The sequence below is a fragment of the Vicugna pacos genome, chromosome 9 (assembly GCF_048564905.1).
Source record: "Vicugna pacos chromosome 9, VicPac4, whole genome shotgun sequence".
Classification (NCBI taxonomy): Eukaryota; Metazoa; Chordata; class Mammalia; order Artiodactyla; family Camelidae; genus Vicugna; species Vicugna pacos.
Genome location: NC_132995.1, coordinates 70,364,622 through 70,508,800, shown reverse-complemented (window position 1 = coordinate 70,508,800; position 144,179 = coordinate 70,364,622). Strand labels below are relative to the sequence as shown.

At 39.2% G+C, this 144,179-nt stretch overlaps 1 protein-coding gene and 1 long non-coding RNA gene across 2 annotated transcripts; both read left to right on the top strand.

The window, feature by feature from the left end:
- The first annotated feature begins 23,896 nt into the window (after positions 1-23,896).
- Positions 23,897-26,023, top strand: LOC107033975 (uncharacterized). Its single transcript, XR_012076343.1, has 3 exons — positions 23,897-24,202; positions 25,242-25,343; positions 25,930-26,023. It is a non-coding gene; the product is annotated as an uncharacterized lncRNA (long non-coding RNA).
- A 59,337-nt stretch (positions 26,024-85,360) lies between these two features.
- Positions 85,361-120,047, top strand: PLPPR4 (phospholipid phosphatase related 4). Its single transcript, XM_006197350.4, has 7 exons — positions 85,361-85,729; positions 103,261-103,446; positions 109,143-109,272; positions 111,442-111,637; positions 113,242-113,299; positions 114,055-114,228; positions 116,179-120,047. Exons 1-7 carry the CDS (start codon positions 85,652-85,654, stop codon positions 117,502-117,504), a joined length of 2,148 nt encoding a protein of 715 aa, XP_006197412.1. The 5' UTR covers positions 85,361-85,651; the 3' UTR covers positions 117,505-120,047.
- Positions 120,048-144,179: the final 24,132 nt, after the last annotated feature.

Below are 144,179 nucleotides of genomic sequence, written 5' to 3'. Positions count from 1 at the left end.
TAGATTTTCCTAGAGATGAGAATTGCCAAAATTAACCTCTTTCCAGGAGATTTCTCCGAAATGAGTTTTAGTTCACTGGTCATTGATTCTGGCAAACTAGTATGGTATTAGGCTAAACTCAAGATTTTTCTTCATCCACTCCCTGCTTTCCCCAGATACCGATGAGACAAGCTGCTGGCGCGATCAGCGCTGGGTACAAGAGGGGTCCTGTGTCCTAACGCTGCCCTGGAGGGCTCCTTGCCTGGAGGGACTGGAGACTTGCTCCCTGTTAAATCGTGAGAATGTATTATTACAGCTACTTATCCTTTGGTCTTCTTTAGAGTAATGTCGCTGACTAGTTACTTCTGATTAGGTAACTAAATAGCCTGCCGTTCCCTTAACGGGTGGTCTGCTGCGGGGAACCCCAATGTCACCCAACATGGAAAACTTTCCCAGCTGAGCCTGAGCAGAATAAGACATTTTAGAAGATGGATTTGAAGCTTTTATTGTTTTAAACATTTTATTCATTAGACAAGAAAATCTGGTATCAGCCTCAACTTTACTTTAGACTTTTAGCTTCGGACTTACAAGGAAATTTTACATTTCTCCCTGAGAATTTGGTAATTTGACAAGGTTTATAGTAGAAATTTTGCCTCAACTGTAGGATGCTTTTATTCATTATCAGAATATCTTAATTTCATTGCTACATTGGCTCAAATGGATAGCCATTGTGTAAAATGGGACATAAATGAAAAATAAACTCTTGGCTTTGAGCACAGCATTACCTTGGGTTCAATTTAATTAATGTCTAATTGTGACTCATTTAGGAGTCTTCCTGGGTAAAATCTCTACTGCTCTCCAGAAAGGTCCAGAGAAGGTCCATGGGTTTGGGGTGGGGTGGTTTTATGAAGATGTACGTGTAAGGGAGGAGGAACGTCTGTTTTTCTCTACCCTTCTAAGTTTTTGCCTGGGTCCCCTGTAACAACAGACAGATTAACAAGAGAAAAGCATACATATTTATTTAATATAAGTTTGATGCCACAGGAAAGACTTCATAAGGAAATGAAGAAACCTGAGTGCTTTTATGCTAGCTTTGATGAAGAGTGGAGAGTCATGGGAAAATGTGATAGGACGAAAAGGGGCATCAGGCATCAGGACAAAATGGGGAAACTCAGCAAGGTCCGTTCTCTCCAATTCCCCTCTGCATCCTGCCACCTTCGGAGATGAAGATATCCTTTCCTTCAGGTATAGGAATGGCACCTCTCACATGAGGATCTTATGACTTGCTTTAAGAGACAGTCAAAAGAATCCTTCCTGCAACTGTCATTTCTGGAATGCCTTCAGCTTGAAATAGTCAATATGCCAAGGGGCTGCAGGTTGGGGTAGCAAGTCCTGAACCCCGTTAGAAGCAAGATTGCCTGATGAGCTGCTCCCCTCCTTTTCCTAAGGCTGCAGCCACACTCTGCTTGGCCATGGGTGTAATAGGTAAGTCAAGTGCATGCATGTATGTGTGTGTGTGTGTGCGCGCGCATGTAGGGGCACCTTTCATCTCTGATTTTCTAGTTTAGGAAGAAGGATTGTCCCTAAACACTAATAGCCTCTTGCTTCAACCCTGTGATTCCTCTTCACAGAGCTTAAACTGAATTAACTGGTATTTTTCCTCAATTCGGTGGATTTCAACTACCTCACATTCTAAACTGGGAGCCTTTGGTCTTTCTTCCCTCTGCCTCTAGCCCTGTCCCCTCACCCCCACAGGATGAAGGATCTGGATATGAGTGTCCTGCTCTGGAGACTCCACATTTCCCTCAGCTGGGCTCTTCCAAACACTGGATTTGGGGACAAAGAGTCAGAAGAACCCTTTGGGTCTCATACTTTCAGAAAGCTTTAGCAGGAAGTCATAATAGAAATGCCTTGAATAATTAGGTCTTGTCATAATAATGCAGCCTATCAAACACTCCCAATCAGTCATTTAGCCTCTGGCTCACAGACCCGCGGCTAGGCTGGGGAAGGAGCTGTGCCTCACGTGTCAGTTTCTGGGGCCCAGACAGGAGGAGCAGGACATACCTGGGGCCCGTTCTTCTCACACCGAAGGTCCAAGCTCCCAGAAAGAGCAGTGGGGGAGCTGTTGTCTCTTGAGGGCTAAGTTTGGAACAGGCACACTCTGGCTCCCACCTATTGGACAAGGCAAGTACCACGGCCAGGGCTACACCTGGGGGTTGAGGAAGTGCCGCCCCCCAGCCCCACAGGGGGCTTAGGGGTGGGGAAGGAGCACTTGTCAAACAGCGCTGTGTACCACCTGGAAATACGAAGCCATAGCGCAGTGTCTGATGCAGTCAATGTGGAGAACAGCTTGCCTTTCGTCTCTCCTATTCTGTCCACAACAGACAAATAGACCTCTTTTTTGAAAAGGTGCCTTAGTTTAAGAAAGCTTACTTTAAGCGAAAAATACTAGAAAGAACTAAAATAAGTTGTGTACATAGTACACAATGGAATCCAGAAGACGCTGTGCAACATTCTTGTCCTCTTAAATCCTGATAATTCTGCTCTTCCTGTCTGGAGAGCCTTGCTAATTTTTGTCCCAGAGGTAAAAATAAAATAAACAAAGCAAGGGTTTATATTAAGTATTTTGCTGGTTTCCAAAGACCTTTACATTTTTAATTTATTTAATTTTTATATTAATCCTATGATATATATATATATATATATATATCACCTATATAACAGTATGTGATATACAAAATATATGATATATTATATCATATAATATATATACCATATACCTATATGGTATTAAATTTTTACATGTTTAAAAATAAAGGAAAACCAGGAAGCAAAAAAAAATTTAAATGACTGATGAAAGTCATACAACTAAAGCTTAAACTCCTATCTTTGGATTCCCCTCCTATAATTTTTTTCTACCCAAAAATCATTAGGACAAGCAAATAGATCCAATAACAGGCATAGGCTACGCCCATGAAGATAATTTAACATAACATAGGCTTTTGTTAACCATAAAACCTTCCAATGAGCAGAAAGCATATCCTGGATTTCCAGTTGTGTTTTGCATCAAGTTTGGCTGCTTTGTTTATTAGAAAATGGATTCCTTTTCTACAGTAACTTTTCTGTGGGAAATATAGAAATAAAAGTCCGCACACCTATATTGATTCTTCTACTGCTCCCTGTCTCTGTCCTGACTCCTGGGTCCACACCCTTACTCCCCCTCGTCCCCATGTCTGTCCGTATAGATGGCTTTACTGACCGAAATGCTGTGGAGCACCTGGAGTGATGGCGTACCTATTCACAGAATTGCTAGAGGAGAAGGAGAGCTAGGAGTGGAATACTTGCAGCTCTAAACTTTCTAAAAAAGGAAATTGTAGAGAAATAAGAGCAGTTTGGCAGCAAAGAGAAAATAGGGCAGCTTCTGAGTCATTTCAGCGAAATTTGGGAAATGGTAATTTTTTGGAAGGGTGGTTTCCTGTAACACAGAAGTCTGTGTGGTGGTGGCAAATATTGTAAGAGGAGGTGGCAGGAAGAGTGCCAGTGAGCGGTGAGCAGCTATGGAAAATGACACGTCTGAAATCCCGCCTCTTTTAAAAAGAAGGGCAAGTAAGGTGACTGTGTTTTGTAACAACCGAAGTAGGCGCAGTGTGTTGCTTTGTCTTGTTTTGTTTAACTGTGTCTGAAATAATATTTTCCACTGCTGCTTTCCCTAAACCTGGGACTTAAGAAGATCATAGGTTGTGGGGTATGTGGCACTTAAACCAGTCTTGGAGCAAAGCTTTTGCACCAAATCAGGTTTATGTTGAGGACTGAAAAATAAACAACTAAAGCATATTCTCATTGTTCACCTTTGCAAAACACCGAGCATTAAAAAAAGTATTTAGAGACAAGAAAACAGGGCAACACTTTATGAAGATTGTCATATTCTGAAATTTGAATAACTACGTTAATCAGCCCCAGTGCGATAGCTTACGGCTACCATGTATCTATAATTGTGTCGTGGCAACACCCATTATGGCCATATAGCGCAAGTACTAATACGCTATTTAAAAATTATGGGTTTATACTGTATTTTTTTATTAACCTGATAATGTTTTCATAAAGTTTATAAGAAAATATTCTTTAATCCAGCTTTTTTTTCTAGCCCTCCCTCAGCAAGGTGCTTTTCATTACAGGCGCATGCATCAAGGAAATCTGGCCCAGGAGAATGTATGTTTCTTACTTGCCTCTATCTGAGAAGGAAAACTTTGCACTTGCGAAGTAAAAAAAGCAAATTGCAAAATATCTCCTTGTGATTTCTGACACCCTAGTCATTTTCAAGCAGTAACAACTATGCATCATTATTAAGGCGGACCAGAGCCTGGATTACCATGGGGATTCGATCACAAAAATTAGTTTTAATGAGAATTACATTTTGTCAGCCAAGCCTCTCTTCCCCTTCCCTTCCTGGATCTAGCAAGAAACAGGGAAAAATACTCAGAGCTAAAATGAGTTCCTTTGGCTGGAATGGAGGAAACGGAAACTGTAATAGTAAATATTTACATTGCTGTTTACAGGTAAAATCTGCAGTGCGGCACTGTGTTTCAGCGGAACTGTAGCAATAAACTTCCAACGAATTTCCTCGCTTCTACTCATGATCCCTCGCTGTGAGAAATAGGTTATCTTATGTCACTTCTCTGCTCAAAACCGTCCAGTGCTTTCTCAAATCTCTCATGGTAAAATCCAGAGTCCTTATCACAACTTACGAGACCCTCCCTTGTCTGTCCCCCCATCCCCAGGGCAGCTTCCTCGCTGGTACTGTTTTCAGTTTTTGGTCCTTCTCCTTCAGCTACACCGGCTTCCCTTCCTGTTCTCCCATTACACCGTGTTCTCAGGACCTCTGTATTTGTTGTTCCTTTGCCGGAAGCATATTTCCGGCATATGGAAAACTGCATGGCTTGGTCCAACGGTTCATTCAAGTCTCTGCTCAAATGCCGTTTCTTCCGGAGGCCCTCTCAGATCAATACGTGTAAAAGGGCACACCTCCTTCCACTGCCCTGCCCAGCCAGACCACCTCACTCCCCTTTGCCTGGTAGTCCTTACCATCAATTAGCATGATTTACATTTGTTCATTGTTTTCATTGTGAACGCTACAATGGCAGCCTTATAAACCCGGTGTTTACCTAAGACCCCTTTTGCAGATAATAACAATGAGATTTATAGGAGTTAATAGTTTGCTAAATATCAAGGCTCTACACAGCATAACCATAATTACGACCTGATTTTCTGTCTCCAGGCCCTACTCCCTTTTCCTCCACTTTACCCTAGGTATTGTTTTCTTGAAAAGGAAAAAGCAGTCCTACAAGGCTGCCCTGGACCTCAGGTGCCAGTTGCAAATCCATGTAGTTATTTGTACTTCTGACCAACTGTCCACAAATCAGAAGTTCTCAAGATCTTCTCCTTGGGTTCAGTTAATTTGCTAGAATGGCTCTCACACAATTTTACTTATTAGATCACCAGTTTATTAGAAAATATGTAACTCAGGCACGGTCAGACAGAAGAGATGCATAGGAAAGGTGTGCGGAAAGGACGTGGAGCATCCATGTCCTCTCCAGGAGTGCTGTTTTCCCAGCACCTCCATGTTCTCACCAACCCAGAAGCTCTCTGAACCTAGTCCTTTAGGTTTTCATGGAGACTTTATAATACAGACACAATTGATTAAATCATTGTCTATTGGCAATTGATTCAGCCTCCAGCCCCTCCTCTCTCCCAGGAAATCAGAGGTTAGGACTAAAATTTCCACCCTTTTATTCTAGGTTGGTTCCCTTGGTAACCAGTCCCCATCCTTAGATGCTTTCCAAAATTCATCTCATTTACATAAACTCAATTGTGGTGGAAATGGACTTCTCATGAATAACAAGACACCCATTTCACATCGACAGCCCTGAGGCAGATTTCTGGAACTGAGGACAAGACCAAAGAGTCTAACTAAAGATACTCCCATTGCTCTTATCACTGAACCTTGCAAGGAGACCAGATATATATGAAAAATATATTTTAGTCATCTGAAAGACCAAATATAAATTTCTTATAAATTACAGTATCACATAACTTTATCTAAAAACTAGTTCTCCTTCACTCTCCTTCCTCCAGCCACATTCATGGTTTTGTAATTCAAACTGTTCAAGCTTTAGACTTTGTAGACCAATTTCCATTTGCCTAGAAAACACTCCTCCTGCTTTTCATAGGGCTGAATGGATCTTTGTCATTTGATTCTCAGCTGAAGTGTCACCTACGCAGAGAAGTCCTACATGGACTGTCCAACGTAAGGATGTAAATCCTCAGTCTCTATTGATTAATAAAATTGAGCTTCAGCAAGAGAACAAATTAATGGAGTGGAAGGTGTTTTTGTTTGTTTTTGTTTTGTTTTGATTTGTTTTTAGGTAGAAGGTGTAAAGGATATGTCATATTGAAGAAAGACATGTTGACCTTAAACAAATGGACCATTAGTTATTTCTCCAGCAAAAATAGGTTTATTTGGAATCAGCAAAGAATTGTGATTTAGGGTCTGCAGTCATGGTGAAACATGAGCAAACCCCACAGGACACGGAGAGTAGAACTCTTTCACAGAAGGGGAAAAGGCAGCTGGGAGAGCTATAATAAATAAGGGGTCCATTGTAGGAATTGAGAGTTCAAAGTATGGTGGCTTTTCAGTCTGAGTTGTGACACTCTCATTGGCTGAGCCCTTGCCAGGAAAGAAGAGGAAGTCTTTCTTCTTCCTGTTGGACCCTTTCATCTTTGTAGGGTGTGAGAGCTCCCCCTTCTGGCCTCCTGGTTCTATGTCAGTTGAGGCTTCTATTAATGTTCACAGACCAAAACTAAGCAAGAGAACAAGGCATTTAGACCTGGAGGGTGAACCTCCAATGGAAAGCGAGCAGCTGTGCAAAGGCCCTCAGACAAGAGTGAGTGTGTCAGGAGTAGCAGAGAGGCCATGGTGGCTGGAGCTGAGCGAGCAGGAGAATGGTAGAGGGTGAAGCCAGACAGTGACCGTAAGACCGGATCATGAAGTGGTTTTGCAGGCCATGGTAAAAAATTTGGATTTTATACTGAGAAAGATAGTGAATCTTTAAAGGATTGTGAGGAGAGGCATTATACAATCAAGAATATACTTTTTAAAAAGCTGAATGATAAATAAATGAAAAAGAAATCAGTCTTAAAACACAAAATCTCTAACTATGTCTCTCATGTTGTCAACATCCGGCTGGTTCTTGAAGAGCAACAGACGCCATATTTAAAGAGGACCCCCCCCCGCCACTGCCTGTGCTCCTCTCCTGCTTTACTTCCCCCCCGTAGCACTCATTAGCTAATATTCTATGTATTTTGTGTTTTGTCGATTTATTTTTGTCTGTCTCCTTCCACTAGAATGACAGCTTCTTGAGGACAATTTTGTCTGTCTTGTTCAGTGCTTCGTCTCGAGTGCCTGGAACAGCACCTAGAATTGTGCAGGTGTTCGGTACACAGGTGCTGAAAGAATGAACAAGTAAATGCAGATGGAGTATAACTGTGGGAGTCCCATTGTCCATATGGCCCCAAAGCATTGACTGCCTGGGTGTGATGCCATTTCTTTCTCTGGGCTCACCCAGTGCCCCCATCCTGTGGCTGGGAGACCTGCAACACGAGTTCTTTTCCACCCTCCATAAAGTCCCTACGCCGCCTCTCCAGGAATTATTTAATCTGAAGTTTCCCTTTGGAACAAAAAGATGTCCTTCTCTCTTTCATAGTCTAAGAAACACATTGAGAAAACTCTCCAGTAGTTGAAAAGAGATATTGTTATAAGAAATAAAAATCATCGTGTACTTCAACTTCCAGAAGAACAACATATATACATCTTATGTTTACCTTTACCAAACCCATAAAATGATGACAGCTTGAACAATTTTGTAAGTGCCTTATTTTCACAATATATTTTCTGCTTACAACCCTTTTTTCTTTTCAGGCTACCAACATATGGCCAAGATTTATCTTACTGAGCAGATCACCTGCTTTTAAATGACATACATGATACCAATAAGCAATTTCCTTCTGTGACAACAGTTGAAAGATTAGAAAATGCTTATCCTTCAAATGCACACCCATAGTAATTTTCCAAGGTTACTTTGAGTGAAGGGATAAAATTTTAAAAAACATCTCTTCTGGAAGAAAATACATATGTATATGTATATGATAGACAAGTTCAAACACATATTCTGAGTATTTGGCACATACAGTTCAAATTTATACTACTTTCAAGGTCTTTCATAAACTGAAATTACAGTTGCCACTAGACACTAGAGCTACGATACGGAGTAACACACAGACATACTGGTGTACTTGTGGGAGTGGGTGAGCTATGAGTGTCCTTCTACTCTGCCATCTTGGCCTCCCTCTAGACATACTGAGGTAGATTTTTCCAATATTTTCATGCTTGCACAATGTTTCCATTGTAAATTCTTTTTAAAAAATACCATTAGCAATTAAAAAAATAGCCTAGAGTTAACAATGAAATATAGCTTGAAATGATTAAAAGCAAAATCTAGTTTCTTCTAGAAAGAAGAAAAAATATACTACATCTTGCAATATTGACATTTGTATTTGGGGTGATTACAGCTGATGTCTGATAAAGCTTGATATGATAGAAAAGGAAAAAGAGGGGGGAGCTTCTCCATCAATTCTCATTTCCTGTGATAAATATTAATTTCAACATTTGGTGTAGGAGTAGAGAGGAAGAGACAGACAGAAGGATGACTGAGTTGAGAATTCCCTGTGACTTTGTGTTGTAGAATAGAAATTTCAAATGGTGAATTTGAGCTGGGGTTACCCCAGGAAATAATCTTGCATTAAACTAGTTATAAGTTGAAATTAATATTTAACTCTTAAATATTAATCTTCTCAAGAATGTCATGACAATTTTGCACAAATTCAAAGTCTGATGTGTTGCTTAGGGTCTTCATTTCCTACGAGTCTCCAGGGAATGATGATACAGTTAGTCAGAGGACCACACTTTGTCAGTTCCAAGGTCTAGTTTGTTTCCTGGGAAATGTTACACATTTTAATGTGAACATATTGCAAAAGGTGATTATTAAAAAAAAAAAAACCCTAGTTCCCAGAATATCATATAATTTATTCCAAGCCAAGGTAAATGCTTCCGTATCATTTCCTACTATATATTATTCACACCAAAGTTATTTCTGATTGTGAAATCAGAGACTAATAAAGAGGTGATTGTAGTTTGACACAGAGGGCTTTCCGTATCACATTCCAAATTTTCATTCTAGGTCTGAAATCATGTAATAGGTGAGATATTGTTAAAATATTGCCCTCAAAATCAATCCATAAGTAAAATTATGGAATGACTAACCTGTCTCAGAAAACTTGCCTAAAAATTCCTATGAATGTAAGTTTCTTGCTCTGAATTTCCATCTTTACCAACTCTGAATAGTTCATTTCGGTGTTTATTAAAATACAAATTAATGCAGAAAACTGGAACTGGGGAGAGTTTTCAGAAGACTGTTGTAGTAGTTCAGGAGAGAGGTGGTGATGGCTTCACTTATATACCAGCAATAAACAAGGGAGAAGAGGAAGTGTTGGAGAGGAACCTGGGAAGCCAAATTAATAGGCTCTGGGTATGTGCTGTTAGAGACTTTGTTTTCCTATTAGGTTAGTGCTATTTATTGAATAATCTTTCTGCCACTGATTTGAAATACTATTTTTATTATATACTTTATGTTAAAATTCTCCTTTATAGGCTTGGCTTTATCTCTTATTTCTGGTCTTTCTATTGATCTGTCCATCCGGGGCTGGTACCACACGGCTTTAGTGCTACCCAACCTGTGGAATGTTTCAAAATTTCCCCATGATTGTTCTTCCAGGTGAACTTTAGAAGCATTTAATACAATTTCAAACATCCTGTTGAGATTGTGTTGAATGCTTAGATTAATTTAGTGCAATCGATATCTTTCCAATTTAAGTACCCCAAATGAAGAATAGAGGATATCTATTTTTATTCAGATCTTCTTTTATAGCTCAAAATCTATGGTTTATCTGTATGGATGCATTTATATATTTATTTTAAGTTTTATCCTTGGAAATTTCTCTTTATATTATTATAGGTGACATAGTTTTCCTTCCCTTTCCTTTCCAGCTGATTATAATGAGGAGACTTTTAGATAATTGGACAATTTATTTAGATTATTTAGGTTATTTGGCAGCTCAACTTACTGAGCCCTCTTACTGCTTATATTGATTTTTCAGTTAATTTCTTGGCATTTCTAGTTATATGATGATATCATTTACAGACATTCATGTATTTTCATTTTTTTCCCCATTGCTCACATGTTTTATATTTATCCAATGGAGTACTACTCAGTCATAAAAGAGAATAAAATAAGTCCATTTGCAGCATCATGGATGGACCTGGAGATCGTCATACTAAGTGAAGCAAGTATGACACTATTGAATAATACAGATGGCAGTAAACATCCTTCTGTTTTGAATTCCTGACTTTAAGAGAATACTTTTATAGTTTATGCAAAGTATGAGATGCATATCATAATTTATATTGATATTTATACAGTGATCTTTTTAATATAATGTGGTTTTCGTGTATAAGAAAGCCTCCTATTTCTATTTTGTTCATAGCTTTTAAAAAGGAAGAGGTGTTGAGTCTTAGCCAGTACTTTTTAGTATCTATTGATAAGATTATATGACTTCCCTTGTAACTTCTTACTACAACTAATCATATCAGCAGATTCCAGATGTTGAACTACCCCTTTATTCTAAGGATAATTCCACCTGGTCATAACGCAAAACTTTTAAATTTATTATCATAGTGTATCAACAATCTGGGGAGATTGTTATATTTTTGTATCAATATTTGTTTTTTTTAAATTAGATGTTATCTTTGTCAGATTTCAACATATGTGTAATTCTCAATGCACAAAATAGTCAGAAATATTCCCTTCTTTCTTCTGAGGTCAGATACAGTTCAAATAGGGGGTGGCTATAGCTCAGAGGTAGAGCAAATGCTCAGCATGTGGGAGGTTCTGGGTTCAATCCCCAGGACCTCCATTAAAAAATAAAAAAGCAGATACAGTTCAAATAAAAGAATGTTCCTATTTCTAGTGCTATTTTAAAAGAATTCATACTGAAATTGCCTGGATTTGAAATATTGTTCAAGGGTTATCTCTTGACAACTTTCTCAGTCTGTTAACAGGTATCAGACTCTAGGTATGTTTCTCTTCTTGGGTCCAATGACATACTTCATATTTTGTCATTGATACCATCTCATTCTGAGCTTCAGATATTATTCAGTAGTTGAGAGAAGCATGGCTGCATAATTCTCTTTAGTTTTCTGGATACCTTTCCTAACTTAATTTCCTTGTTCTGCATTTGGAGTGTGTGGGTTTTGTTTTTGCCTTTCCTTTGATGATCAAATTCCTTCTCACTCTTCCAGTTGCTGCTGCTGCTGCCATTTCCAAGAACCACATCGGGGCAGTTTGTGACAAATTCCACTTTCTTTCCCTCTTATTCCAAAATTCATTAATATCTTTATTAAGCCATTCCTTCTGCCTTCTTCACATATATTTTGGTCATCTTTCCTAATTACTTGGGTTGGGTGCTCAACCGATTTTAATTCTTCCATAGATTGTGGTGAATCTCTTTACAATAATACATGCTAGTCTGTGTGCATCTTTGGTTTCATCTCCGTCTATCTTTCTGTCTGTCCTTGGCTCATATAGAATTACTCCTACTTTAACTAGATTTAGGTGTGACACATTCACACAGTGTGGATTGTAGCTTTTTTCCCTCTTTAATTTGAGCTAATACCTTTTTAGCATTTAATTCCGGTTTGATGTTACTTTCTAATTTGTATTTTTGTACAATTACATTTGCTTTATTTCCCTCATCTGTTCCCTTCTTTTTGCTTATTTGCTGGTTTTTGTGCTTCCTTACTGCACTTTTCATATTCTAACATTTGCCATATGGCTTATATGTTTCTCCTTAAATAATCTAGAAGGAATTCTTTTTTCCCATCATATTAATGAAAAGCTAAAAAAATTCTTAATGCTAATCAAATTAGATTATAATATGAAGGTTACAGTAGACATTACTAGTGTTCACCAATAAACAGTTTTCCTTGTTTCTGCTGCATGAGAAAAGCTGGACTTCCCTGAACTCATAGTTAGGTGGGGTCCTAGGACTAGTCCTGGTCAATGAAATGTGAGCAGCTGTGACCCGTGTCATTCCAGGTTAAGACACTGAGAAGACTGTGTCACATTCCAGTCCCTCTCTCCAGCTTATGTGGTGCTTGTGAGATTACACATTGGTAGAGCCTTTATCACACTGAGACCGTTAATGACCCATAGAGCCGAGCTCATGCTGCCAACCCAGCAGTGCATGTGGGTGACTGAGAAATAAACCTTGGTTATGTTAAGTCATGGACATTTCAGAGTTAAAATGGTTGCCACAGAAAATCCTAGTTTCTCCCGACTGATCTAAGTAGAGAAGAGACTATAAGCACATGCAATGTAACCTAAAATTAACACTAAAATAGCTGGCAGTGGCAGAAAGTAAGCATTTTGCTCTCAGGAAAGACAGTTTAGTGGCAAACGCGCAGGCTTTGAAATCAGTCTTGGGGTTGATTGGCAAATTGCATGATTATGTCTAGTTACTTAATTTCTGCATATTTAGTTTTCTTATTTATAAAATAAGGTTAATAACTACCTCGGGAAATTCCTCTGAAGATTAAATTAAAATAACATTTGTTTGATAAATGCTGGAAAGAGTGTGGAGAAAAGGGAGCCTTCCTACACTGTTGGTGGAAATGTAGTTTGGTGCAGCCATTATGGAAAATGGTATGGAGAGTCCTCACAAAACTAAAAATAGACCATATGATCCAACAATCCCACTCCTGGCCATAAAACTGGAGGAAGCTCTAATTTGAAAAGATACACACACCTCAGTGCTCATAGCAGCACTATTTACAATAGCCAAGACATGGAAACAACCTAAATGTCCATTGATAGATGACTGGATAAACAAGTTGTGGTATATTTACACAATGGAATACTACTCAGCCACAAAAAAGAATAAAATAAGGCCATTTGCAGTAGATGGATGGACCTGCGGATTGTCATACTAAGTGAAATAAGCCAGAAAGAGAAAGAAAAATATCATATTATATCACTTACATGTGGAATCTTAAAAAATGACACAAATGAACCTATTTATAAAACAGAAACTGACTCGGTCATAGAAAAAAAAATTATGATTACCAGAGGGGAAAGAGGGTAGGTAGGGGTAAATTAGGAGTTCAAGATTTTCAGATACTAACTATTGTTTATAAAACAGATAAACAACAAGTTTAAACTGTATAGCACAGGGAACTATATTCAATATCTTGTAGTAACCTATAATTAAAAAGACTATGAAAAGGAATATATGTATATACATGTATGACTGAAACATTATGCTGTAGACCAGAAATTGACACATTGTAAACTGACTATACATCAATAAAAAAATTAATTAAAATAATGTTTGTTAAACATCTAAAGTCTACTTGGTTCCAATCAAAGTAGATACAATTATTACTGAATTTCTATTATGTATTCATATTTCAAAGCAGAGCATTATTAAAAATTTTTGCTGATAAAATCTTACTCATATCAGTGGAACTTATCAGATAAAGGCAATAAAACTAGTTCAACTCTTATTATATAATGATTAAGTCCATATACACAAAAAGACCCAGAAACCTTGATGTTTTTCAAAGAGACAATATTCTCACATATATAATGTGTTAAATTTTCTGTGTTTACATAATTGGAACTTGATGTTTGAATTCTTTATATTGCAAAGTTTATGTTGAGGTGTTTTCTCTCTAAATGAGTACATAGGTGAAAAAATATAAAATACAGGACTTATTTTAAAATATAAACTAGATATTTCTGTTGTCTCTCCAGAATATCAAATAGCCTAGTGAATTTGTTAAAAGACAAAAACAGTCTTTGAACAACTGCTGGCTTAGGTGGTCAAATATCCTTATTTTCATTTTTACTGTTTTTAATCACTGAGAAGTATTTTTGTTGGTCATTTTCAGAGGCAACTGAGTTGATTTTCATTTTTTTAGAAATTAGGAGTGTGTATAAGTGCATGTTTGTGTATAAGTATACACCAAGATTTTCTTTTTCTTACGTCATTGACAGGGAAGTCTCTAAAATATGCTTATCTACCACTATGCTTCATTTCTTCCCTCAAACAAGGATCTTTTTAGTTTGAAAAATAACAATGCTTAGACAAATTCTGGTGGCTATGTATTGACTCATACTTACCTACAGTAGAGCCTGGAAATTTCAACTGTTCTTTGGTGAAAATAATAAAATGAATTCAATGCTTTAAAAGTTTCAATGCTTGAAACCAAAACTAAAAACCACTGAATGCAGGCTTCACAAATATTTTTACTAAATCTTTTCATAGAAAATATTTGACCAATTAAAATATTTAAATGTCATTTTCTTTAGATTGTTACTTCTAATATTAGAAACAGTTGAATTTGCCTTAGTAATTCCAATGGATAATTTACTTCAGGGATGCAAATGCTGATTTTAGAAATGTGATTCAAAATATATTGACCTAATATTGAATATCAAAACATACCCTAAAGGGCTTCTCTTACTAAATAATGAAAGGGATAAAAAAAAAAGGGGGGGGGTGGAATATAAAGCTAATACTATAAACTACTTATTCTGGAAAATCAGATGCTAATATCATATCAACTTGAATTTTCTTTTCATTTCTAAAATACATCCCAGAAATGGTCAAGTTTTTAAAAAAGCACACAGGTGATAAAAGGGGGAAAAATGCAATTATGACTATGGCAACAGGACAGAAATATTTTGCCAAAGAAATAGTTTTGTGCTTGGATGATACAAATACGGAGAATGCACTCGAGACAGCAAATTTGTGGTTTATGTGGACGATCGTATTCTGACCACCCCAAAGGAATCATGCAGGCTGCAGTTCTGAAACATACATATGCTGGGAAGGAAAGTGATCAGGGTTAGAGGTTGTAGCTGTCTTGCCACCGTTTCCTACCCCGTAGCCCATCTCCTATGATGTCACAAGCCTTTTGCAAGGTGTCTGCCTCCCTAGAGTCAGTTAGTTCTCCTGGTAATGACTGACATCAGTGCATTTCTTACCAAAGAAAGAGTAGCTCCCTGTCCAGGGTTTGAAAGCGATAGTTGAATTTAAGGTTCCCTGTTATATCTCCTAATGGCAGCATTGGTCATGGATGCTTGTAAGAGACAGAGGTAATGAAGACGCAAAAGCAGCCTAAAAAGAGACATCTCCTGGAGATGGGATGTGAGTCGTCTGTTTATTCGTGCATTTTAACCTAGTACACAAAAGGCAAATTCCTGTGGCTGACTTTAGCAGGTATGTTCACATCTGGGGCAGCTTCCAGAGGCAGCACAGCATTAGGAAAACAAGTTTTCGGTTCCAGAAAAAAACAGATAAGATGACTGACTCTCATCTCCAACACTGTTCAGCTCTGAGGCTAGGGGAAAGTTACTTGGTCTGTGTGAGCCTCAGTATTCTTATCTCTGAAGTGGAGATAATGATAATTATCTTCCAATGTTGTAGCGAGACTCGAAGCTAGCCCACTTAAAGACCTGAGCAGCTAGCATATATCAACAGTGAGCTACAGTCATACTTGCTTCTGTAATTTCAGAGTTTCCGGTGGACTGATCTGGGGCAAGGTCTTAGCCTTTTGATGTCAAAACTGAGTTTCTCTTCCCTTTTCCCTTTCCTTCTTTCCTTTCTTCTTTCTTTCTTTATCTCTTCCTACCATCTCACCCCTCAATTTAATGAATCCTCCCTAATGTATTTTTGACTGTATTTTGTCCCATCTGCTAGTAATAAATGACATTGCATGTTGAGATTTCCAGGCCACCTTAACTAGGTTACATTCCTGTTTATTTTTCTAGTTTTATCTCTTTTGACATAAGCAGGGAGAAACACCATAGCTGTGAGGTTTTGCAGAAAACATATCATTTGTTTTACTCACATTTATCCTTGGAACAAATTGAGCTTCCAAGCAATAAAACTGCCATGCACAAGGCTTCTTTCAAAGAAATTCTACTTGAAAATGTATCGGGGACTCGATTATGAGAAGGGAGTGACAGGATTCTGATAACAAAAACAACCATTCCTTTCAAAAGAGAGAAATTCAGTGAACTTTCTAAGTGCGTTTGAATGTTATTGTGTTTAGGGCAATACTGAACTATGCCTCGGTGCTGTTTTCCTGTGAGCATAATTGGGCACTAGGCCATGGAATCATAGTTTGTAAACTAGAGCACTGGAAAAGAACGTGGGAGGGTTCTGGAGTTTCTCAGCAACACCGGTGGCTTGGAGGATAGCCCTGAGCACGTCCCTTAGCCTCCCGGAATTTCCATTCCCACATTACTGAGTAGCTGGGTTTAGGATTTTCCTTCCTCTTAGGAACAGGGTTGTGCCTTGGCTATACTGTGACTCTGCTCCTCCTACTCATCTCCTTTTGATTCTTTCTTTATATCTCTAGTTGTGGAGAACCTTTTCTGCTAGTCTTCAGGTCATTCTTACCAATCATTGGTCTGTAAATAGTGGTAATTTTGGTGTGCCCATGGGAGGGGATGAGCTCAGGGACTCCCTACTCTGCCATCTTGTCCACTCCTGACTCACTGTCCCTTGTCCTGGTCCCTGTAATACCCCCATTTTACCCAGGAGGAAACCTTAGGGCCAAGGGTGAAAGCTTGTCCAGGACCTCTGAGCAACAAACATTATCATCATCCCTGGACACCTTGTTGTTCCTAACCCTCATACACGATGAACTCCATGCCCTCTGGAAGCAAACTCTACTGTAATGGATGTATGCAGCGTATTCTTTAGGATTCCAGCGGATGAAGCTAGCCAATACCGTTGACCTTCTCCTGGGGAGAAAAACAATTCACTTGGACAGTAACGTCTCAGGATTATAGTGAGCCCTTCTTATTTCTCACAAATCCTGGTCTGATATGGATGATATAAAGTTCCGTAGGGGTTCTATGTTGTTGCAATAAATGTAGATTATTAGCTTCTTTGATCTTCTCAAGCCTCCTTACAGGAAGATGGCATCCACTTGCTAAAGCTTTTAGCCTTAAAAAGACATGGGATGACAAGGAAAAACGGTAGTTTGCCCAAACCCGGGTTTGATATTTAGGACGTTGGATGTCAGAACAAGGGCTACACCGAGATGCGGATGGGCTCCATGGTGTCCCAAGTTTCCCCAAACCCAAAACTAAGTGCCAACTGTTCAGTTCTCTCAGACTAGCTGATTCTTGCCAAAACTGGATTCCAAACGTCTCTCTTACGGCCAAGCTTCTGTATGTTTTACTAAGAATAACAACCCTGGCCCAATTTTATGAGAAGAACCAGACTGCATAGACTTCAAGGATTTAAAAGAGAGTTTAATAAGCCCACCTTCCCCTGGGCATCCCAATTATCCAGTTTCCTTTTTCCTTTTTGTGTATGAAAAGGAAGGGAACACCTGAAACATGGGGACCACCATCAGTCCGTAGCATGTGATAACCAGCAGCGGGACCATGAGGCATGGAGATATTCCCCTTGCCTAGAGCCATCGTAGCCGTTGACCCTTTGTTTAAGACCACCAAGATAACCATTGTGGGATCCGCTTTGGCCACTTTTGAGCCCTGTGCAGTGCCTCCTAAACTGTGTTCATGCTCAGCAGTTCTTCGTCAGCTGGCTCACCTCTTGTGAAGTCCTGTTGGTAGCTGCTCCTCTCGTAACCTGTTTCACTGCAATGGCCTCCGCCTTGCCGCTCTTCTCCCCGCATCTCTGACACAGTTTGTGGCAGCTCTTTAACACTGATGACTCACCTCCTAACTCCTGGTGAGGATCTGGAGGGAACTCCTTGGAGTAATGCTGACTTCTCACGGTTCACTGGTGGTTCTCGTTTGAAAGCTGGTACAGGCTAGCATTGTGCTGGGTGTCCTGCTGCAACTTCTTTTTATATTGTTGGAGCAGCTTCACCTATGGCTGCTTTGGCCCGACAGGCTGAACATACGCCCTTATACGGGCTTGTAGTTTAGCCAAGGGCAAGATTGCCAATGTCTATGCTGGTGGCAGATATGCCTCTGGAGTTAGCTCATAAATTTGGAATGTGGTGGGAGCAACATGGCTTCCCTACTGCCAGTGGCAATAAAATTTAACATGGCCCTTATGTTCAGGAATTATTGGATGCAATACTTTTACCTGCCACTTTAGCTCTTATTAAGATTTCAGGGCATTCTAAACTTGACCCTCTGGAAGCTAAGGGAATCACCTTGCGGACATTTCTGCAAGGGATGCTGCCCTTAAAGAACCTGTTACAGTCAAACCTTTGTTACGTTCCCAAGGGAGAAAAACTGGCTAGAAAAGTCCAACAATTGGCCTTAGGACAGGAAAAACAAGATTGGAAATTCAACAATTGTTGGTTTGATAAAAAGATAAAGCTCTGGTTTGGACCAAACAACCCACTCCTGCCAGAGGCTCTAAAATTCCTGCAAGGAACCACTGTATGTGCATTAAACCATCGGTCTACTGATGAAATGACAGCCTTCATGAGTCAATATTTGTGGGGAAATATGTGGTGGTAGTTAACAAAGTCACTGAAGGAAGCTTCTACCTATTCAGAGGGGTAAAAATTAAGAGGCAGCATGTGTAACTAGACTGGAGTCTTAATCTCTTTGGGCTCCCATAACAAAAATCCAATAAACTGTGTGGCTTATAAACAATAAGCATTTATTTGCCACATTTCTGGAGGCTATGAAGTCTGAGATCATGGCTTCAGTGGATTTGGTGTCTGGTGAGAGCCCCTTCCTCACCGGCATCTGTCTCCTGACTATAACCTCATACGGCAAAGGGGCAAAGGAGTATTCTCCAGCCTGTGTTGTAGGGACATTAGTTCCACCTATGAGGGTTCTGCCTCCTAGTACCTTCACATTAGGGATTATATCTCAACATATGAATTCTGGGGGACTGCAAACATTCCATCTATGGCAAGTGGTCTTTAGTTGTAGAAGTCTTTTGTCAAATAAGATATTTCAGAGAACTCCAAGATGCAAAATATATAAAAAGGAAGGTTCTCTGGAACATGCAGAAAACCCAAATCATATCAGCTCAGACACCTTTCACATCCGTTCCACCAGACTTGGCAGCACGCGAGGCACCTTCTGATTACGCTATGGCACCAAGAAGGCCACTGGGAAATAGCTGGTGCAGTATTTTGATTTACAATAAATATGTATTTGGTCATCCAGGGGACCAAAGTGAGAAGTTGATAGCTGCTCTTACGCCACAGTTCCTGCCTCCCAGCTCCCCAAACCTTTGGAATTTGCTGAGCAGTAAGAGCCATGGAGCAGCTATTGTTATAATATTTATTCTCTTGCTTTCAGTTCTTGACAAATTTCAGAGCCATAAAGGTGAAATGGGTGTCTTGTTATTCACAATAAGCCCTTTTTGGTCACAACTGGCTCTACGTAAATGAGATGAATTTTGGAAAGCACTGAAGGATGGCGGCTGGTTAACAAGGGAACCAGCCTTGAATAGAGGGGTATAACCTTCAGCCCCACCCCCTGATTTCCAGGGATGGGCGAGGGGATAGGGTTTGAATCAATTACTGACAGCCAGCGAGTTAACCAATCATGCCCATGTAATGGAACCTCCATAAAAACCCAAAAGGAGAACTTCCAGGCTGAGGAATCAGAACACTTCCATTCGCCACCATGCTGGGCCCCAACCTCCCTTGTTTGAGACCTCGCCCTGTGTATTTCTTCATCTGGCTGTTGATTCATATCCTTCAGCATCCTATATAAGAAATTAGTAATCAATGGGTAGACAGCTTTCCTGAGTTTTGTGAGCTACTCTAGCAAGTTAGTCAGACCCAAGGAGGTGGTGTGGGAACCCCTGACAGATAGCCTTGGGTCAGAAGCACAGACAACAGCCTAGCTTGTGGCTGATGTCTGCAGTTGAGGGTGGTTCTGTGGGACTCAGCCCTTCATCTGTGAAATCAGAGTCTATGTCCAGAAAGGTAGTGTCAGAGTTGAGCTGAATTCTCAGACACTAACAGAGTGTCTGAGAATTGCTTGGTGATGTAGGGGGAAACCCATCCCCTCAACACTGGAATTGGGTGCAGAACCCAAAAGATCTGGGAAAACACCATTAAGTTGGACAGATTTGGTCTCAGCTCTGCATCTGCTTGTTCTCAGAACTTGAGCAACTTAATGACTCTGATGATGTTTCCTTATTGTGAAGATTATAAGAGATTATGGCCATAAAACATCAGCATATGAACTGAGTACAGTATAGATGCTCAGTAAACATCTCTGTTGGAAGAAAATTCAATAGACATTAGCATTGAGCTCTTCCTAATAAATTAAATTGATGAGGCTTGTTGATTACTTAAATAGTAAGGTCATGTTTGACCATGTGCATTTTCATTTGGAGAAGACTGTGTAAGTTCTTCACATCATCTCTATGTCCAAAGTGGAGATGGTAAAAACCCAAGAAATCACACAAAGTCAGACTGCTAATTATGATTCAGAAACGTGAGTTAGAAAGTACAGGTGTCTCCCTGCTTTGAGAGCAGATAACAGCATCGTTTTCATAAATGAAGGTAAAGATCGAGTCACTGTGATAAACATCTCTATAGTAACAAACCAAGAACGTCAGAGACAAATAAATACTCCTTGCCAGGGGAATATTCTCTCCAATAAAGACATGCATTAACTCTTACAATAGAGTCATCCAATAAATGATTCACCCAGACACTAATATTTAATCAGTTCATACCTTTAGTTGCCCTAAGAACCTTTTAAACACTGTAGCATATTTAAACATACTCAGGGTTATTCATTGTTCAAGGTTGATTTCTTAGTCAAGCTTGTTTTAAAATGAATAAATGACACAAAAACATACCTCATATGAGATGCTAATGTTGCAATTATTTTCTTTAGATAAGCAGATTCTTATCTGCAATATTTACCTTAGAAAATTTTTGACAATTTAAAAGGTAAGTAGAAACAACTTGTAAAGTCATAGAAGGTTTGCTCTCCTGTGATGTCAGATTCCAATTTTTCCATGAAATGGCTTTTTAATTTTTTTACAGCATTGGCAATGTTTTACTTATTTAATCTCATCAATAATGAAATATATTTGCTACATTCAGTGAAATGAAATGTGATGCTAACTTAAAAAATATTAATAGATTTTCTTTACATTTAGTATTTCTTCCCAGATATGTAACAATGCTCAGATAAATGAAAGCGCTACCCTGAATTATCGTGCTTTTCCACAAGAGGGCTCTTGAAAGGCAAAAGCACTGCTGGTGATTAGTGATCTGCCTACATCTATTGGTAAAACCTAGAAGAACAAGATTTTTAAATATTTCCCTTAGACTCAACTAGATTTTAAAATTCACTTTGAATTGAATGAATATTTCCACTAAGTAGAATAATCTAATAGTAACAAAAGCTAAAATTTATTGAACGTTTCCTCTGTGCCAGACAACGTGGAAGGTGCTAGAGATGCAGTTATTATATTAACTGCACTTTACAAAGTCAGTTACAATTAAGTGTGGAGCTCTGGACCAGATGCCTGGATTTGAATTTCAGCGCTGCCATTTTTATTATTTCTATGACTTTGAGCAAGATATTCATTACTTTTATCTATCCTCTGTTCCTCTTCTATAAAATGAGGCTGTTGTAAGCATCATGGGCATTAAGACACATAAAGCATCGAGAAGGAGGCCTGGCACCTTGTAAATGCTTTATTAGGTTCTTGCTACAGAGGACAAAACTGAGGCGCGCACAGAGATTAAACAGCATGCCCCAAAGCACAGAGCTAGTGGCTCAGCCAGTGTGCCCTAGTGCACTGCTAACCAGAACACCTCCACTGTGAGAGGAAATGGGCAAGTCCTCCCCTATCCCGGCCCCTCACTGCCAGCGCCACGTGTGCTCCTGACTCACCTTTTCCTCTCCCTGTTACCTCTCACTGTTATCACTATTTACAGATCTGTCAGCCCTCTTCAGAATCACCGGTTCATACACTGGGGTTCCAGGACAGCATCTTACTTATTTTTGCTTTCCCAGCATATAGTAGGTACTCAACTTGGTCAGCAAGGATTAACAAGGATGATTTAAAAATAAGGGTATGCTAATCTCGGCAATTGTCCTGAAAAGCTGTTCTTGTTAATCGCATTTAAAAGATGAGTAAATTGAAGTTGGTAGAGGCTACAACATCAAGCTCTCATAGCCTGGAAATAGCCAAGCCATTTGAAACTGGATCTAACTCCAAAGTGTGCATTCTTTTTGCTACAGTATCCTGCACAAATGCTCATGATTGCATGTTTACTGACTGAAACGTGAAGGGAGCCTGTGAAAATCCCACGGAAGAACATACCTGAGTGTTTTGAAGATAAATAGGTAGATTTAGATGGATAGATGGATAGTTTATTTATTTTTTCATCCTACAAGAACCTAACTATTCAAATGAGGATTGTATCTTTCAAATAAACTTGGTCAAATTGTGCATTTTTTCCAACAAGGTTAAACATTCTCTGACGATAACTCTTTTTTTAGAATTATTTTTGTAGAACATTTAAAAACCTGTCATCATGGGATGAACCTTGAGAGTATTACGCTAAGTGAAATAAGTGACAGAGAAGAAAAACACTGTATGATCTCACTTAAATGTGAAATCTCAAAAAGCGGAATCTTTGAAAACAGAGCCGAAAAGTGGTTCCCGGGGCCAGGGAGGTGGCTGCGGGGGTTGGAGAGAGGTTTTTCAAGGATAAAAATGTGCAACCAGTAGATAAACCTTGGAGATGTAACGCACAGCTTGGTCACTGTAAACAATAGTGTTATAAATTGCAAAGCTGCTAAGAGACTAGATCTTAACTGCTCCCATCACAAAAGAGAAATGATAATTACGTGACGTGATAGAGGTGTTAGCTAACTCCAGGGTGGTAATCATACTGCAATACATAAATGCATAAAATCAGTATGTTGTATACCTTAGGCTCACACAGCACTATATGTCAATTATATCTCAATAAAATAAATATAAAAAGGTACTCATGAGCAAATATTCTACTTAATTATAATTAATAATGAAGCCTGAATTTTTCATCACTAGAGATACCACAGTGAACCAAAGCAGGTGTGGTTACTGCTTTTAAAGCCTTTCCATACTATTGGGGGAGGCCGACAGGAATTAAATAGTTGCCCCAAAATGTAAAATCACAACTGTGCAAAGCCCTAAGAATATTAGAGGAGATTTCTGAATTGAAGGTGAAGTGGTGAGTAGCTATCAACCACGTGAAAAGAGGAAGGAGGCATATCACCCCAGGCAAAGGAAACCAGTACGCAAAGGTCTTGCGTTGGGAGCCGCTGCGTGCTGAGAAGGAGCTAGAAAAGGTCAATGGAATAAAGAGAGTAAGGAGGCGTGTGCTTCAAGAAGACGCTGAAGGTAGAAGGCAACTAATTAATTCAGTACTGGGAGCCTGCTCTACCCCTGGTGCTGCCAGATGAACAGAGAAGTCACAAACTGTTAAAGCATTTTTCCTTCAATGAACTACTTAACCTGGCAGAAGATAAACACACACACACACACACACACACCCTAAATACAATGTGATCAGTATTGTAATCGGGGTAAGAACAAAATGCAGTGGGAGTGCAATAGAAGGTTTGAGGAAGACCTCAAAGGAAGGAATTGTCAAAGATCTCATTGAGTAATGAACAGTTCAGCTGTCTTAAATGTACTCCAGACAACAGCATACAGAGAGGCAGGAGGTATAAACAGTGGCCGCTGAATCTATTGAATAATAATTCCTTTGAAGAATCTATTTTTGGAAACAATGATTCTCTTTTCTTCCTGCTTCCTAGTAACGAAAAAACGTGGTGTTTGTCCTATCATTCGGCATTTCTCAGCTGTCGCCACTAGGTGGCAAACGTTTCCAAACTATGGCAGGAGCGTGTGCTGAACGTCAGAGCCTGTCGGGACACCTTTTTGGGGCTCTCCAGCGCTCGCAAACCGAATCGTCTAAAACGTTCTCGTTATTGTCATCTTGAGCATCCTTATTGGTTTTATGAAATAAAAGATAGCAACGGGAACAAAATTGCATTATAAGGTAAACACAGGTTTTATTGGTAGAAATTAAAATTCTGTTCTTTTAACAATAGAACCTTCCACTCCAGACTCAGAACAAGGCCAGAGAAGTAGAGCAGCCCCATCACAGATTCCCATCTCCATGGCAACCTTTTTAGCTCCATGCACAATTAAAGCTACAGTATCAGGAAGGAAAAAAATTGGAGTACTGGCTGGGATTCATTTTTTAGAAGGGGTTAGAGAAATTAAGTAGATTCTAATTAGTGCAGCTGAATTAAAGGGGGGATGGAATAGATTTGAAAATGCTTCATATAAGCAGCCCTACATTTCTCCCCCATTAGAAAATGAAAATATGTATTTTGTGCAATTTGATGTCCTGACTTATCACTATCCTCTTTAGCTTTCTTTGACAACAGCTCTTTTGTGCCAGGCTTTCTCAAAAATCCCACTTAATTCCCCTTTAGGCTATATTTGTGGATAAAAAAAAAATCTGTTCAATCCATTAGCAATTAGATACAGACCAGATGGTCTGGAAAGTACTGGGACTCCCTCAGGATCCTGGAATGACCTCGTCTCGGGGTTCTGTGCCCCTTTTTCCTCTTCTGAAGACATTTCTGGGTTTTTTTAGTTGTCAGTGAGAAAATCTATAGAGCTCAGTCTCCCTTCATCCTGAAGGAGATTGTGCAGATTTTCTGAAAGTTTTAGGGGAGAAAAAAAGATTTAAACGGTTAAAGACTGAACGATAAAGTTTAGCAGAACAAGAGTTTGGTATACGAAGAACAAATGATTGCTGAAGGATTTTATGACTTAATGACTTTTCAAGAGTATATAATGACATTTGAAATAGCGAAGACCGGGTCCTTCGCTCCTTTAAAAAATCATTAATGAAGAAAATAAGATACTGATGGGGCCTGAGCTTTCATGTTATTTCATGAAAGCAACAGCATGGAAGACTTAGCTGAATTAAAGATGTTTCTGAGATTCCTGAGGATGGTAGCATATCACTGAGTGTTAGGATATTATCCCATGAAAGTCATAAACATGTATGTTATTTCCCTTAGAAATGCACAAGCATGGGCCTTGCTGAAATCAGAAGGATGGGAGAGATGACTTCCCATGGACACTTCCAGTCCCAGCGCCCTGCATTTTCACAAATATGAAATGTAGGTACCGTGGCACTGTTTGCCCATTCACTTTAACCATAGTTAACAGCCTGTGTAAATGGCTGGGAGAAACAGAGGCGAGCCTGTGGCCCAGCTCACTGGTGGAGAGATGCTGTCATTGCTTTAAGAAGATACTGTTATTATCCCCTTCTTTTTCATGGACAAATTGAAACAAGGAATAGTTATATGTCTTTCCCGGGACTGAATCCACCTTACATGACGTATGTTTCTCTCTATCCAGCATGCCTTTGGTTAACGACACTTACTTCATTCTTGTCTAGGCGTGGATGGGGCTGCCCCTATCCCTGGTCCAGCAACAGACGTGGGCAAAGACAGGGTTCCAGCTCCTGGCCATTCAGGATGCGCTCAGGAATGGACATGGGACATAAACTTTGTCAATGGAAATTGTTTATGTTCAGGGAAAGTGAAGATTTCTTTTTGTTTGTGGGGCAAATGTAAACTTGGAATTACTGGTGGTCATTTTTTCCATCTTGTGGGGAGAACTTGTCTTAAAATGATTATTAAAGCAAAGACAATATGTCCCCTTATACATGAATAATTTTTGACACATTGATTTAACATTTAGAGACGTCGAGACCTGGCTGAATTTTAACCAGGAGGTGGAGACAGAAAGAGAAACTGTGTCTAATGGCATGTCTAATGAGCTCTGGCAGCTGGATCCTGACAAACTCCCCTTGTACCTTGTAAGCATGGGAAGTCTTCATTTTTTTTTTAATTAATAATTTCACTTTTTATATTACCATGTAGTCAAGTTCCGACTTTTTCATGTTCAGTTCTATGCATTTTAGCACTTGTGGTAGTACCTACCACCATCATTAGGATGTGGAAAGAGTTCCTTCTGTGACCTCAAACAACTCTCTCATGCCATGACTCTGTAGCCACACCTCCCCATTCTCTTAACCCTTGGTAACCATTGATCTGCTTTCCTTGTCTATGGATTTATCTTTTTGAGAAGATCATATAAATGGAGTCACATGGTATACAGCCTTTTGAAATTGGCTTCTTTTCCTCTGTGTAACGAATTTGAGATTCACCCAAATTGTGGCGTGAATCAATAGCCTGTTCCTGTCTGTGGCTGAGTAGCAGTCCGCTGCATGGATGGATCACAATTGATCCATTTACTCATCGAAAAACTTTGGGCTGTTTCCAGTTTGGGAGAGATGGCTAGATAAGCATTTGTGTACAGGTTTTTGTGTGTGTGTGTGTGTGTGAACATAGCTTTCATTCCTCCAAAGAGCGGGAGTTGCTGAATCATATAGTAAGTATATGTTCAACCTTATTAAGAACTGTCGAAGTGTGTTTTGGATTTCCACTGCCAACGGCAAACCATGAGAATTCCAGCTGCTCTGCGTCTTCTTCAGCACTTGATGTTGGCAGTATCTTTCGTTTTCGTCTGCAGCTGAACCCCATTGTGGTTTAGGTTTGCATTTCACTTACGGCTAATGGTGTTGAACGTGTTAAAAATGTGCTGATTTGACATTTTTATAGCCTCCCCTTTGGTGCCTGTCCAGACTTTTGCCAATTTTTGAAATGAGTTTCTTTTCTTAGTGTTGGGCATTGACAGTTCTTTCCATGTTCTGGATCCACGACTTGCATTTTCTCTCAGTTTATAGCTTGTCTTTTCATTCTTTCAGGAGTTTTCTTTTACAGAGCAAACGCTTTTAATTCTGTCCCATGTATCATTTTTTAAATTGCAAATTGTGTTTTGGAGTCACGTCTAAGAATTTTTTGCCTAAACCAGGTCAGGAAACTTTTCTCTTCTAAGCCCCTGAGGTGATTCTAACACAAAGTTAAGTTCGAGAAGTGCCACCACGTCACCCAGGAACCATATATTCCATAGAAGTTAATGGAAAGCCCTGGCTTGAGACTAACCTGCAGCCGTTGCTGGATTCAGGTAGAAACAAGTACATCTGGTCAATTTGCCAAACAGAACCTTTGGAGATTAAACTGTATAAAGGACTGAGAAACTTCCTAGCGAAACTCATGCTGGAAGACAAAAATGCCAGGCACCCACACCCAATACCTGAGCTTTGCATTCGGGTGGGGAAGTGTTTCTTCGTGTAACATTGTGATGCTCTGCATTGTCTCCAGCTGAGTCCCTGTTTGAATTCTAGGAGATGACTGTAAGTCAGAAGTAAAAGAAACATTTCACCCTAATAATCTATTTGCCCAGTGCATCACCAGGATCACTCAGTGGAATCGGTGATACTGTTTAGCTAAGAGGGTGACACAGTGCTTCCCAGGAAAACCAGCAGCAGCGGGGCCCCACGGAAGGGGCAGGGCTTGGGGAAGGCAGAGCAGAGTGGGCGTGGCAAGGCTGTCTATTTGGAACGAGACACCTAGTAGAAAGAGGTGACACCTGGAGTAGTTTTAATGCTTGGATTTACATTTTTAATTAAGTCATAACACAACATAACACAAATAAAAGGTGTATACTCTTAAATAAAAAGCTTGATAAAGTTGTGGACATATATATGTGTGTGTATATGTATATATCCCCATGCAATCATGATTTAGATCAAGATACAAATCAAGTTGTATCTGCCTCAGCTCAGTCTATCCTCCGTGTGCAGGAGTAAATAATATTCTGACTCCTGTCATCATTGATGTGTTTTGCCTGTTCTCAAAGTTCACACAGTGAAGGGAATTATACAACATACACTCTTTTACAGCTGGCCTTTGCATTCAACATAATGTCCACGAGATTCATTCACAGTATTTCATGTATTTTAGTTCACTCATTTTTTCTGTTGGGCACTGTTGGGTAAAATTCCACTACATGAACACATCCCAGTTTACTTACCCATTCTTCTATTGATGGGCTTTTTGGGAGTTTCCAGTTTTAAACTATTATGAATAAGGTTGCTTGCAACATTCTTGTTTTATTCTCTCTCTGTGTGTGTATGTGTGTATGGACTTAACATCTCTTAAGTATATACTCAGGAGTTCAACTGTTGGGTCAAAGAAGATGTTTATGTTTAGATTTGGCAAAAACAACTAATATCTCAAAGCAGTTACATCATTTTATGTTGACACAGGTAGGAGTATCACATTTTAATCATTTTAATTTGCATGTCTACCATGAGTGATGGTACTGATCACCTTTTCACACACTTACTGATTATCTAGATCTCCTTTCTTGCAGAATGCCTGTTAAAGTTATTTGTAATTTTAAAATTTGCATTGTTGGTCTTTTGCTTGTTGATTTGAGGGCCTCTTTACAAATTCTGAACATTTGTCAGATGTACGTGTTGCAAATATCTTCTTCCATTCTGGGGTATAATGTTTCCCTTTAATGGTGGTTTTAATGAATGAAAAAAGTTTTATCTTTTATGGTTAAGTCCATGATCCATCTCAAGTTAATTTTTAAGTGTGTGGTATATGAATTAAAGATCAAAGTTCATTTCTAACTCATATAAATATTCAGTTGGTCCAGCACTACTTATCAGTAAGAACACCCTTTTCTCCAATTGAACGTGTTGATGCTTTAGTTTTATATCAGGTGGCCAGATATATCTGAGTCTACAGCTGGGTCTTCTCTATCCTGTTCCATTAGTCTCTTGGTCCAGTCTTGCCTCTATACTATACTGTCTTATTAGCTGCATCTTTAATTATTGGTAGTCTCCCAATTTAATTTTACTCCTTTAAGATTGTATTTTTTAAAACATCCATTGCTGTTTTGTGTAGATTTCAGAATAAATCAACTTATCCATCTACCCAAAAAATCTACTAGAATTTTTATTGGGATTTTATTAGCAGGTATGTCAGTCATGAGCATGATACGTCTGTCCGTTTATTTGGTGCTTCTCCGAGCAGTATTTTGGGATTTTCAGTGTACAGATCTTGCTGCACTAGCCCTCCGCAGATGGAGAGCACATTAATGAACTGAGCCAGAGAAGGACTTCAGGGCAGGCAGGAGACCAGAGGTCAGTGAGGGATCAGTGAACTCCAGGAAAACTAGCATCACCTAGGAATTCAGCTTCCTTCTTCTCAAGCTTCACTTACATTAACAATATATTTTTTTCTAATTGAAAATAATTTTATGCCAGCCAGCATAATAATCCCCTTTACTTAGAGTAACTGTAGATATTAACCACATCTATAAAGTACCCTCACAGCAACACCTAGATTCGTGCTTGATTAAATCACCAGCTACCATGCCCCAAACAAGTTGACAAAGAAAACCAGCCGGCATGCCAAGAATTCCAATAGCTGCCAGAAGCTGGAATAAACAAGGAATGGATTCTCCCCTTGGTCCTCAGGAGGTAGCAGCTCTGCTGACACTGTGATTTTATACTTCTAGCCTCCAAAACTGTGAGAGAATACATTTCTGTTGTTTTAAGCCACCAAGTTTGTAGCAATTTGCTAGAGTGGCCATAAGAAACTAATCAGAGGCTTTGGAGCTATAGATTTGGGAATCATGGGCAAAATGGAAGAAGGAAGAAGAATGAAATGGAAGACGTGGTATTACAGAAATGCAAGAGAAAAAATATTTCAAGAAGTGGTCTATACTATGAAATGCAAAAGGAAAATCTTGTGAGACTTGAGGAACCCCCAGGAGAAAGTGTGGGGATGGTCCCAGGAGAGTGGATAAAAAAAAGACTTGTGGCAGAAGGGGATCCATCTTGGAAAAGAAAAAGGGTTTGGGCTGGAGAATGATGCAGGCAAGAATCTGTGGAGGGATGAAGTTTTACAAGCAAAAAGGAATGAACTCCTCTTGGGAGAGAAGAGCCATGCTCACCAGCAGTCGGCTAAGTCTCACAAGAAAAGGAGCAAATCTCTTGAGAGTTGTGGGACCCCTTGTGAGACAATGAGGGGATTAACAAAATGCAAGAGAAAGATCAAGCAAGGTAAAGACTACAGGATTTTCATTAGATTTAGCAGCAAAGACAGCAGTGAGACTTTAAAAAAAAACAGCTTTAAAGACAAAAAGCAGATTTTAACATGCAGAGCGATTACTGGTTAAATGAGGACTTAACAGATAGTAATTCTAGATCTCTCTCTCTCTCTCTCTCTCTCTCTTCCCAAATGCTTGATTTTGGAAAGAAGGAAGGAAGTAATGCTGTAGTTAAAGAGATGTGCAGGGTTACTATGTCTGCTCCCTTGTTAAAGACAGAAAAGGCTAGCAAGTGTTTAAATCCTCTTCAACCATTGAAATAGCAAAGAAAAAAAGTAATGTAAATAAAAGACACTGATAAAACACAGCCCTTGAGGAAATAGGCAAGTTCATAATACAAAACTTTATGCAAGAGAAATAGTACCTCTTCCATTGTAAACACAAGCATCAGGGAAGGGTGAGTACAGATAAATCAAATAGGGGTTACAAATGGTAGTCACTGTATACAGAAATAGATTTTTTTTTAAAGTTTCTTCTGCATTGCATAGGGAACTATATTCAGTATCTTGTATAACGAAAAAGAATATGAAAACAAATATACGTATGTATATGCATGCCTGGGACGTTGTGCTGTGCACCAGAGATTGACACATTGTAACTGACTGTACTTCAATAAAAAAAAAATCGAATAGGTGAATTAAGGAAGCTGCAGAAGATCTTGTGTGATGGGCTCTGTCCTCCCTGCAAGTTGAAGGTGAGGTTATTTACTAAGAGTGAAGGGAGAAGCCTGGAAGTTTAATTAGAAGGATTTGAAGTGAAATAATAATGTTTTTGAAATAGCCAATCTGGACAATGGGAGAGAAAGCTAGTTAGGAGAAGAAAATAGAATATTTCTGCACAAAGCTGAATATGCATTTTTGTGTGAAAACTGTTAATTTATATTGGCACCAATCTGCACGTAATAAAGGTTCCTGCCACAGTGCTCGGATTCCAGAAGAAAGAAAAACAGGACATTTGGATTGATCTAGTGCTCGCATCAGATCAGTCAGGAACAATGGGAGGATAAATTAATGAGGAGAAGGACAATAGCAAAGGAATAGTTGAAATAATGGACGTATTATTTCTAGGCTCAATAGGGTATTTTTTTTTCCCCATTGGTTTTTTAGCCCTGTACTCCAGCACCTAATTGTAACAAAGGAGACACCATGTCGTCCAAGGAAGAAACGCAGTCATTAAAAGAGAACTTCCACGAGGAGGCAAAGTCATTAAAAGAGAACTTCCACGAGGAGGAAGAAATGGGGTGGGCTCGGGTGGAAATCGAGGTAAGGGCCAGAGCAGAGTGGCAGGTATGATGGTCTTGGATTCTGGGCGTGGCTATACCACTCGCTTCATTGAATTTAAATATTTAAAACAACGATTATACATGAATGCTTTTCTTGGGATATTTCTGAAGACTCGGAGCGGGAAGGGCAGAGGGAAGCGAGGACAAAGGAATCCAACAAGTGTGAAGGCGTTCCCAGGACAGACCTGCTGTGATCCCCCCCCCAGGGTTGCCAAATAAAACACAGGATGCCCAGGTAAGTTTGAATTTAGATAAATAATGAGTAAACTTTCTACATAAATATATCTCAAATATCTCATGGGATATAATTACAACCAAAAAAAGTACTCGTTCTTTATCTGAAGTTCAAATGCAACTGAGTGTCCTGTATTTTATTTGCTAAATCTGGCAACCCTATCGCTCCTCCCGAATAGAAATGCTTTACAGTTTTGCCAAGGAGTCGAAATACAGCAACATTACCCCGGGAGAGATTAAAGTGCCAGATTTTTAAGAAAAAAAATAGTCCATTTATATCTGTACCAGGAAGTTTCTTTTGAAGGAGTATTCAAACAAGATTAGATCATGAATGTGTCTCTGTGTGCATTTTATTTAGAATTAATTCTTCTTTGTTTTTTTCTACAAAAGAAATTGTATTCAGTAGTATATCCCAGAAATAAATCTGATGCTTATTCAGGTGTGACTGGATTGAAGCTGTTTCCGGATTGTGTCTGCTTCCTTCACCCTGCAGGTGACACAATGAAGTCTGTCTCTAAGTTGTGAATGAGTGAGTTCAGCCAGCAGATTGCATGGTATTCCGTGAAAACCCGCCCTAAGGAAAAATGTCGGCTGTCTGGAACTGAAGACAAAGAGAAAAGGCCTGATGAGATCTTTTAAACTGAAGTCACTAATGATGACACAGTAGAAATGAACACACACAGTCATGACTCCATGTCAGATGTTGTCCTAAGTGCCTAGTGTGTATTAGTGGAAGGGCAAGTACTAAAAGTATAAGTCAATAACCAAACACAAAATTATGAGTTCTACCGCTAGCTGTGCAAATAAACAGAGTGCGAAGAATGACAGTAAGGTCTAGTTTAGATTGCAGTACGTGGTCAGAGGAGGCTTACAGTGTTGTCTGATCCATCTTTGCAGTAAGAGGTTTCTTAAAAACTCTGGCTGGAATGTCTCATGTTGACATATAACCTAGTTATGGTCTCTGTGTGTGACACTCCTCGTGTGGGCTTCACTCTTAAAATTACCTTCAAATCTTGTGTATGTCATTAGTATGACTTGGCCATTTTAAAGTTCTACCCCTTTCTCACTGATCAAACGAATGTGAACGTGTAGCCCATCACACGACTTAATTAGTGAGATGAGGCGAAAGACAGCTGATCGCACATACGTACATTAGTGAACGCCTTCTAATTTAAAGCGGTATCTGGATCTTACTCTGAACCTCTGTGTAGAAATCACCCTGCTAGATATCTTTCCTTTCTGCCTTCTGGTGGAGAGAGAAGCTCTCCCCGGGAAAGGCTGGGCCCATATGGGAATGTCAAGCCTGGACAGGTGTTTTATTCCCTTCACTTTGTATTTGACAAGGAAAACAACACGGAAAGGAGGCTAAGATTGTGGACAAAAAGCAATAAGGCGAACCCAAGAAATAAGAGAATGGTGTAAGTTTGGGGCTGATGGAGCTGCTGTGATGACACTTTCAAAAAACTTTGAAAGCATTTTCATAATATCATCATCATCATCATCATCATCATCATCATCTTCCATTTCTTACATACTTGCACTGTGTCTGGGCCAGGGCTTCAGAAAGAATATTTCACTCAAGTTTCTTGTCAACCCCATGAGATCAGAATTATTGTCCTTGCTTTACAAATACAGAACTGAGACTCAGAGAGGGAGTGACGTCCCCAGTGTCATACAGCTCATCAAATGGAAGATCCAGGCTTTAAATCTATGTGTCTCTGACTCCGCGGTCTCTTTCTTACTCTGCAAACCTCCTCACTGAAGGGCAACTGTTCACCGTTTTCCTAGGCGTTCATGGCAATGTGGAAACTAGTTTCTTTCTGCGCCTAGAGGATGTGGAACAGGTCATTAAATGTGCAAATTGATACATGTTAAAATCAATGAATTTTGAGTGGCTGTTTCACTGATGGTGTCTTACGAGGTGCTATATTTAGTATTTGCATAGCATTAGGCCATGCCGTGCTTTGGGATAGAACAAACATATTCCCGTGAAACATATTTATTGAACACTCCAGAGGCGAATGAAACTCTAAACTATTCTTAACACTTCCATTGGTTTCCAGAGGAGCATGAGTATGCTTTCCCTTTCCAGCCCTCTCTAGTTTATTCTGGCATAAACAGGTTAGGATATGAGGTAAGACTACATAACAACGGGCGTAATTTAATATGAAGTGTTCAGAGAGTCCTTGATGAATATTTTAAGTCGTAAGAAAGAACAGCATCTGCTCCCACGTGTTTGGCTGTGTAGATCCTTTGGAGATGCTGAGAAAGGGCAGCTTCATGGAAAATTTAGCCGAGGTCTTTATGAACCTACGGCAAATCTTCACATCCAAAATATTTTATGCGCCTTCCCAGGTATATTCGTTGTCGATCGCTGTGTAACAAATGACCTCCAAAATCTCCTAAAACAACACGTATCTCATAGTTTCTGTGGGTCAGGAGCCTGGGCCTGGCTGGTGGGGCTCTCTGGCTCAGGGTCTCACCATGTGGCAATCAGGGCATAAGCCAGGGCCACAGTCAGCTCAAGGCTTGACCTGGACGGAACCGCTTTCAAGCTCAGTTGCAGGACTGTTGGTGAGCTTTGGGGCTTTGGATGGTCCACTTCCAAGCTCACTCACGTGGCTATTGGCAGGCCCGACACCCCCACTGGCTTTTCGAAGAAGACACCACTTCCTTCCCACATGGTCTTCTCCACAACAGGACAGCCTGCTCCTCCCAAAGCAGTCTCCACGCCAGGGAGAGTGAGGGATGGCAAGCAAGATGGAAATTATAGTCTTTTTGTGACCTAATGTTGGGAGTGACATCCCATCACTTTTGCACTATTCTTTTTGCTTAAAATTAAGTCACTAGGTCCAGCCCACACTCAGGGGGAGACAATTATATAAGGCCGTGAACACCACGAGGCAGACGTCATTGGGAGTCTTTTTAGAAGCTGCCAACCACGCAAACTAACACTCACTAGATCATAAGACAAACATTGTTACCATTGTTATAGCCGTGCAACAGCATTCACAACTTCTACTTTCATAGTCAGTTACATTTTTCAGAGTATTGTAGAAAAAGCTTACTACACCAAAGTCTGATGATATTTTATCAGCAGATAAAATGGGCATGTGTGCAATTCATTCAGTGGAATAGACTGAGATCTATAAATCTGGCCAGTGCTTATGCCTTGTGCGTAAGAATGGGAAGGAAAATAATAGTGAATCCATCTTGAGATGACGCTAAGAAGTGCTGGTGTTCTTGTGTATAACTTTGCAGCCTAGTTGACGTAACTGAAAAGTCAAAAGTCTATGGCCTTCGAGCTAAAGTTAACTTAACCTCAAGGTGGTCAAACCAATGACCTTGGCGTCATTAACCTTAATCAACTGAGCGCTTGATCCTAATAGTAACCATGCCTGAGTCCAACACGATTGTATGGCTTCCAGGTCAATGGCCACTAATGTCAAGGGTTAAAAAACATGGAAACAATTAAGAACAGTTTATAATGATTTTTCCCTTCAGTAACATACTTCCTAAACCTATTGTATTAAAGTTATCAGGGGTCTGCTGAACACCTAAATTCTAAATGTCTGATAAGTGAAACTCACCATTCAAAGTTGTATCTTTCAACTTCAGGATGAACCCGCTGGTTTCTAACTAAGAGTATAAGGACTATTGACACTGATAAAGGGACTTGGCTGAAGCCCCCAGGGACAGCACGTCTCCAGAGGTTTTTAAAAGCCCTGCCTGATGAACAGGTAAGCCTGCCTTTTGATAAAGAGACGTGTTGTACAGGAGCATGAGCAAAGGTTTTTAATGATGAATTCTAGCTCTTTCATTTGGTTACCATGGGAATGTGCCTCCCAGACGCCCTGCTATAGGAACCACACCAGGCTGCTATGCTCTGAAACCCGCGGCTGTGTTTGCATCAAGGCCGTGCTCCCATGGGCTACCCCTACCCAGTGAACAAACGGGATCGGGTACCAGGTCTTGTTTCTGGGAAACAGAGACTGTTTGCTGGCAAGCTTGGGCTTGAATCCTCCCCAGCAGACTTCCTGGATCTTCCTTAGACTGCTTGGCAATCTTGGATGCTTCCACCAGCCTTTTCTCCTCTGTCTTCTCTCAGGATCATACTCTCATTGCTGTCTGCCTGTTCCCCACCTTTGCTAGCTCCTTTCTGTATTAACCACGTGTTTTTTATTTCCTGTATTCTTCTGTTTTGACATCTGGGGCTTTGCTGAGCCTGGAAGGGAGGACCCTCCCAGGGTTAGCAGATTCCACGAGATGGTAAAACTTGCCCCCAAGCATGCCTTTCTTTCAAATGCAAACCAACCAACCCAAAGCCCATATATCCAGCCACCTCTGTCTTGGGCTCTTACCCCATAGGCCACAATTCACTTGCCCTAATCATCCCAAGGCCAAGGTACCAGGCAGCTAGAGACAGTCTCTAGGCCCCGGAGCTGCTGAAATTATTCGAACTAGCCAACCCTAAACCTGCCTACCTTGCCTCTGTCTGTTCCTTCCCACAGACACTGCAATAAAGGCTTTTGCCAACATTTTCCTCCACTCCTTTTGTGCCCTGACCAACCCTGGTGCTCACTGTGTGCTGTGACATGCCTCCTCTTTCCAGGGAATTGTAAGTATTATTTCCACGTCTGTGTGTCTTACCACACCTGATGAAAACAGATCCCAAGTATTCTCCTTTTCAAAATTACAGTCGGTTTATGATGTGTCAGCTTCTGGTGTACAGCATCATGTTTCAGTCATACATTTGCACGTGTATTCCTTTTCATATTCTTTTTCATTATAGGTTACTACAAGATATTGAATATAGTTCCCTGTGCTATGCAGTAGAAACTTGTTATTTCTTTTACATATAGTACTTAGTATCTGCAGATCTCCAATTCCTAATTGATCCCTTCCCACCCCCTTTCTCCCCTGGAAGCCAAGTGTTCTTAAAACACTTTCCTATTTCCTTTCAGACAGGCATCTCCCTAATTACATCCTTGCGTATTTAATTCCTTCTTGGCTTCTCTGAGGATCTAGATTAACTCACACTGCCTGCTAAAAATGGTATTTTAAAAATACTATTGAAGATGGAGGCGTCATGTGTCTCCAGGACAGGGTGACAACTCCATCTTGCCTTGTCTTCAGATTGTTCCAGAAGAAGAAATCTATATTTTTAAAATATTTTTTTCAAATTTATCACAAATGCTGTGGAGATCAAATAAAATATCAAAGGGCTGGATGCGACTCATGGAGTGAAAGAAAAGGGCAGAGTCAGAGTGTGGAATTCCATGCAGAGGGGGAGTTCCTGGCACGGGAGGGCAGCAATGGTCATTTGAGAGCACCTTTCTGTACGTCTAGGGGTGAGAGTTGTCGGTAGGCAGGAGAGGCTGGACAGTTCAGCAGAGCCCAGGTTAAGGAAGGCTTTGTCAGCCATTTACGGAGTAGTGACCTTCACTGTTTAAGGGTCTTAAGCAGTGGAATTAGAGAGCTGATCTACCCTTCAGAAAGAGCCTTTCAGCTGCAATACGGAGAAAAGACTCGAGTGTGTCATAACTACTAAATTGGAGACCATTATTTGCACCTCTTCAGAGGTATCATTTTCTGTGACAATGAAATGTGCTTTGTGGACCATGAACAACAAAATGGAGTTGCTTATGTCAAAGGAGCTAAAACGGAGCCAGGAGGCCATTCAGGAAGTAGAACTTAACATATGTCCGTACCCCGATGCAACGTGAACTTCCGACCTGGCCAGCGACGGGCCGCCTGGAACTTATTTAAGATGGGAAAATGCAGCTTGGCCACCAGTCTGCTGCTGATGGGCTTCTGAATGCCTGCCGGCATCAGTCGCAGTTCTGCAGAACAACCTAGGGAACTTCTCTGGAATGTCTGTGTCTGTTGTCTTCCTAAACCTTTGCCTTTTTACTTCCCTCGGGGCACATTTGAGTTGCTGCTTGAATCTGTACCTCCCAAATTGCAATTCCTAAGACCCAGAATAAACCCTTCTTATTTGTAGCCTTCTGTGTTGCTTGGGTGACAGGTTCAACCTAAATCCTTGGGCCATCTCAACTTCCATCCCCATCTCCTGAACTCAGTCCCCACCTCCAACCTGGCAGTTAACTGGAAAATAATTCCAAGGGTAGTGGAGACAGCCCACCACAGGCGAGAGAATACACACACACTCACACACTCACACACACACACACACACGCTCTGTATTAGTCATTAATCGCTCCAAAACTTTTATATGTAAACTTAGCTTCTTAAAATAACAACAAATATCATTATCTCACTGGTATTATGCGTAAGGAATTTGGGACAGAGCTTAGCTGAGCGATTCTGGCTCAGTGGTTCTGCAAAAGGTTGCAGTCATGGTGTTGGTGAGGGGTGCAGTTATCGGAAGTTTTAACTGGGGCTGAAAGAACCACTTCCCAGATGACTCACGTAGCTATTGGCATGAATTGGAACTGAAGCCTCAGTTCCCCCCATGTGGACGTCCTCAAGGACTGCTGGAGTGGCTTCATGATATGTGGCTGAAACCAAATATCACCCCAGCCTTGAGATGCCTGCCTATTACTGTTAAAACCTTCATAGTTTTAGGGTGTACCCAGAGGAAGGAAGCACAAGTTCGGAGAGGGAGATCTGATTGGTTTGAACTGAGTTAATCATTCCAAATTTGGCCAACACATCATCGTTTTTGTTTAAACTTACATGCAAACATCTGAATAGAGTGACTTACCAGGAAACAGTCTGGGAGCTCAGAGTCTAAAGTCACAGTCAGTTCTAGAATAAACTTCTATTTTATAGAAGTGAGTTAGCTGTCATGAATGGTGAAATAGATACATGACAGAAAGGTGCTGGGGGGTGTGGATTAGTTACATCTTATCCTTGGTCCCCAAGATTCTAGGGGGACAGTTTTGGTTTGATGAATTACCCTAAGACTGTCAAGGGATCTGGTGGGCCGGTGCACAGGCCAGTAAGAGAATTTACCAAAAACAAAGAATGAAAATAGAAAAGGAGTTTATTAGGTACACTGTCACAGACAACAGCGGGCCACACAGACAAGGGGTACCTGTGTGAGCCCCGATAGTTAAAGCTTAGAGTTTTCAGTGGGAAAGTGATGGTGAACACAGAGGGCTGCCTGATCAGCTTGTGCACAAGTTTTTGATTGGTTCTGGGCTGGTGAGAAAGTTAGAGTCCGTGAAGGGGCAGTGGGATTTATGACTCCTACATGGAGAAGTCATGACTTGAAACAAACCAGCCTGAATGACTGTGAGGTCAGGCCTTACCTAGGGCTATTGGTTTATTACACCTGGGGGAACATACAGGAGGAGGTAGGCAGTCTCATATGCTGGAGGAATATCAAGGGGGGGGTTTGTTAGGTCACGATTCAGGGTTGTTTGTTGGGCTAAAGCAATTACATGCTGGGAAAGGAATGCTCTTTGTGTTTTCTGGTCTATGTCTTCACGACATGAGTGATCTGGGGGCACGCGGACATCCTGTGACTGGAGCCCCTGTGGCTCTCTGTGAGGCCTCTTACTTGTCCTCGAAGCCCACAAATGCCATCTCATTTAAGAAGACTACACTGCTATAGTATAATGAGTCTATTATTCATACATCTATTTGGGGAACAAAGGATGTTCCAAAATGTTATATTGGTACAAATACATATGAATTCTTAAAGATCCAAGTGAAAAGAACCCAAAGGAACTAAATAATAATCTGAGTGTCATTTAACTTAAGACATTTAGCTAAATAATATTTGATAAATATTCTTTACACCATCAGGAATTCTTAAGTATATTATGATTCCTTGCTTTAAGTCAGAACAACGGATAAACAATGTAGCATATTGAATATAGCTCACAGAGAGACTCTGACTGAGTTCAGAACTAATCTCATGTCTGCATTAGTAAAGCATATGAAAGATTAATGACGAATTAATAATTTAACATTATAAGTGAGCTTAACTGCTAGGATGATTTCCCCCTCAAACAGGCAGCTTACTATATGAGACACTTGAAAGCACTAAACAAACAAATTATCATTTTTCAACCAAGCCACTCACATTAAGCATAATAAAACTGTGCATCTTTTTAGCATAAAACCAGGACAAAAGGACATGCTAACATTTTTAAGATACATATAAATTTAATTGATTAAAATCTAAATAAAAAATAAAGTACAGGTAATGAAGAATATAATTTCTCAGTGAAGACTGACCAAGAAATCAAATAAGCATTTTTAACTATGTTTTCTGCATCAACTGAAAATTAACAACATCCATGTTAAATTGCTGCTTTTTTTTTTCAGTTTTGCGAAAGTTCTTCATATGTAACTGAGAAAATGTTTATAATGTTCACCAAAGCAAAAATTTACTGGACAAAGTTAAACAGGCAAGGAAGACTATATCCAGACCTATTGCAATAGAGGAGAGAAGTCAGAACTCAGTCTGAGTCTAAAACAAAGGTCTGGAGAGGTTTTAAGAGCTGGAAGGGGAATTGTAGGCCATCTGTGTCTGCTAATTATCTTCACCGACAGGAAGAGTAAACTTGCTCTGAACTTCATGACCAGAGGTAGTTGTACAGCTTGGTGCAAGGTACCTGCTAAGGTTAGGCTCCCACCCCTGGAAGCAATGGGAGATGGGGGTGCTCTCTTCTTTGATAATTGCATTTCAAAGGCCTGACTCTCAGGTCTAAGAGGAGGAAGTCTTAGGAAGCAAAACTGGCAAAAGACTTTTAAAATTTCACATCTCAAAGGGGAAGAGAAAGAATTTACATGTTTTCTAAAGTAACTGAGTAAAATTCTGACAAAAGAGAGGTCAGGGGCCTCAGGTCAGGAAGAAGCCTGTTTAAGGTTGAGTCAAGCTGTGGGGAAAGTTCAGGCTGTTTTGATCTCAACAAATTTAGAGTCACGTACGTGTATTTGAGCTAATCTGTTGGCCTTCCACCAATGGGAGACTCTACTTTTGTCCCAGATTTCAAGTCCTTTTCTTTTATTCCAACTGACAGTTCAACCGAGGCAGCTGCAGGGATGAGGAACAAATGCCACCCACGCACGGGGACTCATGATTGCACCTTGACATTTATTAGCATAATCTAATAGGAGAGAACCTCTTCTGATCTAAGAGCTTCCAACAAAGTGGTGCCTCCTCTCAATGATCTGCTACAGTGTTTACACCCCTCACAGGCAAGACTTTCTTTCATAAATCTAATTAAAATTCTTCACCTCCTATTTTAATGTTCTTCAATCTGCCCTTGGAGATCTTGTCATCGTCTGTGCAAAGATGCTTTGTACAGACGAAGCATGAATTTCTCCCATTATACTCACTTCTTCAGGCTAAATTATTCCTGTCCTATCCTATGTCTTTTCTACAGTTGAATCATATTTTCGCTATCATAGGCTAGTAGAAATATTTGGGAGTCATAGAAATACACTTTTAATCCTGGGTCCCCTACTTTTTCCTAGCTAGGGAGCCTTGGACATCATTTCAGAGTCCCAGTTTCCTCACTGTGAAGCAGAGCCAATAAAGCCCGTTTTGAATGAGGAGGATTAAATGAGGCGATGTGCTGAGCACACAGGAGGCATCTACTAGATACTAGTGCCCCTTACCTTCCTTCTTTTCTCAGCTGCCTACTTGATTTTCACCCAGCACACTGGTCACTGATTCTTCTCTATTGAGAAGAGAGAACATAGAATTCACCAATACACACAGCTTTTAAGCTACCATTTCACTGATCATAATGAACACATTAAAGTCATACATTATAACGTGAAGACTTGGAAATATCAATGAATCCTTTAATTTATTGGAATAATGGGGTAACAATGTTGGTTGGATGAGATTGATTTCAGAGGGGTGTTAGGAAAAACATTTTTCATTCTGTCTCTCTTAAATACCAGTCAAATCAATTTATTTAGGTTCGTGAAAACTAAAAGGACTTGTAGATTCATTTCTACTTTCTGATTAAGAAAAATGTCACATATAAATGGTGAGGATATTTCCTTTGGTACAGGGATGTGGAGGAAGAAATTGGCTGATTTGTTATACCACGGATGCAAGAAAGACATGAGTTTTATTTAAAAGCCCCCAGCAAAAATAAAAAACAAGTTCTCTTTTAAAAACTGGTTTCTGTCCTCAAAAGACCCACAAGAGTATTTCAATTAGCTGCTTAGTACCATGTTAACACGGGGTCAGAAATAAGCAATCAGCTGAGTAAAATTCAAATAAGCTTGTCCTTCCCAGAGAGCTAGAGAATAGATGTGTTTGCTAAATGTATTAGGTCCATAATAGAATACATTGCCAGGGGTTCTAACAAGTTTATTGAATTCATTTTAATGAATTAATTATCTTGAAAATTCCCATCTCAACTTCCTTGATATTCAGAGTCATGTCCTCTATATAAGGCAGGGTTAGACCGGGCATCTGGTTCTGGTACATTTTTTCTTCCAGTCATCATGGTTTTTAATGGAGCATTTCCTTGTGGAAATCCATGTTTCAGGCACTTTACTAATCACTATAAGAGAGAGAGAGATGGCAAAAACAAGGATGCTTTCTTAGGAAATTTAAAATCTACCTGGAGATACAAAATGTGGAGAGTGACCTATAATAACAGGCATATTTTGCATTATTCTTACTTGTCTGAGGATCATCAGATTATTGCTTCAGTGCCTGACAATGAATTCTTACTCTCTATCAGGTAAGGCAATCAAATACAGAAGAAGACTAGGGATGTGTATGAAGACTACGAACTGCTAAAAGCTCTCTTCAGTGATGTGAGAAGTCAAAGGTATCTTGATTAAAAGGTGCAGTTGGAATTGAGGAGAGAGAATTAGCATTTGAAAAGGAAGCAAATGCAAATAAATATTTGATGCACTTTACAAATGAATAAGAATGCAGGAGAGTCAAAGTCAGGAAATAACGTAAGGAATATAAATATGTTTTCTGATGCCCAACCTGACGTAATTTGAAAACGGAATATTGTCTTTTAAATGAACTTGATACGTGATAGCACGAAGTCGTTAAGGCCCCAACCACTTGTACACTAACATGTATTTATTTCATACTAGGAAATGTAAACCAGTTCAGAATGTAGACCCTCATGATGGCTGTCCCCTTCACATCAGCCACATCCCCTTTCCTGTTCAGGGAGGCTTTGCACAGCGCAATTTACATTGTAACTGCAACACAGCTGTCATTCACCTTCATTCGATCTGTGGAAAATCAAGAACCGATAGTGGCGAGAGCCAAAGTAAAGCAGAGTGTGAGATGGGGGGATGTAACTTGAGCCTGTCTTTATGATACACACACCTGCTATTATCAGTTGGTCTGGGTTAAATGCCTTTAACTGAGCCACCGATCTGGTGGTGCAGTGTTGTGTAACAGAGAATGTTATCTCTGAGCAGGGCTGCTATTTGCCTCATTTCAAACGACACCTAGGTTTATTCTCACAGATAGACCGAAAAAAAATAATAGAATTTGGTCAAATAAGTGGTGATTTAAAAACTGACTGGCTAAGACTCAACTGCTTCATTAAATTGAGTTTAAAAGAATCAGTTGGAAGAAATACCACTTTTTGAAATGACAAAAAAAAAAGCAAACTTCTGATAATGATAGCTTCAGGCAGAATTCAAATCTAGTCCTTTTGAAATAAAAATATTAACTCACAATGCACATCCATCAAAAGCTAAAGTTGATAGAAAAGACTCTTTCCAAAGACACACTAGCCTTGTCCCAATAAACCACACAAACACACGCATCTCATTAACTATTAGTTTTAAACTAAAAAGCTCTTTGAATATAGACAAACCTCAGCATCTGACAGTATATAAGACTCAAAACAGCCCTCTTGGAGAGGTGCAGGCTGTGAAGGAGGACCTGCCCCTCCGCCCACTCCAGGACCCAGCATGGCTCTCCTGGGAGCTAGACTGGGAATGCAACGTCGCCCAGCCCCCACCCCCGCCAGGCACATGGCCCTCCTGAAACCTGAGGCTCAGTGTGTCCCGCCAGCACACCGACACACACGCTCGGGTTGCCCTGAGCATGCCGGGCTGTCCGATCTTGTAAGAACAAATACAAATTAAAAATGAGGCTTAATTTTCCCTGTTGAAAACGGAGAGATTTCCATTCCCTCATTTTTCTTAGAGGGTTTATCTTAAAAGATGTATCATTGTACGTACCTTCTCATCTCTTTGAAATGTATAAAAATCCTTTTGAAGGCTAGAAGCCTCTTGCCAGCTTCATGACCCAGGATCACCTTTCTCAAGGACCTGGGAGTCCTCTCTTTGAAATATTAACATCATGGGAGATGACCCCCCTTTTCCCTGATTCTGTGGAAGGGTAGGGGTCTACCTTTGGGGGGTGCCTTGCTCAAAGTTTCAAACTACCTTCATTCATAAAACATGAGATTTGTTTTTCCTCTGGATAAACTCGATTAGCTAACACACCCCAATTATGAGGAGAATTTAGGATGAACTATATGGAGCAAATTGTGCTATCAAGTCTTTTTATTTGAGAACCAGTTACTGTTTATCTTGAAAATATGTATGTGATGCACTCATGGGGGAAGATTTCTTCCTGTCTTTGAAATCTCTTAGCAGATTGACTGTGATGTGTGTCACATTCCGGTTTAATACTTATTCAGTAATAGAAGTGTTTTCATTCTCTGCTATCTTTGTGGAGAGGATTTCTGGATTGGAGGTTTTGGTTTTGATGACATTTCCCTAACACAGGTTGAGTCCAATCAACTGCCTAGGGAGTTGGAGTTTCAGTGGGGAACCCTCAGCCCCGATGACAGAGCTAAGATGTTTACTTACTCATCACTTGCCCCATCTTCCTCTTGCCTCAGTGTGAGGGAGATTTGGAGCAGTTCCTCTTGTCCTAAAGATGCACAAATACTCAGTGACCTCTGTGCTGCCTTTAGATGGCAGCCATGTTAGCCTCTTGCGTCTTAGCTTTTCTAGAGTTGGAAAAAAATTTGAAGTGAAACTTTGCTGATGTTAAAAACATGTTTGAAAATATGATTTTTATTCTTGGTAACTCATAATATCACAGATTTTTCAGCAGAACACAAGTACAGCAACAAACACCAGCACCCCAACCAGTTTAAGATCTATGACTCCGGTCAAATGTGGAGACAAATTTTCTCCCTTCTCCTTATTTCTTTTAATTGTATTAAAAAAAAACCAAACACATAATATGAGATCTCCTTACAACAAATGTTTAAGAGTACAGTGCAATATTGTTAACCATATGCATGTTGTTGTAAGCAGATAGCTGTAACTTTTTCATTCTGCATGACATAAACTCTACACCCAATAAAAAATAACTGCCCATCTCTCCCTCCCCCTAGCCCCTGGCCACCACCATTCTCCTCTCTGCTTCTGTGACTATGTTGGACACCTCATATAAGCGTAATCATGCAGTATGTGTCTCTCTGTGCCTGGTTAATTTCACTTAGCATAATGTCCTCAAGTTTCATCCCTGCTGTAGCAATATGACAGGATTTTCTACTTTGTTAATGTATATACCACATTTCCTTTATCCATTCATCCATCAATGGACATTTAGTTTTTTTCCATTTCTTGGCTATTGCAAATAATGCTGCAATGAAAGTAGGAATGCAAACATCTCTCTGAGATCCTGTGTTCAGTTGTTTTCCTTGATATGTTCCCTGAATTGGGATTCTGAATCATATGGTAGTTCTATTTTTAATTTGTTTAACAACCTTCATACTGTTGTCCATGGTGGCTACACCATTTTACATTCCTAACAACAATGCACAGGGGTTTCAATTTTTCTCCATCCTTTCCAACACTTGTTATTTTCTATGATTTTGAAAATGGCCGCCCTTACAGGTGTGATGACTATCTGACCGTGGTTTTGATTTGCATTTCCCTGATGACGGGTAATGTTGAACACCTCTTCATATATCCTGTGGCCACTTGTATGTCTTCTTTGACAAATGTTTATTCAAGTCTTTTGCTCATTTTAAAATCAGGCTGTTTGGTTTTTTGCTATTAAATTGTAAGAATTCCTTATTTTTTTTATATTAACCCCTCATCAGATATATGTGGTTTGCAAATATTTTCTCCCATCCTACAGGCTGCCTTTTAACTCTGTTGATTGTTTCTTTTCCTTCATGCAGAAGGTTTTTATTTCGTTATAGTCTCACTTGCCTATCTTTACTTTCGTTGCTTGTGTGAGCCAAGAAATTATTGCCAAGACCGATGTCATCAAGTTTTTCCTCTATGTTTTCTTCTAGTTTTATAATTTCAGGTCCTACCCTTAAGTCTTTAATCCATTTTGGATTTATTTTGTGTATGGTGTAAGACGAGGGTCCAGTTTCGCTCTTTTGCATGCGGATATTCTCAACACCATTTGTTGAAAGGACCATCCTATCCCCGTTGTGTAGTTTTGGAACGCTTATCAGAGATCATTTGACTGTATACGCATGGATTTATTTCTGGGATCTCTATTCTATTTTATTTACACTGATATTATACCGCTTTGATTACTCTAGCTTTGTAGTATGTTTTGAAGTCAGCAAGCATGAGACCTCTAGCTTTGCTCGTTTCTCTCAAAATTGTTCTGCTATTCAGGGTCCTTTGTGGTTTATGTTACAATTGTTTTTGTTTATTTCTGAAAAAAATGTTGTTGGAATTTTTATAGAAATTGCATTGAATCTATAGATTGTTTTGGGTATAGTATGGACATTTAAATAATTGTCAAACCCATCCCAAAAAACTGAAAAAGAGGGAGCACTTTCAACCTCATTTTATGAGGCAAGCATTACCCAAAGCTGAAGACACTACAAGAAAACAAACCTACAGGCCAATATCCTTGATGAAAATATATGTGAAAATCCCTAATAAAACACTAGCAAACAAAATTCAACAGCATTTTAAAAGGATCATGCACCCTGTCCAGTGAAATTTATCACAGGGATGCAAGGACTTTTTCACATATGCAAGTCAATCAATGTGTTACACCACGGTAACAGAATGGAGGATAAAAAATGGTCATTTCAATAGATGCAGAAAAAAGCATTTGACAAAATTCAACACTAATTCATGATGAAAACATTCAACAAACTAGGAATAGAGGAAATTACCTCAACATAGTAAGAGTTATTTATGAAAAGCCTGTAGCTAATATCATACTCAACAGTGAAAAACTGAAAGTTTTTCCTCTGAGATCAGGAGCAAATCAAGGATGCTGACTCTCAACACTTCTATTCAACATAATATTGGAAGTCCCAGCTAGAGCAATTAGGCAAGAAAAGGAAATAATAACCATTCAAATCAGAGAAGAAACAAAATTATGTTTGTAAATGATATAACCCTAAAGATTCCCCACCAAAACCATTAGAACTAATAAATGAATTCAACAAAGTTGCAGGATGTAAAAGCAACATACAAAAATCAGTTGCATTTATATACCCTAACAACAAACTATCTTAAAAGGAAATTAAGCAAACAATCCATTCAAACAGCATCAAAAAGAGTAAAACATATAGGCATAAATTTAATCAAGGAGGAGAAAGATTTGTACAATGAAAACTGCAAAACATTGCTGAAAGAAATTAAAGAAGACACAGATAAGTGGAAAGAAACGTTCTCCCTCCTGTGTGGTACATGTTGGTACCTTATGTGTTGGCTAACCCTGATCTTCAAATATATGTTTAGTGTGTGCAGCTCTGACCAGAGTCATCTACATGTTAATGGAATGTTAACTTTGCAATTGTCAGTAAGTGAAAAAGCAGCCTCTGGACTGGAGGAAGCAGGTTGAGTGTGTGGCTTGATGTGGAACAGAGGCCCTAAAGAGGCACAGTGGGAAAAAGCGATAAAGAAGAGACTGGGAAATACAAAGTCTGGGGGGAGAATTGAATCTTAGGAAAAGAAAGAACTGATAAAGTTTACCTTGCCCATCCAATGAAATGCCTGCAGATAAGTAAAAGTTTCAGGACACTCTAGACCAAGGATTTGAAGATAAAACTAGCCGGCTTAGAGGTATCAGGGGTAGGTTATGAGATTTCCCTATTGCTGGCACCAACCCAGAAAGGGTCCTGAGCAGGGGAAGAAGCAGTGATGGGTATTACCTAACAGAGTAAAGAAAGTCAACCTTACTTAGTGATACTAACTCCAGTGATGCTGTCAATCTAAAATTTGTCTACTTCCAACGTAGTTTATTCACAAAGGATCTTAATTCAGTTGCAAAGTCATTTCTATACACTGTATAATTGTGCTGATTCTCAAAAGTCATTGGAAAGGAAAACTTAGGCTTGTTCCTCAGATCTGAAGAGGCAAAGTGCTCTTAGTCCCGTGAATGATGCTTTTAGAAGAGACCAGGAGTAGAGGTGGACACTCTCTTTTTAAAAAAAGGTGTTTTCAGACACTTGACGCCATTGTCTATCACGCCATATTTGTCTCCATAATTTTTATCCTTTTCAACAGGGATTTTGTTGTTAAACCACTGAACTGAATGTGTCGGGAAGAGAGTATGAAGGTCAGCCTCTCCTATTGCCAAGTCTGACAGGTAGGAACACTGCGTGAGAAAGGTAACACAAGTGAACTTATTTCTCCTCCTGTTCCTTGCCGAATCTCTGAACAAGCAAACAAAACTGGTTCTGACTTTTTCGCTGCTCTTTCCAAAGACCTCAGAATGAAAAACCTGCTGGCAGGCTCAGCACCAGTGAGGATGGCGGAGGCACGGATAACACAAACAGTGTCAAATATTTGCTTCTCAAAATTGGAGGGTCAGCCTGACTTGGGAAAGATACCATATAATCAAACCAAGTTTGTTGTCTACATTTGTGGCAAATTGAAATCTATTCATGAAAGAACTTTCTAGTTGCTAAAAAAAAGAATCTCTGATAAGCAATTGGATTTCTTAAGACATATGTGTGTTGTAGATACTGTCTGACTTCCCAGTTTCTCCTAAGAAAGGCTTTAGGGAAAACACAAATGCCATACTTGAAACTCTCCAACTGCGCTTTATTCATCATTCTAGCTACCTGAGTGTTTCCAAAGTTCCAATTACAATGATTTATGGTCTAAAGAGACAGCTTTTGCAGTTAGCAACTCTTTAAAAAGCATCAGTGATGCTGAGCAAACAGGTATCTTATTTGGCACATGAGTTTAATAACTCTGATGGCATTTTTGGTAACACATCTATTGCTTCACAGAGAATTGCTATGGAAGAAGCAGCATGTAGCACTCAATCAAAGAGCACATAATGGTGATAATTACTTTATTTGTGCCAGTGCCCTGCATCTCTGTAGAAAGAACTACATTTTTAGTCATGAGAAAGAGATACTGATGTCCTTGAAGAGGACATCTTAGTAACAGTTTCATTATCCAGCTTAAAGCATCTTGTCCTCCTCAAATATTTTCCCGCACTATCTCATTTAATTCTCAAACCAACGTTTTAAGAGAGATGAGCAATAGTGACCTCTATTTTACAGGTAAGAATAATAATAGCAACTTACGCCTGCAGAGTGCTTTCTAATCTATGGAGTGCGTCCACTGTCCTTCCCAAGGACATCGGAGGTAAGTAGTGCATGCCTTATTTTTTCAGATTTGCTGGTGAAGGCATCAGAGCTTAAAAAGTTGCTCACACAAGTGTTTGTCCTTGTCACTGCTCCTACAGGTGTTCTAGCATCTCCTCTGGGAATTCTCTGAAGGATGACAGAAATACCCACAGTAGCTTAGATAAATTCAAATGTATTTGGAATTCTTTACTTTAGCAAACATCATCAAAACTCCAGGAAGTGTCCCCGTAATCCATGGCCAAACTGATTAACCATTCCAAGTGTGAATGCCAAATCTGTTGGATGTCAGTCCTTAGGCAAAATTCCTCTTGATACACAACTATTGCTTCTCCAATCTCAATGTTCCATAAATACATAAATAGTACAAGAAAACTCTGCCTTTCCAGCAATCTTCACACAAAGGCTTGTCAATATCGAGGTCCAAGATTGGCTTAGGATTAGAGTTTACATATATTTAATCAAAAATACATAATCTTCTATCTCTTCACTGTAGGAGTGATGATATTTGCTTCCTATAGAAAGTTGTGGTCAGTCAGTTGCTGGTCAGGCCACAGATGCACGTTGTGAATTCGCAGAGCACATGTTAACACCTGCCCTACCAATCCGTCAGCCAACAAGTCTTTGCTAAATTTCTACCATTTACCAGTAGCAGCAGCAAGCATGTGAAAGATTTAAGTATGAATGAGACAGGATCCTTGAATTGCTGAGAGGACCAGGACAGCCCATATGTGAAAAATCACCTAGCATTCCATAAATACTTATTAAGCTCCTATTACACACAGGCCCTGCTCTCACGGAATTTATAATCCCTAAATAAATAAAATGCTACCACTATTACTGGTAACTCTTGTTATGACCATATGATTATTCATTCATTTAGTTTTTTAATTGAAATATAGTCAGTTTACAATGTGTCCATTTCTGGTGTACAGCATAACATTTCAGTCATTTATTGATAATAGTGATATTTATGACAATAATCTAATTTATACACTAATATTCAGATTAATACTCTCTTTCATCAGTAGTAACAGAAACAAAGTAGTCAGAACTAACTAGTTAATAACAACCCACAAGATTCAATTCAGTCCTTTCAAAGCACTACCCTAGGCCTTGAGACTGTATCTAATGGCATTTTTTTAATTTCAAAAAGTGATATTTTGCCGTGGACCCTTGGATTAAATTCAGGCTTTTCATTGTTATTTTCAGAGTGTGTTGTGCTAGAGCTTGAGAATAGATTTCTTTAATCTTTCGGCTACTGTTTGGTTGCCAAAGATTTTTTTTCCCCCTGCCATGAGCATGTATGTGCTTTGTCAGACAGGAGGGTGAGGGCGCCGAGGGGAGACTGGCGGCCCGGGGAGCGGGCGTACAGCTCGGACGCGGGGCTGCCCCGCAGCCTGGGTCGGAAGCCGGGCGCGAGCCCGGAGGCAGGCGGGAGGGCCGAGGCCGCGAGCAGAAGGCAGCAGGACGTCAGTGCGAGAGCAGCGCCGAAAGGCGGGAAGCGTAGCCGCTGCACTTCCTCCGCGCAACAGCCAGGCCCGGAAAGCGAGGCGCTTTGCTCCCACGCATGACCGTGCCGCTGGGACTGCTTTCCCTGGCGACCTTTGCTCACCGACACAGGCCTGGGCCCCGAGTCAGCCAGGCCCGGGCGTGTGCGGTCAACGCTGAGGCCCGCGCGGCCTCTGCGTTTCCGGCTGAGTTGTTTAGAGACTGGGATCAGGGTCCGAGGGCAGGGGGTGGGGCAGGGGGTGGGGCCGGCGGGCACGGAGAAGGGGAAGGGAGAGAGGACCGCACGTCATCAGTCAGCAGGCATTTTGAGACCATGTTGTACACTCCTAGGTCCCCCAAAGTATTGACAAGCCTCTTTCATTCTTGTCTTCGCTTAGTGACGGGAAAAAAAAAGAAAACAGGGACATTTCGGGCCCACTGCACATCACGCCAAAGCCGGAAAGCTAAGTCATTGCGCTTCCAAGAAACCAAAACCTTCTAATAACTCAGCTGCCACCTCTCCCACCTCCCCCCCCCCCCCACTTTGGCCTTTGCAGCACGGAGAGCCGGGCTCTCCCCTCCCCCACCCGCTTGCTGTTTCATGATTGACACCCAGCCGAGCCCCGCCCCCTGCACTTCAGCTCGCTGATTTTTGCTACGCCTGCCCTGCTCTCATTTACGTCTTTCCCACTTGGGTCTGCATTCTGAATACGCATTTGACCCAATCTGACCTTGTTTGACATTTATATGCCCTGAATTTCTTGTGACTTATCTATCTTTACCACTAATAAATAACCACCTGTCCACAAAACACACCCCTCCCACACCCCCACACCTTCCACAGCACACATGCACACACTCACACATCCGCAGACCAAGAGAAATCTCCAATTTTCAAATCCTGAGCTTGTGTTTATGCCATGAATGTCCTCTTTGCCATCTTGATCTGAATGTGACCCATTTGAAGAGCCGGCCAATTTTACAGCTCCGTTGAGTCACATTTTAAGCCTCATTACGGGGCCTAAAATGATTTGCATCGCCTCCTACTCTGAAATATAAGCTTTTTAAAAATAAAGTTCTGCTATAAATAGGACTGCTCTGAAATTACATGTGGCACATAATTAAGTGGTAGACACTGAAGCACTCAGCTGTTTCATAATTCTCCAGGACCTGATGGAGCCGCACTGAAATTCAGAAAGCACACTGCCCTGATTCTGGGCATCATCAACCCAGAGAGTGAGGCAGCCACAGCTTTAGTTCATCAGGATGTGGTATAAATAAGTAACGTTTGGAAGCAGGGGACCCCACACCAAATGTGTTTTCTTTGTCCAACTCAGAAGCATCGAGACATCAGTACCTAGATTCCTGGCCGCCCCATCTGGCGAGTCGGTCTCGACCTTTCCTCCCGCTGCCATTGCAGCCCGTGCATGTGCTGATCAGCATCAGACAAATTCACAGCTCACGCGGGAAGCGGAACTTCTCCCTGGGCAGCAGACCTACGGACACGCGCGTGGGGTTTTCGGTCCTTGGCAAGCCTGACGCGCAGGGATAGAGGAGCAAGTAACAGATAGACGGAAAAGATGTCTGATGTCTCTTACCTGCGACTGCACCTACCGCTCCCCTGGCCTCTGCAGAGTGCCAACCAGAGTCACCTTAGCAGACGGCTAGTGTGGTGCCATCAATATTTAACGGGGGAAGGGGATGGTAGGAGGGGGCGTGGGAGGCTTGAGAAGTCATTTTCATTTCTGAAAGAGGCCAGGGGGTATCTCCTTTCCTTCTCTAGTGACGAACTGCTTCTGAGCCTTGGGACTGAATGGCAAGGCCTAAACCCAGCCTTCTCTGGGCAACAATCGGCAAGAACAGGAATGCGAAAAGGAAAAGGATGGGACAAAGAGTAAAGGGAAAAAAGATAAAAAAGAGAACAGAGTGAGAAGAGGGGGAGGCAGAGGAGATGGGCCCATGGCAAGAAAGGGAATAAAGCAAGAGAAAGAACGAAGAGGATGATCAAATGGAAACGCAGAACAGAAAGAAAATGGAATTAACCTGAGCGTGATCACGTGCTTGTTCAGGCGTCTTGGGCGACGATTTTCCCGCTTTTCTAAGCAAGGAAAAGACGGTCATGAATAAACATTTACCTCTGTGAACACTGCTGAGTGGGACAGCATCCTGGGAGGTGCTTTGACCTGCTTTGGCCAAGGAAAGAATTGTAGAAATATATCATCTAAGTGCTGAAAATGTGAACAAAAAATATTGCAAGCCGTATCAGTAAACAAGGAATGCTGAAGCCATCAAGTCATCAGCGGCTGCCCCACCCCCTAGTGAAGACAAGCCTGCAGTCCGGCCTCTGCAGCCACTCACAATGCTGCACCCTGAGGGCAAGATACTGGCCCCAGATGGCTAGGTGCTTGTCAAAGGAATGAATTCAATGAGCCCAAATGTTTGCTTCCTCCCATACACAGAAAAGTGCTAAATTCTTTACTTGAGATGCTTGGTTTTCTTTAGTTAACAAGTAATCTTTTAATGTTCCAACTACGTGGTCTTTGTTGTAAAGCTCCTATACATTGTAGCTCCTCCCCTACCCCTTTGGAGCAGTCCCTCAGAGCCATCTGAGAGGCTGTCATCCCGGGCTCTGAGTGGTTCGAGTCCTCAGTGATGTCTGCCAAATAAAACATACCTCTCAACTTTCAGGCTGTACATTTATTTCAAGCTACAAAATGGAATTTAGAGGTCATTTAATTCAATCTTCTATTTAATGTAAGATTGCTGTACAGTTTTTCAGATAAGCAGCTCTACGTCTTCTTACATATCTCTTAAGGTGAGGCGGTCATTACCAGAAAAGTTGTTTGTGTCCATTTTAGATAATGCTCAGATTTACAAAGTTCTTCTTTCTTTTGAATGAAAAATTGTATCCAAAAAATTGGAAAACAAAATTTGTCACCCCAAAGTGTGTCTCTTTGGCATGAGAATTAATCTAGGCTGATTATTTTTAAGAAACAAAAGATTCAGGAAGTTTTTCTTGTTGCCTCTTTAACTGCCTAAAAGAATTTAGATAAAGGGCCTGTTGCAGAAATAAAGCTATTACCAAAGATCTATGCAAAGAATGTGGGGGAGGTGTGGCAGGGAAAACTCAGCAGGGTCTGGAGATCAGAGTCCATTCTGTGCCCCATTGTCTCTGCATGTCTCAAGAAACATGTTTACCAAATATTTGGTTTTTCATCTGCATGTGAATTGATTTTCTCCCCTCCGAAGTCCCAAACTACTACCCCTACTCTCCTCTTCTATCTTTAGCTGAAGATGGTATTAAACCTGAGGTTTTCTGCTATTTTGGCAAGTTACCCAGTTCTCCTGGGTCTCTCCCATACATACATGTTATTAAACTTTTCTTTGATTTTCTTCTGTTAATCTGTCTCATGTCAGTTTAATTCTTAGAACAGCCAGAAGAACCTAGAAAAGCAGAAGAAAATGTCTTCCTCCTCAACACTTCCAATGGTGGTACTTCCAGAGACACACAGAAAAAAATAGAAAAGTAAAAAAAAAAAGGCAGGAAGGGAGGAATGGAGGGGGAAAGTATAATGGAAGATCACCTGATAACTACAAAGAATGTATGAAGAAAAAATGAATGAATACTAAAAAGTGATGGAAATTGTGACTCTGAAGAAAAATGAAAATTAAAAATAAAAGGAGGTTATAAAAGACATCTACCATTCAGGGAGGAGAGATAGAAACAGAGAAGAATGTTTTGTCATCGAATTAATTTTATTTTCATATTCCTCTGATGACTTTTATATCTTTTCCAAAATGGAACTTTATTGTTCTGGAGAATAATGGTACCAGCTTTAATTGTCTTTTTGTGTTATAATTCTGAAAGTGTTATTTTTCTCTAATTTTCCAAACGCAGCCATAATCTCTACAATCCAGCTTTTGATTCAAGAATGATGAAGCTAAATTTGTGATTCTTCTGTCTAACATGGTCATTACACGGTTGGAGATACAGTAATTGCTTTTTTGTTTTTCAAGTGTTAGTGATTTTCTGTTCTATAAATAGCTGGATGTTCTCTAGTTGTTCATAAACAACTTCCATCTGGGATCCAAAATTATAATGGTTTTGGCTTGATATGTATTTATGAATTGCCAGCATCTGAAATCTACTTTACAAAGAGGTTTTCTCTACTGACCTGTTCCTAACCACACGTTCCTGAATTTCCAAATTTCAAAATGCCCTATTCATTTGTATTTCCTTAAATATATCTTTATAGAAACAATATTCATTTTAATTTTATTCCCAGTGCAACAATAAGGAAGCCATGGGTACATATTATTACTGTGGAGGGAAGTTTTTCACATACATTAGATAAAAAATCATGAAAATAATGCTGTAATAAGGAGATTACTGTCCACTTGTGGGGTTTAAAAAATTAATTTTCTTATCTACTTGTAAGAAAACTTTGAGTTAAAGAATCATTTGAAAGACCAGTACTGCTGATGAAGAAAAAATGTTCTTAGCATATTATTCAAAATAAATGTTTTGTTATGAAAATCCTCCAAATTTTATATGAAATTCTCTCTAATCAGCTTGAATAAACTCTTCCATATGAAAATTACATGGAAAGCTCCATGTGATTGCATCATTTGGATGTTAATTGAGTGAGAAGATGTCTTCTATGGTCTTTTACACTGAGACGTTTTTGATTATTAGTTTTAATTTTATATTCTTTTCATAAAAAATGGCAGCATATTGAGAAATCTAAAAAAGAAATATTTTCTTCTCCAATGTTAGGAGGAGGATAGATTTGAACTCCAGGAGGGAAAAAGCATTTTTTTTTTTTTACCAAACCAAAATAAAAAGCAATGAGATTTTCTTGTTTCCAGAGATATAATTAACTCATATGAATGCTAATGGTAAATGAGTATTGTCATCAGATAAAGGCTGTTCATATCCTGTGATAACTTTTGAGACTAAGATTTTATCCATGTTAGTTGCTGAAATTGCTCAGATGAAAGAGTATCCACACTACTGAAAGCTACCTTTTTAATAACAAGATCTGAGAATAAGTCAAAGTCACATTCTCCCACTCTGGGATTCAATCTGTCTGCTTCTTTCCGCATTCATATTTCTCATTCATACCCGAGTTGGAGAACTTATTTATAAAGTGGATGATGATTAGAATATAAAAAAGATTAATGCGCATCAACATGGATTAATCTGGCAACTTTTTCTTCTTCCCATACATTGTTTCCTCTGGGAGAAGTGTTGAGTTATATTGAAGAAAAGACCTTTCTATTCTTATCTCTTTCAATTTTCTACCTATGACACTTTTCCAAATTTTACAAAATACATTCTGCTGCCTTAGCTGTGTAGCCATCATTCACCTTCCCTGTGACCTTGCTCAGCCACTTAACCTCTCTGGCTTTTGTCTTCAAAAGAGACCTTGCTAGAAATATATTAGGCTTAGATCTTGAAGATCCTCTCTAGGGCTCTTGTTATATTGTATCTTGTAGTTTCTATCTAATAATTATTCACTCATGTTTTAAAAATTCAAAAATTACAAATTACAGCCTATAAAACTTTTCCAGGGTGGAAGAAAAGGGGAGAGAGATGAAGAGTAACTAAATATTCTTGGTAAGGAGATTAGGTTGATCTATACTCACAAGTGATGTCATTTTTGCAAAGACTATGGAAAGGTTATTTTTATTAAACCATGCCATGATGTTTATTTCCTTGAAGCAGACTAACTCTTGAAAAAGGATAGCAATATTGTAACTTCAGGAATTTTTTTTAACTGAGAAATAATTTAACAGAAGGGAAAGCAATTTTTTTTTTCAGTAGAAGTGCCCTAGAGTTGATATCTTTTATGTAGGAGGCAACAGATAGGCTTCAAAGCATTTAAACAAAATAAATTATTTAACTTATATTCTAGGTACTTTTCTAGGAGCAGATGAAATAATACTAAATAGGACATAATGCTATTACATACATAATAGTACTTCAAGCATAATCATACTAAATAGGCCTGGCCATGTACTTGTTTGGCATTAGTAGCGTAGGGGAGGAAGAAATATTCCTCTACCTTTCTTCTGGCTGGTCTAAGAATAAAATTGACATGACATAGATTAACAAGAGAAAAATCAAAGAAAAATTTAATAAAATGTATACATGGGAGAGATCCAGGAAAACTGAGTAACTTGCCAAAATGGCCAAAACCCTCACCTTAAATACCATCACCAACTAAAGACAAAAGAGGAGGCTGGGGATAGATATCTCAGACCTCAAAAAGGAGGGAGCACTTGATATGGAGATAGAAAAGCAAATGTTCGGTAAATAAATGCTTTCTGAGCCATGCAGAGACAATGGGACAGAGTGGACTCTGATCTTGAGAGTTCCTCCACCACACCTAGTCCCTATTCTTTCCATTCTCTGGTGATATCTCTGTTCCAGGAACAGATCATCTATTTAAAGCTTTTTGAGGCAGTTAGAGGAAGGTTAAAGTTCCTTCCTGAGTCTTTTGGGCCTTGTTTGTTTTCAGCTTGAGATAATCTGCATGATGGAGACATTTTGGGGTGGCAAAGTTTGGTCCCCTACAGTAGAAAGTTTTAGACACTGTCCAAAATGGACATGTAATCAATGGGTGGTAAATGAAAAAGGATGTGGACTGCTTTGAGAACCTCCACACCCATTAAGGAAAACGTATAGTTCTAAAAATCACAAAGGAAAACGTACAGTTCTAAAAGTTGCGGGAAGCAGGATCTGGAGAAAGCATTCCTCAGAGGAAGTGGCAGGCATCACTGTTGTCTCTAGCGCTCCCTCACACTGCTTTATGTAAATTGAAAACCTGGGAGTATTTCTATATTCTTTAGCCTTGAGGACACCTGTCTGGTAGAGGAAACAAGAGCTTCAGATTTTATTCTGTGTGAAATAAAATTCACATTTCATGGCAAGACAAGAAAAATTTAAATATAAAAATGTCTCTCTGCCTTTTGGCCTCCTCCCTCTCCCCTGCTGTGCACTGTCCATCTGCATTATCCATTGACCAAACCTCCCCCGTCAGCAGAAATACCTACTCAACCATAAAGAACAATGTTGTCTGAGGATCAACAACTCCTTAAAAGGTAACACTCCTTCTTGATCTTGTAGGGGGCCACGATGACACTCAGATCTGGATTTTGTAAACTGTCATATTTACATTTGACGCCATTTAATGTACAGCCCTCTGTCTCAAAAATTTATACAGCTGTGCTTTGACTTCTGAAAGATGGAACCATTCTTGAAGCTTTCTGAAATGCTCTTCCTGGGTTATAATCCTCAAATCTGGCTTGAATAAAATTTTCCATTTCTTCGTTAGATCAACTGATTAATTTTCACTGACACCTCCTTTTAGATGAAATGGGACAGACAGTAGTAAAATGGCCTTAGATTTTAATTCTTACATTTAAAAAAAATCAAAATGAAGTTGATTTTTTTTAAGCCTTCAGCAGTAATAACGTACCTCCAACAATTCAACTTGAGGTCTTTTGCCAACTTGGTGATATTGCAAAACCTGCTTCCCACTTATGTCTGATTTTTTAAAAAAAGCACAACTCCATGTTGGACTTGAAAGATTTTGGAAAGAAGCTTGTACCAGAAAGCCTGCTGCTGCAACGCTGGTAATTCATTTTTGGAAATGTCACTCTTTCCTTCATTTAATCACAGTTCCACAAACATTTATTGATGTCCCACTGTGAGCCAGGTACTGCAGTTGACACCGGAAGTAAAAGAATTTCCAGGACTGAGGAATGAAGTGGAAACTGGAAAGATTTGGTAAGGACTATGATTTAAGCTGAGTCTTAAAAAGTGTTTGGGCAAGACAATGTATACTTTTCTACATTACTTTTGTAGGCATGGAAGCATCAGATAGCCTGTGCCTAGTGGCCAGAGATTCTGGGGATGCTAAACCACATTTGGAATTTAGCCTTGAAGGAAGAAATAGACACTAAAATCAGGGGGCAAGTGTTGAAGAGTGTAGGTGCTGCTAACTTGTTCAAAAAGAGTCTTTTATGAGGGAAAGCCGTTCCTAGTAGTGAAGCATTCAGGAAATTAAAACTTGCGCTAATTTCCACACAGACTCCTGCTGTATCAGATGGGCTCGTCTTTTGCCATCTACTCCTGACTGCTGTTGCTTGATTCCTAATAACCCTGGCAGGAGCAGAGCTCTAACCCACTAATCCTGTCACTCGTGAAAAGTCCCACTCTGATTCTGGGTACATTGCAACCATCCAGGAGCCTGTCCCAAGGCATAGCACCTGACAGGGGCTCTACCCACATGCTGCCCATCAGTTAGCCAGTGGCCGCAGTGGAGAAGGACACCCTGTGAGTTTTCATCAGGTGCCATGTGTCAGATGTCCCTGAGGGAGACCTCATGAAATTACATCTCTTTATTTCAATCCAGTGATGAAACAGTAGGGTTGCATGCAACACAGAAGCAAATGATTTTTTAAAAACAACTGTATGAGCATCAAGTTTATATCATCTAGTTACAAAGCTAATTTCTAAACATATTTGATATAAAAGCTATAGCTAAATATTTATGGTCATGCTATATTACTAAATGAATAGAGCAGCCTACAAAGTAAAATCTAAACAATATCGTTTTGGAAATTGTACATATAATTTGAATATGTAAATACATGTGATACTAAAAGGACCCATCAAAATGTTTCAAGTGATCATCTTTTGGTAATGGGAATAAAAGGTATATTTCCTTTGTGATTTTCTGTGTTTTCAAGTGGTTTTTGTTGTTGCATTGGGGATTTTAATATCAAAATGCTATATAGATGAATAATTTGATAGTATTAAATAATTCAAGATTGGAATCATGCACAGGAGAAGCATATATCTGCATTTTGGTAAAGGTTATGAAAAAATGGTCACTTGACACCGTTAGAGCCATAATTTCATTTGAAATTGGAATCTTTTGTCAGTTAAAATGCAAAATGCATCTGGAAACAATGTTTGCCTCCATCAAGTGAAAAGGAAAGCATCTCTAAAATCTGTTTTAGGCAAAATAAAGTTATGGCCTCTTCAGTCTGGTGTCCTTTGCTAACAGGTACTGTAATAAGACAAAAATATGAACATGCATTATCTTTGGATTTTCTGTCTCAAATGTGCCATCGAGCACATTTTGTAGACCTCCCTGGCTTTTCTTGTTTCAGAACACCAGATGGACGTGGAAGCACACAGTGTGCTATGAAACATTTATTCCTCCTACTCAAGATTTGTTCCGACAGATTCTACTCCATAATTTCCCTTAAACTGCATCATAGCCAGTGTCATTACAGTATTAACCCACTGCCAGCAAATATAATGCTTGGTAACTTCTATTACAATGGAAACTAAGCTACTGATACTGAATTAGGATTCTCAGAATGCTAATTTGAGTCAATTTGGACCCACCCTGTATTTTCTATTATTAAGAACCCAATGAAATAAATTGTCATCCCTTTGACAAACTTAAGTTTCACATGAAAACAGGGAGAGGTTAATGGAATTCCTGCTGCATGTACACTTATTGAATCTTACTAGTTTATGCTGTTGGAATAAATGCCCACACAGCACCATAGATTTTATTCTAAGTTGTATCTTTCTGCAACATTCTTGGATGTTGTTAAAATTCTATTCTGCTTGTATGGTACCTTTTCTTATATTTTTAATGCAAATTCATAAATGACAGAATAAGAATTTCATCTTATTTAATTTATTTGTAAAGAATACATTGTTCTTTGAAACCAGGTTTGAAAGAAATCTAGCATATATTAGCTTTTCCTAGAGAAGGATATAATTTTAACCTCTGTGTTAATTCTCAGCTCTGGTTGATGCAAATTACTTTCAGCACCTTTTGTTTCAATATTAAAAACAGCAGCAGTAAATGCAGGTAATAATTTAAAGTGTAGAATCATTATTATGTTTCTATTATAAATATCTGCCTGAGTGATTGCTGATTCTCTTTATAAAGCTTTTAGGCATCGGAAGACACTTTGTCACACCTGGAGTTATCCTCTTCATGTTTTCCCACATCTTGTAATCCATGGGGCCTTTCTATGCAGTGTGAGTTGATCTGTGAGACATCAGGAAAATAGCTTCCCAATTGGCCAATCTCTGCAAAGTCCTTACTGACTCAACCCTTGGGTATTCCCTTGGGGAAGAGGAGTTTTGTAGCTGCCTCTGGCTGGGGCATTCTCAGAAGTCCTAGCCCGCTGATAGAAAGAATAGGGGGAAAAAAGAAATCAAGTCTAGCTTTTCTGCAAAGTACCTCTGCCAACCTGTAGAACAGCGCAGTATCATTAGTGCTTCCCAGAACATTTGTAGGCAGAGCTGGTATTACTGGAACGCCACCCAGGGAAGGACGGTTGGATTACAGCAGGTGGACAAACCAAAGCAAAGCACACGTGGCACGAGAGGCCAGTGACGGAATCCCCCGAGTGCAGACGTGCGAAGTGACTTGAGCTCCGTCGCAAGCAACTTCCCGGATGAGAGTTTCAGGACAAACTGTGATGTCCGTGAAATTCAGTGCGGACAATCTTTTCAGAACTTCAGCTTGAGGTCCTCAGAACCTGGGAGCCTCAGGTTACTTTGTAGGTTAAGATTAAAGCATTATTTGTTGACTGTGGCACTTTTCGACATACACTATTTCCATCGCATGGGTCTCGAATCTGTTCTGACTTGCCACTCCCAAGTCTTTGATCAACAAAAACCAATAGAATAAACTAATTCATGATGAAAAAAGAACACTTTCTTCTTCAAAGGTTTATGTAAGTGCTTTCTTACATGATTGCTGTTTTAGCACTGCAGCCAAAAAGAGAGCTATTAATAAAAGGACTTTGGAGAAGCAAGAAGTAGAGAACAGATCCATGGAGGCACATTGTGAAAAAAGAGCTTCTTTCAGAGGATCTGTCTCAAATAATAACCCACAAATACATATTCTGTATTCTATAATATTTGTGCTCTATATATTTATACAGAAGTCTATTATTATACATATATTATAATATATTTTGTTTTTATGTATGTTATATATACATATTATGTTATAACGTCATATACGAATAGCAGAGTAAATTGTCATAATTTGTGGGTTATTATTTGAGACAAACCCTCTGAAAGATGTTTCTTTTTTATAATCTCCCTCTATGGGTATATATATAAAGTAAAAATAGATCCTGAGGGAGAGAATATATATATGTATATTGTGTATATACACATATGCATAGACATTCTCACAGCATTGCCATGTAACCCTTCAATTTTGCTACATAGTAAGGCTGAGACTTTTTTCCTGAATCATGCTTTTTGAAGCAGGAAGGGACTCCTGGGAATAATGCAATCCAACCCTCTGATTTTCAGATGCAGAAATTGAGAACTAGCAAGGTTAACAATTTGCCACAGCAAACAAATAATTAATGGCAGAGTCCGGTCTTGAAATCAGGGAGCTTGGCTCCTACACAGGGAGCTGGTAGGTAAGTTCCACCCTGCTCACAAGTTTCCAAGCATCTGAGAAGCAATTTCCGGAGCGGTGCCTTGGGAGTCAGTGGAGCTTCCCAAAGTGCCCCTTTCTGTCCTCGAGGGAAGTTCACCAGCACGAATAATCTAGTTTATTGTGTTCAAAAGCAGCACAAAACACCACGTATTTCGAAAATAAAAATGTCATCTTCCAAATGAGTGCTTCTGAAAGAAACTCTAAAACACAAGCAGATGGTTTGTGTATCTTAGAAACACAAAGAGAAATAGCTTGTTTTCTTTGTGAAATGATTAAAAAGCAATCCAACGCGACTACCTTGTCTTCTTTAAGAGAGTATCTAAAGCTGCTGATGAAGGGCAAGCTGCAGAAATTAATCTTTTTAGATGTCAGCCAAGTGTTGGATGGTCTTTTGTGATATAATGATGGCGAAGAATAAAAACGAATAATAATAGTTATGTGGACAGAGTTGATTAAATAATGAGAACCAAGGGAATGAATTTGTCACCTAAGGAAATAATTCGCATCCAGCAAGGCTCTTTTCTTGGCCGTGGCTTGAAAATATTGAGACGATTGTTATCAGACACTATGGTTATTTACATTCACTCTTGTTCCAAAAAGAAATTTGACATGGCTTGTAATGATACCCATACTAAAACATGAAAACAGTACTTAGAACGCCAACTAAAAATTGGCACTTGACATCTGCCCCCACAAGGTTTAAATCCCAGGCTACTGTAGCTGCTGACCTTCAACATAACCCAAAAGGAGTTCAGGGTGGAGATCAGGAAGGAGTCACGCTGTACTCCGGGAAAAACTGGCAGAAAAGGCCTTCAGATAGTTAGATATTTTCAGGAGAAGATTTTATGAGCCAAAATCTTGCATCTCTTTATGTCTAGAAAAGCACTAAACTCATTAATGGAGACATCTGCTCCTTGTGACCAGCAGCAACCTTCTGCAAAAATGTGTGCTTGACTGCACACACCCCCTTCACCAAAATCACATAGACACTGACCTTCCCCTTTCTTCTTCAGAGCAGTTCCTCAGACCTATCTGAAATGCTGCCTCCTGGGCTATAGTCCTCATTTTGCCCCAAATAACACTTAACTCACAACTCTCATGTTGTGCTTTTTTTTTTAAGTTGTCAAGAATAAGAAAAGAGAATTGAGACAATGTGAGGAAATTTAAGCCAGGAATCAAGTTAGTACTCTCAATACATGTGACAAATGCCATTCGTTATCCACAGAGCTGTGGAAACTTCACCTCATCTCTTAGGATTTTGTGATTGAGAGAGAGAGTTTTAGAGTCAGGTGTATAAGCTTAGTTTCTGCATCTATAAAAAAGACATAATAATAAAACCTACCTCATAGGGTGAGTTGAAGGTTAAATGAGATGATATTTTTAAGATCTTTAATACAGCTCTAGGTACAGAGTATATATTAAATTAATATATGTTGAATCAATATCTCATTTATAACATTTATCAAACTGTATTTTCTTTTAATTCTGGGTCTCTTATATCTATCTTAGTATTTGAAACAATGAAGGTGCTCTATTAATGTGTATTTAAAGGAAGAAATCTTCAAGTTGTGTAATATTTTTATGAATAGTTAATTTAGAAGATAATATATCAATATCTACAAACTTTTAAATACATTGTAAATGTGGGCTTCTGCTGAAATGGAGCTAAATATGCCATCCCCAAATATGCCTCTTTGGCATATTGATTGTTCTAGGTTCATTATTTTTAAGAAACAGCAGACATTGGAAAAGCTGTGAAAACTGAGTAGAAGTTACCTTTTGTAAAAAAAGAAAAACACATTTATCGGGGAAATCTCCATTTGTAAGAGTGTCTTCCTTGCTGTACCAGGAAGAGAAGGGTATATAAATCTCTAGAAACTGTTATCAGTGGAGAAGGCTATGACTTAAATCTGCGTAACAACCATGCTCCTGTTGACTGTGCTTCTCCTGGTAACTTCTCAAACGACTTCAACCCCAACGTCTTTTGTCTTTAGCTGAAGACGGTATTCTTGGTGAGGGCTTTGGCCATTTTGGGGAGTTTCTCAGTTTTCCTGAGTGTCTCCTATGTGTACTGGAAAAATACATATTATTAAAGTTTTGTTGGTTTTTCTCCTATTAATCTAACTTATATAAACTTAATTATTAGGTCAGTCAAAAAACTTAGAAGGGAAGAAGGGAACACTTTTCTGTCCCTACAGTTTTGGAGACCCAGATGGGACAATAATGATGGAACTGACAGAATGTGGAGGGGGAAGAGAGTTGCAGAAGATGGAAGATGAAATCAGAATATATGGAAATTTTATACTATCTAAGGTTGATGGTTCAAGAAATGGAGGTTTAAGTGTATCATTCAGCTTATAAATAAAACTACTAGGTGAATGAGAACTGTAGCTGTAATAATAAAATGAGACGAGAACAAGGGTCAGTAATATTATCTAAAGTTGATGAATCAAGAAATAGATGCACAGGTTATGCCAGGAATGTCCAGAAGGATTAAAACAACAGTTGAAGTGGTGAGAGTTGCTGCTTTTCATTCCTAATGCTTCCAAACTCTGGGGGCTTTGAGTATGTTGGTTCGCTCTATCTGGCTCCCCTTTCAGATTTGAATCAATTGAGAAGTAAACTCAAGGTAAAAATATTAGCTTTATTGCTGATAAAACTGGAATCAGAGAACATAGATGTGTGGACATATTGGGTTTCCTGTTTCTCCATTTTCCCACCCCTCTCTCCCACACAGTCATTCACAGACAGGAAAGCTACATAACCAGGGATACAGCTTACAGGCATATCCCAGGGAGCTTACAAAATCTGAAAGAGACAGAGAAAAATACATGCTCACTGTTTTCTTGTTTGTCTCATCAGAGATGTCAGTTTTCTCTCACTCAGAGGAGTAGAGAAATGTATCAGAACTGGAGCTATTCTTTGGGAAATAAAAATGAAAGTGCTCTGTCAGTCAGTCTGCCTATCTATCTATCTATCTACCTATCTATCTATCTATCTATCTATTTTGATAAAGAGAGTGTCTGTGCCCTTCTGGAGAAACACATCAGGAATTTATTGGCGCAGATCAGCTTCCATCTTCATAAACCTACTCCCTAAATGCAAAAATTCTGTGTCTTTCTGAGAAAACTAAACATATTTCATAAATTATATTTGGGCAAAATAATAATAAAATTAACTTCAAAGGCATGCTACAGTTGTACTGAAAATTCATTCACTGTTCTTTTCCCACATAAAATTTTGCTTAGCTATGTTTTCCAATATAGAGGCAATTCCTCCATCATTCTTATCACTGATTCTCCACCTGTAGCTTTAAGGTTCAGCCGCCCAGTTATTTCCTATATCTGGTTCCTCCTGAGAGTCATTTACTCTCTAAAATGTTGCCTTTTTTCTCTTAGGTTAGACCATACTTGGCTCTAGCCATCCTGATTATTAATGACCAAAATCTACTCTTTTTTGAGGTGTCATTTTTGAGAACTATTTGATTTGTGTCCATTTTCTTTTCCTTTCATTGCTGTGTAGCCTGGTCACTCCCAAACTCTTAACCTTGTCACTACAAGTTTAACCTTTTAGGAAGAAAGCTACTTTATCTTTTGTTCTCCCACTTCCGTTCTTGCTATCATTTCAAAATTTACTTTTTCCCCAAAGCAATCAAGTTTCTCTTGGAAAATCTAAGCCAACTTGATTTCTACAAACACCATCCAAACTATAGCCTCCTTAGAGTCTGTATCAGTCTGGTAGTAATTATAATAATGGCATTGACTTAATTCTGTCCCTGAGTCCAAAAGATGATATCTCTCTAAGCCTTCTCTTTTTGATGTTGGTAAATCCCTTTGTGGTAGAAGCCAAATGCTTCAGACTGAATTGTGTCTCTCTAAAATTTTTATGGTAAAGCCATTACCACCAATGCAACTGTATTTAGAATAAGGAAGTAATTAAGGTTAAATGAGGTCATAAGGGCAGGGCCCTGATCCTATAGGACTGGTATTCTCATAAGAAGAGATAATAGAAAGTGCTCTCTCTCTCCCCACCATGTGAAGAGACAGAAATAAGGTGACCTGTCTGTAAGCTCGGGGGAGGACCTTGATCTTGAACTTTTAGCCTCCAGAACTGCGGGAAAATTAATTTTTGCTGTTCAAGTCAGCCAGTTTATGGTCTTTTGTTATGGCAGCCCAAGCTGACTAATACACAAAACTCTGGGTCTCTAACATACAAAACATAAGTAGAGCTTACAAAATTAAAAACCTAGCTCAACACAAGCCCACTAGTGATGAATTTGAGAGCCTCTGAACAAGAATTTAAGAAGTCAGCCTTTCCAATGTCCCTTCTTGACCCCGGATAATGTAGAACAGAATTTGGACTCACAACCAAAGTGCCAGCTCCTTATGTCTGGCAATCCACATTTAAGTTAGAATCTCATGCACTAGGGCTCTGAGGGCCACGTAAATTTTGTGTTTGCAGCATAAAGTTTTGGCCTGAAGTTCTAGATAAGAATCAAACTAAAGAGAGCAAAACAGATTCCATCCACCAGTGCCAAGAAGGTAAATTTTAAATCCTATATAATGATATGCTTCATTTTCTGATACCCTAACTGCTGTCTCAGCTGGACTCGCCACCGGAGCCATGGCCTGCTGTGCACGTTGAGTGATTAGTGCTGTAGCAGCATGAACGCACTGTGCTTACTAAGATCCACAGGGCCTTGGCTTGTTAAAAACAGTGGCTTGCTTATGAGTCTGGTCACCAGAGTGAGTTCAGGAGGCTGGATGTCTTCATGCATTATTCGTTCACCAAATCTTGTGGCCACATCAAACTTTCCAAAACTAAGCGTTGAGTTTTCAATGTACTAAATACTCAAATTCCTCTCTTTTCCTAGGAGTTAATTCTAAGAAAGAAATAATCAGAATTATAATTTTTTTATGAGAAAACCAACTTGATACCAACTCAAATGTCCAACAAAATGTACAAAGTACATATGCTAATGTTAATAATTACCACAGGGTAGTGGATTTTATGTGTGCTTTCCTGGATTTGCAATTTTTATGTATCAAATATTTATTAATTTAACACTTTTTAAAATAAAGAATATAAAATGTCTAGAAAAGGAATGGTTAACATTTTTGGTGCATTTTCTTTATCACATACCTCCTGTTGCTAAAACAGAGTTCCAACATTCGGCCTTCAATGGTTCTGACGAACAGCTTGAAAACCTCTTTACTTGGCTTTAGTAAAACAATGGACTGTCTGTGTCTGGCCAGATGTATGGTTATGATTACAACGCCATCTTCTCTTAGAAGAAGGACTACTTAACCCAGATGAAAGGCATTCACAAGCATGCCCTAAATAAGTGGACACAACTGTTCTGAAGCTGTTTATGGCAACTGAAATTAAATTATATTCTGTTGCATGCTTTAGACTCAGAAATATGTGAGAAAAAGAACACACAGACAAAAAAAGAGAATGCAAGCTTAACACGATTTCTATGTTTTTAAATTTATTGAATCACTTATCTAGCAATTATTTATATAAGACTGACGAAGCAAAGATGACTCATGCTCTGTGTATGTCCTCAAGTAACCTACAGCCTAGCGGGAAGTACCAATATGCACATAAACAATTGTGCAACAATGAAACAGGTGCTGGAATAGCTACGAAAATAGACACCAAATGCTGTGGGAAGAGAGGGAGAAAGTGACAAACTGTAAACAGTGGACAAATTGTCCATGGCTTTTTCTTTCTTTATTCGTGCAATTGGATAATAATGTAGTGGGCAGAGTAGTCTTACTGTACAATTCGAACCAGGATCTAAAATACTCGATGAATAGTGTCTTCTGCAATTTGCATCATGGCAGCAGTAGATGAGGAAACCATCCCGGCCTTAGGGGGTTTACAAAGACCTCCAAATGGTGGCTTAGAATCCACCACTTCCTAGCACTAACAGTCAGTAGTGCTTTTGGTTGCAAAGCTTAAGGTTGTGATTTATGAAATTAAGACATCATTATCTCAAATATTAAAAACTGAAATGAGACATTCTCTCTTTCTTTTTGAGAAGTGTATTATCAGTGCTCTGATTCTTCTTTGTGCACGGATCATCTGCCCTTCCTTCCTGACATCTGAAGAAGGTGAGGGAGAAACCGTGCAGGTAACTTAGGGAAGAGTGTGCCAGGTGTAGTGCGATCAGGCTTCCTCTGGGCACCCAAGCTAACGTGAGAGACTGGTTTCCTTCTTGTAACCGACCTTCCCAAATACACTTTATGAAATAGTTTTCCCCGGCCTTCATACATACAACAGTGACCACGCCTCACTCTATCCTCCTTGTCTTTCTTTATTTTTTATTCTTCACTTCATCATCTTTACCACCTGATGCACATTTAGTTTTTTATTTGTCTGCTTCCCTCCATTAGAATGTAGCTCCTCGAAAGGCAGGGACTCCATCTTTTTTGTTTTTTGCTCTATTCCTCATGCCCAGACTGTTCTTGCATGTAATTGATGTTTCGTAAATGTTTGCTGAATGAATGAATGGAAAGCCAGTATAAGTGCATGGCCATCGTACTGTGTTTCCATTGTGTATGAGGCATGCAGTTTGTGCACTTCTGCTGTGCTGAAGTGGGACTTTTTGAACTCCTGCTATCTGACTCTCTTCCATAATGAAATAATGGAATTCAGGAAAGACCTCAGCGCTTGGCGTGCCCTCTTACCTAGGCTGTTTAGCTGTCCCCTGCTTCTGCTTACTTTGGGGAATTAATTTCCCAGGATGCAGTGCAACACTGCAAGTCTCTGCCTGTTGCTCTTTGGGAGTTGTAGTCTCTAGATGAAGATAGGAAAATGGGGATAGTTGTACAAAAAGCAGCAATTTCAAAGAAAAGTAATAGCCACTCAGTTTCCTGGCTTGTAAAACACTATTGCGTGGGCCAAGAGCTGTTTAGTTGAAGAGGAATTAATTTCTTTCTGTCTTCTTTTAGGAGAGAAGAATTACTTGATTTCCTGTGACAAAGTGTAAGGTATTGGTTACACTTCTCAATTAATGAAAATTCCACCCTGGTTCTAATGAAAGATTTGTTACTGAGCAGGGCCCTGGGGGCCTTTCCGGGGCAGACCCATCCCCTATACCCTCTGCTGTAGCTCCCCTAAAAGGACCCAGGTAACAGTTTCCAATGCACATTTCCTGAGTTGTTTTACAGATGTGGGAACTCCCACCAAATGGAAGACACTGACTACCTGATGACCGTGAGCACAGAGCCCCAGACCTACTGGAGCCTCAGGACTGATAATGTGAATCCCTGTGACACTGCCTGCTGCCTCACCATCAACCCATCAGAGAATTGTGCACAAGGTGATCGCATACCCTGGGACCCATTCCCTCACCTGGCCTTTAGAAATGCTTTCCTGAAATCCACTGGGAAGTTGGGGCTTTCTCAGCGCTAGCTGTCCCGGACTCCTTGTAGGCAGCCTTCAGTAAACGCTGCGCTTCCCTTCTGCACAACCCACGTCAGTAGATTGGCTTGACCGTCCGTGGGGAAGCCGACCTGACTTTGGTTCGGTAACAGACTGTTAATACTTTCAATGTTGTATGTTTTCATTATTCCATCATCTATTTTAATTTTCTCACGTATTTCTGGAAAACATGCTTTTTGTTGTAATTCATTAACCATATGATTTTTTTTTACCCCAGAAGTCAGAAGCAACCAAGCAGAGCCTTCTAAACATCTGTTAGTGACGTTAAAGAAAAAAATTCTCAGATTGCATTAGATAAAACTTAAATTTTCTTCCACCTTTCATTTCCTGTTGACAGTTAACAAATTTGAAATTGATTCAAAGAAAAGATGCCTTACAAATATAAACCTATTGCCTTACATTTATTTCTTGCATTAGAGTTCACAAATTACCTACAAGAAATACTTGGCAGAAACTGTTACTCGCTTTCCCAAATGATTTTGTTGAGGAAGACAATGTGCCTACCTTGGAAACTAATTGCACAGACTCCTGTGCAGTTTTTGCCCTGCTCTTAGGTGGAGAAGCCGATCTGTGACGAAATAAGCATAAGAATGTGTGGGTAAAACAAGAAAAGGAACGTAGGTCTCTGATGGATTCGCAGAATTTCTGGACCAGCCCTGGACTACCAACTTCTGGCACTGCCTTTTGAAAAACAGTAAACTCTTGATTTGCTTAAGCTTCCTTTGTGTATGTGTGTCTTATGTCTGCATCTATTTCTACACCATCTCTCTCTTTGTCTGTATCTAAGCTCTATCACCTATATCTCTATTACTTTTTAAACTCACCTTTTCTAAGCTCCCTTTGCTCCCCTTCTAATTTTGTCTCTTCTTCCAAGACCATGGAGTCTTCTTCTAGGGTTGGGGGTGCCAAGGGTGATAGAGAAAACAGGGAAAATCATCAACTTTTTCTTTCTCATTATAAATTTCTTTTCTATACCAAGGGCTGTGTTTTTGGCTCACTGCCATATATTTCACCTGCTTTCCTGACAAGGTAGGCTATAATACAGGAGCTGTTTTGAACAGAAGAAAATATCATGAGTTGGTAGAAATTATTGGCAATAAAAATTGCGTTAGAATATAAAAATTCTATCTCATTCCAAGTACACCAGTCGGAGTTCTCAGTTGCAAACAAGAGAAACCATCTCTAGCTGATTTAAGCAGAAAAGAAACTTATTTAAGAAAGAATCTCAGCATAACCAGATAAGCTGAAAACTAGGCTTGGGGAAGAAGAAAGAAAGAACGATTTTGCAGCCAGAATCCCAGGCAAAATCCATTCCAGTTGAAATAGCTTTTGCTGTGTAATGAGTCATTCAAAAATTTAGTGGCAACTGTTTGTTTAGCTTACAGTTTTGTGATCTGGCAATTTGGACTCGGCTCTCTATGGGTCTATCATCTGCTGCCAATGAGCTAGGTGGCTCTGCTTCTGGTGGAGGGGGCTAGTCATCCAAGGACACAATAGGACTCTTTGATTCTCATCTGCTAGCAGACTAACTCAAGCTCATCTATATCGCTACTACCCAAGGTTCCAAGAGAACGAGAACATGACATTCTTCTGCTTTTACAAAAGGCAGATGTAGTTCTCACCCACCTTGACTCTTGTTGTACTGTACCAGGTCCTAAAAATGCAATCTAGGATTTAATATGCTGAATTTTGGCAACTGAATTCAATTAATTATGATTGATTTATATTCCTCAGTTGGAGATATGCTGGTCAAATTCTTAATTGTAAATGTAATAACTATTAACCATAAAAAGATTGATCAAGTTATGCATAATAATTCTTGTGTTTATTTCTCTGTTTGTTTCATATATTAAGTAGTTTGAGTGGCATTTGAAATAGATTTAGCACAAACATGTAAGTTTTTACTTGAAGTTAATGTACAAACTCCAAAAATAAACAACTTCTAATTTTATAGGTTTTTTTTTACTCTTAAATAAATTTCACTTGATAAACAGAGTGCTTCTAAATCAATAAAGAAGTTATGGTGTAGAGTCATTTGCTATGTCTTGGTAATATAGTTTGATACACTTCTAAAAAATTGAGAAAACATATGACAATAATGTCTAATTAACAAATCATTTTTCAAGGCAGGCAAAATTCTTTCACATAAATTTTCTAATCAGATTGTCAAGTTCCTCTAAGGAATATTTTAGAATTTTCTTTGGGACTGCCTTGAATTTATAGGTGGCTATAGAGAGAATTGACAATTTTGTATTATTGAGTGTCACACTCTTAAACAGAGTATAACTTGCCATTTATTTAGGCCTTTAATTTCTACCATTAATTTTTTTTTTTAGCTTTCACTGTAGAAGACTTGAAAAGTCTTTGATTAGTTCCTGTAGGAACTTGATAGCTTTTTATTCCATTATAAATTAATACAGCTACATCAGTTTCTTCTGGCTAAGTTTTCATTTGGTGTATTTCCTTTCTCTGCACTTTCAAATTTTCAAAGTCTTCTGGAAATAGGGTATAATTAATTTTCAAACCTGATACGCTAGTTCTCATATTTTAACTAAATAACTTAGTCAATTTTAGGTCATGCAATTATTTTTATAATTGTGGATTATATACATTATGCAATATGAATTGCACGCTTATGTCTTCCATTTTCCTATGTGCATTTTTGTTCCATCTGAAAATTTTTTCTTCAGCTAATATTTCTTTCCTTCTTTTTTGCTCCTTTAATGCAATGAAGAACGTTAGAATACTGTAGATTTGACCCTTTCTTGACTTACATGCTATATTCATCATGTTTATTTTTCCATCCTTATACTTACATGACTCTAATCTGCTGCTAAACCTATCTACATAATTTTCCAATTATATGATTTTTAGATAATTCCTTTCCAATCTGCAAAACTAAGTTCCTTGACAATTTTAAGTTTGACTTTTATCTCCATGAGAAGCAAAAGTGTTTGTTTAGCCTCACATATGTCTGACAAATCCAATGTCTGAAGTTCATTTGGGTCTCTTTCTTTCTATTGCTTCTGCTGATTCTGACTCATAAATTTATCTTATTATATTCCTTGTAATTTTATATTATTTGCTGGCCAATTTTATTTGAAAAAAAAATCTTCAGATGAAGTTTGTCACTCAGTGCACTATTACCTTCTTCAGGAAAAGATTTTATTTCCTGCTCCCAGTCACCTGCGGACACTTGCAGGACAGGATCAAGCTTTGAGGGTTCTCTCAGTGACCTGTGTTGCTTCTCTGCGGTGTTTGCCCATCGCAGGGCTGAGCTATGCTAGGTTTCTGCCTTTGGCAGTTACAGAGCTCAGGGCCACTTGCCCGCATCTCGGAGAGTCAGCCCCAGAGCTGTTTGCTGGGATTTCCCTCTCAGTTTCCCTGGTCCCCTTACTTAAGCATGAGTTGCCTTCTCTCCATGGACAAATGCCCCTGAGGTCAGCAACTCCAGTCCACCTCCTTGTGGCGCTAACTCTCACTCGTCTAGAACTGGTTATTCCTCGCTGACTTACTGTGTGTTTGATGCTGTTGAGAGGATATTTTCTGTATTATGTCTGACTTTATCTCTGTTTAGCAAGAGTGTTAGTATACATCACCTAAATCACCTTTACTGGAAGCAGTTCTCTTTCATTTACATTGTTACTGAATGAAGGTAAGTATCAGATCATAATAGTATTTAGATTCCATTGGATGCATGTTCTAAAGTGAGCTAACAGGTTTATCTAATATTGTCAATGTTTACCACATGCCAAAATTACATCATTTACAATAATTTAAAAATATGTTGAAATTTAAGATACTAACATAAAGTGGGCAAGAAAAAGACTTTTTCGTATTATTTAAAGGAGTAGATGAGAAAAAAATTTGAGGACTTGGTATCTGTTTTCTAAGCATTTGTTTTTGCATAATTTCCCTTAGCCTAGAGTGAACTCGCTCAGAATGGAAATGTGCTTATTCATCTCCGTACATTTAGTACTTGGTGCAGTACCTTGAACAGAGCAGTCCTGCAATGAGTATCTGTTGAATTATTAAATGTTTATTTTATTAGTTATGTGAATATATGCAAATATATGCCAAATGTATGCCAGAGGCAAATATATGCCAGAATGTAGCTTCGTTCCTCATACATATATATTTACTAGGTATATATCCAATATATATACTTTAGAAAATTGAATTGTGTAAGACGGGAATGAGTCACTGGTCAGTGGAATGTAACACTTTTTCCCTGAATCTAGTCATGTTCTTTTCTAATCAATACAACTGCTGCTTTCAGTGTTCCAATGACATTAAGACCAAGATTCCATCTGCTTTTCCTGAAAAATTGGTTCATTTACTCTAATTTGCATGCTATTTTAAATAACTGAAAGAACTCAGCACACACTGAACAAATTAAAGATATTCCTTTAACATGGCCTTTGCCATTTTACGATCCTTTAGGGCTTCAAATTTTCTCTGAATAATATTTGCAAAGGCAAATGGATGTCTGAAATTTAAAAGCAATATTAAAGCTATTACTCTACTGTATTTTGTGGCATATTAGGAAATATTTTAAATTTCTGTCAAATCCTTAAAGATATACTTTAGATTCTATTTTGTGTTCCTATTATTTCTGTGTGTCTAAAGTCACGTTAGAAATTCGCTGTGCTCAGTGAATTCACATCCTTAGAATGTGACGTTGAGGCACTAGATATTGCAGTGGGGTTGAATGTTGTTTAAGAACTCAGCTCTGAGAGAGATGGATGAGAAATGGTATATGAAGTCATGGTCCATTCTGGAGACAGAGAGAGCAGCCCCGTGGGTTCAGAGTACACTCAGAGACTAGAATTGGGAGTTAGTGAGAATGAGACTAGATGGAGGGAAGGGATATTGTAACAGCTATTGAATATCAGGGGTCACCAGCATTTTCTGTAAAGGACCTAAGAGTAAACATCTTGGGTTTTATGAGCAATATAATCATGTCCCCACTATTCGACTCTGCCTCATAGTGTCAGAGCAGCCCCAGACAACACAGAAAGGAAGGGGTGTGGTTGTGACTCAGTGACACTAGAGAAGGGGGCTGGATGTGGATTTTGTCCTGAGACCAAGGACTCCAGGGGCTGATTTGTTGCTCAGCCTGCTTCCAGTGCCAGACGAGAGAGAATCAAAAGCCTTGCTGCTTAATTATTCCGTTTAGCACAGGGAACTATATTCAGTATCTTGTAGTAACTTATAAAGGAAAAGAACATGAAGAAGAATACACATACGTATATTTGTGTGTGTAACTAAATCTCTGTGCTGTACACCAGAGACAACACAACATTGTAAATCGACTATACTTCAATTGAAAAAAGAAAGAGCCTTACTTTTCCAGTGGCATTTTGGCCCCATTTGCTGCCACGCCCTGGCCACTCACGGCCCAGTGCAGGCTAGCCTAAGGCTGCTGCGATTCAACGATTTGCAACCCCACACAAGCTGCAGAAGCGCCCCACTTTGGGACTACCAGGTTAGGGCTCTCTTATTTTGCAATCTCATGCTCATCCATTGTTCCTCAAAGCACCAGGCTATGTCAGGGTCAAGTCCAGAGGGCTAACCATGTTAGTCACATATCCCTCCAGAACTAGCCCTAACCTTGACAACTCTTGGACTCCATTATTTTGGACTTGGGTCGTCAAATCAGAAACTCTTTCCTTCCAGTGTATTCCTCCTGTGAGTCTTTATGTCTCCTCCTGCCAGGAGACCTCTTGTTTACGGTTACCCTAGGTCACCTGGATTGTCCCCCTTAACTTTTATCCAATAAAATAAGGGTCAGAGTCTGGGTCTCTCTCTTCTATAAAGATCCTCACTTTTTATAGAACTGGTTCATGTCTCAACACACTAAAGAAAACAGAAAAGCAGCTTTTCTGGCCACAAAAACTGTGTGATGTCCTTCTTTAAGGATGTTGGGTCCTATTCAATGTACATTTGCCTATGTCAACCCTTTGCAAAGCAAAGATCTGCTCCAAGGTGATTTCTTTCTTTGCCTGTAGAATGAACTTGCAGATTGTCGTCATAAAAAGAAAATTTATCCCTGTTTAAAAGAAGCTCTTCTTCAGGTGTGAGCTCATTTTCTTGGGATGCAAGAAGCTCTTTCTGGAAGGACTAGGTTTTCTAAATAGAAGAAAAGCTAAATTACCCAAAATGCAAATTAAAAGAACACAGCACATTTTAATTCTTTTAAATTGCCAGTACTCCACTCATCTTTATTCTGACATCACCTCACAAGTGTTGGCCCATCACACAACTTGCACAATTCACCAATCAAAATTTGCCAGCTTCAGGATGGGTGCCCACAAGTAGAGAAGCCCAGAATCCCTACAGAAGAGTGGTTCATGGACATCCTTATCACCCCTTCCTGCAAGTTGTGGGCGGAAGCCGATTTTGTAGTCGTGAGTTACAACTTGTGTTGAGTCTTTCTTTATCTGTCATGATATGTTTCAGGATGATGGCACAGTAGGATTGTAGCTTGAAATCAGTTTGATGCTGACTGTTAACACCTCATACTTTGTTCCCAGAGGAAAACTCTTACAACATCATTAGGATCGTTCTTAAAGAGTGTGTATTACACACAGATTTTTGGTCATAGGTGATAAGAGGTCAAAAAAAAAAATACTCAGGCAAAAGTGGTTGGGGAAGGAGGTATCACTGACGCTGTAGCTGAATCTCTCAGAAGATTGTTTTGCAGCTGGTCTTGTGGTTAATGGAATTCAAAGACTCAAAACAAAATTCTCAAGAATCTCTCTATATCTTTTATCTCTTCTTTTCTCTTAATTCAGCTCTATTCTCTTCTACTACTGTAAGCCTTTCCTCATTTGGTAGAGGAAACATGATCACGAGTAGCTTGGGACTTCACACGTGTTCAATCTTGCCACCAAAAAGAGAAGGGTTCTCTTCCTTCCTAATTCTAGTTAGAAAACTGCAGGGAGGGTACTCTGATAAGCTCCTGCTGGTTTTATGACCATCTCTGGACAAATCTCACGGCCATGGGAAAGGGTACCATCTATGACAGGCCTCACTTAAGTTGTTGTGTTTGCTCCACGACCAATATGGTAAATTCGGTGACACTAAATGCCCACCTGCCTTGGAACCACGTATTGCTTTGTATTTGGACAAGATGTCTTATCTTGGAAAAAGGAGTGGGCTTAAACCAAAGCAGCACATGTTTTGCCTGGAATCCATAAAAGATAAAATAATTGATGAGATAATATTTCACAAGATTACAAATCAACAACATATAATTCCATGTATAAAGTGAGTCAGTGACTGAGAATTCAAGAGTTTCCACATTTGCAAAGACAGAAAGATATCCTCTGCCATTTGTGACTCCACACCTGTGTGAAATCAAATTTGCATTAATTTTGTACATCAGAATAAAGTCTAGCATGAGTATGGCTATTTTTCAAATATCAATGAACAAATGTTTATCAAAGGTATAGCTATAGGAGTAAAAATTTGTTTTAAATGTGTAATTTTTGTGTAGTTTATCTATTACTAGGAAATTAAACAGTAATTCTATCTGTTTTATTTTAAAGCTATAAGGTACCTTAATTTTAAGAACTATCATGCTTTAGCTCTTTTCATAAGTGCTTCTAGAACATAGTGGAAGAACAAAAGCGGTGTGAGTGAAGGCAAAGGTTAAGAACCACTTCTTTACATCATTTTATGCTGCTTTCCATGTCTGGGAAGGTGCTTCTTTTCAATAATTCCTTCTAAAACCCTTTGGACTCTTGCCCTAATTTTTCTTATAATTGGTTATAAAACATAAGCATGGTGATTACAGTTAATAATACTGTACTGAGTGTTTGAAATACTGTATCTATGAAAGTTGCGAAGAGAGTAGATCATAAAAGCTCTCATCGTGAGAAAAAAATTTGTAACTATGTATGGAGGCAGACATTAACTACACTTATTGAGGTGATCTTTTCACAACATATACAAATATTGAATCATTTATTTTGTACACCTGATACCAATATAATGTTATATGTTAATTAGACCTCAATAGAAAGAAAATACGATGGTCATCATCATATTGGTCAAATTCAGAGAGCACATAGAGAAGCCAGTTTAGTACGACACATAAAACAGAAGCCCCAGCCCGCAGAGGAGCTGCACAGCTAAGGAGACCAGGACAGTCGAGAGGATGTATACAAGGACCGCGGAAGTGCTCAGGGGCTCAGAGGAAGAAGAGGACAGCTAGCACATGGATTATGGAAGACCTCTAGTGCTGTTAGAATCTGAAGACAAGCCTAGGAGACTTCATAAGAGAAGTGAGTCTTCAGTACCACTTACGAGAATTTGAGCTGCAGTGTTGCAGAGCGAGCGTGGTTGGCTAGACGCTGGGAAGAGGTGGGAGGGGGGTGAAGGCCTGCTTGGCTGGAGCCCACTTCTCAGCAGCTCCAGACAGACACTCAGCATCCTCTTGTTGGACTAATTATTACACAAACTCTGGCAATCAATGAATAATTTTGAAAGGGTTGAGAGAACAGGAGTCACTCTGGACTGATTACAGTAAGTTCTCATTTGTACGTGTCAGACTCTTTTCACACGTCTTGGGAAAGTTGTCAGTGCTCTCAAAGGGTTGAGAGAGAGAAGGAAGGCAAGGGAGTGGGGGAGACTGTTTATTCCTACACAGAACCCTAAATTAATCAGGAGGTACTCAGAATATCTACGTTGTTCTGATACTGTGTTAGCCACTGGAGAGGGGAGTAGAAATTACAGAATTTACTCATTCAATAATATTCACTGAACTTTTGATATGTACAAAATACTTTTGCAGGAAACCAGATCTTAACTGATGCCGGTGGAAACAGGGAAGAGGCTAATAAGAAGGAGCAAAATTTCACTGAAAGTTTGAAAGGACTTGTAGACTATCAGGCTAAGAGGTATGAATAAATCCAAGATGGTAAGATTTTTAGACTCAACAGTTGGCTCTGTCTTACACTTGAATTAGTTGCTTCAGTTTCTTACCAGTAAGACAGTGGAGAACCATTTGCTCCATGTGACACCAAAAGAAAGGGAACAAACAGTTCACGTTCATGTATTTCTCAACCTTTTCACACGTGAAATTGTGCACTAATACAGAGGGTTAAACTGAAAGGACATTGAGGTAAGTAAACTATATAAAACTTAGTGGGAAAAATGAAGTCCATTTTTATAGCATATAAACACGAAGGTTTAAGGAAATATTTCAAATATAAAACTTCCAAATAAAATCTATCTAATTTTTTAATGAGACACTTGAGCTTACTTTCCATGAATATGATTTTGTACAAGGAAGGGCTACATACATTTTCTGATCGAAATTAAAAATTTTGATCTCTTTAACTTCTTGATAGTCATCATTGAAGAGAAACTGTCTGCACGGTAGCTAAGAAAAATCTAAAATCCTTGCTTCACACTCATTGGAAAAATAGCAACCTTTGAAATTACATGGGAAAAAAACCCAACAGCTCTGTTTTCATTGACAAAAGTAACCTTTAAATTTTTTTGTGATAGCTTGGATGTTTTGAAATCCAATTAGGAATTTTTACATCAAACGTGTCAACCTGAAAATGATGCTCTTATTTGCAGAATGGGCATGTATTTGAGGAAAGTTGCCATGTGGCTGCCTGAGGCACCCCTAAAAGACACATTAGCAGCCCATGGACAGGAGTTCTAGCCACCAACTTTATCTGTGCCCATGAGGAGACCGCTGGTTCTCGCCACGCTCTCATCACCCCCAGTATGCCACACCTGGGGCGGTGCCAGTGACACGCTCTGCAGCTGACTGTCCAGGGGTTTGTCCAGTGGGTTTCATGTTCTGCTCAGCGGGTGTCCGGGTGGCGGGGCTCCTTCTTGCCTCTGTTCAGGACCCTGGGGTGGAGGAGCAAGTTCTGATGCTACTCTCCTCATTTTCTCACCTGCAGCCCTCTGGCCATGCTGTCAGAGGATGCTCCACAGCAACCTGGATGCTCGCAACCAGAGGCAACCTGCACTGAAGTTCTTGCACAGACCACACCGGGTCCCTGAAGAGATAAATATTTCGTCGGACAGTTGTAATCCATTTCCGACTCATTAATATGCCAATGCACAAAGGCCCACCCACAGCAAAGCTCTGTAATGCAATTTTTCGCTTTGTTCCCTGTGTCTCTGCTATGAGACGTCTTGAGATAGTCACCACTGCCCAAGCAAAGACATATTCTGTGGAATGGCATTCACTAGAATTGTGCAGATCAGCTTCTACCATGCCCTGGCAGGGGATTACACAGGACGATGGTGGGCAAAAGTTACTGACTGTAGGAAAATATAAAATTTGAGTAAAAAGTATCTCAAATATCTCCTGTATCTTCTGCCAGAGAATACTGTTTGGTGTTAGGTTTTTTTGTTTTGTTTTGTTTCGTTTTTTTAAGGTCTTAAGTTAATCCTTTAGCAAATGAGTGTCTTGTGATCCCTTTGTATTAGGTAGGAATTTTGGGTCACAGAAGTGGACTTTGGCTAAATTAATGAAAGAATGAGAGAAGAGGAGAGAAAAAGAGGGAGAAGAACTTATCATTTGGAAGGATACAGGATGTGCCAAACAACAAACCAAGCAGAAGGGCGCAAGGGCAGTTCTAAGAGCTGAAGGACCAACAGGATCGCTGCTCTCTCCGCTTCCGCCATGAGTTACCACCAAGGATGTTCTCTGTCGGTATTACTCCCTTGGGACTCCCGTTCCTGGGAGTGGAGTCCAGTTGTCTGCTTTGGCTCACCATTCCCCTCACTCCAGCTCCGACTGTGGGGAGTGAGACAGTCCATCGGGAAAATTCGAGAAACCAGCTCAGGAAGGAACAATGGATCCTGGACACACAGAAACAACAGATGTCCACTTTACCATTCTCACCCCATTTCTAGATGAGGAAACTGAGTCCCTGAGGTAAAATGTTCCCCTCCATAGCCACAGTCAATGTGAGGTCAGGCCTAGAACATCACTTTACCATCTTCCAGAACGTTCCTCATTTCGGTACCTTTCCTCCTTCACACATCTGCAGATTTAGTTCTTTTACACATCTCTCTCCCTTAGATAAATGAAGTAAAATCTTACATTGTCTCCTCAAAAGGCTGTGAAGTGGATTGATTTCTGGGAAGCACATGACTAAGTTAAATACACCTTTTTATGACCTTAAAGATAAATGTCAGACAAATATCTTGAGGATGAATAGCTGCCAGGAAACTGAAAAAGAGTTTGTCTTCGACTGTGGGACCAAAACCAACACAAAGGAAACCTGCTTCCTTCTTATCGCAGGCGTCTGACAGGTTTCTCGATGATGTCAACGCATTTTCAGGCGTGCTTTCCCGGGTTGTTTGTGCCGTGTGGTACTCTGCCTCGTGCACTGTCAGAGGGCCGCTTTTTCAGTGGGTGCCGTGTCTCATTTGAATGCCCTGGAACAGGATTTTCATGGAAAACATTCAAGTTCTGTGAGGCATATTGGATTGCTTTTAGTGGCACTGTTGCTCTGAGGAGCTGCAGCTGGCACACCTGAAGCAACGGTCAACACACAAGCTCTGTCCTCGGCCTAAATATGGATTTACCTGGTGAAGGTGGCATGGGGAGTAATTTTTAGTTCAGGAATGTCCCCGAGTAGCCTCAGGGCTATAAGTGGCTTGGATGTCAACTCCCCCCAAGGCCTCCCTTGGCCACCACACTTAACACGCTTCTCATAGCAACTACAACTGCATCCCAATGCTTTCTTTAGTAGTGTATCTCACAAGATGTAATTACATGTTTGTTCGGAGAGGCAGTATGTGTTTGTAGCGCTTAGGATCACACAGCTTGCAGCAACCCACTAAGTTCAAAATCCCAGCTCCACTAATTATAGTAATTACACTTGTTGCATTTGCATGCCGTAACTAAGCTCTCTGACTCTCGGTTTCCTTAACTGAAAAAATGTGACACAGTGGTCCCTAATTCTTAAGGATGCTGTGGGAATCAAATGATGTACCACGTGCAAAGCACTTTTAACAGAGCCTTGTCCACAGTGAGCATTGTGTATGTGTTCTCTGTTGCTCTGACTGAGGTATTAATTGTCTGTGTCTCTCCCCTCTCCACGTGCTTTAGACTGTGAGCTCTGTGAGGACAGGAACCATATCTACTCTTCTCTCCAGTGGGTACCCAGAAAGAAAAGGGCCTCTCATGCAGTGGGGGAATCAATCAATATTTGTAGGCTGAATGGAGGAACCTATGAATGGGTGGACCAGTTGGCAGTTTACCAAGTGCTTTCATATATATTGTCACATTTGAGCTACAGAACGTTGCTGTCAGATGGTACCAATATTTTTCTCATTTTATATGTTAGGAAACTGAACCTGAGGGCTATTAAGTCACTTGCTCAAGGGCAGATTTCCAACACAGCAAATCCTGAGCTTGGTCTTCAAATCTCAGTCTCCTCTTGATCAACCTTCTGTTTGCTTGTTTGTTTCCATCTCTGAATCTTGTCCACAAGATTTCTTCTACAAGATATAAAATAGAGAAACAATTTGCCCTGTTTATTGCATTGTTTTGAGCATCAAAAGTTCAAGGAGGTGAAACACATCAAACTGTTACCCCAATGGAAGCCATTATGACCATGCTTTGTGTTTCGGGGATTGCATAAAGTAGCTTGATTATTTTGTGAAATGATTTTAAATGGGAAAGAGAATGTTTTAAAAGAAGAGGGAGAGAAAGAAAGAGAATGTGGGCAAGGGAGGGATAAAAGATTTGTAGTAGGAACTGGATGTGACTTTTGAAGCATTGGGATCAAGCTGATCACACTACCTGGAGAGGGAAGGACAGTATCTTTCTGATGTTTCAATAATTTCTTGAATTATTGTGGTGTGGCCAGTGTGAATCTCCAATATTTTATTACATATTTTCAGCTCCTTGCTATTGAAATTAGGGAGCTATAGTTTTAGCCTTAGCTTTTGCCTACCCTTTACATATAAATGCTGAGTTTCCTGGATGATAAATTCAAAAGTTTTAACTTATTTTGTACCTTCACCAAGAATTATAAATTCTGTTGAGACACTAATTTAAAAAAGAAAAGTCACAGACACGAAGTAACTTTGGTAGTAGTGAAGAGTAGAGTTATTGATTAATAGCATGATAATAAATGGAATCAACTAACCATTACTGAACGTTTAGTATGTGGAAGAATCTCTGTTACATGATTCCATATGCATCATCGAATATAATTGATTCATTCATTTCCTTAACAAATATTTACTGAATGTCTATTATTTGCCAGAAACAATCTCAATAACTAGGCAGACACATAACGATAAAGAAAATCTTGACCTTATTGAATTTACATTCTAGTGGGAGAGGAAGGCAATAAAAAATTGGCCAATGAATACTTGATAAACTATCAGACAGTGATAAGTTCTATGATGAAAAAGAAAATAATGCATAAGAATAAAGAGTAATGGAGGCCTGGAGTGACCACTTAGATGGAGCGAGTGGTCAAAGAAACCTTCCCTGAAGAGTTTAAATTTGAACAAAAGTATGAATGGAGTGAGAGGTTAATCTCAGCAATGCTGGCAGAACAGCATCCCTACACAAAGGAACAGTAAGTGCAAAGTCCCTGAGGCAGAAGCAAGCAAGAGTGAGATTGCCACACTAACAAGGCACAAAGCAACATGAATGAGGTGCATGAATCCTCAGGCAGGGTCCTTGGGTAGGGCTTTGAGGGAGAGGTGGGGAGTCTGGATTTTCTCCTGAATGTGATGGAAAGCTCTTGGAGTGTTTGGGCAGAATGACACAATTGGATTTCCTCTTCAAAAGATCATTTGATCGTTCTGGCTCTTGTATAGGGAGTGGTTCATAGGTTATAGGGGTAGCAAGGGTGGAAGCTAGAAGAACAGTTAGGAGGCCATTGTGCCAGTTCAGAAAGGAAACAGTGGTAGCTGTGGACGGTGGAGGTTGGAGGCAAGTAGTCAGCTTTGGAAGACAGCAGAGTCCTCTTCTGATTACTCATTCTCTGAATGAAATAAAAGTTGAAGACAATAGCTGAAAATGCCAGGATTTGAAGAACTGGAGAAGGTATGAGTTGATCCTCAGAGAGTGAGAACATGAACAGACTATTGGAAAATACTAGGATGTGAGGGAGTAGGGGCCATTTGAAGTTGGTGGTCATGAGTCTAATGTGAGACAAGAGCATGTGGTTGTTTCTCTCCACCCACCTCAGTTATTCTGGCAAAGTCAAGGAATTGGGTTTAGCTGGGGCTGGGATTTTCCCAGGTAAGTGTAGTGAATAGAGAGCAGGAAATGAGAGATTATACTGCCAGACTCTAGAACCACAGTCTGGTAGTAGAAAGTGAGGGCAGGACATGGTAATGGCAGCAAAATGTGAGCATTGGTAGATCAGATAGTCCCCAGGATGCCAAAGATCTGTTGGAGTATGTGATAGACTGAGTATTTGTGTCTCCTCAAATTCATAGGTTGAAATCCTAACCACCAGTGTGATGGTATTCGGAGGGAGGGCCTTTGAGAGGTAATTAGGTTTCAGCGAGGTCATGAGGGTGGTGCCTTCATGATAGGATTAGCTCTCTTTTTCTTCCATGTGAGCATACAGCCAAGAAGAGTGTCCTTACTGCAACCTGACATGCTGGTACCCTGATCTGGGAATTTCAGCTTCCAGACAGTGAGAAACAAATGTCTGTTGTTTATGCTCCCTATTCTGTGGTTGTTTTGTTCTGTTTTGATAGAAGCCCAAGCTGACTAAGACAGACTAGCCACTAAAGAAGTGAGTTGAAAAGTGGATGGGAACTGGCCTTCAGATGCTTGAAACGGAGACTTCAAAGATATTGGAAACGGCCAAGGGCATGTGGTCCCGGAAGGGGGTGATCTCGATTAGTACAACGTGGTGTTTTGTGTTTGCTGGGTGTTTTTCTCCTCTGTGTCACTTGACACTTCTGGGTTGCCAAAATAATCACAAAACTGCGACAAGCCAAGAACACCATCAAGAAAGTGAAGGACTTAATTTAGATGGTTAATGTCCGGGAAGTGCCCGTTTTGCGGTTATGCCTGTAACGCCGCCTTGGCGCCGGGGGTGTGACTGCGAGCTCAGGGCGACCCTGGGCTTTGGGCTCAGCGAGGATGCCCACACGTCGGCTTCCACTGGTGCCGCCCATCCCCAGACAGGCCACAGTGAGCGTTCATCAGCAGCTGAGTTAGTGCTGTAGGTAGTCAGGGAGACGTCTAGGCAGAGAACCATCAGACTGGGAGGTCATTCCCGGATAGAAGCCAGCTCTCAGTGAGCTCCCACCACGGCCTACTTTTCAATATGGGATCCAAGTTTTAATTTCGCGCAGGTAGAGGTCGGCTTTCACGCTGTGGGTCAGTGCGCAGGAGCGGGCTTCTGCTCTCCAGCAATCCTGAAATTTGAGTTCCTGGAGGGATCCAGGAGGCTTCCGGGGGCGCGGGGGAGCGGGGGGCGTGGGTGCCTGGTCGCCTCCAGCCCCGCTGTTGCAGAATCCAGGGGTGCATCCCCCTTTCCCGATTCTTGACGTCAAGCCCCGACCGCCGCGAAGCCCGGCAAGGGCGGTGGAGCGCGGAGGAAGGGTGGCAGCGAGGAGAAGCCATTGCAGCAACAGCTTGGAGGAGGGAGCTGGACATCTCCGCCGAGAAACACAGGGGGCGGGAGCCCGAGGAGCGGAGCAGAGGACCTGCCCGCTCCGGGAGCCGCTGGGTTGCTGCAAAGAGGGGCGGGGAGAGGCGGGGGCGCCGCCTGCACCGAGCTGGCTCCAGCGGTGCCCGCGGGGAATGTGACATCAGCAGCGCCGGGCGCTTGTGGCTGCAGGAGGCATCTCGCCTCGGCTGCGCTGTGCACACCTCGCCCCGGGGAGGACGCAGACCCGGGCAGGCGGCAGGGATGTCGGCGAAGGAGAGGCCAAAGGGCAAAGTGATCAAGGACAGCGTGACCCTCCTGCCCTGCTTTTATTTCGTGGAGGTGAGTTGGCCCAGCGCCTTGGCATAATGCAGATCCTCCGCGCGGCTCCGGAGCCAGTTCGGGTCCCGGACCGTGTTGGAGGCGCGCAGACCGCGCCAGGGTGCGCGCTGCTGCCCCCAGATGCCCGCCTCTCCCCCTTCCCCCCAGCTTTCTCGGGAGCTTCCCCGAGTGTGCCTGCGAGTGCCTGCCGGCCAGGGGTGATTACCACGAGCGACGCCGCTGCTCGGTGGCCTGCAGGCAGGAGATACCTGTGGGAGTGAGCGTGGGGCTAGTGCCCTGGCCCTCCGGCACTGCCTATGTGCACAGCCTGGTCCGTGGCCCAGAGGGGCCGTGACGCTGATATTTCGAGATCTGTGTCCTCAATCTGCTAGTACGTTATCTAGAACTCTGTGAGCTTTCTGTAGGAATTGAAATACACACGGCCATGCCCCGGGTGTGTGTGTGTGGTGGGGGGGGGTGCATGAGGGCTGAAGATGTTTATACAGCATTAGGAATATTGATTGTTTCATTACAAACAAAAACAAAACCGAAAAGCCCTTCCGCTTTTATAATTACTGTGGTGCTCACATCTGCTTCTAAAATTGGGTCTATATCTTTAGGCATCCATCTATTGGCCCTTTGCCATGGTTAACAAAAATTATATACATATACACATATATATGTATATATGTAAATGTATGCATAATAGTTTAAAACTAAGTGACATCATCTGATTTTGCAAGATTTGTACATGTGTATTTATCCTCTGCTGAGCAATATTATACATAAGCAGTTAAAATGCAGGTGTATTCATAATGAACCTCTAACTTACCAAAATGCAGCATTTAAGGGAAGAACAATTTATGGGAGGGTTATGAAGATTGACAGGTACAGTGATTCCATGCACTGTGGTCCATTGCATTAGGAAGACATTTTTAAGCAAGAGGTTTATTAAATCATAGGTAGAAAAAAGATGTGAAAAGATTGATAGGTTTACTGAAATCATACGGTTTTAAGTATAAAACTATATCCTGTGTAAGTAGAGCCTGGATTGCATAGAGAATTTTAAGATTGTTGCTGAATTGTAAATATCCTTCCTTGGCCATCTTTTCAGCCGAATATGGAGGTTTTGCACTTCTAAGTACAGATAGTAGGTTCTGTATTTGATGACTGCAAGGCTTTTCTGTATTGAGGGATAGTCGTTGCCTTGAAACTTGGGACAAGAGACATTGTCAGATTGTTTTTATAGATAACAGTACATTTGCAAGTTTCTCTTGGGTCTCACAATTTTACAAACGGTTTCAGTGTTAAGAAACATGTATGTGATTTGCATAAGTCTCAGAGAAATGATGGGTGACTCCTTCATCCATGACCCATAGAAAAGAAGGATAAAATATTGACCTGTTTATTTAATTAATTGATTCACTAATTTTTGCTCCTCCTGTTTTCACAAGGGATTTTGAGGCCATGGTTTAGATAATTTCGTTGAAAGCAAATGAACAGTTTTCTCAATAAAAAACAAATGTGGCAGCAGAAGATTCCATGATAAAAAGGGTAAAGGGGTAGAGAGATAGGCTCCCTGCCTGTAAGTTCAACCCTGTCAGGCCACTTGTATGGCTAGTCCGCTGTGGTTTTGTCTGAAGACACTTTCATTCACATCTAGACCTGTTACATCTGTTTAGGAGAAATCGGTTAATTGCTGGCTTCCACCTCCAGGACACAGCACATCTGAGGTCAGCTAGAAGCTGACCACATATGGATTGTAGCTGGATGGCTTCAAGGAATATACTTTCATGAAAGAGGATGCAAACCAGAGAATTAAGGATGTGCCTTTAAAGAATCTATGTGTGGACTTTTCAGATACCTTTAACAGGAGTACATTACCTTTTAAACTAAAATTTTTAAAGAAAAAAAATGCCTCATAATACATTTGAAATGGGTCTCTAGGAACAAACATCTCACAGATGTGAGTTCTTTTCCATGAGTGTGGAAATAGCCCCAAATCATTACATTCACTTTGACCCATTCAGATGCCTTCTACAAATTCCTGAGCAGGGCAAACTACAGAACAATTCCTTGACAATCAGTCATGGAGTTGGAATGAGCATTTATGGTGTGATGTCTTAGGGGTAACAGATTTCAAAGGGAAAGATATAAAATTGGACTGCAAATTGTCTCTCTGAAACTTAAACGCTTGATGAACCACTAAAGAGCCTCTAGAAAATGGGAGAAGACATTAGTACACCAATTACTTAACGGGTTGACAGAATGCACTACTGAACTCCTTTGGAATGACTCATTCTAAAGCCAGTGAGAACGAGCTTTGTATCTCCTTTGGAGGCTGAAGAAATACAGCAAGAATTAACGTGTCAGTAAAAATGCTGGAGAGTAATGGCACTTTGCTTCGCAACATATTCTCCCAGACCTTAGTAATTAAAATGCAAAAGTGAAACGTGAGTGAATCTTTCATCACATATCAACCCAAAACACACATTTCAAGCCTGCTCTGTTACTTCAGACAATAAGTAACAAAAAGAGGTAAAAATGACCAGAATTTGAGGAGAAAACTGTCTCTGGGTCTCAAGTCAGTGACACCATGGACAAGTTAAACTTGGCCTTTCTTCAAGAAGTTCAGGCTGCTTTAAATTGCTGCTCATCATGGTAGGTATGAACTGTGAAGAAGTTAACTAGAAACTGAGGGGCAACTTTCATTCAGACTAGAGGGGGCTGAAGTCAGGTTAGACTGAATGATGGCAGGAAAAACGGCCTGGGCCTTACAGACAGGTGGACCTTGTTCATCAACCACCTACACCACATACTGCTTGGATAATTCTGGCCAAGGTACTTCTCTCATTCTCAGTGTCTGCATATATAATAGAAACTATGTGATGCAATATCAAATATATATTGATGTGTAACAGAAATGATAATACTCACATCTTACAGTATCTTATGACGTGAAAGCATGTAAGCCACCAGACATCATTTCTGAGCAAGAGTCGGCACTCAGGATGCACCAGTTTCTTTGGCAGTGTCAGGTGTGGACCCTGTGGGCTGGGCTGATGTGTTTGGTCACTAAAACCAAGTCTTCTTGGCCTGGTTCACCACCAGACTCCACGTTAAGCAAATGTTAAGGTAATGGATAGAATTAAGTTTTTCTTACCTCTTTGGTTTTATGCTACCAACTGTTTATGCTGATAAAGGGGTTTATGGTTGACAGTAATTAAATATATCAGCATCATGTGGTGACTTGGAAAACACAAGACAATTTCCAGCACAGTACCTCACTTTATGAAAAAGTTTCACAATTCTGTTTTGCATTGTTCAACTTGGGAAAAGAAAGGTCAAGTTATGAACAGAACTCTCAAATCAGCATATCCAGGACTTTATCAGGTGAACAGAAAAGCAGGTAAAAAGGAACATTCAACTGAAGAAAAGGTTTGTCTTGCCTTTAAAGTTCCAAAGCCCTCTCCAAGTGATGGTTGTATCACTTACAGTGTGGTTGCAGCCAGCAGCACACCTAGAATTAACCCAATATTAAATGTGATCTGGCTGGCTGTCTGTGTGCCTAATGCATTTCCTTTACACAGAGCATTACAATGGTCCCACCTGTATTCAGACTCACAATTCTGTTCCAAGATATGAGTTCACATTGATTTGGTATGTAATATAAACAAATTGTAAATTACCCTTTAAACCGAAAAGATGTAAGTTCTTAATAAGTAAATGGGGAAAAAATTCTTTTCATTTAAACATTCTGCTTTGTGGCATACATTGTTTATTACTAATCTAATGTTTACTTTCTGGGGGTAAAAGAACTATGTTTGACCTATATGCAGAGATATTTTTATAGGGCTAGAGATGCAGATGGTTTGAAAATTCTTGTTTTTCATACACACACACATAAACACAGAGGGAGTAGGGGCATCCTCTCCCTATTAAATGTAAAATCACTGTATCTGAAGCATTACAGCAGGCCTGAAATTATGCAGAAAGTTTTCACTAATTCAAATGTTGCACTTAACAATGGGTGTGTTTCAGGATTTTGTTATTGCAGGTTAATTACTACAGTTTAGGGTCAGTAACTAGACAGTGTGTGCAGGAGTAAAAGCCATTGTTTCTCTGTTACCATCCTGCCCAAAGAAGTTCAAAGAGTCTCTGTTTAAGCAGAGAAACCCTGGTTAGGTCAGTCTGAACATCATACCTAGACATTAGTGTGTCTTGACAGAACCTTAATATGATTTTTTTTCCCACTGGAAAGTATCACAATATCTTATTGTAGCAAACATGAATTCACAAGATTTCTGTTCCAGCTCAAGATCTATGTGAAAATTATATAACTCCTTTGATCTTCTTGCTGGGAAATCTAGCTAGCTGATTTTACATAAACTCAACGTCAGTAGGAAGTAGAAAATCACAACATTCTGCATCACACGTACCAAAATAGTAACTGCAGGTTTTTTCCCTTTGCTAGATGGCATAGATATTCTGCTCAAAGAAGTAGTCCAAACCCTGCCAACAGAGATGAGCTGACAAATCTTTCCTCCTCTTTTACAGTCACAGTGTGCAAAGTTCTTTGGTGAAAAACAAAAAGGAAAGAGAGATGATAAAAGAGCCCTAAGTTATAGGAAGACTACATGAGGAAGAACATTTCCACAAACACCATGACCAAGTGCTGAACATGGAACCTGCTGTTAGGGAATTCTGTACTGTTCCTAGGTTCCATCAGGATCTTGCTGTATCTCCAAGGTCAAGTAGTCTTGGTCTGACTTTTCTCTAATAGAAAAAAAAAAAGGTGACTTCTACCAACCTCAAAGGGATAATAATAACAATTCTAGTAAAAACAAGGAATGGTCAATTTCCAGCCTCCTTTATATGACAGACCCTGTGCGTACATTATCTTTAATCCTGAGAACTACCTCAGAAGATAGTATTAATTGTATTAAGGTAGTGTCAAGAAGGTAAAATCAAGAAGACTATCATGATTTTTTAAATCAGCAAACTGTAACTCAAAGAACCAAGTATCTTTCTGAGGACACAGCGATTAAAGGAAGGAGCCATGATTTGGGTGCGGGTCCATCTCCAGCTCACTCTTGCGTTGTGGTTCCATGGCTCCACCTCACACGTGATTCTCATGATAACACTGAACTTAACGAAGGAGGGGGGTCAGGAGACCTGCCTCTGCCGTGACTTGGCGAGCTTAGCTCTGTGGTATCTGCAGGCAAGTACTTGGAAGATGTCATGGCGGGGTTCTGTCTGAGTCGTAGTGTTTTTCTCTTCATTCAGCTACTGAACGTGGCTTTGTTAGTGCCATCTCCTGCTTCAAGGAACTGACTTTATTCTGACACAGAGGTGCAGCTGGCACAATGACTGTCTACCTAAAAAGATGCTCCCCTTGGGAAAGCACGAATGGTACCCCTGAGGTTCTCGTGGAGGGAGACTCAGTGCAGAGCTGTGGGTGGAGCTGGAACTGGAATACAATTGAGAAAAGTAGGCTGTGTGGGTCTATGAGAATGACGGCATGTGGAGAAAAGAACAGACAGACAGAAAGGCTGGGCCAAAGAGGATTAGGAGAAAAAGCCTGAGAAAAACGGAAAGTAGGAGTGAAGTGCATGTGAGAGTACTGGGTATCTCCTCTGTGAGCGAGCCATGGAGATTAGATTCCTTTAGGCATTTGAACTGTCTAAGTTGGCTTGTTAAATAGAAAGCATTTATAGCACAGTTGTTACTCTTTGCTTTGGGAATGTGTTACAGATATTACACAAAGGGATTTCCTCCCAGCAAACATGCATGTATACACACACACACACACACACACACAGAACGGGCTAATTCTCGAGCAACCTGTCAACGACAACAACAAGTGAGGCGGTGTATTATCACAGAATGACGTCTAACCAAATCATGGAGTCCAGGAGCATCTTGCTCGATTCTTCCATCACAAGTGAGAAAATGGTGGCTTGCAAAAGTCAGCTGTGTTACCTAAAAACACTATGGTTCACGTCAGATCAGAACCAGAACCAGGGCTCCCCGCCGCGGTTCTCGGCCCTGCTCGTGATTTCACCATTTCTATAATTCCTCATATAAGAAAGCTTCCCCCTGGATTATAACACTTCAAATAGAGACCATTCTAATTCTACATGCGTACAAATTGTGCCGGCTGTTTGAAAGTTCCGTCTAAATACCTAGGGTCCACATGGCATAGCACCACATGGCGTTAAACAACACGTTATGAATGTATTTTCTGCTTTTCCGAATCGTTAGGCTCTTTGAAAAGCATGGTTACAGTTAAAGAGCACACAATGGGGAGTGATGTTTCTCCTTCTCATTGCCTAATTGTCTGCCTATAATTTCACAATGACTTCTCTGGACATGGGGTCCCTGACAGACAGTACAGAAAGAGGAAACTTTGGGAGGCGTGAGGATGTAAGTCACACCATTAGTAACGAAATCACTTTGAGCTTCCTGTTATGGTTTGATATAATTTTTTCATACACATTATCTCATTTGATCCTTTAAATACAACTGAGGAGTAGCTATTAAGTCTATTTCACAAATTAACTGAGACTCGTGGAGGTCCGAGAACTTGCCTGAAATCCAGGTGGTGCTGGCCTCCCCTGTGCTACAGTGAGAGAAACATTTGTATTTAAGCTATGAAATGTCTAATTACGAACATCTCTTAATGTTTTTCTAGAATGAATTAGCTGAGAAATGGGCTTCCAGGTAACTATACAATGGAGTAATCTCCTCAGTCAAGTAGATTTCGGAACGTGAAAGCCGGGGACAGAAATGCTAATTTTGACATAATTAATATTGAGGTGTTTTTGTCCTGGCCGTAATTAGACGCTGAATCAATTGCCTCTTAGGTCCATCACTGTTTGGTTGTTTTTAAATCACAAAACATTTATGTTAATCAGCATAAAGGAGAATAATTGCTTTCTTATTTGCTATAATAAGATGGCTTCTGTACATTCTTCTAAAACTGGCATTAGACCATTTAGGTATAAATTAAAGACAAGGGGAAATACAAGTAATTAAAGTCAATGCATTTTCAGGAAAAGGTAGACAAGGTGTCAGTCCATCCAGCGGACTGTTCATTGGGAGTGAGACCCTGGAAGTACGTGTGGATATGTTGTTTACAACTTAATGTTCTCAGCAAGAGCTCGTGCTGTAGGAGTGCCTTGGAGGTAAAACTGCTACTTAATACAGTTCTAATTATGCTTCAGAAACGGGGCCTTCACGGATAGTCTAAAAGAGACCAGTCTTACACTAAATACACTCTAAAAGGGGGTGCCAAGATAAATGCCAGGGTGTATTCTGTTTGTTCTGTCATGGCAATTTATTGAATTTATTGAATAAATATTTATTGATTGCTTATTAGGTGTCTTTTGGTTAAATTAATGGAAATAATATGGACTCATTACTGGTGTACGTCCTCATCTCTAGTAGAATTTCAGTAAAGTTTCGCTGGATGGATGGAGTAAAGCAGGACTCGTAGTGATGAACATATATTTTTCCTTAACTTTCTTTTCCCAGCCAGAGGAGACATTTGTATCTTTTTTTTTTAGTTTCTACAACAACTTTATTTTGAAAAACCCAAGGGCACTACTCTGTCATCTGAAATGATAAAAGACTGAAATCAAGTTTTAAGTGTTCCTGAGAACAGGGAGGAAAAGTAAACAGTCTCACCCTACAACCTTATGGATGTCACAAAGTGGTTTTGACCAGAATAAGCCAAGTCAAAGACTGAATAAAACACTGGGTTTGTAAGAGATGAAGTGAGGCCCCTACTAGGAGCCAGAAGACGGTAAACGAGTCTGCAGGTTACGTTTTCTCAACCTCAGGTTCCAAACCAGTAAGTGTTTGTAAAATAAGCGGTGATAAAGGCTAAGATTAAGTCAAGCTCCAAGGCCTGTGAGTCCTTATGCCTTTTTTTTTTAACGTTCTTTATTGATTTATAATCATTTTACAATGTTGTATCAAATTCCAGTGTAGAGCACAATTTTTCAGTTATACATGAACATACATATATTCATTGTCACATTTTTTTCTCCGTGGGCTACCATAAGATCTTGTATGTATTTCCCTGTGCTATACAGTATAATCCTGTTTATGTATTCTACAATTTCTTAATTATACTTACGCTCATTTTATCGTCTAGAGCATATGCATTATTTGAGATTTGAGACTTCAAAGACAGACATCATTTAAACAAAGAATTTAGAGTTTTAATTTTCACAGAAAATTATTTTAGTTACATAAGGAACATATGACAGCGAAAACAATTTTTTGTGGGTATGGTAGGGCAAGCTATTAGATACTAATTTTTTAGTAATAAAATGTGCTTCTTTGTCATATGTACTTGTATTCCGTGTTACACTGTATTTGTTTTGTATATTTGTTCATGAGTTTTGGATGCATCTCATAATGAAACACATAAAACAATCATGTTTAATTTAAAAACACCTTTAGGATGTTGAAAAATAAAAGTTATTAATGTCCCACATTAACAGCCCTCCTTCCATATCACTTTATTCATCAACCCCTTGCACAGATACATTCAAATAAATAAAGTCTTAAGCAGCCTTGCAAAATCTTTCATCTTAAAGGTGGGCTCATAATGTGCATTTAAGTATGATCTAAGCGTGTAGGAGTCAGGCTTGGAAGGAGAGAGTGATTCACGAGACATTGTTAAATGCTCATCTCCAAAAGTAGATTGGAAATCCCTTCTCTGGGTAATTTACAGCACACATGAAATATATCAGGTACACTGTATATACCCAATAAATGTTTGTTAAATAAATAATTACATAATCGAAAATATAAACTTCTATAGTGCTTAAATGAAATGGTTTAAGGGTAATTTTGATAACCTGAATTTAGTAAACAACTCAAAAAAGTAATTTAAAAATACTGATGTCTCTAATTCAATAATTTGTATGTATATAAATAAGACTGTCACATTAAATATCAAAATCAGAAATTTATTTCTTTTATTCCACATCTCAAATATAGGATTTTTAGTTAATTTCATTTCTCTGACATTACTGCAATATTTCCCCGCTTCAGTCCTATTTTTTGATATTAATAAATACGTGTTGGATCCCAAAGGTACTATATTCTTTTATAAGACTGGTCAGACGAAAATATAGATGTTTTTTCTGTGTGAACAAAATAGTCTCACTAATAGTGAAAATACTATTTAATCTGAGTATTTTAAAATCTTACTTTTTGGGAGACATCAAAAAATATATGCACAATACCCCTCACAGCAGAAATTGTAGACTGACAGTCATGGTGTACAAAGAACAAAATGTAGTTTATATTAATTTATTTTTTGCTATTTTTCAATGTCTTTGGGAAGGTAAGCTCGGTGGTAAAAAATGTGAGCAGGAGGCAGTAGGTATAATGACTACAAATGTGAACTCAGGTGCTAGATATCTTGAGTTTATAATCTAGTGGATAAACTGTATAATCTTGCACAAATCATATAATTTTTCTGTTTCAGTTACCTCATCTGTAAAATGGGAATAATAATAGTACCTCCATCAAAAGGGTGTAGTGAAGATTGGATGAGTTCAGAAAAGTCAAGTATATACTTTAAATGGTACATGCCAAATATTAGTAGCATTGAATTTTGATTTGTACCATATTTTTAAAACACAAGTATATGTTCTAAGGGTAAAGAAATTACAACTGTAAGAAAAAATTTCAAAGCAAGTACTTTTAAGAATTGAAATGCAAGTCCCCAGCCTTAGGTCTTAGTCTCTAATTAGATTTAAAGAACAAAATGCTTTCCAAGACAATACACATGCTTCAGTGTCTAATTATATAAGAGGAGCAAATCAGGACCTGAGGTTAGAGCTGGTGACTACAAAGCTTACTACCCCAAGCCTAATGTTAGATCAATATTCAGGTGATGAAGCAGCCACGTACCATTATTTTAAACTTTACTGTTGGATCACTGAGTGACCGTAATTAGTCTTTGTAGAGCTGTAAAGACGTAATTTATACTTGGGCATAAAAACATAGGACACAATTTTCCCATTAAACTTAACATTATGTTAGGTCTGTTTGCTCTTCTCTATTAATTACCATTGCTATTCTGAGGACTCGATTTGAGTTTCTTGTGTTTTTTAATGTTAAAAAAATATTAGAATTCTAGATATTCACAGAAGAGGGGTTTTCCATGGTGGAAATAAACAAGGATCTTTTTACTTGGGGATTGTTCTTTTATCATGCTAATTACACTACAAGAATTGTGTAAACATTTGACATTTCTGTTCAAATCATCCATCCAGGCATTAATTTACTTTACACTGAAGATACCTGGTATGTTGGGTCCTTCCTGTGGATAGAAATATGAATGAGAGAATCCCCTGCTCTCAAGGGTCTTGCCATCGAGCAAGAGAGAAAAGTAAAGGAGCAACTGCCCACCCATGGCAGTTGCCGTGACAGGCATTCAGCGGGCCACCTCCATGCAGCTGGAGAAAGCCGTCCAACGAAAATGCGACAGGAAAGCTTTAGATGTGTCCGATTCCTGACATTTGTATTCGAAGTCATTCACTAAGGGAAACAGAAGTGAAGATTAAAGCAGACCACATCCAACATATAATGAAGGGGTCTTCTGATATTAACAAAAAACAAATTAAAATAATATTGGAGAAAACTGCCCAGGGAAGAACATCGGAGACCGTGGGCTACTATACAATGAGGAGTATGATTTGAAAGTGCCTGCCACCCCTTCGCTCTTAGTGTCATGAAACCCCTTATACACATGGCCTGTTCTCACTTCCGTCCTTTAAAGTGGCTTTTCCACTGAAGCCTGGGGCTATCCTTTCCTGAAAAGCCCCAGACTGGTGCCAGATGGCGACATGTACCAAAGTGGCAGCAGGTGCCGTGGGGCTGGTGCTTCCAGGAATGGAACAGATCGGGTTTCAACGGCTGGCCTGTACTTAGACGCCAGGCATGCTGTTTAACTTAACTGGGCTTCATCTTAAAATTTATCTTAAAATCCCCAGGGAGGTTGTAAGTATTAAATTAGGTGATTTATGGGGAAATGTCTAAATAAAAAGTCAATAAACGTTCTTTTCTTTTTACGTAAGAGTAGGAGCTCCATAAATTCTTTTGGTAACTGAAAGTGAAATGAGCTCTGGAAAGGAGAGATACTAGATTGGAGAAGCAGTTTGATGTTTGAGTCATAAGGAGATGCTGGCAGAGGAACTGTTAGTATTTAAGAATTAAGAGCAAGGGTGGCTTTTTTCAAACAGCACATACCCTCTGCAGCATCCTCTTCCTGTCTGGGAACCGCAGCCATTGTAGCAATGTCGGGAGGGAGAGTGGGTGGAGATCCATGAGCAAAGCAGCTTAGCTCATGTTTCCTGGACTAGGGCAGCTGGGTAGGAATCTGGGCGCTCCACTCACCTGCTCTGTGACCTGTCTCTGTCTCAGTTTTCTCATCTGTAAATTGGGCATGCCAATAGATGCTTTATAAGGTGTAGATTGCAGCGAACTGTTATTGAACTTAGCACAGTGTCTGGCACCTAAAACCTCAACACAGTCTGCATATTGTTAAGAAATTGTACTTTTTTTGTTTATTTGATGGCAATGTCCTGATTTCTTTTGATTTAATTCAGTAAATATTTTCTGGACACCTAAAATATTCAAGACACTGTGTGAATTACAAAGGTCTCACTTTTAAGTAACAGAGCTTAAGAGAAGGGCTAGTAATATGCAAATAATTACACTTTAAGGCAGAATAACAGGAGCTACAATAAGGATACGTATGGTGCCCATGAGGCAGAATCTTCAGTCGTGAATGGAGACCATGGGGAAGGCTTGTCGGAGAAAAAAATTTGTGATATCGACTTCTACGAGGGAAGTCGTGGGAAGTTGTGGGAAACAGACGTAAAAATGTAATGTGAAGCAAAGACTAGAATATGCCTTTTTGGGGCATAAGTGTAATGGGGACATAGGCTGTTTGTGGGTTGACAGAGTGCACAGTAGGTATAAAGCCAAATTAAACAAGATAGGAAGATTGATGCTGTAATATGAAAGGTCAAAGTGTCACTTTAGGAAATTTGCACTTTATTTTGTAATTAGGGGTCACTATTAAAGGCATGATTGGATGTGAATTCCAAAAAAATTTGCCTGGAAGTATGGTGGAGGATGAAATGACTTGAGGGGAAATAGAAGTAAAAAAAAAGAGTCTAGTACATTATATATGGTAGTGAGAGTGTGAAAGAAATGAAAGGAATGCTTCTTACATCGTGACAGCACCTGGAGAATTTTAGAACTAGCTGCAATGTAAGAAGCCCCTCTTTTCACTGATAACAAATAAGGCCCAGGAAGGTTAAGTGACTTGCTCCAAACCCCAGAAACTAGTGGAATAAATGAAGGGAGAATGGATTTTGCTGATTCTGAAGCCAGCGTTGGTTTCCCCCAAACACACTGCCCCGTTTTTATGTGTATCTGTGCGTGTCTTATCAGCCACCTCCATCCTATTTGTGAAAACTAGTTTAGATTTCTAAACCTCGAATAATGTTATAGACTCATTCTGCCCTACTCCCAGTGACACTGCAAGTGTTAAGGCGCTTTTTATAGACTATATTTTTGAGGTTGATTGTAGTTAATCCAAATATGCTACAGTTAGAGCGAAGACAGTTTTATAAACCATAAAGCTCTAAACTCTGTTATTATTACTATTATTGTCAATATTTAAAGGGAACATTTATCTATATCAGCTAGAAGGCAAAAAATACTAAGGAATGTCATTAAACATTGAGCTGTAGGAAATGGAAAATTCTGTCCTATTTCTTGACCAATGGCAACCTACTTCTTGCCATAAGCTTTAATAAAATTACTTTGATCTGTTAATATTTCTTCTGGTTTGAATTTCATTTCAATAAAACATATAAATGTTTTAAATGTCACATTTTATGTGATGCGGGAGTACTGATCAGGATTGCTTCCCAGCCTCCCATTTAAAATTTGTTATTAATATAACAAATGTTCTTTTTCTCTGAGATTCTCTCTTGTACATGAATGATACGAAGACACACAGTTACCTCCTTTGGTTCTTATGACATTATTCGTATCAAATCAAAAAGTTAATTTAACTTTTGAACTTTCTTGAGCAAGTATTGCTCTTCTGCAAGTGGAGGTGATGTTGCAGTCATCCTGTATCAATGACTTGCGGCTTTCTACCTGTAGCCTTGGACTCCCTCAGAAACCCCAGATTAGCGTCTTACTCTTTTCTTAACAGCTCCATTTGGATAACTAAGAGGCATCTCAGTTTTAATATTTCCAAAACAGAACCTTAGATTCCTCCTACTCAAGCATTTCTCAGCCTTCCTCACCCCAGTAAATGACACCAACAAGCCCCAGGTCCTCGAAATCAACCTTTACTGTTTTCTCTCCGATAGCCAACCCGTCAACAAGTGCTGTCATTTCTGTCTCCAAAGTTATATCCAGAATCTTCCAGCTTCTCTGTATCTCAGGACCGCACCCTAGCGAGAGCCGTCATCGTCTCGTGCCTGGATTACTGCAGTTGCCAAGCATCCTCTAGCAGTTAAGCGTCAGGAGCGCGGGGTGTTTCCTCTGTTTCGTTTACTGTTATGTTCCTCACACTTAGAGCAGTGCCCAGCACATACCTGGCACTTGATAAGTATTTGCTGGGTTTTGAAGAGCCTACTAAATTTTCATGCTGCTTCTACTTTTGACCCACCACAATCATTCTCAACCCCAAAGCCAGAGCGATCTCTTAGTAAAATATATTTCAAGGCTTACTCTACCTTTCCAAAGCATTTCCAAACATACTTCGGAGAAAATACTAACTCCTGCTGTGGCCTGTAATTCTGTGCAAAGTCTGGCCCCAAGTCCACCTCTCTGACTTCATCGTATATCACTTCTCCCTTCTGACTCTGCCTTTTACCTGGTTTTTATGTGGTTAGTTCATTCTTGCCCATCCTAGTCTCTGTTTAAATGACACCTACTTAGGTAGGACTTCCTTGGTCTAAAATAGCAAACTGGGCACTCAGTTGCCACAGCCCCCTCTTTTATCTTCTTTATAATATTATAATTTGAATTTTTTTATCTGCCTTCTACAGCAAGAATGAAATCTTCATCAGAATAAGGACTTTGTGTTTGATCACAGCTGTATTCCCCGGACCTAGAACAACGCCCAGTGCTAGTAGGCTCTCAATAGATAGTTGTTGAATGATTAAGTAAATAAGCCATGAATATCACGTATGGTACATGATTCCTTGTGACTGTGATCCCACCAGTTTTTGAGTGTCTCAGAGGACTCTGAATTCATCAAGACTATGAAAAAAGGAAAAGAATGGAATTGACGTGTCTCCCTGTAGGCTGGGAGCAAAGCGAACCACCCCCATGAGAAATAAAGTGTGTTCCTGTTATTAACATACTAATAACAAGTAAGCTTTCTGACCCAGATAAAATGTCATGATAGATTCCATACAATGTTTCTCTAAAATTGATGTATGCTGTAGATTTGTCTCTTTCAAATTGGCATCAGAAAAATCAATGTTATCTGGCAAATGTCATCTCTTGAAACACATTTCTTTTGTTTGCTCTGTCCTCTAAAACTGTCATAATTTTCTCTTTAAAAATTGCTCTATTATTTTTACTCACAAGTTTCCTGGCAGATGGTAATTATAAGAATCAATCTTTTCTTCTTGAAAACCATTTCCCTAATCTTCAGATAATTTCCCTCCTCTGTATTGCTGCATAAAAGTAGCATGGTTCACACTATTTTTTTGGCTACAACATAACTAGAAAATAAAAGTCCTAATGCTTGACTATATAGACCTTTCAAAATCTCTATTTAAATCTCATTTTAAATGCAGTCAAAAGATGTCTGTGTGATTTTATTATATATATGTCAGTTCTAAAGCTATGCCAAAACTAGCACATACCGTCTGTTAAATTTCTTACATTCGAAAGAAAGTTCTGTTGTTGAGTAATTCAAAAGACCAGAGATATCTCTGAAGACAAGATGTTGGGAGCAAACATATAATTTAATTCATTATACGTATGATCCTTGACGGCCAAGCCCACGCCTTGTTTGCCTTATAATAGTTAGGATCCACATAGTACCCGGCACATTGCTGTTTGAATGAATGAATAATTGAAACCAAAACACAAAGTCTAGAAAGTAAATTGTGTCTAGTTGAGGTTTAGCAGACAAACTAGCGGACATCCAGTGAAGTTAGAATTTTAGATAAACAACAAATGATTTTTAGTATAAGTAGCTCCCAAATATTGCACGGGGCATGCTTACACTAAAAAATATTTATTACTTACCAGAAATTCTCATCACTGAGGAATTCACTGAGTGACCTGTATTTTCATTTGCTAAATCTAGTAACTCTAGTCTAGCTATTGTAATGAATTAATATTTACTAGTTTATTCAATTAGCCCTTTATCATCAAGTGTTTATTACTTCATTAAATTACTAAGTGATGTACTGCATGCCTACCATGTGCCAGGGGCAATTCTATGTCCTGGGGACTCAACAGTAAATAACCCTGGCAGGCTCTCACTTTGTGGAGCTTGTATTTCGGTGGGAGATGGAGGAAGAAGAAAAATAAGTAAGTGAAGTATTAAATCAACAAAGTAATTTCAGTTAATGGTAAATGCCATGAAGAAATCAAGCTAGATGATGAGGGTTTGGGGGGAAGGGTGGATCAATGGTTACCTTAGAGAGTACAGGAGATCGTCACTAAATGATGAGGAGAAGCCAGTCAGACAGAGAGCCGAGGGAGAGCACAAAAGGAAGAAGCAGCAGCAAGTGCAGGAAACGCTAGATAGGACTGAATCTGACTGTTACCAGAAAAGAGTGAAGACCATAAGACCACGTCAGCCTAGAAAGTTACTGCCCAGCGGAGGAAGCCAGCACAGAATGAAAAGGCAGCCTACTAAATGGGGGAAGATATTTGCAAATCATATATCTAATAAGGAGTTAATGTCCAAAGTAAATAAAGAATTCATACAACTTAACAGATAAAAAAGTTATAAAATGGGCAGAGGATCTGAATAGATAAATTTCCAAAGAAGACCTCCAAATGGCCCACAGGTATATGAAAAGACGCTCAGCATCACTAATCATAAAGGAAGTGTAAATCAAAACCACAATGAGATGCCACCTCACAGGTGTTAGGATGGCTGTTATCAAAAAGACAAGAAATGATAAGAGTTGACGAGGATGTGGTGAAAAGGGGGAACCATTGTGCACTCTTTTGGGAATATAAATTGATGCAGCCATTATGGAACGCAGTATGGAAAGTCATAAAAAATTAAAAATAGGACTACCGTATGATCCAGCATTTCCACTCCTGGGTGTTTGTCCAAAGAAAACTAAAACACCAAATGTAAAAGTTTCCCCATATTCATTGTGGCATTATTGAGAATAGCCAAGACATGGGTGCAAACTAAGAGTCCACCAATGGATGAACAGGTAGAGAAAATGTGGTGCATACACACAATGGAATATTGTTCGGCCTTCAAAAGAAGTTAATGTTGCCCTTTGTGACAATGTGAATGGACTTTGAGGATATTATGCCGTGTGAAATAAGTCAGAGAAAGACAAATGCCATTTGATCTCACTTGTGTGTGGAATCTGAAACAAAAGCAACGACAAACACTGAATTCGTAGATGCAAAGAACAGACTGGTGGCTGCCCGAGATGGGGAATGGGCAGTGGGTAAAAAGGGTAGAGGGGGTCCAAAGTTAGAAATGTTCATTTATAAGTCAAATAAACCCTGGGGATGTAACATACTATGAGAACTACAGGTAATAGTAGTGTATTGTATGTCTGAAAGTTGCTAAGAGAGAAGATCTTGAAAGATCTTATCACAAGAAAAAAAGTTGTAACTGTGTAGTGATGGACGTTGATTAAACTTATTATGGTGATCATTTTGCAATATATAAAAATACTGAATCATTATGTTGTACACCTGCAACTAATATGTTATATGTCAATATATGTCAGTTATTTCTCAATTAAAAAAAAGTGAAGGCCAATTGGATTGTAGTGGGTAGGGGGCTGGGAAGTGATATAAACATGGTATAAAAAGATGTGAGAAACAGAAGCAAGAGCCAGATCATGTAGAAACTTGTGTTCTATGATGTGACATTTGGATTTTACTCAAGTACGATGGAGATTATTGGAGTGGTTAAGATAGGGAGTGATAGGACCTCACATATTTTCAAAATATTAGGGATGTTGGGGTAGAAAATGGATGGGTGAGGTGGGGGTGGTAAGAGCGAAAGTGGAACTGCATTTAGGAGGTAATCCAGGAGCAAAGGTGAGGCACCACATGGGTTCAGAGCAGGCTGGTGACAGAGGAACATGAACTGGAGATTTATTTTGAAGGCAGACGCTACAGTACGTATGAATGGTTTCAGCTCTGAGATCAGAGAGACGGGGTGAGAGAAGGAGAAAAATACACTTGTTTCCCACTTCGAGGTGTACTGATTCTACGCACGACCTGTGTACAAGAATAAGGTGATCTGTGTCCTTCATTCTCAGTTGCCGATATTGGCATCATCGGTGGTTAGCCTGTATTTCCTTGAACTCACGGATGTCTTCAAACCTGTGCACTCTGGATTCAGCTGCTATGACCGGAGTCTTAGCATGCCGTACATCGAACCCACCCAGGAGGCAATTCCATTCCTCATGCTGCTTAGCTTGGCTTTTGCCGGACCTGCAATTACGGTAAGAATTGCCCACAAATTGTGTTGATCAGACCCAGAAAATGAAGAAATGACCACATGTATGTTATAAATGGGTTAAAAGCAAACAAAAAATTTTCCGATACATTTCCTCCTTGATGTATTTTTGGTGTGTTCACGTTGTATCTGAAAGTCTGGAAAACTCTAGGGAATAAACAAATCTGCAGCGGACAGACTTTCTTCTCAAAAGTGCACGTTGCTCTCCCTTTTGAGTAGATGGGCACTCTGTATTGATTCTGAGCACCAAGCATCAACTGTGAAGAAGGCACAACTCACATTCCTGTCTCTGTGCTCTCCACGTGGGATTAAAAAGATTCAGAACAAGCATTTGCATTTTAAAATGTGTAAGATAAAGAACTGCCCTAACCTACTGGAATTAGATAAAAAATGTAGTTGTATATATATATATATATATATACATGTATATATATATGTGTATATATATATGTATGTATATGTGTATATATATATATATACACACACACACACATACAATGTGAATAACACATTTTTCAATAAATCAATGAATAGATAATACTGGCCAAACCTTCATACCATCTTATGCTCCCAGAATCTACTCAAAGGACAAGAAACATGTTGCAGGGTTAATAATATTTATTTCTAATGGCAGGAACTCTTATTTGCTTTTATCATGCTCATGATTGTCAGAGGAAGTGGTTATTCAATAAAAAGCTGTCTTTGAATGGAGTTTTTGTAAGATTCCCTAGTGAATTGGTCTGTTCTGGCTTGGTACATCAGCAGTTTTAGGAAAGTCTCTTCATAGACCTGTACTTTTATATAACTGTGGATTTGTGGGGATTTTTTTCAATTTCCCTATACTAAATAATCATAACATGCTACTTACCCTATAAATAAATTATATAAAATGTTCTCAGAAGATAAAACTGGAACTTAATTTTCCATAGTACTTAAAAGTTGTCAAAATACTTTGTCAATAAATGAGTTCTTTGAGCTCCAGTAACTCCAGGGTGATTGGAACTATTAATAAGTTACTTGGAAGTAGCTGGGACTCAGACTAACAAAACATATTTAAAGCACAGTCAGAATACTTGGTCAGAATAACTATTTTCTGGTCATTTCACTAAAGATGTATTTTTGAAACCCACATCATCCAGTCATTTGACATGAGCAAAAAGAATATTTGCTTTAAATCTATTAGACCAAGAGCATTTCTCCCATTTGGAGTGTAATGTAGAAATTTATTACAATTGATATATTTGAAGTAAAAAGATAAAATAGTGTCCAGTTGTTCATGACTCTGCTGAAAAGACTGTGGTGATACTTAATCATTTAAATAATTTGCTTTTTATATGCCCAGAAGTCTTCCTTCCCCAGGGTGTTTTACCAAGGGGCTGGGGAGCACGTCTAATTGTGGCAGTCCCGGCCAGCACCATTTATTTCACGGTGACCCCTTTGCTGACACTATTACGGGTCCTGAGGACAATGACCTTGGCCTCCTCCTTGTCTTCCTGCTTCTCTGACTCCTTCATTTCCAGTAATAAATTCTCAGCATAAAATTAAGGATGCTTTCTGGGGGATTCTGGGTCAATGCTTTCTTTCCTGAGCCCTGAGACGTGAAGGAACAAATCTACCGTGACTCCCTTCTATGAAGTTGACGTGGACAGCCCAGGGCCAACTCGTTCCTCAAAGATCACCTGAATTCCTGGGGCTTTACAGGGCCTTCGTAGCTGCTGCACGGCTCTTAATGGAACCAGGGGCAAACTAGAGAAATATTTACACCACAGGGTCCCTGATGTCCCCCACATCACTTAAAGCTTAAGGATATTCCAGGGTGTCAGCAACTCTTTTCTTCCGCACTGATTTCCTGGGTTTTCAGTAAATAACTTGATGGTAAAACAAATCCTGGCTTTGCCGATGTCAAGTACGGTCTTTCACAACCTTTCTTTCCAAACGTGCATCATGTATCTTCTAAATTTCTTTCTAAGTTCATTTTTCCTCCTGTTTTTAAGGCCTTTTCCCAAAACATTGGTGCTATAGTGTCTGGAGTCATCATGTTCTAGAACCAAGTGTCTGTCTCTAATCTTATCACGTAGGCTACTGCTCCATCTCCTTTGCCCCCACCCCATTCCTGAAAGTGCAAATAACAGACTCTAATCTCTGACTTTCAAGGATGCCGTCTTCTTTTGATGTTTATGGTGGCATTCACCTGTGCCAGAATGGAGCTGGGGGGAGGCAGAGAAGCAGGCTGAATCCTTCCTTTGCGAATGGCTTTCAGAGCCCATTTGTGTGAGAGGCATTTCCTGCTTTCACCCATCCGTGTGAAGACAAAGCAAAACAAAGTCCTCATGCGGGCAATAGTCTGACCTTTATATGAACAAAAGGAAGATCAGCTGATTTTTTCCATCCGGGCATTCACGTATAAATCATTTAATGTTTGCTTCACAGATGTTCTTTATGCTTTGAGGGATGTTTTAAAAATAACTTGCCATCGTGATGTTGTTCAAGAAACTGTAAAACTTCCTTTCACGTCTGTGAAATGCATATTCTTATTTCCCAGAGACTGTCCATTTTTAAATTGCAAAATGTCATCCTTAATATTAAACTTTCATTTACGTTAAGGCATTTTGTTCAGTCCTTTGGAGACCATTTCCCAGGGAAAACAACACAGAATATCTGGGCTTATCATAAATCTTCATAAAATCTACCTGAATAAAGAAATGTGTTATGTTCTCTTCCAGGGAAGTAAAATTTTATTACATATTATTAAAGGACAAGTGTATCTACTTTTATAGAAAAATTGTATCGAAGTTTGATTATAGTAACCTTAGCTTTAGGAAACTATGCGGTCTCCTTCAGGTGGCCCTTCCAAGGCTTTTCTGAGGGCATTGGCCACATAAGAAGCAATACGCTTCCTCTCTGCATCTCCGCTGAAGCAGAGTCACTTCAGAATCTCTTCCAAAAACCTGTGCATGATATCTGACATGCAAAAAAAAAAAAAAAAAAAGATGCTGTTTCTTTTCAGGCATAAACAGAATATTGTGAAAACATACTTGCAATACTGTTTGCTATTTACAAATGACAGCAGCAACAAATAATTTTAGTTGTCAACGCCTAATCCCTGAAACCATATTGCAGCACGAGAGCATGCCATTCAGAACAAGGAAACAAGCAGGCACTTTTGGAAATACATCAGGAGGCGTCTCCCCTCCCCCTGAGGAGAATTGTGTCTTTAAAACAAATGAAATCATTTTTGAACATTCATGCAATGACATATAGGTTCAAGGTTAAATGAATAGAAGGTGAGGAGAGAATTGATGTGCTCCTTAGAGTTGGGTGATGTCGAAATACTGACAAGAAGCCTCTATCTATAATCAAGCCAAGGAGTGTGAAAGCACTCTCTTGACGTGAGTTTTGAGCATATTAAACAACTAAAATAAAACTCCTGAAATCTCAAGGTCACTTGAGATAATGACTGTTGTGTTGTATGACAAGAAACAGCTTCCTAATGGCACTGAACAAATCAGTTCTTACATAACTTAGCATTCATGGACAAGACTGAATCACTATTTACATATATAGTTAAAAAGAAAGAAACAAAATTATTCCCAGAATTATCACGAAGAAGTGAAGGTGAAATCAATCTCTTTTAATTCCATTCAGAATGCATTTCAGAAATGAGTGGTTAATTTTCTTGAAATGATGAATTTGAGATAACCGCTATATCATTCTTGTGTGTGGTGTGTCACGTCATGTCTATCTGCTTGGAATATAGAAACAATTGTGTTTCTATGTCTAACTTGAAGCAATAATGTAGGATGATGTTTTCAAGAAGTATAAATAATTAACTTAGTATTCAATGATTTGAACAAATTCCTTTTGATTATTTCTTTGTGATTGACCATAAAGAAATCTATCATGCATGTCACAAGACTTTCACACATGTGTAGTTATTGGTAGAGTTTCATTAAGAAAATTATTTTATATAAATTAAAGTTCTTTACAATTGTACACACACCGTATTACCTGCCGAACTAAATATAGCAGATCGAACATTTAAAGCAGAAGATCATAAGCTTAACTTGATTCGTTTAAAAAAACATAATTTTAAGTTCTTAGTAAAATAAATGCTAAGTTGGTACTGAGAACGGGGAAGTTTTCCCTGGAAAATCTGTTTCAGCGCATAATCATGGTTATAATCTTTAAAGTGACATGATCACTTACATCTAAGGGGCTGTCAATATCTCATGTAATCCTATTTTTTATCAGCTCCACATTTTTGCACATATCAATTTTAATTTCACAATAATCTCTTAGGCCCAGTAACCCCAAATATTTGAAATTTTTTTGCATAAATAAAACTCATAATTTCCAATCTTGCTTTCCTTATACAGAATAACTACCAGCCCAAGTTAATTAGCCAATGAGAACCCCACAGTGAAGGTAACAAAAGCAGATCCCAAAGTGTCAGGCACTGTGCTAGACAGTGAGGATCAAAGGTAAGAAAGAAATGGTCTTCCCTCAGAGGGTCATGGTCTAGTGAGAGCTAATCAAATGAATAACTGACGTACACTAATGAAGCTACGCTAGAGGAAAGGAAAGATACGAAGGGGGCCACAGAGAAGGTGACGTAATTCAACGTCAGGAAAACTTCCTAAAGAAAATGATGCCTGAATATGTTGAGGTTCTTCACTCATGTCCAATGTCTTAGACTCCTACAGCAAAAGCACCGGTCTTTATCTAATGACAGTCCTACTAGTACCACAGTGTTGTTCTCTGTCCACTGTAAATACAGTTTTTGAATATCTCACACCTAAGAAATACTACCCAGTGTGATTGGATAACTCTTCAGAAATTACCACATCAATTCCATTTCAATTGTCCTGGAGTGTTTTCATCCAGAAGTTACTCTTACAGTCTGCATTCTCCAGTAAGAGAGTTACTAGCCACATGTAGCTATTTCATTTTAAATCTGGTGGATTGACATTTTAAATAATTAATTAAATACAATGAAATGAGATTAAAAAATCAGCTCATCAGTGGCAGTAGCTAAATTTCAAGTGCTCAGTAGCCAGTCGCGCTAGTTCAAGTGCCCAGCAGCGGCTACCATATTGGACAATGCAGAAAATCTATCTATCGTGGCAGAAAACTTTCGTGGCTAGCTCTGCTTTAGATAGCACCTTTCCACCCTCATGCATGCTTTTCATGAGCTGATCCTTCTGCTTAGTCCCAAATTGGTTTATTGAAATAATCTGCTGATAAAATGTTTCGAATCCTAACTTTGGTACTTATTTTATTCTCCCCCCCAGGCATCTTGTTTTTGTGGTTTTAAAGATAAAATGCCAAGATTCTGCGAGTCATGGCAGAATCAGTCACCATGTGATTAATCAGTTAGGTGTCATGGGCTATGGTTGGGCATAAGGCCACAGTCTGGGTGCTCCAACCACATTAAAATGCCAGGATGCTCTCACACCCTTGACTGGTTTATAGGAGCAGAAAAGATCCAGCCAGTGCTGGCTACAAGGCCCTCATTGCTTACTTCTCATTGCTTCCTCAAATAATCAGGAGGAACTGCTCACATCTCTAAAGCTCTTAAGAAAGATACATCTTCACTTCATTTTATTGATGGCATGTTAAGAGGTAACTTATAACTCATCTGTGCCTGTTGAGCCCATTTTGAACACCCTCTTGTCTTTGCAGATTATGGTAGGGGAAGGAATTCTCTACTGTTGCCTGTCCAAGAGAAGGAATGGGGTTGGACTGGAGCCCAACATTAACGCCGGAGGCTGCAACTTCAACTCTTTCCTTAGAAGAGCCGTCAGATTCGTTGGTGGGTGTGGGAAACCACAAAGAAAGGAAATGTTGTTTTTCAAATAGAAATGTTATATTTAATTACAGATATTAAGTCCTTAAAGCTATAATTTAGATGTATAATTTCAGGTACATGATAAGTTTTACATTACACACACGCAAAAGACTGATCCAACACCCAGATTTGAGCTTTGTATCTAAAACGTGTTATTTACAGTTACAGTCCTTGTTTTGAGAGCTAACATGCCATGCATTTCAGTATATTTTTGTCTTCGCTCTGGTGGAAGCATGCATTTATTTTGAAATGGTTTCACTGGCTCTGTGTTCATTTATTAAAGTGGAGAATAAATGTCAGCAGGCCAGGATGGATAGATAACCCTTCAGAAATTACTGTAGCCACATCCATGGTTCCATTTCAATTGTCTTGGAGTGTTTTCCTCCAGAAGATACTGCCCATGGAAATGTGACCACAGACTACTGCATCAAGGCTGTTTTTCCTTGGTTATATCTAACTTTAGCTCCTGTTTTTATGAGACTTAACAGAAAAATCCATAAGCCTGCATCGGAATCCAACCAGCATCTAAGCCTGCATCTCTTCTGGTTAGCATGTGATTATCTTAATATTATTTGAGTCACAGGCCTTTTTTTTCCCCCCTGAGTTGAGAAGTCCAGACATCACACCAATGTGAATGTTTTACATTTATTCCTAGTAAATTAGTAAAAAATGATTTTCACCTTTAACCTCGAAGCTCAAAAGAATAGGCAGTTTTATGTAATACCGAGTAGGTAATTAATACAACCATCTCTCCTACTAGAGGAAAAAATCTGGTCTCAGTCGTGTCCTAGACTCGGCCCGCTAAGAAAGGCCCATCAGGACTGCATGGTGAGAACAATCCCCTTACCAGGGTCACGATCTAAGACAAGGAGGCAGAACTTCAGGACATACAGCTGATCTCGGAGAAATTTTTCCTAGTGAAACAAAATGCTGTGGCAAAGGGGCACATAACCCCTCTGAGAAGCCTCCCAACTGTGAGGATGGGCCGTCCCGCCCTAGAGAGCAGTGACCCAGGGTCAGCAACGCTCATCTGTGGGGCCTGGAGATTCTCATCCTCCGAAGGTGGAAAGGAGTGGGTTCCTCACTTCTCCGCACTCCTCCCCAAGGGCTTGCTTGCTGCTGGGAATTAGCATGAAGGAAGAAAGGTCCAGAGCCATGAATCCCAGGTGCCTGGGGGGAGACGGAATTGGAAGAGTGGTTGCTAGGTGACAATAAGCAGAGAAGGAAAATGCAGAAGAGGGTAATGTGCAGGCCAGCGATCTCGGTCCAGAGGGGTCCCTGACAAGCCACCCAGGTGCCTCTCACAGTGATTTCTATGAGCAGATCACGAATCAGAATCCAGGCTGCTAGGTCAGAGTGGATCCAGGGTGTACAGACAGTGTAGATGGAGCAGGCGTGCTTATGTGAGCAGAACTAGACTCCCAAGGATGAGGCCGGGGACTTGAAGCAGGAGGGGAGGTGGAGTGTACAAGCCTGCGTCAGGGTCTGTAGTTTATGGTTTAATACTGGCCCCAGGAGACAAAAGAGGAGACAGTTTCAACTGGGAGGTTTAAGAATATCGTCTCTGAATTCCAAGCATGCCAGAAGCGCCCCCGGCCCTGTGCTTGTGTGATTACTGTGCCCACGACAAGGCTGGCCTGCCCTCTCCTCTGTCTTAATTAGCACCCCCGGTATGACTACCAGGAGTTAGAACTGATTCTGATTCCGTGGCTGGAGTCAGGGACTTCTGGGGAGAGCGAGCCCTGAAGTTCAAAATGCTGAGCAATTTACGACGATTTTGAATTTTGCTTCATTCCCATATCTAGTCCTTCTCAGCCACACAGTCGGTCACCTTAACACGGTCCAGGTGCTTGTCACATGACCTCTGGTTAGTAATACTAAGAGCCGGCCCTGTTTAGCCAAACTGACAAGAACACCTCCAGTCACTGCTTTGGAGAGCCTCACCGCCCCTATTCTGGCCTTCAGTGTCTGCTCCGAAGTTTAGGAATTGTCCTTACAGTCTTCTCGAAACAAACTTGGAGAAGGCGATCGCGGCGGTTTGGAGGCCGTGACGCTGCCGCGCCGGGACCGCGGCCGGTGCTGGCTCGGGACAGCAGTGGGCGCTCCTCCGTGACGGTTCCCTCCCGCTCGCAGGCGTCCACGTCTTCGGGCTCTGCTCCACCGCGCTCATCACCGACATCATACAGCTGTCCACGGGGTACCAGGCGCCCTACTTCCTGACGGTGTGCAAGCCGAACTACACCTCTCTGAACGTGTCTTGCAAAGAGAATTCCTACATTGTGGAGGACATCTGCTCAGGGTCTGACCTCACAGTCATCAACAGCGGCAGGTTAGAAACGGGGATTTCGGGAATTTCCGTGTCCGTGGTTTCATTTCATGAATAGCCTGGGATATCATCGTAGGCACACATTTCTCAGTCGTCATGATTTGATTTTATTTTATTGTTTCAATTCAGTGAGCTCTTCAGCAGTTATACCGCAGAAACCCAGTGGTGCCTCATTCCAAATCCTTGTCTCTGTCTCCAGATTTCAGCCTCACAGTCAGGCCGATGATTGTCATATCACCAAACCCCTCTCGTGTTCTATGATCTACCCTATACTCATTATGGTTTTAGGTGATCACAACTGGTTTGTTTCAGATATTTACAGTTAGTTGTGGCTTATAGTCATGTGTCCTGTATTAACTGAAGAGGAAAACTAAATATCTATGATATTTGCAGCTCCATTATATATTTTATTAAAAAAGAAATCATGAATTTTCCTTGTGGTAGAGTTTTTAAAGGGGTACCACCTAGGATTGCATATGTCCTCTTTGAATAAATCCAGAAGCTCTGTAAAGTGTCTGACCATGCGTTTCAGAAAATCAAAGACAGGAAAATTTAAGAAACTGCCAATGTGTTAAATTATTAAATTTTCAATCAGTAAAGTAAAAAACAAATTTGTATGGCAAGAGATAATATTTTAGAAGTGTAAAAGAAATAAATTACAAAAGGATGAAGGGCAATAAATGATTGGTTTAAGAATTGTGTTTGTCATTCAGTGAGTCCCAAAGATCGATTTGGGTCAAAATCAAAACACTTGAAGAATCAGAACCTGATATTGTGTAATTATACATATTCAAGTTCTTATGGACTATTTTGAACCTATAAGACCTGTGTTCTCTATTCTTTCTCTGTCCTTTTTCATTACCTTGTCTATGTTGAATGGTAGTCCTTTTTATTGGGTACCAAATAATTAGGAGGGCATTAATAAAACTGAATTTTATTTTTTCCATTTTTTTATCCATTAAAAGAAATCTCTCTTCTCCTTCTGTCTGTCCTTTACTGTGTTCCACCTCTCCCACCTTGCCTCTTAAATTATTTAACTGAACTAGATGTTCTGTGAGTCTTGAGATAATCATTATGTTAAAGTGGGATAGACAGAGAAACATTTTGTTAAAATTAAACTTTTTCTATGCTTTCTAGAATATAAAAAACACATCTAGACCCACTACTGTGAGAAAATAATTTTGTCTTTTAAATTTTTATGTAAATGAAACCATATACTTAGGAGCATAGAAAAAGTTTAAAAGCTTTAAAATTTTAGGTTTCATAAACTTTTATTTTAAGCTGATGTAATTATAACACCGATGAACAATTTTAATGCTTTCCATTCCATTTTACTTTCAACCATCATTCCAGTTGGTGTAACGAAATGATCCTTACAAAGCTAATACTGTATATTGGAAAGTGCATCACTGCTTTTCTTTAAGACTAATGTGATTAGCAGTGTTTATCACTCAGATCTTGCTCTAGAAAACTAAACAGAAATTAAACTTATTGCTTATTACCTTGCTGCTTTTAAGTTGAACATTTTAACCACCCAGTGTTCTTGAGATGATTGTTAGCAGTGTATCAGAAATAGGAGGCATAATTTGACTGTCTTCCTTTGGCAGAAAATCATTCCCTTCTCAACATGCAACTCTTGCTGCCTTTGCAGCTGTGTACGTTTCGGTAAGTAACCGGGTCTTTTTCATCAAACTGTGTCCTAGAGAAAATAAGAGAAATGAGTGTTGTCTCTAATGGCTAATTACATTATATAGCCGTGTAATAGCACAACAGTACACCTTCACACAGCACTCTCTCAATACAATGGCATCGAGAGTAGAAATTGGATGCTGCTATGAACAATACTACAGTACGATAATTTTTGACACAATCATGATATTTGTTTAGCTTCATATCTCTTTAACGTAATAGTATACTTCTTGGAAGGATATTATGAACTACATGAATGTTATATGTTCTAAAATTGAAAGAACTGTGTTAAGTACACACACACACCCACCTTTGTTTCAGTATTTATGTTAACAGTGAGTTCTAAGTCAGTGTAAAGTTGATAAATGCTGGACAATGAATTGCCATCCTATCTGATTATTTAATAGAGCATTAGATCTTAAGTGAGAAAAATGGATTCAAATTGTGTGACAAATAACACGAAGTCTAACCAGATATCTGGCTAATTCTGCTGCTTTTATTTTTTTCAAACTTCTGTGTAATTATGTGAGAGATCTGTTATCTATCTGATCACTTTACTCATATATTTCCTTTCTTTCAGTTATGGAACGTAGCCATAGCAGGGGGAATGGGACAGTAAAATTGATGTTGAGCGTATCAGTTAGACTTTTGAGTTTAACTTTTTATTTGATTATAATTTCATAGTAAAATGACCTTTCTAACATACTTAACCTAGTTCTTTCATTCTTAAGATGTACTTCAACTCCACACTAACGGATTCCTCTAAGCTTCTGAAACCTCTCCTGGTCTTCACCTTTATCATCTGTGGAATCATCTGCGGGCTGACGCGGATAACCCAGTACAAGAACCACCCCGTTGACGTCTACTGTGGCTTTTTAATAGGAGGAGGAATTGCTCTGTACTTGGTAAGTAATGCATTATTATTTGATAAAGTCTAGCTTAAAATGGAAAACATGCATAGAATATTTCACACTGTAATAATTTACTTGCAATATAGTTTGCATCTATGAGAAAATTTCTGGCCGCATCTCCGTTCTAAGCCAAAACACGTAACTCACTTTCAGCAAAATAACTTATTAAACTCTTACTGTGGGCCAGAATCTGTAATTTTGGAAAGATTATTGCATTTTATCCTCACTCTCCTCCCCAGAACAAGTCAGGGGCTACTATTACAAGTATAAATTTATAGATGAGGAAAATGAATGTTAGTAGATGTGAGGTTAGTGAAAGTGAAGGTTTAATGGAAAATTGTATCATTTACCCAACAACATAAATGTAGCACCTGAATAGAACTGTGATCCAACTTACACTGAATTCTTTGGCAGGACTCTATTTTCAAGCTTGATCTTCCTTCAAGGAAATATCATCAGATTGGCCATTTCATTCATTCATTCATGCATTCATTCATTTATTTTACATTTATTCAAAATCTGATCGTGCCAGGAGTAATAAGATGTATCCTTAAGGAGTTTACAGTGCAAAGATTAATAAAAGTATAAACAGTTGCAATATGTTGAATGATTTAACAAGGTATGAACAAAGTACTTTGGGATTAGCAACTGCCTAAGGAAGTTAAGAAAGCCTTCATAGAAGTGATTTTTTTTTTAAGTGAGAGTTTCTTAGGGTAAGGAAAGGAGGAAGGCATCTGAGTTAAAGAAACTGCATTTGCAAAAAGAGGGACACGTGAAAAGAACACGTAGAAGTGGAGGGTGAGGGAACAGGAGGAAGGAGAGTGTAGATCAGCATTATTTAGAAGAATCAAAGTACTTGGAGAGGCAGGAGCTTGACTTTATTCCATTCCTGTTTACACTCTAAGCCTTGAAATTGTAAACTGATCAGTTCTAAGCCACTGCTGTTGTTCATCGTTAGGCATTCTGTAAATGTCAAATCCATGGAATTCCTTCAGGTTGATTATAAAGAAGACAGTGGCTACCTTCTGTTGAAATTAGCACAGAATATGTATCTGCTGCTTGCTTTCTTCTCTAAACTAAGCATCTCAAAAAATGAAAATCCAGCAGGGATTAGATCTTCTATGAGTAAAAAGGATAAAAATGCTGAATCTGAACTTCAGCCTTTTTCAGATTTTTATGCCCCAAATCTAAAATAAACAAAAAATTGATCACTTGAGCACGAAGACAAAACTAAATAAAATTTGGATCATATTTAGTGTAATAGTGATGAGCAGATCAACTATTACTCCCCAAATTTAGGACCTGGTTTAAATCGAGGAAGAACAGGGGTGCCCCAATCTAGGGACAGCCTCTGCCCTCCCTTCCCTGAACGTTCTGAACACACTGAGCTGCACTCGTGTGAGTTGTAACAGTATGTGCCCCTGGCCTCACTACAAAACCTGACATTGTGTTTTATGAAGGATTCACTGTTCTGTATTTCCACATCTCTTCTTTCCATCATGAAGTATGATTGAAAATGGAAGGTAAAATAAATCAGCTAAGCCAGCTAAGGTGTCACTCAGCAAATGGTCCATAAATCCAGAGAGATAAACTGCTTTGAAAAGTGGAAGAACCCCCTTATTTCTCTTATTGTCTGATTTTCCTTCTCAAAACACACAGAGGATAAGATTATCAAAAGCATCCCATGGTCTGGAGAAAGGAGAGAAAATCCAGCAAATAATAAAAAATAATGGGCTCCGTATTTCTGAGTGATTAGTTCTGTGATTTACAATGTAACTTACAAACTATTTCCTGAGCAATTGTACGTTCAGTTTTTGATTATCTGCATTAGTTAGTGGTACCCAGAGAACAGACTTGTTTATGTGCTTCAGGACATCCTCTAAGGCAAACTCTTAACAACCATGTCTTCTAGTGCGTGATATTTATTATTTCTTCCGACACTAGGGCCTGTATGCTGTGGGGAATTTTCTGCCTAGTGAAGAGAGTGTATTTCAGCACAGAGAAGCCCTCAGGTCTCTGACAGACCTCAACCAAGACCCCAGCCGGGTTTCATCTGCTAAGAACGGTAGCAGCAGTGACGGAATTGCTCACACAGAAGGCATCCTCAACCGAAACCACAGAGATGCCAGCTCGCTGACAAACCTCAAAAGGGCCAACGCTGACGTGGAAATCATCACGCCGCGGAGCCCCATGGGGAAGGAGAACATGGTCACCTTCAGCAACACCTTGCCTCGGGCCAACACCCCATCCGTGGAAGACCCCGTCCGAAGGAACGCCACCATCCACGCCTCTATGGACTCCGCTCGGTCCAAGCAGCTCCTCACCCAGTGGAAGAGTAAGAATGAAAGCCGCAAGTTGTCCCTGCAGGTTATAGAGACCGAGCCCGGACAGTCACCACCCAGATCCATAGAAATGAGGTCGAGCTCAGAGCCATCGAGGGTGGGGGTCAACGGAGACCACCACGGTCCCGGCAATCAGTACCTCAAGATCCAGCCTGGCGCCGTCCCTGGCTGCAACAACAGCATGCCTGGGGCGCCAAGGGTGTCCATTCAGCCCCGCCCCGGGTCCTCACAGTTAGTGCACATCCCCGAGGAGACGCAGGAAAACATAAGCACCTCCCCGAAAAGCAGCTCCGCCCGGGCCAAGTGGCTGAAGGCGGCGGAGAAGACGGTGGCCTGCAGCAGGAGCAACAGCCAGCCTCGGATCATGCAGGTCATAGCCATGTCCAAGCAGCAGGGCGTCCTGCAGAGCAGCCCCAAGAACACCGAAGGCAGCACGGTCTCCTGCACCGGCTCCATCCGCTACAAAACCCTGACGGACCACGAGCCCAGCGGGATTGTGCGGGTCGAGGCTCACCCGGAGAACAACAGGCCCATCATTCAGATCCCGTCCACCGAGGGCGAGGGCAGCGGCTCCTGGAAGTGGAAGGCCCCTGAGAAGGGCAGCCTTCGCCAGACTTACGAGCTCAACGACCTCAACAGGGACTCAGAGAGCTGCGAGTCCCTGAAAGACAGTTTCGGGTCTGGAGACCGCAAGAGAAGCAACATCGATAACAACGAGCACCACCACCACGGGATCGCCACCATCCGCGTCACCCCGGTGGAGGGCAGCGAGATTGCGTCAGAGACCCTGTCCGTTTCTTCTTCCCGCGACTCCACCCTGCGGAGAAAGGGCAACATCATCCTAATCCCCGAGAGAAGCAACAGCCCCGAAAGCACGAGAAACATCTTCTACAAAGGAACCTCCCCGACGCGGGCTTACAAGGATTGAGTGATGGCCACCCAGTCACCTGGGCAGCCCCAGAGGACCACGTGCCGATTCTACCAGTGCTCTGTCCCCGCGCTTCAGGAAGCCTTCCCATCACACTGGACTATCCACCATCAGCCCGGAACTCAGTGACTCTTGAGGACTGCCGCACTCAAGCTGGTAGGTTGCACATCGAGGGGAGGGAAAAGCACAAGCAAGAGCCTAACCAACGTGATCATGGGAGGGCTCTTCTTAAGACCGACCTTCAAACTCAAAAGGTGTGCAGAGGGCAGGATCAAGAGAAAGCGGTTTCCTTCAGTGTATACTATCCTACTTCCTGAATGTGCCAACTTGAGGGGTCTTTCTTTACAATTAGCTGTGGGAATCCGGAACACACGTCTTTCCCTACAGCAGAGGCCATGCAGTATTATATATTTCATTTTGCAGAATCTGCACCAAAAGCTCCATATGGGTGGTGCTGATTATTATAGTAAATATACCATGTAAACTTTCAAAGTCTACTTAGCTGTGAAATAGTGGTGTGCAATTCCTCGTCAAAGAAATGCTCCTGTATTAAGAAGACGCTGGCTTCTTTGTGTTAGAATAGGACACCCCGCAGCTTCTCTGTAGTGGCTCTGTCACAGTCAAAAGATGAAAAGGTTTTGTGCATTTCTTCAAAATTATGCTTTTTGAAGGAAAAAAAAATTGTAGAAGTATTTTCAGTAGAAGAGAATAACCAGTACTTTTCTTCATAGCTTTTTGCTGCTTACTTTTTATTTATGGTTCCTGCTCATGAAGAATCTGTTTTTAGTAAGTAAATTTGCATAATTAAAAATATATTGTTTTAGAGTCTTTTGAAATCATTGTGATAATATTTTGCATTTTATGGCTTCTCCTTTATTTATTGATTTTTTTGAGGTTATAGATATGTTCTATTTTTAAAGCAAAAGTAACAGTTGATATTCCTAGAGCAAAATATACTGCTGTGAATTTTTGAATAAGAAATATGAGCCAAAACTTGACATCGTGGGTTCCAGTGCTAGCAATGTTGGTCAAGTCTACGCTTAGATGTTTCCAGCCAGCTGGCATAGGTTGCTATCTTAATAAGTAATCCAAAAGTTTCATTTTCTTCCAGATTACTAACTTTTTTGATAACCTGATAACCAGTAAATTAGAGCCACACTAGGTGTGTTTTACCTTCTTCTCTAAAATATTTTTGTTAATTGGACACCAACAGGAAGAATTTGGAAAAAAAATGCAAACTGGTAAGTGAAAGTATCTCACAGTATAAATTAAGACTGTATTTCTTCAAAATATCTAAATAGGCACAATTTTTGTGCTTAACATGCAAACAACAGTTTTTGCTACCTATCCTGAATGAAGCCTTCAGCCTAAATCAAAGGAAACCAGTATTATCAATAAAAAAAAACATTTTAAGCCATTTTCCAACTTAAAATTTTATTTTAAGTATGAAGACATATTCGGTTCCTTTAATTTAGTATTAAACCTTTTTACACCATTACTTAAGAATTCTAACATACACTTGATGATTGCCAAGGGGATAAAAGGTAACAACAAAGCTGGTTGATCCAATCTCAATTTAGTTTTCAGTGGAAACAGAAGTGGTTGTTTAGAGATGGATAGTACCACATCCTTATCGACTTCTACAGGAAAAAGGCAGAGCTTTCTAAGTAATCAACCTCCTAAAGCATTAGGGTTTTAGCTGAAACCAGCAGAATTGAACACTCTGGCAATAAAACACAGATTCAACTATATCCCTTCTGGCAATTTCCTTCTCAGAGAGGGGAGTGGGAATAAAATGTTGCCTTCCCCACTTCTCACCTCCACCACCGTCATGACACTCCTAATGGCTTTTGCCAGTTTATTAAGAGAAAGGTGGACTGGTTTTAGTACTCTGAAGAAAAAAAAAAAAAACTGCAGCATTTCAGGTGCAGTATGATATTTCCTAATCTTTCCTATTTCTTAACAAAAGATTTTAAAAGTACTTCTCTAGTCATTGAAGTTTTGTTTTTCTTTACATAAATATTGATATATTCTTTTTCTACTCCAAGTGCCAAAGGCTACAGTTTTTAATGACTTAACAAATTGTACCACATTGTTAAGGAAATATAATGATAGTCGTTAGAACTCAGACCTCTGCATGTATATTTGATAACACATCTTTTGTAAAAAAATTACAAAAAAATTTGTTTACATTCCACTGGTACCTTAATTTAAAATAAATGAGACTAACAGGTGGTGTCTCTTCTTAGTGTTCTATGGATCTTATTTGCTAATGAGAGCACTTCTTCCTTTGTTAGGCTGTGCTTTACTGATAAAACCAAGTATTGAATAAAGAGAGTTAATTATCTTTTTAAAGTAAATAAAATTATGAAAATATATATGACATATATAAAGTATTGTGTTTAATAAAATGTTATGCAATGTTTTCCAAACTTATAAAGTTTGTAAAGTGCTATAATGTATTTTGTTAAGTACAGATCAAAGCTATTGTGTGAGTATATTGTGCTAACATCATAGAAATAAAGAGTAGATATCTTCATCAATATTGGAACATTTTGGTCCTTTCCTTCAGACAGAGTATGAATAGATAATAACATGGCTTATAGGAAAACAGCTGAAGTGATAGGAATGAATGAAACTGTATTCATAATGATTTAGAAGAAAGGATATTGCACTAAGAAGGAAAAGCTTGTCAAACTATGACATGTTTCCTTATCATTTAGAATTTTTATTTTATGCTTATTAAAGGAGCTCTTTTAGATTTATTTAGACATAGATATTTCACACATCAGTGTTACAGAGTATTAAGAAAGAAAATATGAAAGAGTCAGTGTCAGTTGTTCTGAATCAATTTTTTACTAAGAGTAGCTGATGTGTAATAATTGCCCTCTGAGCCAGTTTCTCTTAAAAGGAGCGCTTTACTATTAACTCCAAGATTATTTTCCAAGCCACTAACACCTGTTACATGAATTGTACGGCTGACACTTTGCACATCTCCCTGGAAGGTATTAACACACAAGTTTTTAGGCCACAGCCAGGACTTATGCTTTAATCAAATTATCCCTAAGTGGCTTGTTCACTGAAACATGAAGTGACAGTTGTCCAGTGATGCCACCAAGTTCATGCTTACCACGCAACTATACTGTGACAGCCACCTAGCCAACAGCCACTGTGAGATGCTATTAATTGTAGAAAACATACTGGTTTTTGAGATGTTAATATGTGAAAAATTACTATATATCTTGTAATGGTTGAAATACAATATTACACCTCTCTGGGTCTTGATTTTCATCTCTAAAATGGGGAAATTTAGCTATATTATCTTTTCTAAAGCTACCCTAACGTCTTTTCTGAATTTCCATGGATTAGTCTTATATATTTTACCCAGAGAGCAGAAACTACTTGTTACCAAGTCCAAACTCATTCTGCTCACTGCACAACAGGCCAGTAAACTGGGAGACGAGGTGCTGGGGCCAGGAATAAAACTTTATTCAGAAAACCAGCAGATTGAGAAGATAGAGGACTAATGTCCTAAATAACCATCTTCCCAAAGTCAGAATTCAGGATCCTTTTATAGTAAAAACGGGGCGGGGTGTGGTTGGTTGTTGCAAACTTCTTGGAGTTGGAATCCTTTGTCCTTGCAGCTGCCCACGTAGGTCAGGTCACGATGTTCCTATAAACTTCCAACAAGACAAATGTTATTCTCTGTTCTGCAACTTTTTATTTCTGTATGAATAGAAAAGTGTTATACCCTTAAAGGTCAGAACTTTGAGAATAGGCTGTCCGGTATATTTTTAGGCTCTAGGCAACATTCTGTTACAAAAGGTGCAGAACCGGCAGGACTCAGCATAGGAAACAGAGCCCAGGGTTAGAGCTAAAGGAACAGATCCAGTATGGAGTCAGATTTTTGTCTTTACTAGATTAAATAATCACAGATATTTCTGGACGTGCTTGCTGACAAAGAAAATAGGAAATAACTTTCTAGTCTAAAATGACTTACAAGTATTTTCATCTTTGACTTCAAGTTTATGTAAGCAAGCCAAGGGAATTGCTAAAAATCTATACCAACCATTTTATTACATAACAAAGTAAGTGATTTGTATACAAGTACCCCTGATCCTAGTACCTTTCTCATGAGGTATCAGGTGAGTGGATTCTGGGTTACACACATTAGAAACTATCCTACGAGGCCATATCATTTCTGTCTTCTACAGCTCAAGTCTTTACTTGGTATCTATGGGTCATATTGAAGTTCAAATAAAATATGGAAATGTATGTGTGATTCAGAGAGTAATTTAATTAAAATAATTGAGGGAAATCAAAAAGAGTTTAAATGGTTTAATCTAAAAGGAAAATGGGACCCAAAAAAATGGATAAATGGCCTCTTTGTGACTGGACATTTTATTTCCTCTGCTTATTAAATGTCTCTTGCCCTTATTCTGTAGAGTTTCTAAAATGCTCTAGGATCAAACACTACAGCTCAGAGAAAGTATAGATTTCAGTAATAGTATGTGATATTACAGGTTAAGAACCAACCACACAAAATCCCCAGAATGTGCTTTCTAATTGTAAAAAAAAAAAAAAAAAATTCCAGATGAGTTCTCTGATACAGAAATGACTTTTATTTCACTAATCATACAATTATTAATCAATGAAAGTCCTTAACTGTGTGTTTGTGCACTATGGTCAATGAAAAGAAGGGGCGGTGAGAAAAGCTGTATTTCTGCCACCAATTCTTTTGAACAGACTTGTTGAGTGTCCATTTTATCTCCTTTACTCCCCCTACCTAAAGATTCCCAGTGATTGCCTATGAGAAAAAGATCCATCTAAACCCTAATGTTAGGTTTTAAAAACAGTACAGTTGACAAGTAGATGAATGAGAATGAAGAAGAAAAAAAATGAAAACTGCATTCATATAAAATCTTTTTTTCTCTTAATCACCTCGGGACACTGTTACCCAGTGACTACCTTGTAGAAACGAAGCTAGCTATTCTCTGTGCTAGGAACTGTTTTCCCTCTGTGGTAGGGTTAGTAACTTCTAGCTTATGATGTCCTTCTGAGAAAAGATACATTATCTTTGAATATCAGAAAAAACTGATTCACTTTACCCCAAGCCCAGTCTTTCCCATTCTGCATCTAAATTAAATAATCACAGATACTTCTGGATGTATAAAAAAGAGGTAGTCTTAAAAATAAATTCAAAACAAGTCAAGGACTTGAATGTAAAATGTGAAATTTTTTAGTGAAAAACACAGGAGAAAATCTTTCGGCTAGAACAAAAACTAGCTGCTGGTCCTTGGTTGGATATATTGTATGCAAATATTTTTTTTTCCAGTCTGTAGTGTATATCTTTTCATCCTCTTAACAGGGTCCTTCAAAGAGCAACGTTTTAAAATTTTGATGAGTTCCAATTTTATTTTTTCTCTTTATGGGCTATGTTTTTAAAGTCAAAGCCAGATATTGCAGAAAAAATCCTCAAACCTCAAACAGTAAAAAATGAATAACATTGAAGAGTAAAGACTAAAAAAGAAAAACAGTAAAATAAAAAATGGACAAAGATATGAACAGTCATTTCAAAAAGGATACACAGATAGCAAATAAGCACATGAATAGATATTCAACATCATTAGCCTCCTGAGAAATACAAATTAAGACTATAACAAGATATTGCTACACACCTATAAGAGTGTTTAAAATAAAAAATAATGGTAATACCAAATGCTAACAAGCATGTGGAGAAACTGCCTTACTTATACATTGCTGATGGGAATGTAAAATGGTATAACCACTCAGGAAATCACCTGGAAATTTATCTGAAAAAAAAAAAAACCACCTAAATATACACTTATATGACCCAGGAATTGCACTCTTGGGCACTTATCCCACAGAAATAAAAACTGATGTCCACATGAAAAATGGTACCTGTATAGTCATCCTCAGTTCTATTAATAATAGACAAAAACTGGAAATAATCCAGATGTCCTTCCTTGGGTGAATGGTTAAACAAACTATTACACAACCACACCATGGACTACTACTCAGCAATAAAAAGAAATGAACTATTGTTACCCACACTTGAATGAATCTCCAGGGAATTATGCTGAATAACAAAGCCAAAAGGTTGCACACTGTATGATTCCATCTCACGTAACTGCAGATATGAGCAGCCCGTAGTTGGAGAAGTGGCTTTACTATCTTTAACTCGCGGCTTCCAAAGTTACTCTAGTTGTCATGATTCCCAGCCGGAGTAGGAGTGGGAAGGAGGAAGTCAAGATCAAGCAGCTTTGTCTTGGGGAAGATGACATCAAAGTTGCATCTGTCACGCACAATCCACCCAGCTGGAGCAAGCTGCACCCCCTTGCTGCAAGAGAGGCTGGAGGACGTCGCCTGTAGCTGAGAGGCCCCAATACCCGATAAAATTGTGTGCCTTCTCTAGCCAGATGGAAAGGGATGAGAATGATCCTAGGTGAGAACGATCAGTCTCCGTCATACCAGTTTCAAGACTCTTTACAACACCGCCTGTAGCTCCTTATAGTCCACGACTTCTCCATACAAACCTATTGCTGCCACAGGCTTCACTTCTTCATTTCTGTGTGTGAGTATGTGTGCGTGTGTGTGTGTGTGTGTGTGTCTAGTTTATTTTTAACTCTCTTGCCGGAAAGTCTTTGCTCCTCTTTGTCCTTCAAGACTAAATCTCAGTCTTGCCATGTACAACTTCAGAGCTAGAAGATATCACCTAAGGTATAATTACTGTAATTATCTACATTTCACACATTAAAAAAAAGGGAAACGCAAGAGGAGTGATTTACTCAAAGTCCCACAACTGGTAGGTGTCAGAAGGGCACTGAGGGCAGGAAATCACTGCCTTCTGTTCATTCTGGAATCCCTAATGTTCAGCACATTGCCCACCACATAGGTTAGACATGCCATAAACATTTGGAACGAATGAATGAATGAAATATTATGACACCAGAGTTCGTATCTTTTTCAAAAAGGCTAAACTCTCTTCCTTTTGAGAATATTTATAGATCTGTGCTCTCCATGGCCAATCTGTTCACTTAATTATACAGTTTGAACAATCAATCAACTTAATTAACAAGGCACTGAATGTTTACTACACACTAAATTGTGAGCCTCTCATCAGCAGTTCCTAACAAAATAGGTGCTCAATAAATACAAGACTAATTGAATGAGTACAGTGTAGTCTACCTACTATGAGTGAAAAAAATATGAAAATAAATAAATAACAGAATTCATTATCTAAAGAAAAAAGCATGAGAAGACTTGGAAGAGAAATGGTTGTCTATCTGATTGTTCCCTGAAGTCCCACAGTTCTCAGAAGTGCCTCCAAGGCTTTGAAGCCAAATATATTTATATTTTTATCTTTTTTCTTATTTGAAGCATCTTTTTAAAATGTTGACATGGTGCAAGCCAGATTTCTTGGAACAAGCTGTCTCCTCACAATAGATATGATTTTGCAACAGTTGTTTGTTCAAATATTCCCACCTCCACAGCACTCTCTGTAGAGGCGAGTGCCAATAAAGAAAACTTACTTACTCTATTATTTTAAAAAAAAAGCAAACAAAACAGAAAGCACTCTTTATCGTTAGCGTTCAAGGTTATTTTTCAAATTCAAAATCAGACATTAGGGTCCATGGACTATCACAATTTATTTATATCTGGCAGATCCACTGGTCTCTTATTCCCACCCAAACTGCTTCAAGGAGATCACAATTATTTTCAGGATTATGGTGAAAAGGTCTTTGGGGTCAGGCTGACAAGTATTCAGATTCCAGCTTTACCTACTGTGTGTCTCAGTTTTGCTACCTGTAATAGGGAAAATAATTTAGAGATGTTACGGAGATTTCCTCATATACACCCTGCCCCAACACACACGTAGCCACTCCATTATCCATGTCCCCTAGTAGAGTGGTACCTTTGTTACCATTGATGGCACATCATTATCTCTCAGTCTATCATTTACACTAGGGTTCACTCTTAGTGTTGAACGTTCTATGGGTTTAGACAATGTATAATGACTGATATCCACCATTCTAACATCATACAGAAGAGGGTTCCATCTCGTCATCCTGCCCTCCCCCTATCAACTCCTGGAGACCATTCATTTTTTTTGTTCATTTCATATTTTTATTGCAACATTATTGAGATATAATATTATATTAATTTTAGGTATACACTATAATGATTTGATATTTGTATATTTTGTGAAATGATCACCCACTGGTCTTTTAACTGTCTCCATAATTTCACCTTTTCCAGACTGTCATATAATTGGAATCATATCATATATAGCCTTTCAGGTTGGCTTCTTCCACTTAGTAAAATGCATTTAAATTTCCTCCATGTTTCTTCGTGCTTTTTCAACGCTGAATCATATTTTATTGTCTGGATATGTCACAATTTATTTATCTGTTCACCCACTGAGGGATATCTTGGTTGTTTCTGAGTTTGGGGCAGTTATGAACAAGCTGCTATAAGCATCCATGTGAAGGACAATAGTTTTCAAGTCCTTTGAATAAACACCAAGGCGTGCGGTTGCTGAATTGCAAGGTAAGAGCATGTTTAGTGATGTAAGGAGCCACCAAACTGTCTTTCAAACTGACTGTGCCATTTGCATCCTCACCATCATGTATGGGAATTCCTGCTGCCCCGCATCACAGGCAGCATTCGGTGGTGCTGGTGCTCTGGATGTTGGTCATTCTAAGAGGTGTACATGCTGTCTCTTTGCTGTTTTAATTTGCATTTCACAGGTGACAGGACATGATGTGGGCATATTTTTATGTTTGTTTATCACCCGTATGTTTTCTTTGATGAGGTACCTGTTAAGATCTGCGGCCTGTTTTCCAATCAGGTTGTTTGTTTTCTTATTGCCGAGTTTGAAGGGGTTCTGGTACAATTTGGATAAGGGCCCTTTAGCAGATAAGTCTTTTTAAAACATATTCTCCCAGCTCATGGCCGGTTTTTTCATTCTGATACTTCGAACATCCCTACCATGTCTGGTTTTGATGCTTGCTCTGTCTCTTCAAATTGTGCTTTTTTTCCCTGCCTTTTGATACGCCTGATAATTCTTCTTGATAGCTGGACATAGATTTTGACAATCAGATGGATGATACGTGTACAATTTCTAATAAATAGCATGAATATAAATTAGCAAAATTTAGGGCTTGCTTGTTAAGAAACTTACATTTTAACTTCCTCATTATAAACAGCTGATGCTATGAGCCCAATGAGCTGTAACATAATCAAGTAAATGGTTTCAGTGAATGATTCAAGAGTTATCCATGGACTAACCAGGCATTTTCCAGACCTGAATGTGTCCACCTGTAATTCAGCTGATTGCCACCAGGAGGCAGTAGTGCCATTTGTGTTGTGTATTAAAATATCTCAATATAGTAATTGAAATTATGATGAATAAGCTACTTGATATTTATTAAAATAATAATAAACCTGCTGCTCGAATATTAAATACGTACATTACTATAATAACAAAGTGGCATTTAAAAATATAAGATCCAGCCAGAAAGCAATGTTGATTTGAGCTAATCTTAGTCACTATATACAGCAACCGTTAGGGGCGAAGATAGTGTAGGTTCCATCTGCATTTGGAAGGAGTTGTTTTCTGTGACCCTGAAGCCACTGCTGCCACCTTAACGTGGAACTAGAGCAGTTCCTTCCTCTCCTCCCTTCAAACCAGGGGACTGGGGCTGCACGGGCTGCATCATAAGCATTGTCGTTGCAGTTGCTGTTGTAAGCTGTGCTCAGCGCTGTGACAAACCAGAGACGTGGTATCACACATTCTCTGTGCCCATGCAGAGCTCCATCTGGTACCAGCTCAGTAGGTGCCTACCAGCTGCAGTCCTCAGAATAACCTCCCAAAGTAGACACTGTTATTCTTCCCACTTTACAGATGAGCAAACTGATGAACTGTAAGATTGAGAACTTGCCCAAGATCATGAATCAGGACTAAACGCAGGCTCTTTAGGGGCAAAGCTCACCCCGCAACCGACTGCTGTACCTAATGCATTCCCTATTAGTTTTATTATTATTGGTTTATTATTAACTTTAAAAAGGCACTCTGTCTAAAAACAGTAAGATAGATAATGCTATTATGGAAAAATTTCAGCCTCCAGCTCAAGTCCTAAAAATTGAACTGTACTCAGTTTACATAGAATTCTGAAAATATTACGACCTCAGAGTCATTTGAAGGTCTTTAGCTTTAGTTTCTCAAATTAAAAAAAAAAAGTTACATAGGGTCTCTTCTAAACTAGGCTGTACAGAAAAAAAAAAATGTGAATAAGAGTGGATCATTGCCCTCAAGGAATTTCTTATTTTTCCATCACTTATGAAAGAATCTTGTTAAATGACCTTTTCTTCATTAGTTCTAAATGAGTTATTTTGTGTATTTGATAAGGAGATAGATTTTTACTTCCTGACTAGGTTTTCAATCTTTATTTTTAGCCTTGACTATGCATATTTCAAATCAAGGGAGAAAACTATTGAGAAAAATAACATGCTGCACAGCTCTCTCCTAAGGTCAAAGTGTTCTTTCCCAATTCACTTTCCAATCCATACATGCTACTGAAGCAAACATATTTTTAAAGGAAACCCTTATTCCCCTGTCTCTCTAATGAATCCTTCCTCCACCAGGCTTTTTTCTTCTCTTTGCATTTTTAGTCAGTTTCCATTGATCAAATGCCTTGAATCTTTCAGTTTTAAAATTTTAGTCCATGTCCAAAACACACATAATATTACTGATAAAATTTTGTTTGAAAGGAGTCATTTTTTTCATTAATTCACAACATAAAGAAAATGGCATTTAGAGCAGGACTTAAAGAAATGCAAGATCCAGCCATGCATCTGAGGGAAAGCACTGTAAATAACTTCATACAAAACAGCTGTTGTTTCATAAGGGGAAACTGTAATGTGGTCTACATCTTAATGATTATATATTTTAATAAGTACCTCAGTTGATAATGATTCACACTAGCATTTGGAAACCATTTTATTGGAAGTTATTCACCAGGAGGATTGTGTGTTTCCATTGGATTTCTACTGCCTACTCCAGTGCCTGGTGTTGGAGAAACTCAAAATCACTCATGTAAATTTATTACATTCTCCCTACAACTTAATAATTGTTTTTATTTCAATTTGACAAATGGGAGACAAAAACTCTAAGAAGTCAGAAGATGCGGTCAAGCTCACTAACTAGCTAACTGACAAACCAGATTTTTCAATCCAGGTTCTGGGATTGTAGCTATGTCTATGATGGTACAGCACAAAAATTTTGACTTTTTTCTTCCTTCTTGGTGAATATCCGACTCAAAAATGTACACCCATTCAGGCTGGAGAAGAATTCCAGATTCGGAGAGAGGTGGGGCAAGGGATTTAACCCACCAAAATCTCATCAAGGAAATTTAGCTTGGAAAGTTCCTTATCAATAGGAGAAAAAAAAAAGTATTGATTCTTTCAATAATGGACTTTTGAACAGAGGCCTTGTTCTAATATGAGTTCAGTTTATTACTTACTATTTTTTCTTGTTTTTTTAAAAAACACTACAGTTTATTTAGAATCCCTTGGAAGTAGTAGTCGTAGAGAGAGAAAAAAAAATAAGAAACTCTTCCAAAATCCATGACTATCCAGGTCAGGATTCCTATCTCTAAAGTGAGCTTTTAAACAATTTCTATCTTTTTCGTTAATCTGCAGACACCAGGAGCACGGCAGGAGCCTACGCATTCATGGTGTCTCAGAACCAAAATGATTCCCAGTGAGTAACCATCACCTTTCAGCTCTGTTATCCCTGCTCTTCCGCTTTCACACATGCCTTCCAAGACCCCGGAGCATCGTCACTGAGTAGTGTCGTTACCAAGTCAGAGAAATTCAGTTCTTGTGGTCTAGACTGTTGGGCATAGATAAATACTGGGCGTTTGGGTTGGTGTGTGTCTGTGCGTTGCCTTTAAGAGAAAACATATACCTGTTAGTATGTTAGTCGAAGCTTCCAAGCAGTGGCTGCATGAATACTTCATGTTTCCTCCTGGCTGTTGCTTCTGTAACCTGTTTTTAAAGTGATAGAGAGAGAAGACTGCAAGAGAGGTCAGTTTCCATAGGAACGAATGTAACTATAGAAAAACCTTATTAAAGCTGGCATATTGCCTGCAGGGAAACTGAACGCACACCGCCAGCATGCTACGAAGGACACGTTTACCTAATGCAATTGCATTTTCAAAAGTCATATCTAAACGCCTTCCGTAGGTGATGGACGGCCATACAAACATGAGCTATCTGGCCTCTGAAAGTACAAGCATTTTAAATCAAAAAGTTAACTACATTTTAAAATTTGGGTTGGCACTATTTGAATATGGGGTGGTGGGGGGAGCCAGCTAAAGTGTAAGTATTCTTGGAGATACAAAACAGTTACTTTTCTTAACTGTTAACTTAGTAGGACATCCAACTGTAAAACACACTTGTGAGAGAGGCTGCAGCATCAAAAAATAACAATAAAGTAATAAATAATTTGTGAAGTTTTTCTAAATTTACAAGCTAAATTGATGTGGAAGAATTCAATTTAAAAGAAAAATTGGTAACTTACAAATAACTTCTCATAATCAATATAAGAAAGCAAGGTTGATCTGTATTTTAAGGGCTTAGAGGGAAAATTCAGTTTTAGAAAAATCTATAATTCTCATGTAAACTCTGAAATTTCTGCTTAGAGCTTTTGAAGAGGAGTTTTGAGTATGAAAACTGTGACAACAGTTAAGTCTGGAAACCTCAGAATTATTCTTCTTTCCTCTCTCTCCCTTCCCAACTCATCATAAAAACTCTGGGTTCTGTCAATTCTCACCCTTAACCCATGACCTCACTCTTTATCCCAACGGCTGTGAGTTTCTACCCTACAAGCTTCCAGTGCTCCATGCAGAACCGCAATTCCCTCTTCCACTTACTTGCCCGCACTCCCCGTCTTAGTGGGCAGGTTTCTCACTTGTTTGCCAGAAGGACTCGATTAAATTGTGTTGCAATATAATGTAAATGAGCGATGGAGAGGTCAGTGTGTTACACTTCCCAGGGTGATCTGCATTTAAAGGGGAGATTTACAATCCAAAAAACAACTAATTTGTCAATTCAAATCCTCTGGAAATGGGAGAAGCAATTTTTTATTTAAGTAAGTAAACAGATGAATATTCATAGGAAGAATAAATCTATGATAGAATTTCAGCAGTAACACAGCTGTAGACCACAATGGTCTCTTATTTGCATACTTTTGGCAACTAGCTCCTTCATGGCGTATCTTCTCTGCAATAAACTTTTGGAAACTTGGAAACAACTTAATTTGCTCTTCACCACCTCTCTCACAATGCTGTGTTTGCAGCACCAGGTACCTTTAAAAAGGAGACAAGGTGAAGCTGAAAACAAAAGGCTATTTAAGAATCAGCAACAGCCACCAAATACTCTTTCACTGTCCCTTCCTCACCTTTGCAGAAGACTGAAAATTTGTCCTTGAGATGATGAGACTGAGTCTGTCCCTTGGAAGCACACACCTCAGATGGGAGCAGGAATTCATATTAAAAGCTCAAAGTTTAAAAAAAAAAAACCCTCAAAGTTAAGTGAAAGTCCATCAGTCATATACTGAATTTTGAAAAGCCAACTCCTTCCCTCACTGGGATCTCAGAATGACCTCAGGTAGACTAATAATCTCCAGGTTAGATACTGAAAAATTCATTTTGAGGAATTTGGCGCAAGAGAAAAGAACCAAAGGTGCTGATACCAGCCCTGCCAGATGAACCAGGTCAGAGATCAATGAATCAAGAAGACATCACAGCAAAAGTTAACGGAACTAAAGAAAGAAATGAACAAATCCACATTCATAGGTGATGATTTTAATATCTTTGTCTTTGTAATTGATAGAACAGGCAAAAAAATGACAATAAGAACATTGAAGTTTTGAATAACGCTATCAAACCTTGACCTGTTTCTTATGCATTACAGAGAACTGCAGGATATACATTTCTTAAGCGTACTATGGAACACTAAGACAGACCATATACTGGGCCATAAAACAAGTCACAACAAGTTTAAAGACAGTGAAATCATACATTTTCATACCACAACTACATTTAATTAAAAAATCAAAAAGATACCTAGAAAATCTTCAAATATTTGGAAGTTAATTCACTTACTTCTAAACAACTGATGGAACAAAGAATAAATCACAAGGGAAATCAGAAAATGTTTCTTATTAAATGGTAATAAAAACACAACATACCAAAACTAACAGGATGTGACTGAAGTGGCGCTGATGCAGTATTTAGAAAGAAATGTACAGTTTAAAATGTTCATATATAAAAGGAAGAAAACTGCAAAGCCAATTATTTAAACTAGGGCACTGTGCTAGAGACCAGAATACAGTGGTGACTTAACTGCAGTCCCTGTCCTGATGTGAACACAGCCTGTGCAATATATTAGCATGAATAATCAATCGCCACCAGGGGTATTCATTAAAATGTAGAACCATTAATATATAGACCGAACTGTAGATTTCTCTTACGAAGCAATCGCTGTTGTGGTGTGCCCTTCACAGAGAGGAGCCCCATGTTGGTAACAAACACCTGCAGAAGTCTTCAGTTTCACCACAAGTTAGGAGGGAGTTAATTAGAATCGATGAGCATTCACTATACACCCACTAGAATAGCTAGATGAAAAGGACAGACGGAATGCCAAGCGTTGCAAGGACATGAAACGACCAGAACTCTCACCTCCTGTTGGTGGGAGTTTAAGCTGCTTTAAGCACTTTGAAGAGCTTTTTGTTTGGCAGTCATGGCTGCAGCTGGATACGTGCACAGTGCATGACTCAGCAGTTCACTTCCTTAGTGAACACCTGCAAAAACGCTCACATATGTTGACCAGAAACCATGTATGTATAATCATATCTGGAGTGTCACTATTGGTAAAAGCCAAAACAAAAACGAACTAAATGTCTGTCAACAGTAGAATATATATATATATATATATTTTTAATGTGACAAAGCCACACAGTTAGATACTATACAACAATGAATATGGAAAAATACAAATACATGCTGAAGTTCGATGAATATCATAAAGGTAACCCTGAGCGAAAGAAACCCCACAGGCAAAGTAGTATAGACAGAATGATTCTATTTATGTGTATTTCAAAAACAGGCAAAACTATTTCATGGGGGTAGGAGTCAGAGTGATGCTTAGCCTTGAGAGTGGTGGGTAGTGACAGGTAAGGGGCATAAAGCTGGCTTTGCTGTTACTGAAGAGTAGGTTCTTGTCTCATCACAGTCAGAAGAATTCAGAGATGAGACACGGAGTTCAAGAAACCAAAGTGAGGATTTATTAAGGGATAGGATGCGCCCAAGTGGCGAGTGAGCAGACTCAGGTGAGTAGCTGCACTGAGTTTCCTTAGCAAGCTGGTCACATGGAGTGTAAAAGTGAATGGGCAGAATATTCATCGGAGAGGGAGGGGTTTGGGGCCATGCTCCCCGAGTTTCACCTTGCCGAGGGGAGGAGGGATCTTTGTCCTTGTTGAGTCTTGGTCAAAGTGTCATGGCTGTGGTGCGTGCCATACTTACCTGCAAGGCAAGGACATAAGGGGCAAAAGGTTACGTTTGGATGCCAGAGATTCCTGACTTTTCCCACCTTTGTCTGCCTCCAAGATGCTTATCACCCCAAATGTATGACTTCTTATCAGTACGGAGGTTCCTGCTTCTCTCTGTCTGCCCGAGGGCCCCCAAGATGTTAACACCATGCCCACATTTCTCAGCTTATATGTAGCTATCTTTCTGCTCTAACATTGGGATGTTGGCAATGTTCTATCCTTAACTTGTGTGCTGTTGACGTTTGAGGGTTCACTTGGTGGAAGTTCACTTTGGGCTATATATATTGAATCTGTTCACACAATTATCTGTTCTATTTCAATTAAAAGCTCAAATAAAAGCAGAAGAAGAAATATTTTCCTTTGTTTTTAATTTGACTCATAGAAGTAATCACCAAAGTATCTTCATTATCAGGATTTCTTATGCCAAGAATCGCCAGCCACTGTCTTTTTCTCATTACACTTAGTTAAAATGGCCTCTATGGTCTGTTAGTTCTTATACTTACTATGTACTAATTGGGTGTTCAGATGAACAGCAGACCTTTAACATTTTCAAAGTCAAATAATAAGTTTACTATTTCATAAAGAGGATTATTTTTGAGGTGAATAATTAACTATGAAATCCCCCCTATGTAATCCTTTTTGAATCAGGGTAGCGTGGTTTATAGCTCCCTGAGTGTGATGGTACCTGAGCCAGTTCCCTTTGGGAATGGAATGCATGGCTTTCGGCAGCTGAACAAGTCTATACTGAGTCACAGTCCTACTCACGGCCTTTGGAGATACCTGGCATAATTTAATATTTATTCTTGCAGTCGAATCATTTTCCTTTTCCATAGGAGACATATGGGAAAGCAATCACTAGTCACAGGTTTTCCCAAGTCAGCTTCCGTGAACCCTTTAATTAAACAAAAGTATATTCATAGAAATCTGAATTATCTTATGATCCTTAGTAAATTATAAACTTTCTTTGTTATTAAGGAAAAAAATCCAGTTATTCATACTGATTTATGTGAGGTGACATTCAATTACAAATTGCCTTGGAATTTATGGTGTAACTGATATTGACTTACTAAATAAAGAATCTAGACTCTCTGACATTCCCTTTATGCAACTCCATTTTAAAGCACCGAATACCCACAAGGGAGAAAAGTCCATTCATTAAACCATTTATCAATGGAATATTTGATTCCTTTTGTTTTACCTTTTATAAATTAAAATATATTTTTTAAAGGGGAAATAAATTCCATTCCCACCAGAACTGGCTGTAATTCTCACAGCAGTCTTATCAGTGAGTCACAATCACAAGCTCAGGAATGACTTAATGCACCAAATGTGCCAGCTGAAAATATCTGCGCAGTTAATGGGCAAGGGATTTTATCCCTTTGATGGTGGTATATTATGATTCTTGGCCTCTTCTTCAGTTTCACCCAGTAAATTTAACACAAAGTTTGCATAAATGGTAGCTATCGGTATGGGTTTGAGTCAAGATACTTCTCCACCAAATCAAAATCATTTGGAGGAAACTCCATACTGTTTTCCATAACAGTGCAATCCCACTCCTGGGCATATATCCAGAGGGAACTTTAATTCAAAAAGACACCTGCACCCCAATGTTCACAGCAGCACTATTTACAATAGCCAAGACATGGAAACAACCTAAACGTCTATCAACAGACAACTGGATAAAGAAGTTGTGGTATATTTATACAATGGAATACTACTCAGCCATAAAAATAAGGCCATTTGCAGCAATATGGATGGACGTGGAGATCGTCATTCGAAGTGAAGTAAGGCAGAAAGAGAAAGAAAAATACCATATGATATCACTTAAATGTGGAATCTAAAAAAAAAAAATGAACTTATTTACAAAACAGAAACAGACTCACAGACATAGAAAACAAACTTATAGTTATTGGAGGTAGGGGAAGAGGGTGGGAAGGGATAAATTGGGAGTTCAAGATTTGCAGATACTAACTACTATATATAAAATAGATAAGCAACAAATTTATACAGTACAGCACAGGGAACTATATTCTATATCTTGCAGTAACCCATAATGAAAAAGAATATGAATGAATATATGTATGTATATGTATGACTGAACCATTATGCTATACATTAGAAACTGACACAACATTGTAAACTATACTTTAATTTAAAAAAAAATCCTCCAAGGCAATTTCCAAAAAAAAAAAAAAAAAGAAAAGTCATTTGGAACTTGCACTTGAGATAAGTCTAATATTGAAATTAAGAGAGAGGAATAATAATTGTTGACCTTAAGATATAGGTCTTTCAAAGCACAGTAGGGTTTTATATTTATCCAGTTTCTTAAAAAACTGATTTCATGACAGCATCTTAAAATGAGAGCATGCTGAACTTCATTACAGTTGTACAAATTTCTACTGTTGGATAAACCATAGCTGTAAACTGTTTTTCCTTCTGTTATCATCCTTTGGGGAAAAAATTCTATTTTGCATTTTTCTAATAATTATGAGGGATTTTGTGTTTTATTGCTTTCTGTTCATAATACTTACATCTTTACTTACACTTTCATGGCTTCTGAATTGATTACTGTTTTAGTTTCTATGGTTACTCTGCCAGTTGCCTACCTATAAATAGATATTTTATAATAGAAGTCTTATGAAAGTTCATTTTTTGAATACCCTTCTGCAATAAGAAGAATTGCTAGAAAAATAACATATGAATCAAGGTTTAGGGAAACTTATATCTTATACCTTTCAGGGTATAAAAATAGAAGACTAAAATTAAAAATTCATGTAGATGCAGGCTGCCAAGTACATGGTGAAAAGAGAGAATATGTGAGTATTTAACAAGAAAATGTACAGTTGGAATATACTATTAACTTTAGCCCCCATTGAACATTTCATGATACCTTTACAATAACATTTATTAACCACATATAACTTATCTAAGCAGTATTTCTTTCATTGGCATATTGATATTACTCCTCAACATGATTTTTTAAAAACTCTTTTGTATGAATTTACCCTTTGGAATATATATATGTATATAAAGTCTCACAATCTATTCTTCATGTTTAACTTTCTTTGTAGTATGGTTTTATTTGCCATTTAATTATCTTAATTAACGTAGTCAAAATATGTCCATTTTCTTTTGTGGCTTCTGAATTTGTGCCTCACTTAGGAAGTCTTTCCTAATGCAAGATTATAAAAACATCCCCTTATATTTCTTTTTTCTTAAATACTCTTTAAAGTAGATTATGCTTTTAATCTACCTTGAATTTAGGAATCTTTTATATAGAAAGTCAATTGGATTTCAGCACTTATCCCTTTCCTGATAATTTTAAGTTCCCTATTTATCATGCATTAGATTCAATTACACATGGATATATTTTGGGACTCTGCAGTATAGTCCCTTCATTTGTTTTTCTGTTCCCACACTGATACCCCTTAAATAACATGTTTAAATATAAGTATGTTTCACATATGTGTTGGTATTCGGTTTATTTGCTCTTTAGAATCCGTTTGAAGTTCCATAAAATCCCCATTACTGTTTGCATTCAGTCTACTGTTTAATTCTGGAACAATTTCCATCTGTATAAACGTTTAGTCTTCCCATTCAGAGACGTGGGACGTGTCTACATTTCCTCTGCTCAGTTTTACATTCAATAGTACAGTAATATTTCATTCCCTGTTCAGATGGAATTGTGTAGTTTTTATGCTCTTGTACATGAGATAGAATAATGCTAGCATGTTTCTCTTGTATTTCGTCACTTAAATGTACTGTCTTATTCTGTTGGCTTTTTGGTTTTATATATAAGTATTTAAAGGCTTATTAAGATATGCTTTCCTTTGCTACCCACATATCTTATACATCTTACAAATCATTTTTTATAGTTCGCAAGTTTTTGAGAATTATCAGAAGTACCCGAATCTTGGAGAAAAGGAAGAGTCTATACATACATAAATGTTTATGAGTCTGTATGTATCTGTCCCAATAGTATGTGACTATCTAGAGATAGGGTGAAAACTAATTCTACAAAATAAGTAACATATTATCACTCTTTCTTAGAAAAATTATTAACATCAACTTTTTCCCAGAGTTAAGGTGTACTATAAACTTTCACGTGATATAATCACCACTGGATTGTGAACTCCTCAAATTCTGTGGATCTACCTTATCATGTTTGTGTCCACAGGTGCATCCAGAGAACTCATTCAGTGTTGCTGGATATATCAATCAGTCTTTACTACCCTAGTTACTGTTGGTAAGCAAAGACAGCCACAGTGTGATTGAAGCCTGTGAAACTGTACTCTGCTTTGAAAGAGCTGTATTTTTTGTATCACATTTGGTCTTATTCCTAAATGCTTTTTACATACCAGATAATTGTGCATTCAACTGAAGAAGAGGATTTTTTCACTGTAATCAGACTCAGAGGGCCACCTGCAGGTGTCTTACACAAAAGGGAACAAGACCAAAAATGACTAACCTCAAAAATGTCTAGTTTTCTAGAAAAAATATTTGAAACAAAATAGCATTTGAATATTGATCAAGTTTTCCTTTTCTTCTGAATTTTGATTGTAATCATCATTACCATTATACTTTCTAGGAAGATTCATGACCCAAGTAACATGTTGTATTTCCTGTGAGCTTTTAATATAAAGAATGCCCATTAGCATAGACAAATATAAATTACTCCTAACAGTTAAGATTCACATTAATCACTCCTCTTGAGGTTTCTTCAGAGAATGATTGTAACAGCATGAAGAAGCTGCAACAAAGCACCCTAATTTTATTGTATTGAGTACAATGTTCCATTAATGGGTGCGTTTTTGCATTCATTTCAGGGAAGACTATGTAATGAAATGCATGTCAGGAATTTAATGTCTGTTAGACATTCAAGCATCTTCGTATTTAAAAGCTTAATTTGACCTTATCAGATGCCTATTAAGTGCAGTAATTGTATCTTGCACTAATCAAAATATCTTCTATCATAACAAAAATGAGATTCAATTACATCATGAAGCTATTATTTCTGAGGTTCAGTAGTTTACGATTAAATACGTATCTCTGGGAGTGCTAAGGAAACCCAGCCATGTCTCTGCATACTTATATTTGGTGTGCCTGTAACACACAACGTTTCAAAAATAAATAGTTGTTATAAGTACGGGAGGAAAAACATAGCACCAAAAATCAAACATCAGCAATGCCTTCCATTGCCTGACCTGTTCAAACAACCAGTATGCACCTAAAGCAGAACTCATTCCATCCATATCTTCACCAACGGTATTTTGTTTGAATAAGTCATCAGAAAAACAGTGATTTACAAAATGGGCTGTGGTGCTAAAAAGCAGACCTTAATATCTATGAGGAAATGGCTAGTTCTAAACGCTAGGGATCAGAAGGCACGTCACTGCTGCAAATTAGAGTATTTCCCGAGTGCTCTAGTTACATAAATGTTCTCTCTGATGCCATATTTGCAACGTTGTCAAGTTCTAGGTAGATCTAAAGCCTCCCGTTTGCTTTGTCTCCAGTTCCCTTTCTGACTGACTACACCCTACACCTGGTCTGTGTACGTTCCAGTGAGAGTAGCCTTTCTGTGACTGTGAATTGCTGGTGCTTCTTTTAGTTTTTAGATTTATTATATATTTTTAATTGAAATATAGTCAGTTACAATGTATCAGTTTCTAGTGTACAGACAGCATAATGTTTCAGTCACACATATACATACATATATTCCTTTTCATTAACGCTTACTACAAGATATTGAATATAGTTCTCTGTGCTTGCACTTCTTTTAAAGTTAGACATACTCTCCTTTGTATAAGGTCCAATCCTTTATTTCTCTGAGGGTTTTAAAATACAGAAATATTAAATTCTCATTGAAATAATAGTATTCTCACCAGTACAAAATTATATTCTTGATTATGGGAACGCTTTTTAAAAATATGTGTCCTGTGAGGGCTTACCTAATGTTAGGCAAATTGCCTCCGATAAGGCCTAGAAGTCTTAGAAAGTTTACAACATCTTTCTCCAATAGCTTTAAGATGCCTCATCCTATTTGTGTTTGTCATAAGGGCAAACTTCAGTTCCAAGATTTATATTCCAGTCCCCGCCTCAGTCCTTTCAACCCTACTCTGTCATTCTTCCCTACAGGACAGATTTTGAGTCTTGACCATCAGAATCCATCCTACACGACAGATGCCCTTTGACTTGTTGATGTCCAAGCAGGAAGTTCAGAAGTGAGGTGACACGTTCCATCTTCACCCTTCCTTCTGCACGTACAACTTGCCATCTTGTTTCCTCCTGCTCTTCATCATTTACTCCTGTTACTCAGACTGTCTTCTCACTCACCCACCACCTTTATAGTTCAGGTCCTCTAACCTCTCCCTTCTCTCAAGATGCCCCCAGTCTTCTCTAAAAGAGAGGTCTTCTAACTCTGGTTGGGACCCCTGGATTCTGCTTCTGCCAACACGTAAACCCAGCTGGCTCTGCTCAACACATCTTTCAGATCCTAATTTCCCCAGGGACTACAGCCCTGGTTATGTTGTAGGAACGTGGACTCATTGTAAGTCCTATTTTGGACCTCTTCACATGGCTCACATACCTCTGGTTTTTAAGACTTATTTTCCAACCTGAGCATTGCTTTTATTTCTGGTATGCTCTCTCCCCTCCAACTGTCACACTCTTTCCCCATTCTTTCTATTTACTTAAAATCAAGAAAGGTTCACTGAGCAACTTAACTATGTACCCAAAATGTGCTTAATGCAAAGACATAGTCCCTCGTCCAAGAAGCAGACTTTTCAAAACTTGTGTCTTCGTCAAAGCATTCTAAAGTCCAGCTTATGCATGTTTCAAGGATCAGCATAACAGAGAAGGAAATGGAGAGGTGAGAGCTAGGAATTTTTTTTTTTTAAGTAAGACTATCATATACTCAAGGGCTGAACTTTGACACTGGGGAACCAGAAGGGTTTGAAGGTAAACTATTTTTAGATTGTGTGGAAGAAGTAGAATTTAATGCAAACTTTGTCTATAAATGTCTAATCTAAAGTTATATCTTATTTTACTTAATTTTAAGCTACTGTTTAATCTGAGTCTGCATACTGTGTAAGCCTCTGGGAGCACTGAGATGAATTACATAAAAGGGAAAATCAGAAACTCCCTGCATCAGAAAGCTCCAGTAAGAATAATAATAATCTGTAAAAGTAAGAGGAGAGCCTAAAAGCAATTCAAATTACAATCCAAAGAAAAGATGGGAAGCCTAGTGGCTAAGAAGTTCACAGAAAAGCAAATAAAATAAGTCAGATTGGCTTTCAGCCGTCATCAGGTAGGAGATGAGAGACAATCCTAAATTACTATGCAGCTCTTACTGAGTACTGGTGTTCAAGAGATGTTCACCGACACAAATGAGATAATTTGAAATAAAGAACAATAAAATCTCTTTCCATGTCTGAACCACTTTTTAAAGGGAGTTTCACAATGGGGAGGGGAGAGCTCAGTGGTAGAGTGCATGCTTAGCATGCACAAGGTTCTGGGTTCAATCCCCACTACCTCTATCAAAAAAATAAATAAATAAACCTAATCACCTCCCCCACAAAAAAAAATTTTTCAAGCAATCTATCATTGAAATTTTTTTTTAATTTTAAAAGCTAAAATAGAAAAGTTTTAAAAAGTAAAAAATTAATAAATAAAAGGAGTTTCACATTTCTTATGACATCCTTACAAGAATTTTAACTTGGACTTCTTGTGTCTTAATGTTCATCTTATAGGATCCAAAAAGGAAAAATGAACTGGAAAATGGTTTGAGGAAGAATGGACACAACCTTCTCTGCCCTCACAGTTGTAACTAGAGACGGCCGAGCTATAACATAATTGCAGGAGAACCTTTGGTAGGACCCACCTAAGCAGCAAGCAAAATGCTGGTATCGATCAAGGGATGTTTTGAACTAAGTGAACTTCCACGTGGACTTCATAGACACGTATGCACAATTAATGCCTCATATTTGCTTAACTAGTGTAACATATACTTTCCTAGTTTACAGGGTGCTTTTGGGCACAAACCTATTTGACTGTTCTCTCAATAGGTCTGTGAGGAAGGAAACATTTGCCACCTTTTAAGCAAGAAAACAGAGCTCAGACAAGCTGGGTGTCTTGGCCAAAGCCACTCTGGTACCAAGCAGTAGGTAAAAGCAGCAGTAAATCCAGGGATCGAACTTCAAAGTCATGCTTCTGGCTACTCTGCCAAGGACTGGAAGGAGAACACAGAAGACGCTGTGTTAGGTTGACTGTGAACACATGATTTATTGATCTGTTTCTTAAGTCAAATAGTCACGAGATTAATTTTCTTGGTGTCACAATAATGGAATTAGTTGAGTCTATAGTTTGAATCCTTCTCTTCTTGTGACTAAATAGTTTTTTGTCATTTAAGCAATAGTGCCAAAGCAAAGTTAAACAATATATTTAGAATTGACTAAAAATGTCCACTTAATTTGCTAACGATTCTCTCTCTCGCTTTGATCTCTCTTCATTATTTGATCATGGATTGTCTTTGCCTGGTTTAAAATACAGCCTTTCACTTTCTCCCTTAAATAGTTCAGCATTTTTTTTTGTTGTTGTTGTTGCTCCAGTATAGAGTAATGTGGGAACTATGTAAATATTGTCTGTCCTGGTCTCTCTCTCTGAAACCCACACTAAGCTAAGTGACCTTCATTCCTCTTTACCAGAACTTCGCCAGAGTCCATGGAAATACCAGTTTGGGTCTTTTACCACTGTCGTCCTTCTCTTGACAGCCAGTGAGACAACCTGACCTCTAATCAGCTCATTTAAAGTCGATCTGGATCTAACATAAACCAAATTTCGCAAGTGACTAATTGATAAACTACAATGATCAATTCATAACTTACGACAGAGGACTTATGCTGTATGTGTGCTGGGTTTAGTATTCTTTCTGATGAATGGATTCCAGGAATGAATCTAAATCAACTCAATTACCCCAAGATTGCAATGGTCAGTGTGCTTCAGTGAAATCAAGAGGTTTGTATTTATGAGGTATTTTTCAAAGTCAAACAGTTTTTCATATTTAAGAACCTACCTCCAGTGCTGTTCCTTCAGTTATCCAGTTACTTCACAGCCAGCCAAAGCTTGTCACCCAGGTAAGCCCTTTTAACCCCTTATTCTGGAATGCCCACAGAGAATTGTTTCTTTTCTTTGAAAATATGGATTTCTCCAATGAGTAAATGAGTACCAAAAATACTTGGAACACTTCTGAGTGGACGTGTTTATGAAGGAAAGTCTTCACACTACGCTTTGAACCTATACCTACAGCTACTGAGACTAATTTATAAACAACCACATTGCATATTTATTTATTCATTTGAATGTGGTTATATTAACACAATGAACAAACATCTCTCAAGGGACTGTATTATTAAGTGGTTAAAGGCATCAAAACACTAAGATGGCAAAATTTCTAATAAATTGGTCACTTGGGTAAGAATATATAATATAATATATATTATAATATATAATATATAATATAATATATAATATATAATAAATGCACTGACTTGTAAGATATTTACCCATAGTTTCTACATTTCTCTTTATAGCAGTTTTGAAAGTCATTTAGGCTATTGCTGAAGTTTTAATATGCGTCTGAGCTACCAGATAAGGAAGATCAAGAGGTTTCTCAGACTGATTTTTATCTAGAAGATGAAGGAGGTTATTTATCCACTATTTCTTCCTGTTTTGGACTCTAATTCCAATTAATTGATAATATGCTTAATTCTTTTGTAAGTTTCAGGTTTCAAGTCTACAAATATTTTCTTACCTTTAATTTCTTGGAAGGGCTTTGATGAGTCATTAATTTTTCAAATCTATACAAAAACTCAGATAAGAAAAAATAATTGTAACTAGGACAAAGAAGGTATACCCTTGCCATATTCTACCTTTAATTAATATTTGACGTGAACTGTTTATATATGTTGGGTGTTAATCCCCTATCAGTCATATCATTTGCAAATATTTTCTCCCATTCAGTAGGTTGTCTTTTGGTTTTGTCGATGGTTTTCTTTGCTGTGCAGAGTTTTAAAGTTTAATTAGGTCCCATTTGTTTATTTGCTTTTATTTCCTTTACTTTAGGAAATCTGATTGTGAGTTTTTTAAAGTTCCTTTAATATCTAATAGCAATGCTAAGCATTATGGGGTTAACATTATTTAAACATCAGTAGCATACATCAACATGTACAAATAAAAATAAGATTTTCAGCCTACCCTGAAATACTAAACAGGATCAATTTAAGGTATGAACATATTTTGAAACAATTTGACTTTCAAGAAGTAATTTTTATCATAGGGACTAAATTTCAATTAAATGTCTCTGCATTTTTTAAATATCCAACAATAGCTAGATGACATCTTACAGAATATGAGTGAGAGCCAAGCAGGACCAAAGAAATGTGGTTCATTAATGCTGTATAGATTCGTATTTAGATTCCCAACCACTGCAGAGTGCCTGGGAACTTGTTTTCAAGTTTAATCCTTTCCTTAAAATACTTTTTAATGGAAAATTTTCAACATAAAAGAAATCTAATTATATAATGCACTCATAACCATCATTGGGCTTCATTAATTTCCAGCATTTTGCCCAGTTTTTTGCACCTCTTTCCTCATTTTTTTCTAAAGCATTCTAAAGCAATTTCCAGACATATTTCACCCATGACAGATTAATAGTTATATTTTATTGTCTTTGCATATTTTCAAAGTAGTGCTGTCAGATTAAAATTATTAAGGTCTGACACATGATTAAGAATCAATAACTGAAGACTCTAGCAAAAGATCTTAGCAGCAGAAAGAGCAAGACACACTCTTCCTTTTCCCCCAAACCCAGCTCACAGGTTCCCCAGCCTCCCTCTGCTGTCTAGTAAACCACACACAGGTATCTATTTATATTCTGCCTCCTACTGTCTATAATGTCTAATGAATTGTAACAACCCATGATGTCTTTATTTATAGCCATAGTTTCTCAAGGCAACAACATCAAATACCTTCAATTTACTTC

Coding starts and splice junctions, on each gene's coding strand:
- PLPPR4 (XM_006197350.4), top strand. CDS start 85,652: ATGTCGGCGAAGGAGAGGCCAAAGGGCAAAGTGATCAAGGACAGCGTG. Junction 85,730..103,260: donor CCTGCTTTTATTTCGTGGAG/GTGAGTTGGCCC, acceptor CTTCATTCTCAG/TTGCCGATATTGGCATCATC. Junction 111,638..113,241: donor ACAGTCATCAACAGCGGCAG/GTTAGAAACGGG, acceptor TTCCTTTGGCAG/AAAATCATTCCCTTCTCAAC.